This window comes from Lissotriton helveticus, chromosome 9 (genome assembly GCF_964261635.1).
Source record: "Lissotriton helveticus chromosome 9, aLisHel1.1, whole genome shotgun sequence".
NCBI classification, from domain to species: domain Eukaryota; kingdom Metazoa; phylum Chordata; class Amphibia; order Caudata; family Salamandridae; genus Lissotriton; species Lissotriton helveticus.
In genome coordinates, this window is record NC_136070.1 from 841566734 (window position 1) to 841710912 (window position 144179).

At 47.7% G+C, this 144179-nt stretch overlaps 1 protein-coding gene and 1 long non-coding RNA gene across 2 annotated transcripts; one reads left to right on the forward strand and one right to left on the reverse strand.

Annotated features, from left to right (window-relative positions):
* Positions 1–20927: 20927 nt before the first annotated feature.
* LOC144781926 (uncharacterized) lies at positions 20928–83963 on the reverse strand. The gene is made up of 3 exons (XR_013601092.1): positions 83812–83963; positions 22509–22586; positions 20928–21010 (listed from the first exon to the last, which is right to left on the reverse strand). It is a non-coding gene; the product is annotated as an uncharacterized LOC144781926 (long non-coding RNA).
* On the forward strand, positions 46279–89781 carry BBC3 (BCL2 binding component 3). Its single transcript, XM_078661013.1, has 4 exons — positions 46279–46494; positions 52676–52961; positions 65775–65968; positions 86737–89781. The coding sequence occupies exons 2-4, from the start codon at positions 52691–52693 to the stop codon at positions 86842–86844; spliced, it is 573 nt and encodes a 190-aa protein (XP_078517139.1). The 5' UTR covers positions 46279–46494; positions 52676–52690; the 3' UTR covers positions 86845–89781.
* Positions 89782–144179: the final 54398 nt, after the last annotated feature.

Genomic DNA, 144179 nt, shown 5'->3' on the forward strand with positions numbered 1-144179 from the left:
GGTTTCTGGAATTTAGCCAATCATGGAAATCTTGTAATTGTTCTTTGTTTCCATCCCAGATGCACAGAACATCATCAATGTATCTGACCCACAAGGGCAGCCTGCCCTGGAAAGGATTATCATCGGAGAAAATGTGTTGTTGTTCAAAGTGATCCATAAATATGATGGCCAGATTCGGAGCGAAGGTGGCCCCCATGGCTACCTCCTTCGTCTGCAGATAGAAATCTTCTTGAAAGATAAAGAAGTTCTGCCTCATGGCTATACTCAGCAACTCGATTATAAAATCCGTCGGGACTGGTACAGGGGCCGGTCGCTTATCCAAAGCTTCTCGCATCACTTCCAAAGCGTCCAGTTGAGGAATACTGGTGTAGAGCGATACGATGTCGCACGTCACCAAAAGTTCCCTCTCTGGGTTAAATGGTCTTTCATCTATCAGGTTGATCGTTTGTGTGGTATCACGAAGGTAAGCCTTGGTGTTGAGGGCAATCGGCTTTAAGAAAAAATCGACATATTTGCACAGGGGTTCTAACATAGATCCACAACCGGACACGATTGGACGTCCGGGGGGGCTGTCCAGATTCTTATGCACCTTTGGTAAGGTGTATATCGTTGCCAGTCTCGGGAATTTTTGATTAAGGAATTTGAATTCCTGCTCACTAAGGAAACCCACATCCAATGCTTTCTATGTAGCTCCCAAAATGGTAAGTGCCAGTTCTTGTGAAGGGTCACTTGATAGTTTACGATAGCTGACTCCGTCTGACAGTTGTCTGTAGATCTCATCCTTGTATTTACAGAGGTCCTGCACAACAATCGCCCCGCCTTTGTCGGCGGGCTTGATGACAACATCTTTGCTAGTACACAACCCTGTTAACGCCTTTTTCTCTGTTTTACTTAGATTCAGTCTGGTGAATTTACGTTGGTCAAGTGCTCGGTCTACTGAGGAAGTCACAATTTCTTCAAAAGCCAAGATCTTATGGCTCATGGCATAAGTGGGTGGGAAGAAGGTAAAAGGTTCTCTAAGTCCAGTAATGGATCTTTGTTGCCTAGTTGTTTGATTCCGAAAGAAGTATCTTAGTCTGATCTGCCTGAAGAATCTGTACAGCTCAGTTTTTAGCAGAAATTTGTTTGCTGGGGCCGTAGGAACGTAGGAGAGGCCTCTACTCAAGACTTTGATCTCTTCTTCCTGTAATTTGTGCTTAGAGATGTTAATCACAGGGTTCGAAATGGGCCTGCTGATGCTAGGTGTGTTCAATTCCGTTATATGGTCTTGAGTGAGTGCGTGATTCACCACCTGTAGGTGTTCCTCCTGGTCGAGATCTCTCCGTGCACTTCGGGGCGGAATGTCACCCGTTTCTGTTGCTTGCCTCTGTTGCCCTCCCAACCGCCAGGATTTTGTTGTTGTTGGCCTCTCGCTTGTCCTCTCGCCCAATGATTGCCGCGTCCTCGTGGGGGCCGCCATTGTCCACGGCCTTGATCTAAAAAATGCGGCTGAAATTGGGGAGGATACTGCTGATATCCTGACTCTTGAGGCGGATAATTATAGGAAGTGCTAGGTCCTACTTCACCGTCACTCCCCGAACTATAGGAGGAGTCTGAAAATGTTGTGAAATTGCGTCTTCTTCTGTATCCACCGCGATTGCGGTTGGTAAAACGCCCCTGATTGTCCTGCTTATAGTAGTCGGGTTGCAGGTACGGGTACACTGTTTTTTTGTCGAATAGTCTCAGGTCTCTGGCTAATTTCTCCAATTTCTTGGTTTGAGCTGTTATGTCAAAGTCTTTAATGGTGGCTTCCAAGTTATTCAAAGCCTCCTTCGCTTTTATGAGTGTATTATCTCCCAAAATTTCAGCTTTAAGATCGGCAATTTCCTTGCTGAGAGAGACGACCTGCTCTGCGGCAGTCTCAACCCCCAGCACCATCCAGTGCCGGGAGCAATTATTTGCCACGTAGCTGAAGCCTTGTTTAAACTTGGGCACGTCCACAAAGATCGCCGGTTCAATCTTGATCTGTAAACCGAACGGAATGATGTTTTCCTGAAGGTATCTTGTGAACAAATGCCCATGTAGCCGTGTTCTTATAAGTTTTTTCTCTAATCTCTCTAGACGAGATATTTTGTCATTTAGAGAGATATCGATCGTGGGGACAGATGTGGACAAAAAGGTAGTGGACAAATCCTTAGTCAACTGGTTGATATACTCCTCTGTATAAGACAACAGTTCTGATTCCACCATGGTCTACTTAAATCTAATTTAAACAAGGGAACCTCGCAGGTCAGCACCTGCTCAGAAGACTTTACAATAAAGGGGGTTGAATCAAGCCATGTCCTACCTTACACACACCATGCACCCTGCCATAGGGGTGACTGATATGATGCCTAGGGAAGGTTCGGGGGCTGGGAAGTGTGGGCACTTCACAGCCAAGATGGCAGTTCTGGACTGCACGCAGACTCTGAAGTGGCAGGTCTGAGGTACAGTATACAAGCTGCTTCTGTGGGTGGCGCAAACCAGCGCTGCAGGCCCACCAGCAGCATTTGGGTTACCAGCCCTGGGCACACAGGCCACACTACTAGGGACTAACAGGTAAACCAAATAAGCCAATTAGGGATATACCAATTAACAGTCATATTTACACAGGGAGAGCATATGCACTTTAGCACTGATCAGCAGTGGTAAAGTGCCCAGAGTCATAAAACCAACAACAACAGGTCAGAAAAAATACAAGAGGCAGGCCAAAAGTTTAGGGATGACCCTGCAAAAAAGGCCATTTCCATCAGGGAGCCTCAGCTTCTTCACACCCCAGACCACCACGAAAGCTTCTCTTTCTATTGCACTCCACCGTTGTTCCCGGGGGAGTAGCCTCCTGGAAATGAAAGCCACCGGTTGGTCCAGGCCCTCCTCATTGAGTTGCGAAAGTACTGCCCCTATGCCATGTTCAGCGGCGTCCGTTTGAACAATGAACTGTTTAGAGAAGTCAGGGGCCCTAAGCACAGGAGCAGTGCACATGGCCCTTCTTGAGATAATCAAAGGATTTCTGGCAAGCTTCGGTCCAAATCAATTTCCTAGGTTGTTTCTTGGGGGTTAGCTCAATCAAGGGAGCAACAATGGTGCCATAACCCTTGACGAATCGGCGGTAGTAACCAGTGAGGTCCAGGAAAGCCCTGACCTCAGTCTGGGTTTTGGGGGGGCTCCCAGGCTAGGATGGTTTCTATCTTGGCCTGTAGGGGTTGCACCTTACCCCCACCCACCAGGTGTCCTAGGTATACTACGGACCCCTGTCCGATCTGGCATTTGCTGGCCTTGATGGTCAGGCCAGCGTGCTGCAGGGCCTGGAACACCTCCAGAAGGTGACACAGATGTTCTTCCCAGCAGCCGCTGAAGACGGCTATGTCGTCCAGGTAGGCAGCGGAAAAGGCCTCTAGACCGGAGAGTGTCACGGTTGCACGCGAACCGCTTCCGAAGCTGCTGAGACGGAGTCTCCTCCTGCATAAAGGGAGACGAGTCTGCCGCACGAACGCTTCGCATTCTAGTTGTTCACTGCCCCGATCGGGTCTCCCACGTCACTTCCGGACTTACGCTGCCGACGTTGGAGCCGACGTGCCCTCTGAACCCCTGCATCTCCCGAAGTAGCCGTGTTTTCTGGAATCTCTGCTTTCACAGATCTCCCACTATGCCTTGAATCATCTGGTTTGCGATTCTCCTGCTTCTGCTCTGCGTTTGAGGGTCTTTGGGCCCTTTTTGCCTTCTCGATACAATCTGGCAGTAACATGCTTGCGCTAACAATAAGCACCCGAAGTGAGATTCCTTCCACTGGCTATCAAGGGTGTATTTCTTGGCGCGCCTTGGGCATCTGCAATTTTTTTATATACTGCAAGACTCACATGTACGCTCTCATTTACAGACCGTGTTGTAGGATGCATTTACATAGAGGTTGTGTTACTACTTGTTCCTTGATGTAAGGAGCTCATTTAGCTGAATTTTGCTAAAGACCAAAGTTTGCCAGTACATTAGACTCTCTTACCAGCTACTTCTTTTACATAATTCTATGAGTTTTGGAAACTTCGCAATATAGGCGGTCGCCTCTTTTTGTTTTCTTTACTTTTGGAAGATTGTGCTGATAACAATCTGCGAATATTATTTTGTCCTTATTTATGCCACCTGATATGTGCTTCAGTGAATAAGGGGGTAAGCAGCTCATGAGGCTAATACATTGCTGTTTCACATTTCACCACACCACAGCTGTAAATTTCTGTTTTGCTTATTGTCTAGGGATATAGCACCGGATTCTCACCCTTTTACAGACTTGGACACAGGTGGAAGAGGGGAGATTCCCAGGTAGAAGGGTTATAGTACAAATATTATATAACCTTGTGAACCCAATCTAGCAATGTATTGATTCAACCTTCTGTTCACAGGATCTTCAGCTGGTCTCAGGTGGTGTTTCCTTGGTGCAGGACGTGTGTTGGATCTTCCGCTGCTGTCTTCCTCCCTTGTTTCCCCTCTTCCCCCTATTTACTGGTTCTACTTTGACATCGTTGGGTAGTCTAGTGATAGAGGGAAGTTGGGAATTATTCATCAGTCTCCTGCCTCTCGTCCCCGCAGAGACCTCAGGTGAGCCTGACAGAGAGTACCTGGTTCACCAGCCGCTGAAATGTGGCAGGAGCGTTTTTCAGTCCAAAGGCATCACCCAAAACTGGTAGTGGCCCTCCGGGGTGGAAAAAGCGGATTTCTCCTTGGCTCCCTCCATCAGGGCAATCTGCCAGTACCCGGACCTGAGGTCAAAGGTACTCAAATATCGGGCAGCCCCCAGCCGGTCAATGAGGTCATCCGCCCTAGGGATGGGATGAGCATCCGTCTTGGTCACGGAATTTAGTCCTCTGTAGTCCACACAGAACCTAAGTTCAGGTGTGGGGCCCGGTAGGGCCGCCTTGGGTACCAGAACCACTGGACTGGACATGGGGCTGTTGGAGGGTTCTGTCACCCCCAACTCCAGCATCTTGGTGACCTCACTCCGGATGCTGACCTTCACCTTATCTTACAGCCGGTAAGACTTGGTTTTGACAGGGGGGCTGTCCCCTGTGTCCACGTCCTGGATACACAGGTGGGTAATCCCAGGGATAAGGGAGAACAAAGAGGAGTACTGCTCTAAGACCTGGCGGCAGTCGCTCTGTTGCTCCGGCGGCAAGGATGGTAAAAGGACCACTCCCTCCACCGATCCGTCCTTTTCGTGGAAAGCAAAGAGTTCAGGGAGAGGCTCGCTTTCCTCTTCCTCTGCACCATCAGTCACCATCAGCAAGGTGAGCTCAGACCTTTCACGGTGGGGTTTGAGGCGGTTGGCATGCAACACCATGAGGGGTTGCCTAGGGGTCTCAAGATCCACCATGTAAGTGGCCTTACCCTTCTTCTCAAGTACTTCATAAGGACCAGTCCAACAGTCATGGAGGGCACTGAGCTCTCCGGGCTCCATGACCCACACCCTCTGTCCAGGCTACAACTCCACAGGGTGGGAATTCTGGTCATACCATTCCTTCATGACCACCTGGCTGGCCTCTAAGTTGTCAGAGGCCTGTTTCCACAGCTTAGCCATTTGTCTGCGGAACGCCAACATGTAGCTCACTACATCTTGGGGGAGCCTCCTTGGAGTCTTCTCCCACCACTCTTTCACCAGGCTGAGAGGTCCCCTGACAGGGTGACTGTACAAATGCTCAAAGGGGCTGAAGCCACCCCCTTCTGCGATACCTCCCTGTAGGAGAACAATAGGCAGGGCAAGAGGATGTTCAACTTTTTCATCAGGCCCTCAGGCAGACTCTGATCATGCCTTTCAGGGTCTTTCTAAATCTTTCAACTAGCCCGTTGGTCTGGGGGTGGTAAGGGGTGGAGAACTTGTAAATCTCCCGACACTCCTTCCACAAGACCTGCATATAGGCGGACATAAAGTTGGTGACCCTGTTGGACACCACTTCCTTGGGGTAGCCCACACAGGTAAATATCCTCATCAGGGCCCCGGCCACCCCAGGTGCAATGATGGTCCTCAGAGGGATAGCCTCTGGGTACCGGGTGGCGTGGTCCACCAGAACCAGGATAAACCAGGTGACCAGAAGAGGTCGGCGGATCCATCGGGCCGACAATGTCGATGCCCACCCTTTCAAAGGGGGTACCAATGACTGGTAGTGGTTCCAGTGGGGGCCTTCAATTTGGTCCCTGTGTTCCCACTAGCTTGGCAGGACACACAGGTCTTGCAAAATGTATCAGAGAAAATCCTCATCCTGGGCCAACAGAAATGTGGGTCAAGTCTAGCAAATGTTTTGTCTTGGCCCAACTGTCCCGCCAAGGGGATCTCATGAGCCAACTCCAACAGGAAGGCCCTGTAGCATTGGGGTACCACTGAGGCCCTAGATGACCCATGCACAGGAGCCTTGGGCTCACTGTAGAGGAGGCCGTCCTCCCAGTAAATGTGGTAGTTTCCAGAGACGCTTCCTGCTGCCTGAGCTTCGGCCTGTCGCCGCATGCCCTCAAGGATGGGGCACTCCTTCTGTGCCCAACAAAACTCCTCCCGGGTAGGCCCTCCTTCCACCTGCCACTCTGCAGGGGTCGGCAAGTCTCCCAAGGGAGCAACGTCACCCTCCGTGGACTCCGATGCGACTGCAGGGGTGCCCCATCCCCTCACGGGAGGTGCTCTCCAGGGCGGGTTCCCCATGCCCTCTGGCGTTTCCCTTGTTAGCAGCTGGCTGGGCCATTGTTCCAGGCTCCAGCCCTGGTAGACTCCCTTCCCGGGTAGCAATGGACCGTGTGGTAGCACAGGCCCACTCTGGTAACCCCAGCATCTCTGCATGTGCTTTAAGCTCTATCTCCTTCCAGGCAGTGTGCTCCGGATCATTCCCCAGTAGACAGTCGATTAGCATGGCAGGGCTTACAGCAACTCTTAGAAGGCCTGAAACCCCACCCCACTCAAAGGGAACCTAAGCCACCGGATAGTGGCCCTCCCTGTTGTCAACCATCACAACTGGGTGGAATGCCTTGGGCACCACTTGCTCCGGGGACACCAGCTGACTCCTTACCATAGTCATGCTGGCACCTGTGTCCCTCAGAGCCTCCACCCCCTGACCATTGATGGTGACCCACTGCCTATTCTTAGTGGTATTTGAGGGCACATGGGTCTTTGGGACCATCTCACTGCCTCCCAGGGATACTAAGCTCAACCCTGCCCACTCACCCCTATTATCTAAGGACAGCTCCTCCCCCAGAGCTACTCTAGCCACCCCGGGGTTTTTGCTTCCCCTGGGAGGTGGTGCTCTCTTCCGACACTGGGGATCACCCTTATAGTGTCCACTTTCAACACACTCATAGCACCGGACAGTTTTGGGATGCTGATCTTTGTCAGGATAAGTGGGCTTCTGGTGGCCAGATTGGGGCTGGGATCCAAACCCTCTCCCTTGCAGTCTGTTTTGGGGGCCTTTGGAGAACTCTTTCTTTTTATCTCCCCCCTCTTTCTTCTGGTGGAAACCCTGTCCACCCTTTTGGAGGGCCACCCCAGATCCCTTGTTGGACACCCTGGTACTTGCCCAGGTGTCCTCCTCCTCCGCAAGCTCCCTAGGATCGGTCAACTTGCGGTCAACCAGGTGTTGGCGCAGCTCTGGAAAACATTTCTCTCGAAGGTGCTCTCTCAAGAACAAATTATACAGCCCTTCATAATCAGTTACCTCGCTGCCCGCACCCAACCCTCCAATGCTTTACTAGCGTAATCCAGGAAATCTACCCAGTTCTGTGTGGGAAGTTTGTGGCTATTCTTAAACTTCTGCCTATACTTTTCAGGGGTAAGACCAAACTTTTTGACTAACGCTTCCCTCATAACAGGATAGTTGGTCTGGTCTGCCTTGTCTAATGTAAGGAATGTGTCCCTCCCCGCCGGAGGCATGTACCTGTATAGGCTACCCCCCCCCCAGTAACTCTCGGTGACCCCATGGGCTCTTAAAGACACCTCATAGGCTGCTAACCATCTGTCAATATCATCCCCCACATTACAAATGGCCACAACATCTTTAGGTATATAGAACCAGGACTCATGTGAAGCTTCAGGAGGTACGCTGCCACCATTTGTGTCGCTGTTAGCATCTATTTGTAGGCCTCTGATTTCCAGCTTCTTCAGGCTGAGCTCATGGGCCAGTATCCTTTCCTCCATGGCCAGCCTATTTTCTTCACGCTCCTTCTCTAACCTGGCAAGCTCTAACTTAAACTGTCTCTCTTACCTCCTGTCCACCAATTCCTCTGAGGACAGGCTCCTTGCTGAGACACTACTGCCTGCCCTAGAGCGTATTCCTGGCCCTGGCAATAAATTATCGCTATTATCTGTAGGCAGTAGGTCCAGATCTCTGTGGCCTCATGCTCTGATCCCTGCCCGTCCCCTTCCCCTTCTGGGTGGGCCATTACCCATGCCCTCAAGGCTTTCTGAATCTCTGCCTTCTTGGCACTTCGCTTAAAGGGCACCCCTTTCTCCTCGCAGAATTCCTTGAGCTGCGCCATCGTGTAAGCTTCCAGGTTGGCCAGCTCAAATTCCATCTTGCTAGGTAGCACCTCAGACATTCATAGAGAAAAACAATGGGACTTGGCAAAAAGGACTTTGAAAAAGAGCTGCTAGTCAGGGAGAATTTAAAAATAAAAATGTCAATTGGAGAGGGTAGACGAGAAAAGGTTTCAGTGGAGTCAGGTGTAGGGTTGAAAGGTGTAGGGTTGTAATGTACACTGAGTCACTGGGTGGTGTTACACAAGCACAAATCCTAATCCCACCGCTGAACACCAATGTTAGAACCGGGGGTCTCTAGTTGGCGGGGTTATGCACCCTAGTCCAAGTAGGGACCACCGCTCCTGACAGGGTAGCTTGGCGCAAAGCAGGTAGGCTAAATGCAGGAGGCAATGTGTAAAGTATTTGTGCAACACACTCCAAAAGTAACACAGTAAATCACGTGCAAAAAGACACTCCACCAGATGTTTATAAACATATAGAATCGTTATCTATATTTCAGGCAAGAGTATCCGTATCCGGTAAATCCATTTTTTTAGGTAAGGTAAAATCACAGGAAGTTCATATATGCCAAGAGCTCTTAGTGGTAATGCCTTTCTAACAGTGTTCTTTGTGAGGGAAATAATCTAGCACTCCCTGGCAGGTCTTTTGTAGGCAAATGATCGTTCAATTGTCAGTTCAGCTTGGGCTTTCCGGTGAGGATAGGAAAATGTGCGCAGGGACAGTCAGAACTAGTATTCTGGCAAATGGGTTCCAGCCACCGAAGTTAGTACAATGGCCCTGGTGCCAAAGGGGTTAAACTCCCGGTGTTAATGCTACCCCGCCGTGCCCACAGTAAGAATGCGGTCGCAAAGGAAAGTCAGGCTCGTTTAGGCACACCCCCGCTCCCCGGATGCCGCCTCCCACAGTCTCTGGCAGTCCCACCGAGGGTAGGCGTGCACGCGGCCCCTATCCCGCAACCTGTCCCAGGCAACACCCAGCACGACAGCAAAGCACGCAACGCTGGACTTTTACCTAGGGGTGGGCGTCAAATTCCGTTCCGCTCGCGGAAATTGCGATAATTTGACATTTTAGCGTTCCGCGGAGAGCCCGAAAATGCCAAAATGTCCGCGATCCGCAACATACCGGAATTTCTTTTCATGCTCGCACTGTAAAAATACGTCTCACGCGCGTGATTGCCTTACCTCGATCCCCGCGTTCGCCGACAAGTTTTCCCGATGCGGTCGAGCGCCCCACGAGATGTTGGTAGCCGTTTGTGCTATCTCGCGAGAGTTTGTGCCCGCGATCACGTCATTCGTCTCGCGATCATGCACCGCGAGAGAATGAGATCTCGAACACGTAATTCTCCACCGCGAGCGAGAGCGTGAGGATGCGAACACATCATATCGAACGCGACAAGGAGTGAGAGAACCCGAACACGTCATTCTCCACCGCGAGCGAGAGCGCGAGGACGCGTACACGTCATATCCAACGCGACAGGGAGCGAGAGAACGCGAACAGGTCATTTTGGACGCGCCATCGATATCCGGCGGAAGTAATGCGAAGCTTGAGAACTCGAACATGTAAAGTTTCCAATTTGGAGAAGAATATCAGCTCTAGCAGCATAAAACCTTCTGCAAATGATGATTTGGATGAAAAAAACTCCTCAGATTGACATTTGGCTGTCCTTTTTTGTGCAAGGAGTCCTTTTTTAAAATGGGGGGAGAGGGAGGAAGTGCCACAGAATCTCCAACTTCCTGTTCCTGTCCAGCAGGCTCCTCCCATTGCTTTGTTCATCTCCTGCTCATTCTGCCTTTGGATTTTGAGCTGGAAAGATCACTCTTTTTGTCTGCTGCATCATTGCAATTGGATTTGAGGATTTTTTAATTGGATATTTTACAAGTAAGCGGTTGTTGTTTCTGTTTGATTGGGGGCATTGCAGTTGTTGCAACTACAATTTAATTTTGGTAACTAGCATTCCTTTTGTTGTGGGTAGTAGTAGTCAGTAGTAGGCCCTGAGCTAGTCATGGCCTCATGGGTGTGTGCATGATGGAGCAACTGTTCCTTTTTAGTGTTTTTTGAATGTATTTAATTTTCAAGCATCATTTAGGGCCTGGATGGCATTGGATTGAGTTGGGAAATGTGTTTTTTGGGGTGGGCATTCTGTTGTTTGGCCTGGCCTTGTGGCTGGTGCCATTTAAAAGCCTAGGCCTGCAAGCTTGTCTAGCCTGTCTGCCAACAGGCCTGCTTTCATCCAGTAGGCTCAGAGCAGGTAGCCACAGCTGCATTAAACCTGTGTTTCTGTGTGGTCTGTTGAATTTAAACACCATTTAGGGCATGGATGGCATTGGATTGAGTTGGGAAGTGTATTTTTTTGGGGTCGGCTTTCTGATGTTGGGCCTGGCTATGTGGCTGGTGGCCATTTTGAAGCCTAGGCCTGCAAGCTTGTCTGGCCTTGTCTGCCAACAGGCCTGCTTTCATCCAGTAGGCTCAGAGCATGTAGCCACAGCTTTATTAATCAAGTGTTTCTGTGTGGTCTGTTGAATTTAGACACCATTTAGGGCATGGAGGGCATTGGATTGAGTTGGGGAGTGTGTTTTCTTTGGGGTGGGCTTTATGATGTTGGGCCTGGCCATGTGGCTGGTGGCCATTTTGAAGCCTAGGCCTTCAAGCTTGTCTGGCCTTGTCTGCCAACAGGCCTGCATTCATCCAGTAGGCTCAGAGCAGGAAGCCACATCTTTATTAATCAAGTGTTTCTGGGTGGTCTGTTGAATTTAGACATCATTTAGGGCATGGATGGCATTGGATTGAGTTGGGAAGTGTATTATTTTTGGGGTGGGCTTTCTGATGTTGGGCCTGGCCATGTGGCTGGTGGCCATTTTGAAGCCTAGGTCTGCAAGCTTGTCTGCCAACAGGCCTGCTTTCATCCAGTAGGCTCAGAGCAGGTAGCCACAGCTTTATTAATCAAGTGTTTCTGTGTGGTCTGTTGAATTTGAACACCATTTAGGGCATGGATGGCATTGGACTGAGTTCGGGAGTGTGTTTTTTGGGGTGGGCTTTCTGATGTTGGGCCTGGCCATTTGGCTGGTGGCCATTTTGGAGCCTAGACCTGCAAGCTTGTCTGGCCTTGTCTGCCAACAGGCCTGCTTTCATCCTGTAGGCTCAGAGCAGGTAGCCACAGCTTTATTAATCAAGTGTTTCTGTGTGGTCTGTTGAATTTCGACATCATTTAGGGCATGGATGGCATTGGATTGAGTTGGGGAGTGTGTTTTTTGGGGTGGGCTTTCTGATGTTGGGCCTGGCCATGTGGCTGGAGGCCATTTTGAAGCCTAGGCCTGCAAGCTTGTCTGGCCTTGTCTGCCAACAGGCCTGCTTTCATCCAGTAGGCTCAGAGCAGGTAGCCACAGCTTTATTAATCAAGTGTTTCTGTGTGGTCTGTTGAATTTAGGCATCATTTAGGGCATGGATGGCATTGGATTGAGTTGGGAAATGTGTTTTTGGGGGTGGGCTTTCTGATGGTGGGCCTGGCCATGTGGCTGGTGGCCATTTTGAAGCCTAGGCCTGCAAGCCTGTCTAGCCTTGTCTGCCAACAGGCCTGCTTTCATCCAGTAGGCTTAGAGCAGGTAGCCACAGCTTTGTTAATCACGTGTTGCTGTGTGGTCTGTTGAATTTAGACATCATTTAGGGCATGGATGGCATTGGATTGAGTTGGGGAGTGTGTTTTTTTGGGGTGGGCTTTCTGATGTTGGGAGTCTTAAAGACATGCCTTTGTTGTGTGTGTCTGGTGTGTGTTGGTGTGCAATGCATGCACCCACCCTGCAGACCTTTTGGGGCCTGTGAATTTTCGTATTTGCATTTTGTTGCATTAAAAAGGTAGAGCAGTGTGCTCTAGCATGCATCCTTTGCCTGGCTTTTATAGGCATTTTGTCAGCTCCTGGTGTTTCCCAGACCCCCTGCTTGTTGCTTGTGATTTGTGAGTGTCCATGTGGCTGGTGGCCTTTTTTTGTGGTGGGAGTTATTAGTGTCCTGCTTTTTCCATATAGGCCTGCATGGTTTTCCTATTGGCTTACTGCTTCCATCCACCCACCCCCTTTGCCAGCAGCAGCTCCATGAATGATGTGATGCTCAAATAATTTAATGCCAAATAGGGTCCACCCCACTTCCATTACATTTTTATTTTGGTGGTTCTTATTCTCTTTCCTGTCCTTCCTTAGAGTGTAGTGTGTGTACACAGTAGTATAACATAGCCCTTGTTGACAAAGTCTCAGAAATGGCTAGACTATATCTTTTGTTTGCAGTAGTGCAGTAGTAACTTAACCACAACAACAAATGCAACATTTCACTGATGTTCTTCTCCTGGCTTATTTGCTTTTAGGAGCACAAAAAGCCAGAGGAGGAGGTGTCATCATAATCACCTGTTGTACTGCCAGCCAGATAGAAGTCCTGCTGCGCATCACGTCCACGTGTGACCACAACTTGTTGTGCACCTGAGTCCTGCCTGATATCTGAAGATGGCCCCAAAGAAAGGTACCGGGTCCAGTACCAAGAAAGTTGCCGGTGAGAAGAAGGAACAGAAAAAGGAAGTGCCAATAACCACGACTGGTGTGCCGGCCAATGTTGTTTTTGGGACCAAAAAAGTTACGCCTGCAGCAGCATTGTCCGGGAACCAAGCTGGAAGCAGCACCTCCGCACCAGCGGTCCAACCCCACCAACCTAGGCCTAAGCCCTTGAGTGTCGCAGAGGTAGCCAGTCTACTAACAAGCAGCAATGTTAAAATTTCATTATCGCAAAGTAGTACACAATCAACGCAGGTGGAAACTCAGCAGATAAGTATGCAGCCGCAACAACAGCAGCAGCCGCAATAACAGCAGCAGCCGCAAGATAAGGAGCAGCCGCAAGAACAGCCCACAATAGTAGTTGATGTTCCTGAAGTAGGGGCATTTCAGGAAATCGAGCTTCCTGCAGACAAAGTGGAGCAAACCACTGTTTCGGAAGATCTATTGTCTTCCAGACCACCAGCAAGGAAAAAGAGGCTTAGTCTATCATCTTCTTCTTCAAGCCCCGCTTCTGATGATCGTGATGCCATTTGGCAGCCACCAGCTCAGTCTGAGAGTGATGCACGCCACAAGACAATGCTTCTGAAAAGGAAGGTTCCAGAAAAACGTAGAGTTATGGAGGTAGATGTAGAAGAGGGGGATGATGTTGATGAAGATGAGCCAGTCATCACGTACTTCACGCACTTCACTCCCGCCCCAAAGGGGGTGGAGACCAACATTCTCACCCTATCCAGAAAGGCTGCTACTGAGTGAGATGTAGCACGGATACCACCAACACAGGTTACACCACCACGACCTCCAGCTGCCATATTTTCAAAGGCCCGGCAGGGACCTACATCCAACTCAACCATCTCAGTAGGTAGTGGTAGTAAAAGTCACAGTGTAGCTGCACAGAGTCACACCCTCCAGTTCATCTGGTATTGAAAGTGGCACATCCAGCAGTGCCAGAAAGTTCTCCTCCCCAGTTTGGGACTTCTTTTCTGTTAGCACCAAGGAGGAGAAAGTTGCTATATGCTCAATTTGTCGCACAGGTGTTCGGCGTGGTAAGCTTGGTACAAACTATGGTACCGGAGGCCAAGCAAGTCATCTCAGAATACACCACACTATCGTGTGGGAGAATCACCTACTTCACTTAAAACACAGTAAAAAAACTCAACCCATTGAAGTTGGGCGTGAAGAATCAGGGGATGATATTATTGTGGTGGAAGGTGAAGAAGAGGGAGGCATTTCTAGCCCAGTCCCCAGTAGTGTAGTGGTACCACCCACATCCTCCTCAGTAACATCTGAGTGGCACCGCAGTAAGAATCAGGCTGAGACACCAAGGCGACGAGTACTGCAATGAGACAAACTGCGTCGTTGAGCCTAAGTGAGTTAATGGTAATCCAGCCTACCATTGAGAGCATGCTTAGGTTGGATTGGCAGTTCCAACGCAACCACCCAACGGCACGGTTGTACAATGCGAAGCTGGCTAAAATGTTAGCACTGGACCTTCTCCCTTTTTCATTTGTTGAAGGGGTGGGTTTCTTTGAATTTGTGTCAGCCATCTGCCCTAAATGGAAGGTTCCCAGCCGGTCCTATTTTGCAAGAATTGCTGTTCCTGCACTATTTCATGATGTGCTGGTATTGGTTGGACAGGCTTTGCAGCAGAGTGCTGTTCACAATATCCACCTGACAACAGACATGTGGACCAGTTGCCAAGCCACAGATTACATGTGCATCACTGCACACTGGGTCTCTTTTTTGGGGGTTAGAGATAAGCTATCTGAACGAGGTGCTGTTGACACAGCTGAGATTTTTAAAGCTACTCGGAAACATGCAACTGTAGCCATGTTCGCCATGGAGAAATCTCATACTGCTGTAAACATTTTCAACGAGTTTCGCAGCAAGGTTTTTGCATGGCTGCACCCAAGAGGGCTTATTATTGGTTTTGTTGCTACAGATAATGGCAGTAATGTACTTCAGGCCATGCAGCTTGGTTCCTATTTTAGGGTTTTTGTGTTTGGCTCACTACATAAACATTATAGTTCAAGACTTTCTGAAAAAAAGAACCCATAGTCAGCAACTTACTGACCATCTGCCGAAGAATATGCACTCATTTCAGCCATTCTTTTAAAGCTCGGTAGCAGCTGAGGATCATTCAACGTGTATATAACATGCCAGTCAAAGCACTCATCCAGGAGGTGGCAACACATTGGAACTCAACGTATTACATGCTTGATCGTCTGTTTGAGCAGCACAGGCCACTCAATGAATATGTCATGCAAAGACTGGATGCTACTGTGAAAGGCATGACCCTTCAGATGGACCAATGGTGCCTAGTTAAATGCCTGACTGACATGCTTCGTCCTTTTGAGGTCTTCACACGTGAAGTCAGCAAGGAGGACTGTACAATGGGCCAAGCTATCCCATTATTGCACATGCTAGAGCAACAGCTGAAGAAGGTGTCTGAATCATACAAAGGTGAAGAGGGAAAAAAGAAGCCTATGACTTGGTGGAGAGCTTAGCCCGTCGCTTAGCTGAAAACACAAGGGCGCAAAATAAGATTTTGTCACAAGAACATTACATTTTTGCCACAATTCTGGGTCCGCGGTCAAAATTGGCACTGAAGACATTAATTCCTTTTTCAGAGATGGATGTTGCCTGCTACAAAACTTGGATAGCTGAGGCAGCAAGTAAGTTGGAAAATGAACGGCTGCTAATTAAAAGCCCGCTAGATCAACCCACAAGAAGTACTGCAGTAGGGCACGCTGCATCAAGTACAACTTCGGAGGCTGAGGGCAGTGGATTTGGCTCACAACACTCACCATCACTATCAACAACAGCAACAACAACTGGATCATTAGGCCCAGTTGAATAGTTACACGATTGGTATTTACAGTTAGGCATTGGTATTAAGCACAGTGCTGAGGCACAGAGAAAAGAGCCCGAACAAAGGTTAGCAGCAGCACCCCTGAACATTGAGCGGATGGTCCAGGCCTATCTGGACGACCCAACTGAGGTGTACATTGATCAAAACCCATTGCAGTATTGGTATAGGAAAATGGCTGAATGGCCACTGCTCAGCAGGCTGGCGAAAAGCTATCTGGCTTGCCCTGTCGCAAGTGTCTCTTCTGAACGTGTTTTCAGTGCTGCTGGTTCCATTGTAACAGTGAGAAGGACCAGTCTCTCACCCAAAAACGTGGAGAGGTTAACAATGATCAAAATTAATCAGCACTTCATACCACCGAATTACACAATACATGAAGCAAGGGAGGAAGATGAGGACAGCGGCTCAGGTGATGGAAGTAGTGTGTCACATGATTACCTACTACTGGCTGAACCCCCAGAGTTTGAGGACAAGCTATACTTCTCTGACAATTAGGCTTGCACTTACTGCCTTCCTCCCTTATTTTCCTTTATTTGTGTGTCTGTCTTTCCGGTAACAAACTTTGAATCACAACAAATCCATCACCACCGTCTTCTACTCTTCTTATTTCAATATACAAGTTTCAGGTGTCTACATTTCACAGTACAGTCCTCCGAATCCAGCTCCTCCGCTCCATCCTCCTGAATCTCCCTAAATCCATTGCCCTCAAGACAGATGATGATTGGATGATGCAATATAGAAGAAAAAATAAAATCTTTCCTAGTCCCGCCAAAAAAAAGTGGAACATGGTGACTACTATACCTATCCAAAAAACACAAGAGGGAGGTAGAGCGAATGTTTGGATTCTTGCTCCACAAGGATTCTTAAGTAAACACAGAGAATCCAACAGTTGGATTCTCTGTGTTTACTTTACTATAGCTATCCTTTTTTCAGAGCCGAGAGAGACTGCCCATTAAGTTAAAATGAGATGGAACAGGTAATGAATGATTGATGCCATGCATTGGACGCAGACTGAGTGAATTTGTTATTGTTTATTGTGCATTAAGCTATTTCATTGTGCACTAATCATCTTTCTACAGTACACACTAAACGTAACTCAAGGCAATTTTCCTCTTCTTGCAACTATTTTTAATAAGAAATGTGTACTTCTACTGCAGCTTGATACATTGCTTTTGATTGAATACAGGAAGGGAACTCAATCTGCACACTGAGTATGACAACAGCACCGTCCATGCTGATGATGGCGAAAAAGACGGCCCGTTAACTTAAGATGAGAAGGAACAGGTAATGAAAATGAATGTCATGCATTGAACACCTGACTCTGAGCGATTAGTGTTTGTGTTTTTGTTGTTTGTTTGTTGTGCATGAAGTGAAGTCAAAGTGTACTAGTAGTCTTACTGTACACACTAAAGAGTGACTCAAGTCAACAATATTTGAACTCTTGTTGTGCAATAACAAAATTGTACTTCTACTGCAGGCCGATCTTCACAGTCAGTTAGTACAAGTATTGGAGATGATTGATGGAATAATAACAAGCCAGGAGGACGTTTCATGAGTGGCATAAAAGGTAAACACGTCAACAACAAACACAGCAGAACTAAATGTCTGTGTAGAAGTGGAGTCGAGTGTAGCGGTGGGATGACTGCGGTGAATTGATTTACTCACTTAAATTGTGAAATGCTATGTTGCTGGATATGTGCTTTGTCCAACTCTTTAAAAAAGTACTCTAAAAACAGAGGATGTGCTAAGCGACGTGCCGTCACTGTGGGCCAGCTCTGTTCTGTTGTTGTTGAAGGTCAATGCTGGAAACAGACTAGAGTAGAGATGATGCATACATGCCTCCTCGGAAAGTGTTCTTGTTGCACTACACCATAACTTGTGCATTTCTTTGGACTTTGTTTCTCAATATCCCTTTTTATTCCATCTACAATTACAGGCCGGGCCTTGCCCTATACTTGGGAAAACATTTCAATGCACACTTACCTTATCAATAAATCTACATTTTCCAGGTGGGCAGTGGCGACTGGCAACACCCAAGATTGATGGACGAGAGGACCAAGAGGAATGCCGAGATGCAAATCCAGTCCACATTTTTGACCAGGATAACACAGTAACAGTATCAACTTTCATCATCTTTTAAATAATTTGATTCATTTTTTTGTCTACAATCTTTACAACAGTGTGTTCTTCTTGTTGGTGTTATTATCATTAGGTTTGCTCTCTGTTTATGATTCATCCCTACCAATATTTAAACATTTTATTTGCTATCTGTAAAAGTATTAAGCCCGGAACTACTGAACAAGCAGTGTATGTAATCCGGGTCTCCTTATCAATCATCATCATCATGCATGCCTTTCCTTTTTCTCCCTTGACATATTGATATGGATATGGTAGTCTACAGAGTTTGGTGTTTTGTGTTTGTCCATTCGTACTGTCTGTTTTTCATTTTCAAACCTTTCCCCAGACCCCCCTTCCCATCCATTTAACAAACCCTAACCATCTTACCCTAGGCTGTGTGACTTATTGAGGTGTGACTAAATTAAATGTACACCAATAATTAATCACACGTTTGCTGGGGCGGATGTGGCGAAAGCAACAGTACTTCAATTTCAAGGCAGAGCGATGATCTTCTTCTGCTTGCCCACCCATGTATGCAGTATATTTTAGAGGTGATTCTTATTTAACAAAGGAACATATACCTCCACATTAATTGCCGGCATTGATTGGATTTGTTGTCATCCTCATACACAGCACTAACTGTTACGCTGTAGGAATAGTCAACTGACTCGACACAACTATAGTTTGTAACTCTGTCTAGTAGGCTATCCCCACCACCATTATGTTTTGTTGTAAAATATTTTTGCATATTATTGTTGCTCGGTAAGTTCTGTACTACTCCTCGAACAATCTCTCAAAGGCGACTGACTGTCTTATTTTCTTTTTTTGCAAATGCTGCTGCCCTGCCAATGTCTACTACAACTACCACCACCACCACCACAATCATGGCATGTTAGGAAAAGGAAACCATCATCACCAATGCAGCCATCGCTGTGCCTAAGTTAAACATCAAGCAAAGGTAAGAGAAGTTTGGGGGAGGCATAATTAATAATGGACATGTTTTCAATCAATTCACACACCCCTTTGAGTCCAAATATAGAATGCATAAACTAGAAGAGAGAGACTGGCAGTACTAGTAGGACAACTCAATCAGTGAGGGGTGGCTCATCTATCTGTGTCTTACACAGTCAGCCAATTATTTAAATCAAACACTGGCTATGGGCGGACCTGCACCAGCAAGGAAACAGTGTGATGTAAAACAGTAACCCCACCTACAAAACATTAACAACATTGTATGTAAAGTAGAAATATAGATTTAATATAACCCTAACAAAAATAAACTATGTAAAAAAAACACAAAACCTGATCAACCCCTCTCCCTAACAACAACCAATGTCCGTAACGAGAAAGTCCAAACAAATGTCCAAAACCCCAACGTCCAATTCTCAGCCACCAAAACAAGAATTAAAAAAGGGGCAATAGACAGGGTCTCCTATGTCTGGCGGGATTGTCTTTGGAGGACACGCACTGCCTCCTCTAGTAGGGCGACGCGGCTCTTTAGAGAGCGGCAGTTGCAGCCACAGTGGGGGGGCACCAGAGATGGAAATGCAGCGGCGGGCGGCCGCCAGACGGTGGCGCCGTTCCGCTGCAGGGCGGTGGCTGGGGCCCCGGGCATTGGAGGAGGCTTCAGCTGCTGCCGCCTCCTCCTCCTCCTCTTCCAAGACCACCAGCCGCCGATATTCTAGTAGGATTGCCTCCAGCTTGCGGCGCCGTGCCTTGGCGGCCAACTCCTTCCGATCTGGTTTGGAAGGAGTAGCTGTATATCAAAAAGAAAAAAACAAGACAATTGTAAAATATACTCTTAGAAAAACAGTAAGACAAGTTAATTATACACATAGTGGCATGGTAGCACTATCAAGCACAGTACATAACATTAGTGTTATGTATCTATCCTCTGACTTGCTTGGGCTTTAACATTTGCAGGATTTTTTCAGGCATTCAACCAACCATGCATCAGATTCTTTACTATCAGCCACCTTTGCAATTTGCATGCTTGCATCACACGTATCCTTCTCTCTGTCAGTCATACATATTAAATCTTGCCCGTCCTTCTTCCTTCCACCCGTCTTTCACTTTTTAGTTCAACACCAGGTGATCTGATCTGACTTTTAGTCTTCTCCATAAAACTTTCAAAGCGGAGTTGAAATCACAGATAGATGAGGCCATTGGTTACTCAATACTCCCGCCCCTAATGCCTTTACTAATGCCAATTAAAGGGTGTCTTACTCTTCAAACGTTCACAACAACTCTTACTTACTTAGGGCATCATTAGGATGGCGGGCGGACTTTGTCCGTCTGTAATCCTCACGCTAAAAGGGACCGCCCACCATAAGGGTGGGGGTCCCGTGGGGGCAATTAGGATGCGCCCGCCACAGTGGCAGGCACATCCCATATTTTTAACATTGTGGAGGGCGGTACTGAAAGCACCGCCTGCCGCAATGCTAAAAATACATGCGCTTTTCCAAGCACAATGTGACAGGCACCGCGTGGTGCCTGCCACGTTGTGCTTTGAAGGCCAGGGGGTAACATATGTACCCTCCATGGGGGCCCGCAACGGGCCCCCCAAGCATACTTCCAAAATGCACATTATATGGCTGGCGGTGTGTTTCAGACACCGCCACCATATTGAACCCTTTTCCGCCCCGTCGTCATGTCGACCGTGCAGAAAATCAGCGGACTGTCTTTCTATCCGCCGCGGACCACCCCATCCATTGTAATATGGCGGGGGGGTCTTTTCTACAGGGATGGCAGGGGCAATCCGCCCGCCATCCTAATGGGGCCCTAAGTCTCAACAGTACAGTATACATACAGTACACCTTTGCAGTGAGTATAATGTCAATAGTTAAGGATTATGAATCTAACTTACCACCGCCCGCCACTGGTGCTGGCTCACCCCCTACCGCTCCATCAGCAACGGCCGCATCCTCTCCATCCGCGTTGCCTTTGCCGCTGGCCCCGGCAATGGTGGTTGGTAGTGCGCTTAGAAAACATTACACATTTTTTAGGCGTCATATACACCTCCCCCTATTGGTCAGTAGCAAGATTGAAAAATGAGTTAATAGTATACAACATACATCACTAGTACAAATCAGGTAGTAGTAGAGTAGACACTAGTAGTTATATATGGTCCCTAGGGTCATTCTAGCCTTTGCTTAGTTAGCCGAGCCATGCAACCATTTTACCCTTGTGTCTTTTATTTTTGCACATGTGACGTTACCTTGCAGCTTGTTGTATAAGACACCTTTGAGCCCACATGACCTCATACTGCTACTGTCTAAGCGCTGCGTACAAGGTCAACCAAAACATTAACAAGCCACTTTTTTATGAAGTTCTGGTGTACTGTTAGTCCATATTGCTTATCCATAAATGCTACACTTTTTGGCACAGCTGAGAAATGCTTGCAATATACTAACGCGCACCATAATTCTCATTACAGACGGAAGATTCCCTTCTACCAACCAGAGCTTTGCAGAGGTTATGATGCAACAACTACCAGTACTAGGTTCTTCTACGGTGAGGGGTACCCAGAATTCTTCATTTATAAATTTATATAAACTACATTCCTACCTAGGGGATGGTGGTGCTTCCACCACTGTTCAGTTATCATGATTTATTTCCCAACTGTAAGTAAGTGTAACAATGTTTATTGTTTTAATCTTATTGATTTTCCTGTTGGTGTTGCATTATAGAAAAACGTACAGAGCTTGTCATTTCAAAATAAAAATGTTGAACTTACATAGACTTGGTGGCATTTGGTGTGGACTTACACGAGTGAGCAAGCGAAAGGAAGGGTGTGCATATGCATTGCTTCCACGACTGAGAGGTTGGTTGTGTTATGTTCTGGGTTGTTTACTTGTTGGGTGTCTTGGGGAAAGGGTTCGGAGAGCTAATAGTTATGACAAGACACTACTATAACTAGTCGGGCAGGGGATTGTGGTGGGTTCTGAACTTCGGATTGAGGTGTGTGAGGAAGGTCCAACCTCCCATCACCAAAATCCTATTTTCTTGTGCAAAGTTCTGTATGTTCAAAATCCCTACAACAGTAGTAGTGTGTCCTATCCTATCAAAATAGTAATAAATCTAGTTGGGCATTTGTTGGTGGGAATTGTCGAAATGCCTCAAGATTAACAAAGAAAAGACTCAAGATTAATAAGACTAGAAGTAGTAAAAGAGGACGACCCAAAGGACTGGACTCAATGGCTAGAGCTACTGGTGAATCTGAATTTTATTTAAAACCTTTTAAATAAAGAGTGGCCAACTGGTCAAGCTTAGCTACTACAGTACAGACAGACTAATAGTAGTAGTACAGAGAGTCATCATAGCAGAGGCAGCGATAACAAGATTTTCGAAACAGTACAGATCGAAGGATAATTGTTGGTAAAAAAATAGCATTAGGAAACGGAAACAATAGTCTGGAAAAATATGGTGCAGTAAAAGTTATGGAATAAGAATTATTATTAAAAACAAGAAGACTTACTGGGGCCAGCAGAAGAGCCCACGTTGGTGTCCTCCTGTTGCTGGTGTTATCCCACCGACTGCTCGCCTGCCCCTGGTGCTGAACAGGAAAGATATAAGAAAAAGACAAACATTGATGAATGGTGTCAAACAAATAAAATATTTTTAAAGAACGGTCAAAAAACACTTATGTAAACAACAATTGCAATAACTAAATTGACCGATCTCATCTGGTCAACAAGTAGTATCGGGGGATTCGCGGATCGACTACTTACTATTTATCAACACTAATCCAGTCTTCCATTCTGATTCCAGAATACTAACTAAGCCTAAGTACGACAAACCACCTGACCTAGCCCACCTATTCCAGGCGTGCCAATTGTACATTAAAGTATGCATTTCCACTTCTTTTAGTCCTCAACAATGCATATGGTCAAATGGAGGACACATGACTACATTTTTGTATACACCAAATGTTTGGTTGATTGATTGATGCTGATGTTCTGCTAGTGCTGCTAAGCCTATTACCACTCATTGAACAAACTAGAAAAGGTTCTAATAAAGACTGGGGTACTAGCAGCACGTAACTTAACAGAGGGGGCATCACGCATACCACTAAAAAATTACGTACTCATACAAAGTAACTAAACCTAAGTATCAATCCGCCCAATCTCGTTGCTCAATATGGAGGCCAAGGTTCTGGCTAAGGCTCTGGCTAATAGACTTAAGCCTCATATTACGGATCTGGTGCATCCGGACCAGGCGGGTTTTATGCCCCAGAGGGCGACTCGGCACAATATTAGGCGTGCTCATGTCGCAATCTCCGCCTGGAGGAGTTTGGAGGAGCTGGCAACCTTGTTTTTGGGGGATATGGATCGGGCTTTTGATTCTCTGAGCTGGACGTATTTGTTCGCTTTGTTGAGTCGCCTTAATCTGGGCCCGCCCTTCTTGGCCTATATACGGCTGCTATACACAGATCTTACAGCGTTAGTGCATGTTGGGAGTGTGGTCTCCAGGTCCTTCTCGGTCCGGCGGGGGACGCGTCAGGGCTGTCCCCTGTCCCCCTACTTGTTCGAGCTCTCTATGGAGCCCCTAGCGGCGTGGGTGCGTATTGATGCCCAACTCAAAGGCTTTCGGTGGACCTCGGGTCTGGCTGACAAAATAACGCTATACGCAGATGATGTTTTGTTTTTCCTCACTGATCTGGATCGGTCGGGCCGCGGCTGTTGCGTATCTTGCAGATTTTTGGCGAATCCTCTGGTTTGTACATGAATCCGGGTAAGTCCACGCTGTGGCTTCTCGGTGGACAGCGGCAGGTGGGAGAATGGGCATCGGGCCTTCAGTTGGCGACGGGAGGGGTGAAATACTTGGGGGTGTTTCTGTCGGAGGAGGCGGCTGTCTCCTGGGATCATAATCTCACCCCGGTTTGGGATCGCACGCGTGAAGACCTGAAGGTGTGGTCCCGTATGCCCTTGTCTATCTATGGTAGGTCAGCTATTTTTAAAAATGGTGGCGCTTCCTCGCTTAGTATATCAATTGCAGAATCACCCATACCGGATTCCGCCACACTGGTTCCAACAAGTGAACTCGGTACTGGGTGAGTTTTTATGGGAGGGGGGGGATTACTCGTGTGGCGCTGCGGACGTGCTTCCTGTCCACCTATACGAGGGGGTTGGCCACATTGGATGTGCTTTCGTATTATCAAGCAGCGCACTTATTGGTCTTGAACGAATGGTGGTATGGCGATAGGGGCAACCCGGCCTATGCGGTTGAGCGATATTTTATGGGCTGAGTGACCATTCATACACTGTTGTATTCAGCATCGCTTCGGTGGACCCTTCCCTCTGCCACACAGGTAGTATTTCATATCTGGATGCAAACGTTGCGCAGACTGGGGTGGGGGAATGTGCTTACTCAAGAGACCCCCCTGTGGCACAATGGTCGTCTGCCCCACCTGGCGGCGCTGCTGGGTTTCCGGGGATGGGATGCGATAGGTATCGCCACTCTGGGAGATGTGATGTCGGGCTGCTCCCTGAAGTACTTTCAGAACCTGCAGGATGAGTTTGGGATGCCCCGCTCCCAGTTCTTTAAATACCTCCAATTTTGCCATGCACTGACTCCACACTTGGCGGACCTGGAGCAACTCCCCGAGTTTAGTCCGTTAGAAGCCAAGCTCTTTATGGGAGTGTTGCCGGATAAGAAGATCTCCCGCATATACCAGTCGCTGGTCCACCACTGTTCATCTGACTTGCAAAGACTCAAGTCTGCGTGGGAGGGGGATGTGGGGAACCTAAAGGAAGAAGATTGGGGGGAGGCCCTAGCGAGTCCTAGAGAGGCAGCAATATCCACGCGCCTGCGACTGATACAATTTAAGTATTTACATCGCACCTATTTCACACGAGAGAGCCTATGGAGGGCAGGCATGGTTAATTCCCCAGAATGTCTCAGGTGTGGGTCTGAAGTGGGCAAACTCTTACACACTGTCTGGGAGTGCACAGTACTACGTAGATTCTGGGATGGGGTGTTTAGATGCCTATAGGAGGTATTAGCTTGGGAGCCCGTCGTGACCCGAAATTGGCTCTGCTGCATGTCATGGAGGGGATAGGGGGCAATAGATATAAGCGCCACTTGTTATTCCTGGGCCTTGCCTGAGACATTGCCAAAGCATGGAAGGCGCCCGGTGCCCCGCCGTTGGCTGCCTGGAGGAACGGCGTGGACTTTTGTATGGGACTTGAGCAACCTGTATTTGTAGCCAGGGGGTGCCCTCGTAAGCATTTTAAGATTTGGAAGCGATGGGCCGACTACCGGGGGCTGGGCTTGGACCCCCATCTGAGAGGTCTGTCTTCCCGAAAATCTGAGAGATGGATGTTTGGTGTTGCATGGGAGGTGGCTCTGTGGGTTTAGCATTCTCTAGGTTGAGATATTCTGTAGTAAACTGTGCATGGGCAGCGGCGCATTCGGAGGGGAGAGTTGGGGGGGTGTTTGGGTTGTTCGTAAAAGTCTGATGAAGCTAATCTTGAGTACTTAATGTGTGCAGCAGACTCCGGATGTCGGGGCTATGCATTCCTTGTGTGCTCAGACAAATAAAATTTGTTTTTTTTTAAAAAACCTAAGTATCAATCCGCCCCTATCTCTTAGTGACAGGACAAAGTAAGGACTAGAGTCACTATAGCATTACGTAACTTAATTTCTCAAAATTAAACTCTTACATAATCATGCTAAGCAAGAGCAAACTCAAAGTTGCAAACAAGTAAGATTAGTAGCGCAGAAGAGCACCTGTGTCATAACAATCACAGAAGACTTTTAAACGTAATTTACCTGTAATGTAAGCAGCAGCATTCTAGCTGGTTGGAAAAAAATATTCGCAATATATAACACAGAGCAGAAGAACAGACACAAAGTAGTAATAATTAAATAGTTACTCACCAAGACCCGGGACCTCCACTCCTAGCAGGTCCAGCAGGTCCTGTTCCCGGTCCAGGATATCGGACGACCGGTGCGTCAACTGGTTCTGGGTGCGCCGGACCCCAGAGCAGCGAAACACTGCCCGGCGCGCCTTCCCCCACCGCTACCGACGCTCCCGGAGCCCGTACCCAGACCCAGGCCTGCCACCTGCTGCCAGGGTTAAGGGGAGGTGGCGCCGCACAAAGAAAACGAGTGCAGCCAACTCCACCTCCCCAAATAAGGCCCTTGCCTGCACCCCTTGTGGGCGCCGCCTTCCGCAAAGAAGGCGGTCACAGCTCTGGCTCCTGCGGCGAGCCCTACTACCCTTGGACATGGTTCTGGGGTAGAGAGTGAGACGGGGCAGGAAAGAAAAGGTAATACAATTTAAAAAGTAAGTAAAAGAAATGAAAAGAGCAGGCAATAGAAAAAGAGTGAAAAAGTAGCTTAAAAACACACAAAAAGTAGACAAAAAACAAAAATATAGAAGCAGGAAAATAGTCAGAGAGATAATAAATAAAAAAGATTTTTAAAAAGTGTCTTGAAACAAAGGATTGGAAAGATAGAGGGAGGATTGAAAGCAGGCCCCAGAACCATATCAATAGAGTGAAAAACAAGATGGCCGCGCCCATTGCGACCACGTGCGCAAGTTCGCGCTATATTTTCTCCCCGAGCACGCAAAAAGCGTCGCGAACACGTAAAAGCGTTCCCGAACAGGAAATACGTACTGCGAACGGCATGCATTGGGCGACCCGGAACAGGAAGTAAGCATTGTGAGCGGGAGGGACAAGTGAAAACAAGATGGCCGCGCTCATGAGCGACCGCATGGGTAAGTTGGCGAGACATTTTTCAATGCGATCACGCAGAAAATATCGCGAACGGGCGGGGAAAAAAACTTCTGCGTCTTCGCGATATTTCCGCGTGTTTGCGGAGATTTCTAACATTTTCGCGATAGTTTGCAAAAGTACATTTCGCAAATTCCGCCCACCCCTACTTTTACCTGGGGAAGAGGACGAGGCTGTTACCGGCCCGAAATGCCTTTCGTCTTTGGATCTTTCTGCAATGGTGAACGGAGGGTGGACCAGCCTTCCCTGGGGCGCACACAGATCCTCTCCCCCGTCAGCGATAATGGTTCTCTGTGGAGTCCCGGTCGCGAGGCGACGCCTCCCGCCAGCACCAATCCCAGCGCGGTGCTCTCCTGGCGTCGCAGGGGATTCTCTTCGGTGCTTCATGGGGCTCCCCGGGCCGGCGGCGGTGATTTCTGGGCCAGCAGAACTTTTAGTTTGGGATGCGGTCGGGTTGCCCTGGCCTGCAGCAGTGATCTTTGGGGAAACCAGCGCCTTTCTGTCACAGCACTCCCCAGTCACAGCGCAGTCAGGTCACGGGCGGTAATGACGGCAGTTTAAGGGTGTTCCCCTCGCACCCGCAGCGGCAATGATTTTGGCACACAGCGCTTTCATGCCACAGCGCCCCACAACACCTTCAGGCCCCGGCGATGATTTTTGGCACACAGCGCTTTACTTCCACAGCGCTTTACAGTGCCTCAGAGGCCATGAGCGGCGGTGGTGATTTAGGGGTGATAGAATTACTCTCACACACCCAGTGCTGCACAGGCAGTTCAGGCAAGGAAGAAAGCGTGGTGGTCCTTATGAATCCCCCATCAGGTATGGAAGCAGTCAGCAGTTTGTGGTGGAGACAATCTGGGGGTGTTATTTCCAGGGCAGCTCAGCAAGTGGGGGCAGCCATTCCTGGGAGCGATCAGCCTCCTCACAAGTGGCAATCCTCCTGACACAGCAGTCCTCACTCCAGCAGAGATTCCTCCAGGTCCAGTAGTGTAACCCAGATGTGTGGCCAGAACTCTCCCTATTATACCCTAAGGACATGACTGGGAGAGGAGGCACTTTCTGGAAGAATCTAGGGGGTTGGAAATCTTTGGAAAAATCCAGGAGGCTCTGGGGTGTTCCTTTTCTTTCCTACCTGTCAACAAGGACAAAAGGCTACAGTTGCAAAACGTCCCAGCCTGGGCAGACTATCACCATGCAGATGGAGGGTAGGCCTCACTGCAGTAGCAGGGCCTATGGCTGATACACCAGTGTCTCCATGCTTGTAAGGGAGAGCACCTGCACCTCAGCACTGTTTAGCAGTGGTAAGGGGCTCAGAGTCCTAAGTCCAACAAAAATACTATTGGTTCTCCATTTAGCGTGCCCTACAGTAAAACGTAACAGCCCTGTGAGGCTATCCTGGAGTCTAGCATCCCCCTTAATGGTATCCCCACCTGGAAGCATATTGCCACCCCCGTCGAGTAGGCAGAGTAGGACGTGTGATGTCATTTTTTCCTTCAATGTTTGCGCAGTTTCTGAGCCTCAGAGGCTACCTGGTGTGTTTCCTGTAGGAAAGTAATCTGCGCACAGTGCCTATGAAATTCGTCTAACATTCTATGTCTCTTGTGTACAAACCGCATATCAAGCACATTCCCTGTTATTATTTTATAACATTTACTACAGACAACATTTACGACCTATTACAATTGTATACTCTGTTTGGTCTTGGTCACATTGTACAAAATTTCCCAACATCATTACAGGTGACATCATCAAACAAGTCAAAACATTTCCCCAATACTCGGTCCAGCGATTCTTCATTGTTCGACTTGAAACCATGTGGGATGTCACAGTAACGCAGAGTGGATGTTGAACCCACTGTGGGAGCCCAGGACCCTAGACCCTAAAACACTGTGGACAAAAAGCAAGTAATAGGCTCTGGCTGCAGCCAGTTGTTGGTTACCTACCAGAGCTGCATAACTCTCTATTATAATTGGTATTGTATGAATTTCAGTATGAAGCCAAACTCTACTGGGGTGCAAAGAGGAAGAGGAACATAAATCTTTATTGATGGAAATTAATACATGAAAAGTGTAGTTCACCTTATAAATCGGGTACATAAGATGGCAAAATACTCATGGCCTTTCCCCCAATGGATCATCTGCAATGTGCAGGGTCATTGTCAGGAACACTGCTATACTTTCATTGGAATCAGAGTCTGAGGCAGTACGCTGTGATGTACTGGAGCTGACAGGCAGTTTAGATGTCCGTAGTGTGGTTGCCGACCGGATCGCAGCCAACTCACCCTCCAAAACCTATTGCAGGAAAGGGGTACCCCCGCTGCCCTCCTGGTGGGGCATTCGATGTTACTGTTGTCATGGGGCATGTCTCCCTTTGGGGGTGCGGGCCCAGTATGGTCTTGCCTCTGGGAATCGGGAAAGTGTTGCTATAGTCACTTCCAAGACAGTTTTGCTGTCTCAAAGAAATTGGCGGCATGTTCGTGCATCACTTGAAGTTTTACCGGGAAGAGTGGAGCGCAAGTTAGGCCCCCTGTACGCAAATGTGTTTTAACTTCTTGACAGGGTGTCCTTTTACGCTGCATTGCAACAGTGTAATGCTGGAAAAGGAAGACCCGCACATTGTCTACAAGGATGGGCATCTGTGCCCTTGGTTGCCTGCAATAACACATCATGGTCATCAAAATTGAGGATCCTGGACGTGGTCTTAGAGGTGCCCTCAAGATGGGTTTTCTAGTGGGGACCCTGTGAACAGGTCCGACAGCCCAGTGGGAGAACCCCCCTTCCAGAGCCAGTCCTCCACATATTGAGTCACACAAGGGCCTTCCGTCCCTTCAGGAGGCCAATTACCCTCACATTGTTCCGTCAGGCACTTCCTTCTGCGTCTTCAGCTTTTCTTCGAGGAGATCCTGTCAGTGTGATGTGTTTTGTGGCCCGAGGTCAATTTGGAGAGCGACAGCTCATTTGTTTTGACCCTGACTGATTACTTGTAGTGATTGTCTTTCAACAGGCAAATGTCTGTGGTGATGGGCCCCCAACTGTTGTTCAAACAACTCTATATTCCAGAATCTCCTGAAGGATATTTAATTTATCCATCTGGGGTGTTATTATGGAAGAAGTCAATCCCTCATTTGGCGTCTTGGCCAGATAGCATTCTGGCGTGGAGTGGGATTGTGTGTGGGGCACCTGTCTATCACTTTTGGCCTGGTACACCCCATGCATATTATCAACTGAGAAGGGGACCTAAGGACAGGGGGAGCATGGTTCACCCCGCCTCCAGCTCCAGGTGTCAACGTCCTCTCAGAACAGCAGGGGTGGACTGCACTGGTCCCAGGAAGTGCCCGCAATACCCCACCTCCCCAGTGCATTGGCCTACAGCACCAGGGAGAGGTGGTCATCCATCAGAGATTGGGAGGGAGGCAAGAGGGCTTCTGGTGTCCCACAAGGAGTTTGGAGACCCATTGAGTCCAGCAGGGAAGTGATCAGTAAGCACTGCACCCCTCTTTCAAATGTCACAGCCAACTACCAATAAGCGGTAGAGGAGGCGTGGTGGCTGTGCTCCCTTCGCTTAGGCAGCATCGATCAATGCCCCTTCACTATCCCCCCAGGCGAAGGCCTCAACGGCAATGCAGGGATAGACAAACGTGTGGTAGCTTCAAGCGTGTATCCAAACGCCCTTCCATGGGACCCGCACTACATATTTCAGGCTCGACCCTAGGAACCAGTCAGTGCCTGTTTGTAAAACTCAGATATTGATTACCCAATCAGGGTCACAGGAGGTATGCCCCAGCACCACAGACACCTCCTCTCGCAGACTCAGGGCCCACAGGGGCACTCCAGGCTGCTCTTTCCCGGGCAGGCCAGGAACACCAAGCATCCGCTGTTGCAGCAGACCAAGCTCTCGCCAGTCCTGGGGGGTCCACCGAAGTGATTCGTCCCCCGCTCCAGCAGCTGCTCAAACAGGGAGGGGGTGAGCAAGTCCACCAAGGCTACAAGCCTCTCACCTGGGGCCCCCGCTCACCTCCAGTATTACCAGCAATAGCCATCACAGGGCCGAACGCCTCCTCTCCTCCCGGCAGCCAATCAACCCACTGTCTAGAGGTCCGACACAGCCATGCAGGGATGCCTCTCGCACTGGATCTGTGCAGTGCAGCCGCGGAAGAGCGACCACAACCAATTGCTGACTTACAGCCTGTAAGTCAGAAGCCCTCCGCACTCACAGCAGGCCCCGGTCGCAGTTGTTTCCAAGTTCCCCTCAGAAGTTCAGCCGCAGGACTGTCCATCATCTGCTGCCATCTTGGCAGCCCAATCTCAGTGGCTCCGTTGGGCACCGCAGTTGCCAGGCCAGTCACCCTTGTGGGAAACTCGGGGCTCGGCGCTCGATGCCACAGCCAGATAGGGGAAATTAGCCAATTACGGTGTTCGGGAGCTTGGCAGCAATGCGTTCGCCATGCTAGGGTGTTAGCCATGCCCCCCCCCCCAAACTACAACCCATTAATAATGACCAGGACCTCGAGAATACCACACATGTTCATCCCAACGTGGTGCAGGCAGGCTTCCATGCTTGAGGGCAGGGTATTCATTGGAGGAGCTGGACAAAGATGTTCAACAATACATCAGAGAAAATTAAGGCACTGCTTCCAGTGTACTCATTGGGTGGGATTTCTTCAAGGTAGTGACCAGAGGACAATGTATTAGGACAGTAGTGAGAGTCAGGATGAACCCTAGAAGACAGAACTAAATAAACTGGACGAAACACTACATGGCATGGAACAGGAAATGGTCTGAGACCCCTTTGGCAGGGAAACGTCTAAGGAATACCGGGAAGAGGTATGTTGCATTGCTTGAAAGAGCACAATGTCTTAACAACACTTAACAATAAGCCCCAATACAAAGGCAGACAGGGCAAGATTCTTATGTTGAATAATAATGTAAATTAATTGTATATATTTATTTTAAATGTGGAACTAAATACAAAAAATGCTACATTAATATTAACTTAATTTTCAAATTAGAAATATTAAATTCACATTATTTTGAAAGTTTTATTAACAAAAAATGCCATCTAATGTATTAATGATTATTACCTAAAAGTATTTTTTAAGTAAAAATAAATGGTACATTAATTTTCTAATTCAACAAAGGTGATTCAAATTTGTTAAAACAAATAGATATGTTTTAACAATAAATTAAATGTATTTATTTGTGTAACTATTCAAAATATTGTAATTTAATTTAACCTTACTTCATATGGAGTTTTATTTTAAGGCCTAACCTCACTTCTTTTCTATTGGAGGATGTTGTAGTATCAGTGGTTATGATGAAGGACTTACCACTGCTTCTTTCTGGCAGTATTAATTTTACATTCGTAAATAAACATGTAAGTCTACACTTTTGAGTAACCTTATACTCAGATTTTGTGAATAGTTCAAATTAAAAAGTTACTCAAAAGTGTAAGTAAATTTAAATGTGTAGATTTACCTTTGCGTATAGGCCCTAATATCTGTTGGACAGAATAATGTGCTGTATAATCACGTTTTCACAGAAGGTGCTCGATATGACTGATAAATGTACAGCAGATGAAGTACATACAAAAACTTTGACATGTATGAAGCACCTGATCGAACTAACTGGAGCCTCAGCATGAATAATCACTCGAATATTACCTTTAAAAATATTTAGGAATAAAGCCAAACAGCAACACTGTTGCATGATCCATAGAGCTCATGACAGAGTGCTGTTTTACTCCTGCAAGGCCTTAATTTCCTTTTCCAGGTCGCGCGGTAGCAACGTGGGACCCAGAAATTTAAAAAACAACTTTAGGTTACTATCAAGGTGTCATTTGTTTTTCAAGTTTGAGCCTCTGGGCTGCTGATAGGCTAAATTAACTAAGTAATTTTGCAGTTTTTATCAATATTTATGTGTTTTTTTAGGTGCTGTGGTTCATGGTATCTAAAAATGGTCCTGTGTTGTCAATGACACTCAATAAATTTGCTTCTGTTTGGCCAAAGCTCAATGCCAAAGCTTCAAACTACATCTTCAAGCGGCAACAAACATGATCTTCTGGTGCTAGAGTGGCAAGAAACCAAAGAAGAAGTAAGAACTCTGTCTCCCTTGTAGTGCAGGAGTGACTGAGAGCATTCTAGAGTGCTCCAGTAGAGGTATTCAAAAAGTGGCCAATTGACTAGGGTGGCTTACACAATCAACAGAGTAGTATGGCAACTGTGTGGGAAGAACGGCCAGATCAGACAGGGTGGGTATGACGCAGATGGGAGCACGAAGCACATGCCGCAGCAGTACCTGGAACGGCCGTCTCCCCGCCTGACACTCACCCACTGCAGCACCTACAATATCACACACCAAGGCGCGCACATAGAACACAGTGGCCAGGAAGGGCCCTGAGTGGGCAGAGTAAGCTGAAAAATGCAGCAACAGAAGGGAACAGGTGGAATAGCCCAATCCGTCCACTGTAGCAACAGGAAAAGAGAAGATGAATGGCGGCACTCGTGAAAGCACTTGTTTCGGCAGCCAAGCCTCCCGCCTTAGCTGGCTACACTCACCTCTTCCTCTGCCCACCGTGTTGGTGCTCAACGTTAGCCTCCTGAGCTGCCTAGTGCAGTCATTGTGTTCTGTCTCTGCTTGGTACCACACCACCACACCATCGCCTCCATAGCTGCAGCACTGAGCTCAGCCTTCATTTGTCAACTCACTTCCAAACACCTTCAAGCTAGCCACCTCACTTTCCTGCATCCCCTCCTTCCTATGAATTGACGTCCCACTCTCAAGACACCTATAGTCAACTCCAACTACTCAAGACCATGCTCTGTGCTCAACCCACTGAGAGGCAAAATAAGCAGGGGACCCACGTCTGGGCATACCCTGCAAAATTAGGGCTAACAAAGAAAACACAAGGATATAATGGATGGAGTGCAGAAACTTTTCATACTCTCAGCCCCAGTCACAGATCTGGGTTGAATCCATCATGGTTCTTTAGCTCACTCCGCCACCCCAGTTCAGACCCAGCCATATGCAAATCAGCCTTGACCCTGTTCCTTATGGGAACAGTCTTGCCCAAACTGCCAAGTCAGGTCTTCCCTAGACCAGAAACAAGCATCCTGGGACCGGTTTCGGGGTAAAATCCTTCATCAATCAGGCTAGCTTGAATCCAGTGGCAAAGTGAGCAAGGGACCCACGTCTGGGCATACCCTGTCAACTTAAGGCTTTGCTTTATCTGGAAAGGGTACAGTACAAGGACAAAGCAATACTGCGAAGTGCATAAGTGGTTAGTACACGTACTGGATGTATTTATGCCTGAGAGGAATACATTACAGGAGAGATATAGTGCCGTTCAGTGTGTGCGCAGTGAAAGCATGTGCTGGTTGTATGTGTGCTTGCATGAAGTATAATACATGAAGGGCGAAGTGTTGTGCAGCACGCACATAGTGAGTGTGTGTGCTGGCACTGTGTGCATTTGTAAATACCACACCTGTGTTAAAGATAGAAAAGCTTCACTGCTGAAAAGTGAACGCAGATTGTGTGTGTGTACTGAATGCAAATGTACATGTATGGGTACACCGCATAGAGGTAACAGTGCTGGACCCAAGTTGTGCTGTGAACGTACACTGAGTATGCCTGCAAATATACATTGTACGGAGGACCCTGGGTTCCATTTTGGGAAGCTGCTTGCCTGTCTGGTGAAGACATGAGGAGGAGAGTAAACCCCCTTCTGAAGTGCTGAATTCCTGTGAGCTCGGTGGGGACAAACAGGAGAGAAAAAGGAAGAGACTCCCTTTGCATTTCAAAAGACTGCTCTTTAATGCAGTGGCAGATCACAAGGAAGGGGCCTGGCTGCATACATCTCAGGAAGGGAGATGGGGCTGATAAGAGAATCATAAAGAGTAGGACTGGGCGGTTGGGATTACCATTTGATGCACATATTACTGTGGCTGACATGCAGATGTGACCTCTGATCACTCCCATGAATTGTGTTGTGGACAATCAGCTTTGGAGTCATGCCTGCTGTGACAGACATCTTCATGAAGAAAGAAGAAAATGAGAAGTGCCCACTTCAAAGGAAGCAGAATCCCAGCATAAAACTTCAAAGACCCAGACCCTAAATCACCTTTGGTGTCTGGAAAAAAAATGGCTTCAAAAGGGGGGGTTTGAGTCCCCACAAATGTGTCATTTGCCTAGCACCCAGATGGGCTGTGTGAGAAGGGGAAGCTATGCAATATTTGTCCTGTGACCAGGACTGGGGGACAAGGCATTGTAGTCTCTCTGCTGGATGAGGGGACATCAGGGAAACCAAGTCGACCTGCCCTGGAGCCTGGAGCACCAGCGCCTGTCTGCTTGCCAAGACAAGTGTCCCCTGTGAGGAAGAGGAGAGCGTTGGAGGAAGCAGGTCTAGTGGGGAGCCATACCGTGAGGACTCCCTGTGCGAGGTGTGAGGATTTGGCTATGCACTGATCGGGCCATTAATGTGTGCAGCATTTTTTCAGCGACCACTGTATACCAGAAGAGATCAGTTGTAGACTGTGCTGCGTGTTGAGCACCATGCGGGTCTTGCTGCACCCGTACCGCCATGCTGTTGTGATCCGGAATGCCCGCGTGGGCCACTGTTAAAATGACCACTTCAAGGAGTGCCAAGACTTGTGAAGGTCTGAGCGGGGCTCTTATGCTAGAAGAGCCTGCGTCTGTATAACCATTTTTTTTTAAAACAGACTTTATTGAATTTTCATATTTCGCTCAGATGTAGCATACATGCAATCTTATAAAATACATTATACCTGCAGAACTCAACGGACAGTTGTGCCCACATCATGTCATAACCTCGCATCTCGTTAGCTTGTCTAGACCTCCTTTCTCTGTGTCGCGAGGAGAGTGGTCCTGCCTGATGTGGGTGTCATTTCCCATCCGTCATGTGGCATAGCCCTGAGGGGCTGAATCGTGTTGCCCCTAGATTATGCGAGCACTGTCGGCATCTTTTCATCAGATCAGAAACCAAAGAACGCAACCCCCCCACCCTGGTCCCCCCCCCCTTAGCCCCACCTCCCTCCTCCCCTCAGACATGTCGCTTACCCTAACAGCACACTTGTTGCACATTATTTATTCCGCACACTCGTTAGATTCCCTATGACAGTGATATATGTCCCCCCCAGGAGGATGCACCCACGTTAGTGATCTACCCACCCACCCTCTCACCCTACAGCCTGTGGCTGTGGTCTCATGTAGCAAAGGGGACACCCTTAGCCGGAAGGATCAGTCATCATCGTCAGTCGGATTTTTTTTAATCAGATCCACCATTGCCACCCAGGCTCTTGCCGTGTCCCACAACTTGTCATTGTCAGTTCTCTGAGCTAGTTGGAGCCGGAGGGTTCTCTTGCAGTCCGCCCACTTTATAAAGTCCTGCAGCCAGCGTGCAACACTGGGGGCTGTGACCGCCTTCAAATGGCTAGTGATTTCACGTTTGGCTAGGACTAACCCCAAATCCAGGAACTTACTAGTGGTTTTGTTGCGGGCAGTGTGGGGGAACCAGTGTAGCAGGCACACCCCTGGAGTATGCGGCAGTTCCCTTTCCGTCACCTCTGTCAATTTGGCCAGAACCTCTCCCCAATACCCCTGAAGCAATGGACAATCCCAGAACATGTGCATAAACTCTGCATTTTCCAGTCTGCATCGCGGGCAGGCAGTGCGGGAGCCAAAAAATGCATTAATTTTGTAAGGAGTGAGGTACGCCCGATGAAACACATAGAATTGGATGAGTTGGAATCTCCAGTTTCGGAAGCACTTCCATGCCCGTTCCATTAGGATCTCCCAGGGTTTTGCCTCTATAGGCGTTCCCAGATCAGCCTCCCATTTAGTGCGCAATTTCTCTAGAGGAGCCCTCAAGCCCTGTGTCAGTCTCCGATACAAACACGTAACCGCCTTGAACTTACCCGCGGAGGTGACCACATATTGGCAAGGGAGGAAGACCTGTGGTTCCTCCAACCCTTTTTTCCAGTGTTTGCGCACAGCCGCCGTCACTGCCGCGTGCAGAAGAAAGTCCTGAGCAGGCAGTTTGTGTCTTTCCATGAGATCTCGAAATGGTAAGAATGTACCATCCTCGTATAGATCCTTAATGGAGTAGATCCCCAGCTCCTCCCATTCGTGTAGTCGCTGCCAGTCCCCTTCGTGAGGCAGCTCCTCGCAGAAACACACCGGAATCTCGGGCCATATGCCGGGCTCACTTTATTGAGTCGTAGAGCTCTATACCAACAATGCCGCAATACCCGGAACTCTCTGGACATCTCTCTTTCACGCACTGGAAGCTGTAAAAGAATCCGAATCAGGTGACGAAGCCCCAGGTCCCTGCCTCTCTGATCTACCTCGACTCCCAGTTTCCCTGCCATCCGCTGTGTGAGACATTGGAACTGAGCCGCATGGTAGTAAGCCTCGAAATCAGGTGCTTCAAAGCCCCCTTCTTGTCTTGGACGCATCATAGTAGGCAGCGCCACTCTTCGTCCCCCTGATCCCCATAAGAAGCTCGAAACCACGGAGTTGAGTTGGGCGAAGCACTTCCCAGGTACCCAAAGCGACAGTGTAAAAAAATAATAAAGCAAATGGGGCAGGGTTATCATTTTTAGTAGGGCCACTCGTCCCGCAACCGACAAAGGTAGAGACCCCCAGAAGTCAAGGTTACTCTTGGTAGTTCGCAGGGTTCTCCCTATGTTACCCTCAAATAAATCAGCAGCCTCATGGTAAATTCTAACCCCCAAGTAAGGTAAGCAACTGCCTTCCCATCGTACATCAATCCCCTCAGGAGGATCACCTCGCCCCCCCGTACCAGAAACAGACAGGTCTTGGCCCAGTTAACTTTGAGTCCTGCGACTCGCCTCAGCCTCTCCAGCAACTCCCGGGCTCTGCGTAGTTCATCAGTAGTATTGGCAAGGAACATCAACAAATCGTCGGCATATAAGGCAATATAGTGCATCTGACCCATCCCCTCTAGGCCCCTGTAGTGTCTCCCTGTCCGCACGCGAGCCGCAAGCGGCTCCATTGCCAGGGCGAACAGAAGGGGAGACAGCGGGCAGCCTTGTCTCGTCCCCCTGCCCACGTCGCAAGCAGCCGAAATCGCCCCCCCGTCCGAACCCTGGCTGTCGAGCGAGAGTAGAGAATCTTCGTCCAGGCCACAAACCCCTCACCTAAGCCAAAGGCCCTCAAAACCCGGAACAGATACGGTTAGTCTAGGTTATCGAAGGCCTTTTCAATGTCTATGGATAGTACACATGCCTCATCGCCTCCTGCTGCCGCCTCATGCATCAGTTGACAAAACCTCCGAATATTCATGGCCGTGTTCCGAGTGGGAATGAACCCAGACTGGTCCCCGTGCACCAGAGTTGTCATGTGCACCATCAATCAATCAATCAATCAATCAATCAATCAATCAATCAATCAATCAGGGGATTTATATAGCGCGCTACTCACCCCGAGAGTCTCAAGGCGCTTGGGGGAGGGGGGTCCGCTACTGCTCGAACAGCCAGGTCTTGAGTTGCTTCCTGAAGGAGAGGTGGTCTTGGGTCAGACGGAGGTGGATGGGGAGGGAGTTCCAAGTCTTGGCTGCCAGGTAGGAGAAGGATCTTCCTCCCATGGTGGTTCTTCGAATGCGTGGAATGGCAGCGAGGGCATGGCTGGTCGATCGTAGCTGGCGGGTGGGAGTGTAGAAGGTCAGGCGGTTGTTGAGGTACTTGGGGCCCGGGTCGTGGAGGGCCTTGTGTGCGTGGGTGAGGCGTCGGAACGTGATTCTCTTGCTGACGTCAAGGCGACCTTGGCGACCTGCCAAGATACCGCTCAGGATCTTATAGTCAATGTTTAACATCGCCAGGGGGTGATACGCTGTTCGATCCCACTCCGGTTTACCCGGTTTAAGGAGCAGTACGATCACTGCCTCCCTCGTCGAGGTAGGTAAGTAGCCTTCCTGTTTTGGTCGATTATAAAGGGACACCAGCTGCGGAGCCAGCATGTAGATATAAGTGACATAGAACTCTGATGGTAACCCATCGGTACCTGGGGATTTGTTCTTGGCCATACGCTTGAGAGCTCCCCGGACCTCAATCAATTCTACTGGTCGGCCCAGGCTCTCCGCCTCTTCCGCTTTAATCTGAGGTAACTCTATGTCAAGGAAATCTCCTTCCTCTAGCTCTCTGGGGTCCAGTTTGCTGCAATAAAGGGTGGAATAGTATTCCAGGAACTGCGTGTTAATGGCCTGCTGTCCGTAGTGGATTGTCCCCCCTCTTCCCGTAGTTCGAGAATCGGTGTGCCCTTGCGCGCAGGATTCGCCAACCAAGCTAGGAGCGCCCCGGACTTATCTCGCTCCGCGTGCGCCCGTACCATGTAAGCCCTGTAATCAAAGCACCTCAGCCTCTCCACTTGCGTTGCCAACTCTTCCTTCGCCCTCAGTAGCCCTTCTTGTATGTCCTCCCGTCCTGGTCTCTCCCTTTCTTTCTCTCTGAGCCGTTGTTCTGCCTGCTGTACCTCACTCAATAGAGTTCCACGAACTCCCACGGCTTCCCCAATGCACCGTCCGCGTATCACTGCCTTGAATGCATCCCATTCATTATGCAGACTGGAAGAGGTGCCCATGTTATGCTGGAAATAGTCCTCTATGGCAGTACTATGGTGGTTCGCAAGACCTGGTCCTCCAAGACCTCCGGCCGGAGACGCCAATTAGGAATCGCCATTCTAAGCCGAACCCAGTTCAGGGACACTAAGATGGGGTTATGATCAGAGGTTGTCCTAGCCAGATACTCACTCATCGTGATCAAAATGTGGACATCAGGGGAACACAACACAGCATCCAGCCTAACATGAAACTCATGGACTGATGAAAAATAAGAGTAGTCCCGATCCCTAGGATGATGGGCCCTCCAAGTGTCTGCAAGCCCCCAGGTCCATTGCCAGTCCCGCCTGGCGTCTGCTATTCTACGAGTAGGGGCGTCAGGGACTGGTGGGTGGGAGCGGTCCAGGTCCACGTCCGTCACACAATTAAAGTTCCCCCACAGAAGAACAGGGCCCGTTAGTTCCCCCATCAATGTCTGTGAGAGCTGTGTAAAGAAGGTGGACTGTTCAACACTGGGGGCATATATGCTTCCTCGTGTGATATCCCGCCCATCAAGTCCCCCGTGACCACAGTAAACCTGCCCTCTGGTTCAATCACCTGCCTCACACATTGAAATGGTACTCCTGCCCGCACCCAAATCAATGACCCCCTGGCCTAAGCCAAGTAAGAAGTGTGAAACACCTGTCCTCGCCAGGGGCGTTGTAATGCCAACCCCTCCGCCTTCGTCAAGTGAGGTTCTTGAAGCAGTGCGATTTGCACTCCCTGCCGTACTAAGTAGGCGTGTATTTTGTGTCGCCGACACATGGTGTGCATCCCCCGTACGTTCCAAGACATAACTTTAAGGTCTATGGAGGTGCCCATGGATCCAATGCATGCAGGTGCTCTACTAAACCCCCCCCTAGCAACATGTTTGTCCCTCCCCCTTCCCACCCAACCCTCAAACTTCCCCCAACTCCCACACCCCAGGACAGGCACACAAGAACAGGTTCTCATCCAAACCAAACTGCTCATATATAGATCCGTAACTAAGAGGTAGCGTGTGACTCGCACACAATGCCCCCAGAAACCCCACCCCCCCCCGGCCCCCCTCCTTTGTGAATAACTTGCATAGCAGCTGGGTCCCCGGCATTCCTGGAAAGTCATCGTCTGCCGTGCTGCCCCACATCAGACTGGGCCCCGAGCCCAGAAAGCGCAACAACCCTTGTAGCATGCGCCCCGCATACCCTTTGCAGCCCCATCACCCAAACATCCCATCAGCTGTCTGTGGGGTGACGTCGGCATCTCCATGTCCGAAAGTCCTTGGGCGCTACTAGATCTTGGGCTCTCTGTTCCGCTCTTCTTCGCGGCGGTGTCATTACTCGCCCGGCTGACCACTCCTCGACTGATGGCCGCCACCGCCCGCACTGCACTGTCTCGCTCCTGACGCTGATCCACCAGAGAAGTGGGCCACCCCCTCGACGGAGAAGTTGCCTGTCGTCCTCGGGGTTAGGCCGCCCGTGAGGAGCGCGCACCCGCGCCACCGCGACCCTCCAGCCAGTCCCACATTGCCTGCGGGGTAAGAAAGAAGTGGGTCTCCTCGTCTGCCGTTACCCGCAGTCGTGCCGGAAATAGCATGGCGTAGGGGAGACGGAGCTGACGCAGCTTTCTCTTGACAGCCAGAAAGGAGGACCGTTGACGTTGGACCTCCCTGGTGTAATCCGGGAATATCAGCACCTTACTGTTTCCTATTTGCAAATTCTGTTGCTCCCGAGCCCTCTGCAGAATAAAGTCCCGGTCACGGTAATGTAACAGTCCCGCCACCATTGGTCGTGGTGGAGCTCCAGGTTTAGGCGGGCGAGCCGGGACCCTATGCGCCCGCTCCAGCGCATACAATGGGGATAGGCCTTCTGGCGCTACCTCTGTGCGCAACCAGTTATCCAGGAACCGGACCGGATCCGCTCCCTCCTCGTGCTCCGGGATCCCCACTATGCGGAGATTGTTGCGCCGCGAGCCCTGCGCCCTTACTTCCAGCACTTTGACTCTAGGTGTTACCTCGTTTAAGGAGTGATTCAGGGCTGTTACTGTATCCGGGATGTCCTTCATGGTGGTTTCATGGGTCGCCACTCTCTCCTTGAGTTGCTGATGGTCATCCTTCAGTAGGGTGAGATCCGATCTGATGGCGTCCATCCTTTTCTCGAGTGCCTCCGGTGAGGCCACAATGGCCTGCATTATTTCACCCAGTGTATGGTCCCCAGCCGTCCCGGTCTCCATCTCCCAACATCGCCATCCTCGTCCTCTGTGTGCTGTTCCGGCTCGTCCAGGCGTAGCACCTCAAAGCCCTTCTTCTTTGACACTTGGCCCATTGTAATTGTCAGGCACTGCTGATATTAGTAGCGCCAGGGGAGCCCACAGTCCCACCCCGCACCAGCAAGGCACCGCCGCCCCTCGATGTCCGCTCCGGAAATCTCAGCCCCAATCACCACTCCAAACTTGTGCAGGACCGATTCGTCCGTCGCCAGCCCACCGCTGTATCTGACTGTCAGAGATTATCGTTGTGCCCCCTTCTACCAATGCAAGGCTCCCAGAGCAAGAGCGTCGCTCCTCACAGAAGCTCTCCAGGTCAGTGCTGGCCCCCACCGCCGGCGCCGTCAGGAAGGCCGTGTAGGTCGGTGACCGCCGTCCACCCACCTTCCGTCTGACGTGTGGTAACACCCTTCAGGGGAAATTAACAGTGTCGGGCTGTCTGGCCTCAATCAGGAAGTTTTCATATAGTGTCGCCGGTACCCCGCCTGTTAAGAGGTGGCCCAGCACGCCACCTGTCTGATCCCACCTCGAGTCCGTAACCAGCGCAGTGCCACCGCGACACACCACCAGCACTGTAGTGCTCCCGCTGTCTCGTAGATCGCAGGCGTCCCACAGATTCGTCTTCTAGAACCGCCAATCAGTGGATCCCCCAGCCTGGTGTGCCATCTTCTCCCTCATTGCTATAGTCCGCCCACCAGGCAACCCGTGGAAGCTCATCTGCGTTTCTTGCAGCCTTCTCTGCCGCCGATCTCAGCTGCCCCAGGGAGCCCCCTCCACTGCAGGCAGGCACAGGGGGGAGGGCGCGCAGCCACCGCCACCGGGGCAAGAAGCAGCACCCCCAACGTCTCTCGTAGGCCTAACCGGCAGTAAGAGCGATGCAGCCTCGGGGCAAGGCGAGGGCGAAGGGCACACCCAACCAGGCCTCTCCGGGGGAGCCCACAGCGGAGGCCCAGGTCGCAGCGGCGACAAGAGCAGCACAGGCAAAGATGCAGGTCTGGGTCCCGCGCTCCGACCCCCCTCTTCAGATCCGTCCGCTCCACAGTCCGCTCCACAGTCCGCTCCAGGTCGCCCCGGCCTACAGGTCTTCAGGTGGCACTCTCCGGGTCAGTCCTAGGGCCTCTGCGACCCTGATCGAGTGGTTTTCAGGGCTGGTGGCAGTTGAATAACCCGCGCCGACCCCCAAATGGCGCCAATCATGCCCCGGGCGCCGCCATTTTAAGGACAGGCAACCGCGTCTGACCCACCGGGGTGTTTCTGCCCTCACCCGCCGGTGTGCGAAGCCTCCTCACTGCCAGAGTCCAGGGAAGCTGCAACCTCCCTTCCGGTGCCGTAAATAGGGCCGCAACACCCGATCCCAATTGCCGCCACTGGAGTCAGGCGCCAGATCCTCAGCGCGGGGCCGCCATCTTGTCGTCCGAGGCGGCAGCCTACAGCAAAGGGGGGAATTAACGTTCTCCTTCCTCTTAGCGCCCCTGCCGCCATTGGAAACTTGCTTCAGGAGGGGCACCGGTTATTCCGCCATGAAATGCGGTGCCGAGGCCCGAGTTTGCTGGTCAGGATCATTTGTTTTGGAGGGCAGCCGCGGAGGAGCTCCTGAGTCCCCTGCTGCTTACATCGGCATTCAAGCCACGCCCCCCATGCGCCTGAATAACCATGTACTGCGGCAACTCTTTATGCCTGGAGGGGCTGTTGGTACTAATGTTGCCAAAGGGTTTGGGCTGCCACCAGAAAGTGACTTAGGTTATGATACACAAGTTGGCCTTGCACTGCGAGGGAACTACCCACGACTCACCGCGGAGTACTACTGGAGACGCCGTGAATGATGTTGCATACTTGCTGGCTCCAGTTAGGAGTTGAAATGATTCTCACGGGGAGCTGCTCCAACATCCGAGAGACCTCCAGCAGCACCTCTCAGAAGAGAGCGCCTGCGCCACCGGGCGTTCCCATGTGGGTCTCAAGCAGACCAAATTCTCCGAACTGAGCAAAACTTGCAGGTGTGCTTTGAAAGTGCCTGCTGCATCGCTGAACACTACTGTGCTTCAAGAGCAGGTAAGAAGGGAACCGGGCCAGTTGCACCTCGGGGGACTCGCTGCTAACGGTGCGGAGGAAACATAGACCCTTTTGACTAAATTGCTAAAGAGTCAAAGGGAGAACTCTTGAGCCCAGCTTGATAGTTTGCATTCCCTGATGCAGCCATCATTAAATGGGTAATAATTCTTAACATTTTACACAAAGGAGGATGAAACATGTATTAGTCTAACAACCACTTGCACCCCAATCTCAATGGGGTTGTGTTGATGCTTCCTAATGTTGTAATTCGCTGCATGTGTAGAGTTGGAAATAAAATACTACTTTTCTTACAATGCAAATATTTGGCTGGACATTGATTTATTGATCATACTGTTTGCACTTTGAGTTATGAGTTGTGTTTACTGACCTGTATCAACACTCCCCCCCCTCACCCGAGGGAGCATTGACTGCTGGACCACAGCTATTACTGAGGGTCAAGTGCAGAAGGGGTACTTAGCCCAGTTGAGCAGGATCCATAATTAGTCAGGCCTAGAACATCAGAGGTAAAGGGCCTCAACCACCACGGTTGGGCCCAGGAACTCCTGCGTGCCCTTTGGCCCTCTGAAAGGGTTTCTGACAAAACCAACTAAAGCAGTATTTATATAAACGATTTTTAGCACATTTATGTCAGACTATATTTCGGCCATGAATATTCTGACATACAACCATTTGGAGTGATCCTTAAGTCTTAATGACCTGACATCAATTGTTTAGTGAGGTAAGAGGGTTTTGGTACAAAGACTTCTATGAGCATGCCATCTCCAATATTTAAGGAGCGGCAAGCATCTGTCAAATTTTCCAAATTATGAGATATTTCTGAATAAACAGGAGTGAATACTTCCTAGATGTGATATAGTGCATTCGTCGAATTTCAGTTATTCATCCTATCGAGATGTTATGACAACCATTATTTTTCTTGCATTTAAATGTTTCCCATTCTTTCCTTGGGCCCAGAGATGCAGTGTTTTAAAAGAGTATTATGATTATGTGTCCTATCTCTTCAGGGGATTAGTAAGGATGCCATAGGCCATAATCAGGGCCAGACTGGCCGTAGCGGGCACCGGCGTTTCCCCGGTGGGCCGCGAGGGTGGCGGACGGTTTTGGGCACCTGCAGGGCCGTTTTTGTTACGGGGAGTAGGCAATATCAGCTTCCTGTAACAAAATCGGCCGAAACCAGCCCTAGTAAACAGCTCGGCCGCACACCCAGGGGGCCGGCCAAGCAGTTTGCCAGGGTCAGTTAAGCAAGGAAAATCTCCACCACCTCGCTACACCTGAACTAAGAAGTAAAAGCCATAATAAGGGTGCTGTAGGATCATCACATCATTGGGCCAGTGACACTGCATCTGGTGCACTATTTCTAGCCAGAGCCACTGTAACAGGCATATTTTGGATTACCAGAACAGAACAAATTAAAATGTCTATAACCCATTCCCTGGTAATTCAAATCTGCATTATGCCTAACAATACTATGTTATAAGTTAGACTATTACAGGGTCAGACAAAAGCAGTTAAACTAGGTCTTGCCTGGGACCTCAAAAATCCTTAAAATGATACTGGGTTGAGCCACAGAGTTAGAGGTAAAGTTAATTAGAGACGGGGAGAGCTTTAGATGGACAAACCGAATAGACAGGGGTCAAAAAGAAAGTTTACTTTCCTGGGGGGACCCCTTAACATGAGGAGTTTTCAGGCAACTAGCTGCACATTGCCCATGCCTTAAAACGTAATTCTGTAGTTAGTGTGTCCTTCTCGTTCAAAAGTGTGTTACTGCAGGAAAAGAAATGACTAATTTAATTTTAAACATTACAAAATTGTATTGGGCTTAAGCCGGATAAAAAGCTGTGGCAAAGGCGTTTATGTCAAAACTCGGCTGCGTACTTTTCAAATGAATCTGCGTTGTGATATTAGAAACTGCAAAATAGCATTTCATCGCAAAAGTGCCTCATCTGCGTCCACATTAGAAATATAACTGCAACATTTGTAGAGGGCTCGTGATATCCTGTTCGGTCTGGTGTTGGGGCTGCCTCCTTCATAGCGTGCAGATAAGGCGGTGGCTGAGGGTGCGGGTGTTTGGAAGGGGGTCGGTGCCAGCTTTTATGTGAGGGACAGGCTTGGGCGTGTCATCCATGCACGGGGTGGACGGCACACGACTCTAACATTCGCCGACTAAAACGTACAAAAAACTGTCGGTTATGGTCCCGACTCTTTTTTGCAGGTGGAGCCTGCGCATTGAAAACACAATTTCCCGCCAGAACTAGCGGAGCTGTTTCACACGCACCGCCCTCTAGGAAGCAAAAAAAATAATCGAAAGCGCGGGAGAGTGTGCACACCCGCACATAAACACATTCTCTGTGACCCTGGATAGAGTGACAAATCTTTTCGTCCCTAGCCCACCACCAACGTTCGACACACGCTGCAATACTCGATTTCCGAGAGAGGGGGCGATAGCTGTTCGGAGGCACCTCATACAAGCCCGAACTTGTCAAAAGGAAAGCCTGGGAGCGCGAGCCGAACGCTGAAGCCACGCCCCGCGCAGAAGGAAAACAACCCTCACGAGCCCGGCGCTTCAGATGACAGAACGAGTGGTCCACGCGCACTCTGGACGGGTGGAAACAACGGCGCGTGCCCAGCTCCAGGCAGAGGAGAGAGACTCCAGACATAACTTAAAGGGACAGTGACTCCTTGGATATTGGTGATCAAAGTTGCTTGTTTTTCTGATTTTGGATTCCTGAAGTGCAGAAGACGGCTTTAGGAGGCAGCGGGACGGTGCATGCCAGCAGTCAGGTGAGGGGGCACTCCGTTACATTCATGTCCTTACGTGCTGTTCCTGACACAAAACTTCCTGTATAGCACTGCATTCTGACCAAGGTAGATCGTTCGGTGCACGACGCTGCATTTTGTACTGCACTGCAACTGCATTTTGGGAAGGGCTCCTCACTTTTTGCGAGCTTTGCGTTGTTTGCCTGGCACTGCATCCCGTGTTGCACTGCCCAGCGACATCCTCTGCTTTCTGTGGTGACTTTTTGATAGATGCTGGTGGTGCTTTTTCTGTAGTGCTTTTGTGAAGATGGTAGTTCTTTACTTTGTTGGTGTTGTGTAGTGGCTGCCACGGCTGTCTGTGGTGCTGTTGTGAGGGAGGAGGCAGTTAAACATGTGGTGATGATGTGCAGGGACTGGATGGTGTTATTGTGGCGGGCATGTCACTTCAACGGACGGTCATGATGTGTAGGGCAGGATCAGCTGTCTGTAGTGGTGTGCGGGTACTGGAGCTGCATTGCTTTGTGCTGTTGTGAAGGAGATGCTACTTCCCTGTGTTGATGTTGTGCAGAGCGGGCTCTGCTTTCTGAGGTGACCTTTAGATAGATGCTGGTGGTGCTTTCTGTAGTGCTTTTGTGTAGATGGTATTTCTTTACTTTGTTGGTGTTGTGTAGTGGCTGCCACGGCTGTCTGTGGTGCTGTTGTGAGGCAGGAGGCAGTTGGTGATGATGTGCAGGGACTGGATGGTGCTATTGTGGCGGGAATGTCACTTCAACGGATGTGTAGGGCAGGATCAGCTGCCTGTAGTGGTGTGCAGGCACTGGATCTGCATTGCTTTGTGCTGTTGTGAAGATGCTACTTCCCTGTGTTGATGTTGTGCAGAGCGGGCTCTGCTTTCTGCACTACTTGTGCAATGGCTAGCGCTGCATTCAGTGGCAGTGGGAGGTGTATGGCACTGCATGCTGTGGTGGCTGTCACAAGTTCTCGCTGTATTCAGTGGTTGATCTGGGTAAGGTCCAGGACTGTCTGTGTGATGGTTCAGGACAGCAGACGGCTAACACGATCTTGCATTGGTGAACATGGGCTGCCACTGCGCTCTGCAGTATTCCTAGCAAGAGATAGCACTACGAGCAGTTGACTGGCAGCGTTTGACACTACGTTCTACGGTGGTTCTGATCAGACTGTTATTATTATCTTCTCTGATGGGGTCTGACTCTACAATCCGCAGCACTTGGAAGAAGGGCTACTTGACCACACTGCTGCAAATGTAGTGATTGATAGCGGTTGGCACACATTAAGCGGTAGCTATGGGTATTCTCTGATGGTGGGGGACTGAAGCTGTCACTGCAGTGAGTCGAGGTTCTGAGCAGGGGTAGTACTTCACGGAGTGCCCTTTTCATGCACTGGCAACGCTTTTGTAACCACCATTTACGTTATGCTAGCAGAAACCGTGCCTGCGTGAACTGTCTAGATCTCAAATTAAAGTATGGAATGTGTCTGCCTGATCAGGGTTGCCCTGCACATGTAGTGGCCGCTGCACAGGTGGGAATCCGCACCATGCAGTGCAGTGGGCGACGGATCTCCTGCAGTCTGTCCCTGAGACAGAGCAGGGGCAGGGCGGCAGATCTCTGGCAATCCTAGCGATGCATCTCCGGCAGCCTGTCCGCGCCAGGGAGCAGCCCATGTGCCAGTGTTTACTGGGCGCCTGACAGCAGCCGGTGCACATGGCCAGGCTGTGTACATCCAGCCGTGGGGGAGGTGGGTGGGGGGGACCCTCCGCTTGCAGCAGCAGCGCCTCCCCGTCCCCCCCCTTACGCGCAGCCAGCCACAGGCTGCCCAGATTCGCCTCGCTTGAAAAACACAGATTCGACCACTTGAAGTGCTCCTGCGCAGGAGCCGCCGACATTCAGTCACCATGCTTCCCGCGGTGCTGTGGCTCCACTGTAGGTTTTGCACCCTGGATTTGCTGGAAAAATAAAACTTGCGCGTTTCATTCGTGCTGCCGTTAAAAAAAAAAAAATTAGGAGCAGCTTTAAACCGTCCAGGGTAACAAAGCGTAATTTTTACAAATTAAATTTCTTAATACATTTTATTCGGTTTTCGGGCGCCCTTCTGTTTTTTAATACATCCCTCCAAATTCACGACAATAATCATGTATTTGTACACGGTGACAGCGAACAAAATGTCACTGCGCATCGAGTCTGCCCTTCTCCGTCCCTCAGTCTATTCGGCAGACAGTGTCCAGTCTCCTGCCCAACCGTCGCTCCCACCGCTGTGTCCCAGCACCCTGACCGTGCCCCAACATGTCATCGATACTTTTGTCTGGAAGCGTCCACCGGTGGCGTCCGCGCCCCCTCGCGGCTCCCCTTTTCGTGGAAGGCTGGACTTTCTGCCCTGGAAAGTCCCCTTGTAAAGCCCCTCCTGCCAGCAGCCCCTCTCTCTGCCCCGGCCTCCCCTCCGGCTCTGCTCTTTGAGCCCCGGCTTGCCAGGTTCAGCCCGGGTCGCTGCGCAGCAGGTGCCGCCCGAGCTTTGTTTACAAACACTGGGAGCTGCTCTCGCCCGACCCCCGGCGGCCGCTGTGGGTACTGCCTCCCTCGGCAGCATCTCCCTGTTTGTGTTCAGGCGTGCATTGCTGCTGTAATCGCTGACTTTTCTCTACAACCAAGTTTGAATTTTTTAATCGATTTATATATTTTATGGCGTTTCCGCGCTTTTCATACCATACTGCCTTCAACTATCGATGCGCCGGGATATATATATATATATATATATATATATATATATATATATATATATATATATATATACATACACACACCCTATTATAGTCCTCCATTGAAGCAAAACATGTCATTTGCCAAATGGGTGGGCAGCATCTTGTTAATTTTAAATGAACGGAGTCTTTGTAGTGCGTGGTGCCTGAGCCATGTTTTCCAAAATCTAGCCCTGGCGTTTTAGACATTTCAGCGTTGTGTCTGCACGCAGCAGCAGGAGTGGGTGTGCGAACGTCCCCTTTTTAGCCGCACGAGTCAAAGTAAAAACTCCGCGTAATGCCACATTTCCCCTCAATTCTTGCTTCGAGGTGATCGATTCAACCTCAAACAGAGCTTGCTCATTGTCGTTTGGCAATCACAGACAACACATCGACGATTACATCTGTCAAGGTGCCGACAGAAGTGTGGTCATTGAGAGGTCAAGAGCAGTGGGCGTGGTGCTGCATGTGTCAAATCAAACAAGAGTGTCTGCTATCTATAGAGGCTAGCCTGTGTTTGAACTTCAGGGAATTGACTCTAAGTTTTAACAGTTGCTAGCAAGCTAAATTTCACCCTTAATCAACCACCCGTGCAGTCTTCTCGCAGACAAAGTGCCTCACTCCCAAAATGCAGTTTAAGATGATCGTTCATGTTATCACCACTGGGGCGAGACAGCTTCCAGCTGCGTGTATTCTGCCACCCATCACTGTACGCCGGTGCCGTGATATTCTGCAGGGACTCTGATATATACTGCTTTTCCTAAAAGCCTCCACCAGATGTTTTCCTATGCAGATGCCTCAAGCAGCATTTTGTTTTCTGATGGGGAGTGCCAACAGAGGGGGTACAACGCACCCCACTAGACTGAACCCTTTAAAGGCACCCTCTGAACTTAGCTTCTTTTGCCACGCGTTGTTTTGGGGGGCTTGCCCATATTTCACGGAGGAAGTGGGATTGTCGAGGGATTTCGTTCTCTTATTTTTGATAGGAATAAATGTACCTTCTTTCTCACAAGAATCCATCAAGCTTGTAGGATCCCATGTAAATGACTGACTGTAAGGAGGTTACAGAACAATACTGACTGATTCTCCCCAAGTCCTATGATTTTCTTATCAGTACACAGGCCGTTGAGATGTAGCAGAAGAAGCACGTGTGTGCGGCGCGGCCTTGTTCGCGCCAATATAAACCTTTCCAATTGAAAAAATATCCACGCAAAAGCAAAACGGCGGCGCTTCTCTTATTTACACGCCTGTAAGGTAGCTGGCCCGGTTAGTGCGCCTGCTGCTGACACCTGCAGTCGACAGGCCACCAGGACAGGCTGCAAGTCAAGTGTCATGAAGCTGGGTAATAATATGGCTTGTTGTGTCTGTTTAGGGTACGTGTTACAGAATCGGCTGTTGGTGTTAGTGTCCTTATTACCGCAGTCCCTGCCTATTCCTTCATTCAGGCTTGTATGTGGTAGCGCAAATGTAGCTGAAAGGCAGCAGAGCATTGTCATGGGGCAATCGAGGTGTGTGTGATTGGAAGGTTAGCTGATTTCTAAGAGCGAAAGTGCTGGTTTTTTTTTTTGAGAGCTCAGAATTCAGTTATTTCCTTAATTGGGGCAGTTCTGATGGATACATGTATTAGTTCCAGATCTTCAGTGATAGACTGGGAAGGTCTATTGCCTGTGTATTTTATGTTTTTCACTTCTACGACTCCATTCTGATCTTGTCCCACCTGTGGGTGTGCCCAGAGCCACCGGCGGTGGTAAGATTATCAGGGAGGCAGGCAGTGGTACTGTTCATTATGGCTTTCTAGATCATACTTCAGGTGTTGAAGACGGAGGGGTAAGGCGAGGGCAGCCAGTGCAGGGTAAGGGTGATGTAAGCGTATTTCTTGAGGCTCCCCTTGAGACATGTTCCCCAGGTAGGACGGATGTCCTTAAAAGGGCCAGCGTGGAGCCTAGGAGGTCGTGTAGCAGGGAAGTGTCCTCTTCCAGATGCGAGAATACAAAAGCTTGATCAGCAGTTCTGAAGTCTCTTTTGGGAGAAATGGTTTTACTTTCTTTAGTAGAGAGAGCTGCTACCAGGCATTTGTGCAATGTGTTCCTAAGATTGGTGTCTAGGCTGAATCCTAGAAGCATGTAATTGGTTGAAAGTTGGAATTCAAACCTGTCCAGGTTAATGTCATCGAGCCAGGTAAACACAATGTGTTGCTTGTTGTACCAGCTAGAATTCATTTTGGTGAGCTCCTGGTAGGAGCTGTACATCCGGTATGAATAAGGTATAATCAGTAGTTGAGACATTGGATGGGTGCAGCAGAGGAGACTTTAAACTACAGTTGAGTGTCATTAGTGTATGGTGCCTTCTGGCATTTGTTGCGAATTATACATCTTTTTCAATCATTCATTATGGATGCATTTTGTTATCTGCGAGTGTAGATGATGGGGGACAAGATGGAACCCGGGGGAACTCTGCAGGGGACCAGGATCTCCTAGGTACATGGCAGTGCCCATGTGAACAGGCTGAAGTCGATTGTATATGTAGAAGAACCAGTGAGGGATATTTAGGGGTGAAGTTCCCTGCTGAAGTACTGCAGGCATGCAACAGTGGGGTGTAAATTATCACAAGGGAGAGCGTCTTTTCTCGTAACCATTTGAGGCAGTCTTTTGATTTAAGGAGGAGGAGAGATTTGTGATTGCTAATAGCTAGAGAGGTGTGTGTTCAACCTGGGGTGCCTAGAATCCAGGCTCAGCTTTCAGTACTCTGTGTTCAGCACTTCTAGAATCAAGGTTGAGCTTTCAGTACTCTGTGTTCAGCACTCTGTTGCACAAGCCATTATTGCCAAATACCTGTATGGATGTGATAAACATGGCAGAAAGAGCACTGCAAGTTACATGTTAAACCAGCATAATGTGTGTAGTGCCTTTTATCATTATTTTGACACTGAAGTGAAAGAAAAATCTGTTTCATCCTGCTAAAATCTTTGCAGTGTGCTATATGTTTCTATGTGTTTGCCAAAGACAGGGTGCTCGGCTGCCCTTAGCGTGGCTTATGCATGTTTTCTAGACATCACTAGCTGTACATAGAAAAGATGTTTATGTTCTTCATGTGAGGGTGTGGGTACTTTAAGCTAACTTCATCTGAATGGTTCTAAATATGCATGTTGGTGTGGTGCTGGGTCATGCTGTTGATTTGGCAGCACTAAAGACTAACTGACAAACGGCCTTTATACTCGTATGACAACAACCTTACTCTGGACCAGTCAATGCTTCTTGGCTGTATAGAAAACGCTGATGTAGTAAATGAAATTGTCATTATTGCTTCCACAGTCATATGTGTAGTGTCATGGCACCCACATTTTAGGTGATAGATGTTCCCATCCATCCCTCTTAGAATTCTTCAGCAAATACAGAACCTATTGTGATTTCAGTGTTGTAATCTTGTCTTCTTGTTTCCTTTTTCTTCTTTCCTCAGAGTACAGAGGGCAATATGGCAAGACCATTTCAGGATGGAAGCCCACCAGAACCGGTAGAGAGCCATCCGAGCGATGGTTCGCGACCACTTGTGTCGGAGATTCGTGCGACTTGCTCTTATTGCTGTGAAGACTGTGAACGAGTCCCAACACTGCTGCGAGACCCCCACGGGCAGGACCATCACCCATTCTGCCACGGGTACCAACTGTCCCAGACAGCGTGTTCGGCTCCCACCAGAACTCTTTGCACCTTTCCGGCCACTTGCCAAGCTGACCACTCCGTTTACGGTAGGGCCTTCCACCGCCTTGAAAAAAAACATCCACTGCAGATTTATTGCACTTTCCAAAAGCAAGCAATACACACAATTAACCGTTTCCACTTTCTTGCACTTGAGGAATGTTGATATTTCCTCATTCAAGCAGCTGTTGCTCTTCAAGTACAAGTCATGTTAATTTCCCACTAGGCATCTCCATGAATTACTCATGGCATGAACAGGCCTAAAGTTGGCTTGACACCACCTTCCTCAATAGGTTTTTTGCCTGTTGAGGAACAGTCAGGTTAGATTAACCTACTGCATTCAATTGATTGAGTTTTGTTGTGTGATTTGTTGGTGTTCTGGGCCTTCTACTCCAGGCTCGGAAAGTCAAAACAATTCTCAGGACAAAAATGAAAAGAAACCAAGTCTTGTATGAGATTTGTTGAAGAAATGTTTCTGCTCTTTTTCAGCTTAACTGAAGTGGTGTTTGTTTGTTTTTAATTGTAGTGATTTTGTTGTGGTGCGTCATACTAAGATTTAAGCTGCTTCTACCTTTTAGCGTTCCTTTAGAGTAGAGTGCCTCTTACCTTATATGAGGCAGGGCGGGGGCTTCCCTGCTGCTTCCCCACCCCCACTGGCCTCTAGGAGGCCCTGGCATACCCACTCAAGGTCCCATGACACGTACAGCACTAACAGAATTTCCAGTCTTTGTTGTTTTTATGTTTTTGAATTGTGGTGGGGTGGGGTTGGGACGAGATTACTATGAGAACAGAGAAATTAAAGTACTTATGGACCACAGTGGTTGAAAGAAAGCAAAGGCACCGCTGCCAACACCACGAGAAACCTATACTGACAACCTGGTGTGTGTGTTCTAGGACATTTTTACAACTGATATATTTATACTTTAATTTTACCTTGCTGGTTTTGTGTTTACGGAGATAAGACTATCTTGTATCGCAGAAACAGATGAAAAATGTAAGCAAAATGATGCCTGCCTTTTCCAGTGAAAGCCTGGGTGTGGGAAATGGGCAGCGAGGTGGACTTTGTGAAAGGAAGTGATGTCAGGACAAACATGACATCCTCTGATAAATAGGAAATGTTAAGTCCCAGAAAGGTTTGTGCTGTCAGTGACTCGCTTACTGGGGGAAGGAAAGCTGCTCTAGTAAAATGATGTGAGAGACAGTTAAATAACAAATATGGAATCATGAAACTGGGAAAGTACAAGCTATTTGTGGTTCACGCTGTTTTGTAATGTCATTGTGTGTCACTTGTCCATGGAGCTTGTCAAACTAGCAGAGCCTGGAGACCCCCCCTGTGAGACACCTGTTTCCCTCGTCACAGCAGGGGCAGGTGATCATAAAACGTGATCAAGTGTCACAAGAACTGTGTGGCCTTTACCTGTACTTGGAGACAGCCATGTAGTCATAACAGGCCCTCGTGACAGCCTAAGCCTGGCCTCGTGGCTTCGGTTATCACAGGGCCCTCGCTGGCAGCCTGCTGGTTTCGATTCAGTCTCTTTGGAGTCAGTCACTCGCTGGCCCTCCGGGGCCGCATAGAGAATGATTAGATGTCAGTCCTCAAAGCGCTCCGGTACTAGGTGCGGCCTTCGAAGGCATTGCTTCCTCTACCTTGGCACTGTTTGTCCTCAGGCGGGTATTACAAGTGATACTGCTACATTGTGGGCGCCCGGGTGATTAATATTAGCTCAATTTCTCTCAAACTGCAATACACATCAACAAATCACTTGTGTGTGGATATTATGTAATGGTTTCCGCAGTTTTAGAAAATATTAGACGAGGGCCACAGCCAATGGCGTATCTACTTTGATAAATGCGAAGAGGAAATGAATTTCTTCAGCACCTTGGATAGTGAAAATAAACTTAACCACAGATGTATTTGTGTGTTTGGGGTTCGCCCCTCATGAGCCACAGCTTTGCCCACTCTGGGTGCCCTGTGTTTGCATTGCCCAGCAGGCCACCGCATGGAGTTATCCTGTATAACACCGTGCCAGCCAGCAAGCTGCGCCTGCGCGGATTTTAAGACAGAAATGAGACATTGCTGATGACAGGCCGCGTCGCTCCCTGTGATACCCAAAGTAATGTAACACAAGGTCGAAGGCATCGACGCACGCAGGGCTCGAGGGAGAGCGAGAGCTGCCGACATTAAAATCAGCAGCAGCCCCGGGAATGTGTTAACGGATACACACACTGGCACACTGTGCCTGTTTGGGTGTTAGCCCAGTCACAGCAGGCCCTGACCTGGGCAAGCCGGTCACGTCTTCTATTGTAAATGCAGGCTGTGTGTCTTGGCGTGAGAGGCCCGAGGCTACGGGCCAGGCTCGGCCCTCGGTGTGTTCACGCTAAAATGCAACTGAATTGTTATGTTGCCTTGATATAAACAGATTGTACTCTGTCGCCCTTTTTTTCTCTGTATATTTGACGTTCAATCAACTATCCACCACCCAAATTGCGAATATAAATAATGCCATGTCGGGGGTGTTAATGTGTTGGCTTTTGTTCTTTGGGAGCAGGGTTTCTTTGCCAAGGACATAGCGCATACGGCCGCTGACTTTTTAGGCTGGTCAGGGTGTCAACATATTTTTATTGCATTCGACCAACCTATTGCTTTTCCTATAGTTTGCATGGTAGCAGTGCTACGACAGATTTACCATTGAGCGCTCAACACTCCTTCCTCTTGTTGAACTTACTTGGCCTCCTCGAATTCGGAAGGATGAAATCTTAAGGGCCCCTGCAAAATGAAAACCTTCGCAATCCAGGTCGAGCGCACAACTGAGCAGCACGCGCTTAGCTGACTGAGCTATCCTGGTCATCCATTAGCAATGCAGTGGTCCTAGAACCCCACTGTCGTGCCTATGAACTAAGAATTACAACGGACGGGTTTGGAGCTGCGGATCCTGGTTCGAATCTCGGCGCTGGCTCAACACCCTGTGTGTTCTGGGCTCCTGTAAAAGCGCGCCAATACCTTCGGGTCGAGTTTGCGCTAAATAAAAACTGCAAATGTACTCCTGATACAAAAATATGCAACTTTGTGGTGTGTTTTAAACCCAAGGCACAGCTGCCAAGCATTGCACCCAGCTCAGTTCACAGGAAGGCGCACGCCCCGCAATGGAGTGAAGATTTGTTTTGTTGCTAATCACTGGTCAGTGCCGGCGGGCTGCTGGAGGTCACGACGCTGCCACACCCTCTGCTCCAGCAGGAGGTCCGCCTACAGGCCCTAGTTGGTTGGTCTCCAGCTCTCTTGATCTCGGGGGAGGGAGACCCCCCTCCCCCGCTGCTCTGAGTTGGCGAGCGCCCCCATCCTCCAGGTCGCCTCCTGCCACAGATGTCTTGCACAGATAGCGGCGGTGCACCCGTGTTTTCTCTCAGCACTAAACCCCGGAATCGAGGTGGAAGACTCGATAACATGCCCAGGCATGTCCTGCAGAGTGCGGCTCCCTCTCACGTTCATTTAAGGGCAGTATTGGAGATTTCGTGGCACTGCACTCCACACACTGCCACAGACTGGTCTGCTGAGAGGTGCTCGAGTCAGGCGGCCTTCCCGTGCGGATGCTGCGGCGCACTGCAGGCCGCCGGGTCAAGTGGTTTAGGAAGCATGCCTTATGGTAACAATCCCCACGTTGTTCAAGTCTGTTCAAACTCGAGCAGGAAACGAGAGTTGTTGTTGTTAGCCTTGTTTTGATGAACGTTATTACTTTCTTTAGTCGGTCTAAACGCCATAACGGTGTGTTTATACATCCGATATTCACCATATGTAGAACGCTGATGGAATGCTACTTTATTAATTCTATGCAGCGTGGTGTGCTTTGGAAGAAGTAACAATAAATCCATGTATTGCAGACAAGCATTGGCAGAGTTTGCTTTTACCCCACATTATTTTTATATTGTAGTGTTAGCGCACTAAAATGTGGAGCCTTCAAGAGCTGCAGCCATTCTGACTCAAGTTCACTCAAAGTGAACTTGGGGTTACAAGAACTTGAATGTGTTCGGTTCTATTTGTGTCTCTGGAGAGATATATATGTACTATATATAATGGGATAGTCTTGGAATCTGCTACGTGTGTTGCAGACTGGCCACTTTATTCGTACTGTTGTGGGGGGAGTAATGACAGATTTCCGTCAGCCGCCCAGTGGATGCTTCCAGAGTGCTGTTTAGTGCTCGCTGTGCACTGCGGCTAGGTTGCAAGTCAGGCACAGGCCTGGAAACACCTCGCCGCTCTGTGCCAAGCGGCCCCGAAGACCACAGCTAATGTGATAAGCAAACACCGCATGCCAAAACACAACGTGTAATTGGACAATTACCTTCCCGCCAGTGCACCTGCGGCATGCCTGTCAAAGGCTGCGCGGCCATTTTAACGCTTCATGTAAAAACTTCCGGGGGCAAATTGGGTCACTGGCCTCCAGGCGTCAAAAATTATGGGGCGCCGTCGCCCCAACGTCGAAGCACTCAGACTGGCCCACAATACTGGCCTTTTATTAAAAAGGCGTCTACCTCGGCACGTCAGTGTTTCTGAAAGGGAGCATGTGCACCAATGAATAATTTGGATCGAAGAACATTCAATAACGAAAATCCAGTGAGGAGGGTCGAGATTGATTATGTGTTTTATATAGCGCTTCTTGCAGTAGTCCCGCATTTCTAAGCACTGTAAATAACACGTTACAATTACCCAATTTTTGGAACTCAATTTACTGGCCTTCGAGGATAGAAGTTTGATCTCACCTAACAAGATTCGATCTTTTCAGCTGCCCCTCCCTCACCTGCTTTGAGCCTGAACATTCATGTTGATGACTATAAATTGATTTTATTCTGTAAGAACAGAAATAAAAAAAGGACAAGTGTCAAGGACTACTTTGCTAGTGTGTGCTTTTTGAGACAAAATACTAGTTCTGAGACAAAATACTAGTTCTGATTTTAGCCAAATCCATTTAACATTTGCGAGCGCTCGGCAACTCCACCGAAAATAACGTTATGTAAAACTTGTAACAAAGAAGCATTGCCAAATTCAAAAGGACATACTAAGTAAACAAGATCTGATATGGGCCACCACGGGAACTGGAGGTGTGTACTCCAGCCTCCTGCCCCTGAGAGGCCCATGCACAGACAGTCCTCGTCACTGACAGCTGATGCTTGTGTACATCTGTAACAAGCACAGACCTGATCTTTCCCGAGTTCATTCTGAAGCCACAGCGCACCCACCGATTGCAACACGCGGGGGCCCACGCCACCAAGGGGCACGGGACACGGGGCAGAGACAAACAGGCCACACGATACCCGGTGGCCGCACAGGGCATCTAATCTGGTCTTCCAAGAAAGTCGTGTTGAAATATGTCCCGTCCTTCCATGAAGGCAGCCGCATTACTGACGGGAAATTCCCCAACTCCATGTCACCCACAGACCCAAATCTGGTTCAAGCGCCTTGTCTCGGGATAATCTTTTCTGCAAACAACGGGCGACAAGCTCTCAAGTCCTCGCATCTCCCCAAACAATCTATCTTAGAGAGACTTTTTTTTAGGGAGGTAGGGGTTACACAGTTACGTATCCTAGATAGAACAACTTTTGGGACCACGCATCAATCCATGTACACCAAGTCTCTTAAAACTGTTCGGCACTTCACCACATGCTTTCAAGTCCGGCCTTTCACCATTCCGTGGTTGATAAACTGGCTGCCACTGAGCTAGCTGGGTAAGACTGCCTGTTTTCCTAGCGCCTAGAGGCATTTCCGTTTGTGGTGTGCACTCGGTAAATAGTTTCTATTGGAATTAATGTGCAAGTATGCATTTGTTGACCTTGGTAGGCGTCGCGGCAGCTATAATTTAGGGATGGGATGTGTTAAGCTGTCGGAGAATATTCTGTTCGACAGCAACTGGAATATTTCAAAGCAGCAGCTAGGTAGACAACATAATAAACGAAGATGACCCCAGCCAGGCGCCATCTAAAGATTCACCTATACATGTATGGCATTACTCAGTGGTCAAGGGAGGATGGGAAAAGCAAAGGCCCATTTCGGTTCAAATATCGGTGGTATTCAGAGCTGTGTTAAACTCCTTCAGGAGGCGAAAGCGGACTTCTTTGACCAATACAGGCGGAACCTTGTTTTTACTGCAGGGAATACAGATCCCTCCGCCACGCACTCTCCTGTTTTTTTTTAGAATTTACCCCAAATGTCCACGCACCGCACAATGGCGGAAATGGTATGCCCACTGTTTCTCCCGATGGCATCATTCTGGGATAATAAACTCGTGTCTCACACTACAAAGAAGGGGGGCTCGCGTGCTGTCGGGGAATTATAGTTGCAGCATGTTCAGCTGCACGGGAATTCCCGATTTCTCACTTGCATCATTATTTTCGCCTTGCATTAGTCATTCATTATCCTCCAGGCAAGCAAGGCGACAGACGCGTGACTGGTGAACATCCATGAAAGAGGGCTGTCCCTTTCACAGCCTCGCCGCCCTTGTTAATCCCTTGGGAGTCCGGCCCGGTGAATCTCAGAGCTAGCCTGCCTCGTGAATCTCTGGCGTGTCAGTGTGTCCCAGTGAATCCACGGACAGGCCTAGTTCAGTCAGTAACTGTAGGCGTCTGTCCCGGCGAATCTTTCAGATTTTCCCAAGAAAAAAAAACGATTTCGCCAGAGATTCCCAAACAAGTCAATTCGATTGAATGTGGGCGCGAGCCTGCTCCCGGGATAACTGAGTGACGTCTCGTTGAATACCCACTCTGCCCAGTGAATAATCGAATTGTTCTGTCTTACACTCAGTGGCCATCCAGCCAGCCTGCCCGAGGACAGGTGAGCCTGTCCCAGTTTCTGTAAAGGACTCGAATAATTTCAGGGGCGCAGTGCTGAAGCTGAGAAACGCCTGCAGCACACTTCAAAGACCCCATAAACACTACCCACTGGAACCAGGCCTGGCAGGGAGGCCTCAGGGGTCTTTATCGTGTGGGCTTAAGGATCCGGCTGACTGTCTTGCACAACTCCCCGTGCACAAGTACGACCGAATAAAGGGTTCAGGTTGTTGTGGCTCCACTTTCAGCCACTGGGATTTTTTCAGAGTTGTCAAAGGCCTACACCTAACTCTGTTGGGGAGAGGAGGTAGCCTTACGGCTAGAGTGGTCGACATCGAAGCTGGGAAACTGGGTTCGACACTCGGTAATGTCGCTCAACATCCTGCGAATCTGCGCAAATCACTTAAATCTCCCCATGCCTAACAAAAATGAATGTGTCCTCATGTAACGAAACTGGTGCTGTGTAAAGCGCCCTGACACCCGACATCTTCGAGTCTAGGTTGGTGTGGAGGATGGGCCATATTCTTTAATATTTTAGGCAGTACTTCGACTGTCTCCACAGCCGGCAACACTGGCCTCTAAAAGGCTTCACCGAATCGGAAAATAAAATCCCAGTATCTCTAGTGGCGGAGGATGTGGCAGAATCAATATTGTCTGGCATCATGACGGCTTGGATGGTCAGAAAATAAAGAACAGGAATCCAAGTTGTTTGGGGGGAGGGGACATTAAGTGCCCCGGCCTCAAAAATCCATAAAATACTACTGTATTTACCTCTGTCCCAGTACCCCCGCTTTGCAGCTTCCCTCTCTCCCTCAAAGGTATAACCTGCATACCTTTAGAAAAAAAAGCACATTTATAACGACCACGTATACCTCGGTGCCCTTAACAATAATTGTGACTTTCCCCGTTGCAGTTGTACTCCTTTTGTTGACTTCGGAAGGATGGATGGCCGAGTCAGCCCTGCATCCAGCAGGCCGCACTGCTCAGACCCGCTGAGGTAGATCGCCGGCTCCACCTCCAGGCCCGCTGGTAGCCGCTCATCTGTGGGAATTGTTCTTCGGTTTCCTGTTGACAAGTGTTCCTTCTAGTCAGGCGGCCGCAGTGGCATCCTGTCCTGGTCCCTCTCGGGCCGGCGCTAACAGGACATCTTAGGCCGGAGGGAGGGAGGGGGGCCCGTGCCCCAGCGCCAGCTGACCTGGCCGCGCTCCAGCAGGCCATGTAGAGCTGCTGGCTCGGCTTCCATCCTCGGACAGCCTTTCTTCCTGCGGCGTTATACAGCAGTCTGGCTGGGCTGGTGGCTACACTAGCTGCGGGCCTGGTGCAGTGATTCGTATGCCATCTCCAAGAGGCTGCTTTTGGCCCTCCTAGGACTCGTTAGCATTCGCATCAGCATGGGAGTAGTAAGAACTGTCAATACAGCGCCAGGATGTCGGGGTGGGAGTTAGTGCTACAGATAACACTGATATTATACCAGTTCCACCTGTGGCCATGCGTGCCTCCTTCCTCAACAAGAAGGGGACTTTCCCTTTCAGCCTGCTAATTACAGGTGCACTCTGCAGGACTTTTACAAGGGGAAGTCCGTGTAGTTTCTTGGTAGTTACATCTACGAGGGAAGGATTTAGCGGATTGCTTTTAGGTGCAGAGAAGAGGCGAGCATTTAAGCTACAGCCCAGCCCAGACCCACAAATATATTTTTCATGACCAATCGATGAGTCTATGTTTTTTAATAATGTATAGATTTGCTGTGTATGACTTTAGCCAGAAGTCAAGTAAAATCCCCACTTACCTTGCTAAGTTGTGTGCCACATACTAAGAAGTCGCTTGAGAATCTTGTAGGTCCAGGGCTCTGACCCTAATAACAGAAAAGAAAACGTCACCTTTTGTTCCTTTCTAGCAGCCTTCTTGTCTGCATTGGTTTTGGATTCAACTCTTGAAGGAAGGTGGTAATGGTGTGCAGTATATTACGTCCTCGACAGGTGATTCCCCATTCCCAACTCAATCATCACCATTATCTTCTTTTTACGCACTACATCAACAGCTGGACTACCTTCCCTCTATTGTTGTGGTTGTTTCCTCTTTTGAGTTCGGACTACAGTACAACTCTGCCAAAGATAATAGGCAGCTTTTTCTCCTGCAATGACCAGACAGTGTTTTAGGTCAGAGTACCGACAGGCTCCTGGGCTACTTGGATGTGTACATAAATCTTCATTTGAGGTTGCTTTTGGCATACTTAGGACCACTTGAGACATTGTGTTTGTTCATGATCTTTGTAGTCAGTTTGCTACCATTTTTGTCCTGAAGACCCTATTCGTATTAAGGGATTGAAACATGAACTTGTCAGTCTTAACCATTTTGCATATGATGCTGGAAAATCCTCAAAGACTGATTAGATTCAAATTTGAATTTGTGTCCTGATGGTTAAGACATTTATATGATATGCACACTGTACTGTTTTTGTTTTGTCAACTGACTTTTTCTGCATTTGCACTATACTGTCACCAGTAGCACCGATTAGTTCTTGGAATTGTCATTGCACTGTGTATACATATATAACATAATTTTTGTGCCAAATTGACTGTGGTTGCAGGACTAATGAGTAACACAGCCCCTGCAGAATAACAGTACGTTTCTTTTGTGTGAATCTATATGGAAGTGCTTTTTTTTATATATGAAGAGATAATAGGGAAATAAGATCATACATATACATACACAATAGCCATCGGAACAAGAATAATTGACTAAAAGGACTGGGAGGATGTAAGGAAAAAAAGTGTAGGAATATTAGGGCCTTGTTGCTACACAGTCTGAACTAGAGAGTGGAAGTGCCAAAGCTTTTCCCACCTCTTCCTAATGAACCAAAATAGGAAGTTAATGCATCACCACCATCTGTTTTACCCACCACAGCTACATTTGCAGTGCCTACTTTGTAAACTAAATATTGCAGTGGCCAAAGATTTTTGAAGGACTTGGGACTGCCCAAAGCCAAGTCTTCCTTGTCTTGATTACACCACATGCCTCGTTTTTTCTCCCCATCACCCTACACTGCCTATCTCTTTATTTTACTCTTGCAGTTTCGTTTTTACTTCTTTCTCACTGGCATTGTTTTACCATCTCGTTTTCCTCCTTCTTTCTCCCATTACTGACTGGCATTGTCTTGCTGTAGGACATAGTCTGATCATTACAAATACATCCCAGACCCAAAGAATTAGTTCCTGTGCCCACCACACCAACCACCTGCACAAATTAGCTCGTTTTTCTGGGGGTTTCTTGGGAGTGGTTGGTGAGAAAAAGGTGGCACTGAAGCGTGGTTCTATGAAGTGTCAGCCTATCTGGGGCACACCAGCAGAGCACAGTTGTGGGTGTGACTGCCTCCATTGCTCTTTTTCTGCAATGTAATTTACTCCAAGAATCTAAATCCTGCAGAATACATGCTAGTGCCTTGCAAGTACCTTCATTTCTGTATTTTGCCCCATTCTGCTTATTTATCCACCGAGCAGGCAGTGCATAATTGGCTGTTTAATCTGCATGTTTGCATCATTCCTTGTTCCTGTAGTGAAAGGCACAGGTGCACTGACCCAACAGATCATCACTGTCACAATCTCTTAGTTAGACCATAACAATTAGTGTTACCATCACCCTAACTTACAAGAAGGTACTTCCAGCCCTCCTTTTTACCAAGAGTCACCATGAGTGCCTGAAGGGTATGGACTGGCTCAATGGGTTTGCATATCAGAGTACATCTGTGTGCAGGTCTTGAAGTAAACTCTCTAACACTAAAGCAGATTGTGTAAAGAAGTTGGCAAGTCATGAAAGCACTCTCCACACAACAGAAAGTGACCGCTATTTCCAGATATTTCTGTACATGATAGACTCCAACATGCAGCAGGCTCTGCATTAGTATACTCTTGATCGTTTCCACAGTCGTACCCACACTGAGTAACTAAGAAAATCCACAACTTACCATATGTGGAACACAACAGCTCCAAGATTCGCCAAGTTCTCATGAGGCATATCAGGGAAGATCCCAGTCTATTTCAGCAGACACTATGAGACACCGACCGTGTAGGAGTCTTGTGATGGGGCTACACATTAAAAGCTAGAAAACCACGAACTCAGACTGGGAATCCCAAAGCCACCCACAGAAGATAGTGAGTCCCGCATACTGCCCTCTCAGAAAGCACAAAGGAGCTTACAGCCTCTTTCCCAGAGGTTTAAAACAGAGGGCCTGTCCTAGCACGTCAAGACGGATCCAAAGCACCCTATGGTAAAGGACAGTAAACGGCAGGGACTTCCTGCCCCAACAGACCAGGGCACATTAAAGAAACCTTATGATAGAGGGTAGTAAACAGCAGGGACCTCCAGCCCTGGCAGGTAGGGACGGAATGTAAAGGGCAGGCAGATGCTAGAAAATGTCACTCTTGCAGGGAGGCAAGGACTGCTAGCTTAACAAGCTAGGACAGAGCCTAACAAGCTAGGACAGAGCCTAACAAGCTAGGATGGATCTCAGAGAAACATACGATTCCTGCCCCAGCAGGTCAAGACAAGCCCCAGCACTTCCCTACAGCGAACATAAATAAGTAGGAGGGGGCTAACATCTCTCACTTTCTGGCAGGCTTTTGTGTAGCACCTGGACTCAACCATCTGAGGACCATCTAGAGTTTAGGCTCTCACTCCACCCATCGAGCAAAATGCCACCCTCTCAAGCTATCTGGTAGGTGGTGGGCTGGGGCTGGGGCAGTGTCAGCCAGGCACTGGCATAGCCTTGAGATGTCTGAATCCTGAGGGAAAGGGTGCTCCTCCTAGAACTCCAGGCATGGGACCTTCACAGGCAAACAACCTGCTCCAAGACCTTCTCAGCATAACGCCCCAGAGCGGAACCACCGCATCCTTCTATGCCTGGCATTCATACTGCCCTCCTTAGACACTAATAGTCAATCATCACTGCCATTTCCTATGCTGAACTACACACCTTCTTTAACAGTGCACATCCCCAACACTGAGGCCGAAGACAGTTTATCTCGAAGCAGCACGCTGGCACACTCTGGCTCAAACTATACACGTAACCTTGTGAAGTACACTCAACTGAAGTATGTTGCCAGCTACTGCCAGGGCCCCTACCCGGCTGATCCATCAGCATTGTGCACTCACAAAAATATAAAAATGCATTCTCACCTCAAGGACAAACTTAAGAAAGCACCTTCAAGATTTCACAGTGATCCAAATTAGGTAGGGATTATGCATGACGAGCAGAGAAAGCAGATCCTGGTAACAAACGGTGTGCCATCACCAAACGAAGTACAGATGCCACCAGGTTTCAAGTCATTAGGACACCATGTTTCTCACTCTTCCAGTTGACAGCTTAATGCATAGAAAGATACAGTCTTGGTTTGCTTCCTTGTAACTAAAAGGACTGACATACCTGATGGCAAATTGTACGAGAATCCCCACGGCTAAAACCACACTGTCCTGATGACACAGAGCAAGGAAGCGGCCCAAAGGCGAGAACGACATTCCAGACAGAATCATTACTGGGATAGTGACAGTATCTGATATAGACAACACCTAGCTCCCTTTCAGCAGGACTCTTGTTCATCCGGGGTTACTACTGAATAGCGACCTCCAGAATAGCATGGTACAAGAATACCGAGAACAGAACATCAACGGGCAAATATTGAAGGTTAAGTTCATATAGGGAAGTATAGATTTACAAAAAATATATATCTCCTAAGTACATATATGTTGGGTCGGTATAGAAAATCTAGACTTACTTACCTTTCAGTATATTTTATTTAGGATATTTTGTCTTCTATACTGTGTCCTGTCGATATTCAGGGTGTACACCTTCACCCGAGCCTTGGGAGAGGGTTATGTATCGGGTAAAGTCTCCCCATATACAACAACTGAGAGAACTGGGGGCATGACAGGACTGAAGCACTTGCTGCTGTGAGTCTAAAAAAAAAGAATACATAGTAGAACCATGCAAACTAGTCTGAAGCTTAACAAATATGCATTTTAATCTGAAAAAATCTGTCTTGCTCCCTTTTCAGATCACCGATCCATTGGGGGAGAGCACTCGCGAGCGGAACAGGTGACCATGGCGGGCCTGGCCGGGCGATTGGAAGGGGAGATGGTGGGCAATGGCAGAGCCCATCGAGAGCAGCCAGGGCAGGACATAGAGCGGGAAATCGCAGCCCGACTGCGGAGGATCGGGGACGAAATGAACACTATCTACCTGCAGAGGGTAAGTCTGCATGCTGTTAGAATACATGTAATAAGACATCATCTGCAGAGTGGATATATAATAGGGTGCTTAAGAATCTCTTAGAGATCGAGGAACATTGACAAGATAGCTGTGTTTTCATTTTGACAAAGTCATCTTTAGCTAAAAATGACACGACTGACTTAAACATTTAGGGCACACGTTTTGCAGGATGGCATGTATGGACGCCCAGAACGCTAGCAGTTTTAGACCTTGTGTCCCGCTGAAGGAACAGCCCAATCACAGATCCAGAACCATCACAAATCATTACGTTAGTGCAAAAGGTTATAGCGCACTGTGAATCTGCAGTGTTTTCCGTAGACTTCACTCACTCACTCTTGCCTGAGTCATTCACTCCACTTCCCCCTTCATCCTGCAGCCAAAGATTTCCCCAGAAACCAGGGACCCCTAGAAATAGCATAATGCTGTTTAGAGTTTGGTGGTCATACAAAAGGTTCAGATTTCTGCTAAAGTGCTTCACACGGAAGGACTCTACTGGTAGAACTTCCTACTGAGTGGTGGAGGGGTTACTCTGAGATCCTTTTTTAAAATGGCAACTGCAGAAATGAGGGGGGAGGTTGAGCGAGGGTGGCAAAACAGATAACTCCCATAATAATTCAACCCTAACCTATGATCGCACCTTCCTACATTTGGCTACTGTCCACCCCCGAAAGACTGTGTGCCGCTCCTAAAGGACCCTCATACCCAAGCTCACTCATCTGAATATATCCCTAGTCCCATAAGGTTTATGCATATATGGAACTGATCATTCTAGGCCTTTCATGGATCACCAGTAGGGCTTCAGGACACCGTTGGGAGAGAGAACAACCAACCGAAATATACCGAATGATGCGCAATGCTCACTCGGCTCTCTGTGACTGCCTGAATACCTGTTTGCCATTTCTGTGCTGTGCTTACATTGTTTGGGCAGCATGATGGTGCTACATGAAACAAACAAGCAGTGATGACATACATGTATATCCTGTCAGCAGTCCCTCGCTTGCCTTTCAATAAGACATTACTCACTATTGCTTCACAAGGAAACTCCGTTCAGCCTCCCAGTTAATCCCCTTCTCTTTTCCTACGGTGTGACACATGCATGTACGTTGATTGGAAAAAGGTTTCCCAATTTATCATACAAAAATAAGTCTGCAGTAGCCAGCAATCTGTACCTTAATCACATTTATCCCTGCTACAGAAGTCCCACATCGTCATACTATCCACACTGCGTTCAGCTAAAAAACAAAACAAAAAAAAAACAAGGGAAAAGCCAGATTTTCTCTCCAAAATGTAACAAATCTCAGAAGAAAATGCGGGGAAGAGAAGAGTGTTTATTTCTGGCTAACGAACATATTAACACACAGAATTTTACCCCATGGTTTGAAAATGGGGGGGGTTCCTATATTTCGCTGTAATTTCTTAACACTGTTTTATGGGTGCTTGCAGAGGCCTAGGGGTTGGAATTAGGCGGGTCTCAGAAATAATCTAAAGGCGTTAACTATAAATACATTTTGTGAGAGTCGAGCCATCCAGGGCAAAGGAAATGAACATCTGTAACATAGTGCTGGAGGCTGATTGGTCTGCATGCACTCTCTCGTCACAAGATAAAGGGGTTCATGCATCAAGCCTTTCCCCATTTTTTCCCTGTTGCCTCTTGGACACAGATGGTGCATTGTGGATCAGTGGTTCTGTAGTAGGGGATCTCTGTGTATAGTCATAATCTAGTGAATAGTCCCGCCCATGTGCATGGACCCCGGAGCAATCAAAAATAATCTCTTACAGTGTCAAAAAATGCAGAAAATGCATAGACACTTAAGAGAGAATTTAAAGACAGATAATGCAGCCAAAAAGGCTACACTGTCCAGTACTTCAACTAGAAATTCCACCATAAAATCCACAAAACAGCAAAGCCTGTACAGATTTCCCTTGCTTAACAGCAAAATCCCTCAGGAATGATAGAGAGAAGAACCTGGACAGACAAGCCCCATAGGCTGCCATTATGTGGCTTAATTAGGATACTGTGCCTTTAAGGAACCTTCCAGAACCTTCTCTCAGTATCCCAGAATGCATAGCAGGTCCAACTTAGCCTCAGTTCTTTTTTCCGGCTCCTGCAAGCAGGACCCTGGAGCATTGAGCTCTCCCTTTTCAAGGGTTTTTGTTAGTGTTTTACACTAATTTCGATTTTTGGTACTTTTAAAGTACTTTGGTGACTTTCTTTCTGTGTTTCTGCACTCTTTTTTGTCCATAATGCCTGCATTATTCGACAAATGCCCTGAGTGCTCAAGGAAGAAGGCCAAGTCAGACTCCCATGAGGTCTGTATTCTCTGCCTTCCCTCTTCCCACATTCCTGAGGAGTGTGTGATCTGCAGAAGCTTCTCTGGAAGGACCCTGAAGGAGAGGAAGAAGATCAGGCTTCAGGGACTTGAGGAGAGAAAGTTGAAGGCACGAGGTGGGTCAGGAGGGGCTCCTTCTACCCATGCTGAGGCCTCTGGGGGGCTCCCCAGGGGCAGGAAGACCAGCCCTCGCCCAAGATCTCCGTCTGGGTCAGTTGCGCTGACCACGACGTCGAGGGGACGGTCGACGGCCAGTTCCAGGTCTCCCCAGGGCTCTGGGTCGAGAAAACGTCGCCCGTCGACGTCGAGGAACGTGTTCCGGCCGCCGTCGAAGCCGGTGTCGATATCCTCGTCGTCGCTGTCGGCGTCGAGTGGTCGACATCGGAGGGCCCGGCGTCGGCGCTCGCCGTCGAGGCGACACCGCCGTTCGCCGTCGAGGACATCGTCGTCGAGGGGATCCTCGTCGTCGAGGTCGCCGTCGAGACGGAAGGCGTCTCCGGCGCCGAAGAGGTCGACGTCGAAGCATTCCAAAAGACCGACGTCGAGACGGTCAAGGAGATCGACGTCGAGAAGGTCAGAGAGGTCGACGTCGAGAAGGTCCAAAGGGTCGACGTCGAAGCGATCCAAGAAGTCGACGTCGAGGCCGGCGAAGAGGTCGAGGTCGCCGTCGAGGCACCATCGCCCGTCGTCGAGGTTTCGTGGCTCGTCGATCTGGTCGGGGTCGACGTCGAGACGGAGACACGGTTCGACGTCGAGAAGTGTGATTCGGTCGACGCCGAAGGACCGTTCGACGTCGAGGGGACATCGGTCGTCGTCTGGGCACCGGTCTTCAGCGTCTGGAGGTCCTAAGGACAGGCCCAGGACTGTGGGGGGCTCCCCACGCTCCGGAAGAGATGGTGGCTCGCCGGGAACGGCGCATTCCGGGGTGGATACTCCGATGAAGCCTTCTACACCTCCTTCGCGGCCTGCTGTGCCGAAGGGTCCGCCTCCGAAGGCCCCGACCCCACCTCCGAAGCCGGCTCCGCAGACCCCGCGTCCGGTTGCTCCTCCACCCCCGGTCCCGCCGAGGGCGGTGTCGATGCCTAAGTTTCCGACACCTCCGAAGAAGACTCCTAAGAAGCCTAGGACTCCTGACCCTGGGAGGCCGAAGGAGCGTCCGAGGCCCAAGAGGTCGAGGTCTCGCTCGGGGAGACGGGACAGATCGAGGAGTGGGCATGGATCTTCCTCACGATCCAGGCGTCACCACAAGAGACGTCGGTCCAGGTCACGTTCTCCCTCTGGGACACGTTCCTACTCGCCCACGCTGTCCGATTCGCCGGAGACTAGGGTGTCTCCGATAGACGATATAAGCACATTTCAGGAGGTTCTCCTGCGTGGAGCGGCGAAGTTGGGCATCAAGGTTGAAGCACCTACGGCTTCTACCTCGGTGATATTTGAGACATTACACAAAAGGCACTTGTCTCGCCCCCTGTTACCTCTGGTGCCGGGGCTCCTTGAGCCCGCCGAACAGCTATTCCTGACGCCGGCAACGGTGAAGTCTGTACCTTCCAGGATCCTAAAAAAGTACAGGGCTCCGGACTCAGACCCAGCCTTCTTGAGGAAGGACCCGGTACCGGATTCGGTCATCGTGACTGCTGCACGAAAGCTTCATGCCACCTCCCCTGCGTCCACGGTGCCTCCGGACAAGGAGAGCCGCTGGATCGATTCTGCTGGTCGTAAGGCGTGTGGGACATCCGCCTCGTCAATGAAGGCCGCCAGTGACTCGGCTTTGCTGGGACGTTACGACCGGTCCCTGTGGGACTCGATGGAGCAGTTCGCAGACCTTGTCCCTCGAGACCGCAAGGAGGACTTTGTGGAGATCGTCCAGGAGGGGATGCTGGTCTCTAATCAGGCCATCGGCGCCGCAGCGGACATATCATTGCTGTCCGCGCACGGATATTGCCACGGGATTCACCAGAGACGCCACGCTTGGCTCAGGTTGACGTCATTGAAACCGGAAGCACAGCAACGCGTGGCGAATCTCCCGTTTTCCGGAGATACCCTCTTCGGGAAACACGTGGATGATGAGATGGCCAGGATGAAGGCCGAGGCGGAGACCCTGACGGCAGTGGGCTTGGAGAAGCCCAAGGAAAAGAAACCCTTCCGACAGTACCAACGTCGGTTTGGGTCGCAGGGTCGTGGAAGGGGGCAGTCTGCTGGACAACATCAACAGCAGCAGCAGCAGCAGCAGTACAGGCGGCCCTTCCAGAAGCGACAGGGTGGTAGAGGTCGTCAACAGTCCTCTACCGCGACCAAGGGCCCGGCCGGGTCCCGTCCCTGAGCTGTTACTTCCCCCTCGTCCGTTACCCGCTCCGGTGGGGGGAAGCGTTCAATTTTTTCTGGCAGAGTGGAGAAAAATTACTCAGGACAAGTGGGTGCTGAATATTGTTTGCAATGGATACAGTCTACGTTTCACCAGCCCTCCTCCATCGATTCCTCCCGTCAGCTCGCAGTATCAACTGCGCGAGCTTCAGGCGGAGGCGGACGTTCTGCTAAGGAAAAGGGCGATCGAAGACGTACCTCTGTCTCAAAGAGGAAGAGGTCTGTACTCTCAGTTCTTTCTTGTCCGCAAGAAGGACAGAAACGAGTTCAGGCCCATTCTGGATTTGCGGCAGGCAAACAAGTGGATTCGCAGAGAAAAGTTTCGCATGCTGTCGTTGCATCAGATCTACCCTCAGCTGCAACGAGGAGACTGGATGTGTGCCATAGATCTACAGGACGCATACTTCCACGTGCCCATTGCATGCAAACACAGGAAATTTCTGCGCTTTCAAGTCGGCACCAATCACTATCAATACACGGTGCTACCCTTCGGACTGAAGTCTGCACCCAGGACATTCTCAAAATGTATGGCAGTGGTAGCGGCACACCTGAGGAAGAACAAGGTGTTTGTCTACCCGTACCTGGACGATTGGTTGATCAAAGCCTCCTCCTTCTCGGAAGCTCAAGCACACTTCCAGAAGACGTGCGTTCTCTTGAACAAGCTGGGGTTGCACATCAACATGTCCAAGTCGGTCCCGATTCCGGTACAGTGTATCCAGTACTTGGGGGCCTCCATCAATACGCTGTCAGCAAGCGTGTCTCCTTCGGAAGAGCGACGTTTATCACTCGTTCGGAAGGCTCAGGCTCTCATGAAAACTCCGTCTACGACTGTGAGGACGGTGTCTTCTCTACTGGGATCGATGGCCTCTTGCATCTTTCTCACTCCTCACGCACGGCTACAGATGAGACCTCTGCAGGAGTGCTTGGAGGATCAGTGGGACCAGAGGAGAGGTTCTTGGGACGACAGGATACGACTGTCTCTACATGCTCTTCAGTCTCTAAAGTGGTGGTGCTCGAAGGAGAATCTCCTCAGAGGCGTTCCCTTCCACAAGGACATTCCCACACAGACCATCGTGACGGATGCGTCTCTCCAAGGTTGGGGGGCGCATTCCGGAGACCTGCAAATTCAAGGGACGTGGTCCCCGACGGAGTCCACGTACCACATCAATTTCCTGGAACTGAGAGCTGTTCACTTGGCACTGAAGGCCTTTCATCCGTCCTTTCAGACCAACTCTCTGCTTGTTCAGACGGACAACACGACAACGATGTATTACCTCAACAAGCAGGGGGGCTCGAGATCGCGCACTCTGTCGCAGGAGGCGCAGGCGATCTGGCACTGGCTTCTGGCTCGAGGACTGTCGATAACGGCCACCCATCTGCCAGGTGTGCAGAATGTTCAGGCAGACGAACTGAGCAGAATCGTGCAGGAAAACCACGAATGGGTCATAAACGACGAAGTACTAGGAGAAGTCTTCGCAAGGTGGGGAAGACCAGACGTAGATCTGTTTGCCACCGCCGAAAACAGCAAATGCCGAGGCTTCGCCTCCAGGTACTACCAGCCGGGGACGCTGGGAAACGCGTTATGGATCAACTGGTCGAACAGCTTTCTGTACGCTTTTCCACCAATTCCCCTGATTCCGGCGGTTCTCATCAAGCTGTCTCAATCCAGGGCGAGAATGATTCTGATTGCCCCGGAATGGCCCAGACAGTGGTGGTTCACGGACCTGCTTCACCGATCTCTCCTTCCTCACATGAAGCTGCCGTGCAGGCCGGACCTTCTCACGAAGTTCGGGGGGCGGATGGTGCACCCCAACCTCTCGTCTTTGAGTTTGGCGGCATGGCTCCTGAAATAGTGCAATATGGCCATCTGAATCTCCCAGAGGATTGTATGGACATACTGAAGGAGGCTAAGCGACCTTCCACTAGGACTTCCTATGCTTACAAGTGGAAGAGGTTTTGCATCTGGTGCAAGTCTAAGAACTATGACCCTACGTCATGCAAGGAAGATGTCATCCTTCCATATCTGCTTCATCTGGCGCAGTCGGGCCTTAATGTCCATTCCATTAAGGTTCATCTGGCTGCTTTGACTGCCTACAGGAAAGGCCCTTCACAGACTTCCTTTTTCCAGATCCCTGTGATCAAAGATTTTTTGGAAGGCTTGAAGAAAGTGTTCCCTCCTGTCAGGCTTCCTTCGCCTTCATGGGACTTGAATGTGGTGCTGTCCAGATTGATGAAGGAGCCTTTTGAACCCATTCATAAGGCTTCGTTGCAGCACCTGTCCTGGAAGGCGGCGTTCCTCGTGGCCATTACATCGGCCCGCAGGGTGAGTGAGATTCAGGCATTGTGTTGCCAAGAACCTTATACTGTATTTCATAATGCTAAAGTTGTTATGCGTACTCACCCTAAGTTTCTTCCCAAGGTTGTTTCTGATTTTCATATCAATCAGACTATCACTTTGCCTACGTTCTTTCAGAATCCTTCATCTCCGGCGGAAAGGTCTTTACATTCCCTGGATGTGCGGAGGGTGCTGAAGTTTTATCTTGATAAGACTAAAGATATTCGTAGGTCAGACCAATTGTTCATCAATTATGGCTCAGTCAGGACGGGTCTTGCTACCTCTAAACAGTCCATCTCTAGGTGGATTGTGTCCTGCATTCAGTTGCGTTACTGCAAAGCTAATAAGACCTTAGGGGGCATACCTAAGGCTCATTCCACCAGGGGCAAGGCTGCTACGACAGCTATGCTCCGTAATGTTCCCATTGCAGAGATCTGCAAGGCGGCCACTTGGAAGTCGGTCCATACCTTTGCTAAGCATTACTGCCTGGACACTGATGCCAGGGCAGACGCTCAGGTTGGGCAGGCTTCGCTGCGGAATCTGTTCGCACAGTAGTGGCGTTATTTTATTCTCCACCGCCGCTTGGTGTGGGGATGGGCTTGCCATTCTATTCACTAGATTATGACTATACACAGAGATCCCCTACTACAGAAGGAGTAGTTTCTGTCCTGTAACTCCAGTTCTGTAGTAGGGGTATCTCTGTTATAGTCATAAGCGCCCTCCCGCCTCCCCGGTGGAGTGTTGTTCATGATCATAATGCTACAGGTCTGGCGTTTTCTGCGCCTTCAAAAAGAACTGAGGCTAAGTTGGACCTGCTATGCATTCTGGGATACTGAGAGAAGGTTCTGGAAGGTTCCTTAAAGGCACAGTATCCTAATTAAGCCACATAATGGCAGCCTATGGGGCTTGTCTGTCCAGGTTCTTCTCTCTATCATTCCTGAGGGATTTTGCTGTTAAGCAAGGGAAATCTGTACAGGCTTTGCTGTTTTGTGGATTTTATGGTGGAATTTCTAGTTGAAGTACTGGACAGTGTAGCCTTTTTGGCTGCATTATCTGTCTTTAAATTCTCTCTTAAGTGTCTATGCATTTTCTGCATTTTTTGACACTGTAAGAGATTATTTTTGATTGCTCCGGGGTCCACGCACATGGGCGGGACTATTCACTAGATTATGACTATAACAGAGATACCCCTACTACAGAACTGGAGTTACAGGACAGAAACTACTCCTTACATTTGGTATTGGTATTATACTGGGTGAAGCACTGTATATAGCTGTTAGGATTAATTATGTGTTGTGTGGATAAGTAGAGAGGTGGGGAGAAGCTTATTAGTTGTTCTTTGTAGAGCAGGTCATTATGGGTAGTGAAAACCTGTGCTAATTTGCCAATTTCCTATGTGCTTTCTACATTCCAAGCGCAAGCTTTGTTCATGTCACCAGAACTCTACAAAATCACATGGTTTCCAAAAATGTTATCTACACATTAAGCTATACAATATTTTTGTACGTTTGAAAACCTGTAATCAGGTATTTTTTTGTTTCAATAAACACTTACAGGCACATGCATCAATGTTTTTTGCGAGCGCAAACGGTGTGATTTGCAAAAATAGGCCGTTTGCGCCTGCAAAAAGGGCTTTTGCAATGCACCATGGTGTAAGGCACTCGCAATTTAAGAAATCGCAATTTATTGCGCTTTCTTATATTGCGTTTGCATTTAAGGAATCACAATTTGCGATTCCTTAAATGCAATGCATGTACCCCTTAGAAACAGCGAATTCGCTATTTGGGGTTGCAAAATACAGAAAAATTACTCCGGTCTGTATTTTGCAAAAACCTTGAAAAATGCACTAAAGTGCATTTTTCAAGGTTTCAGGTTACACACACACATGCCCTTGGGTCATGTGTGTGCGCAACATGGGTGCACATCACAATTTCAGGGGTGCAACAGGGTGTCATTTTGACACCTTTGCATCCTTGAAATTGCAGGTGCAATTTGCGAGTGCCTACAGGTACTCGCTAATTGCGCATGCAATTTCCTATTCATTCCTACGGGCCTGTAGGCCCATAGGAATAAATGGGAAGCCATTCCTTAATTGAGACTCGCAATTTAGCAATGTTTAGAAATCGCAATTTTAATAGCTATTTCTACATGTATAGGCTTTTGAGATTCACTAATTGTGATTCCTTAATAATCGCAATTAAGGACTAGCAAAAGCCTATTTTGATGCATATGCCCCTCAGTGACCTGAGGATGTAGCCCAGTTGGATTCACGCTGCATCAGCAGGATCTTGGCCTTCAATGGTTGCAGTTGGAAGATCGCCAGTTCAAGTGTTTTGATAGCCAAGCAGCATAATAGCGATTGTCTCCTCTTGTACCTGTTGTGTCCCCGTGCTCTGCCACATATATGCCCGGACTAGGCTCTGAAGTGCAGTGCGTCCCAGGGCGGAAAAGCCCTGACCATGACCTCGAAGACAAAGGGCTTTCTGCTGTAAAATTTCACTTGGCCGTGATCACTGTTTCCACCAGTCGGTCATGTCCAGAGTTTATCACATTGTGTCTGGTCGCTGGGAAGTAGTAGAGTGCAACACGCCAGAAGGATTTTCTGAAAGGGTTATCGGGGTAGATCTGCTTCAGCGCTCCACGCAAGCTTGTTATTGCAGCGGGTTCTCTGTAAAGCTCCATTGTTGGCGATTCCCGCCAGTTGTTTTAGGACACTGAAAAAAAACTGATTCCTGTGCCAAGGCAATGGACGAGTGCCACCACATAAGGAGTATTCCATTCTAGTTTAACTCTATAAGCTCTGAGAGATGCTCTGTACCCGCAAAGCGTAGTACATGGTTGACATGTACCCTACAGGCCGGGGTTTCTTTTCCCCTTTCTGTAAGTTGCTTAAAAGTTCAGCTGTGAGGAGGCACCAGTTCTTTCAGATATAGATATATATATTGAGTGGGCTTTGGTTCTAACCAGAGAGTATTTCTTTCTCACCCCATGCTCCTGGCTGTTTGGCTATCTGGTGTATCATTCCAGCCTCTGTGCAGTGCTTTTTACACCTCAAAAGTGCACTAAATCATCACACATCAAAATCTTTATTTCAGAAATCTATTGCCTGTAGACAACATTCTTTTTTTTTTCCCACTGAAGCAGGTTTGTTTTTTAAATTAAAAAAACAAAGTAGTTCAGTCAGGGTTCAAAATGAAATCCAAACCTCCTGGCTTTGCCAGTGCCTGTTCTTGTCCTTGAGAGGTTCCTGCTCAGTTCTAATTGAGATAAAGGCGATTTTCCAAGCTTTCCATGTTACGAAAATTAAGATGTTCCTTCTTACTGAAACGGGCAGTTTTGTGGCAGGCAGATTTACATCAACAGCATGCAGAGGTGGCCATTAGACAAGGCAAAGCCAGATACATTTCGAATTTGACTTGTATTGATGTTCACCATATTATGTAAAATTGCATTGTTCCTGTATTAAGGGAACCGTATACAATTGTAGCTCACTGAGACAGTTCAGTAAGTTTAGTGCTACCTTATTATAGCGGTGTGCAACCTGCACGTCACTGATTTGAATCCATGCAGAGGTGGCTCAATGTCCCAGACTTCTACGGTCAATTAAAATACCACTAGCTAGTTTGGAAATTGTAGCACTTGCCATTTAGCTCTCCATGAAGTGATAACGTTGTGGTAGCAATCGCTGGAGAAAATATATCAGGTCATTATTATTGCACAAACTGGAAGTTTCAGTTTTCTAATCCTGCTGTGGTGCTCCTCTCATAAAGAGGATGGCATTTCCTTTTATTACGAATGTAGGCACAAAGTTTGGCTGTAAATGTTGCTTCATAAGAAAAAACAACTTTTAGATTGCTTTAGTTTTAAAACTTCAAACAGTGACAGATAGAGATCTACAAACTTTGCTCTAGAACAGTGGTCTTCAAACTTTTTAATGTGCCTCCCCCATGGGAAAAAAAAGCATGGGGGCCTCTCAGAATTTTTCACAATTATTCTATTCAATTGCCAGTGTTTATATATAACTAGACTTATTTAAACATTGCAGTTAAGTTCTGTTACCATTTTAAAAATTAAATCAAATGCATGATTGCCTAACATACTAGTCTGGTCTAGGAGGCCTTACTAACCCGTACAAGTATTCACAGTGTGATTATTGGAAGTGGGGTGGAGGTTTTGGGGTGGGAGCCCCTTTCCTTTCGACACATACTCCCAGCCAGGATATAAATGACAAAACATGTCATGACCCATTACAGAGCGGCTTACTGACGCTCATTTTTTTCAACTTAAAACAAAGCACTATTATCAGCATAAAGCATCTTCTGGCTAGAGCCTGGCACCCCCACCTACAGGATTACTTGAGCCCCCCCTAGGGGGCCTGCCCCTCAGGTTGAAGATTCCTGCTCTGGAAGGACACACAACCAGCTGGGTCATTTGGAAAGGCACAAGACCCACAGCCACTGTGCGACCACACTGCCACAGCTGACTGGAGTTAGACAGAGGGCCTCAAGCCCGAACACCCACTCAGAACCACCACAAAGATACCACTCACTATGCACTCTACATTCACACAGGTTAGGCTTGAAGCCCCTCTGCCTCACCACAGTACATCTCCGTGCAGATAACCCGCCCCCTTCATTGACCAACCCCAGAATAATGTCTGTACAGGCTAAGTAACAGGCGGACACCAAGCTATACAAATACCCTGTTACATAATAAAGCTAAATCTGTCACATGTACATATAGATAGATATAGATAGATATATTGCATTTGCCTGGTGTCTCGAACAACTTAAGACACTCTAAGTGTGCACTAGGGCACTCAAAATATCAAAAACACTCCCTTTTCCCTCTAGTCACATTAGTTGAACTCAGACACAAGGAGGTAAACTAGTCACACTATAAATATAAAACATAAAATAAAACACCAATAGTGTAAGCACTTACAGAAACACATAACCATTATGTTTAAGGGTCATTTAGACTGGTGTAAACACAAGGTGTAACATTGCAAATGGTTATAATACTATTTTTACTGCAGTTGAGGGAGGGGGTGGGCACCATGACCCATTCAAGGTTTTCTCACGCAAGTCATGGCCACCATAAAAGATAACTATGGTGATAGAACAGTTACTTGTGTGTTTGTTCAAAAAATTATGTAAATGTGTTCAGTAGTTTGGAAGCATTTTATAATATACAGGTTAGATATATATATATATATATATATATATATATATATATATATATATATATATATATATATATAGCAGGAATACAAAGGCGCATTGGTTGTCCACAGACATAATGACGTACTAGGAACCGACTGGCTGTTAAGAACTGAGTAGTCTCTTTTTCTGCCATGTTTAAAGTTTGTAGACGCCTCACGTCAAGATCCTTGGAACAGCCTATGTGGGACATGCAAGTTACTTATGTTACCACAGAGGATATGACTGCACACCCCAGAAGGGTGAAAAAAGACGTATGTGCTACAAAAAGTGTGTGCTTTGTGTACCAAGTTCCTTAAACATCTGACAGATAGAAGACTTCATCATTTCCAAGGTCGAGGAATTTTTATGCTACTTACATATAGGGGCCCTAAATGGTATCCAACATGGCAACCAGTCATGCTAACTATGACTTGCACCACATAGGATGAAGGCTGCACTGCACTTCAGAGCCACACCAGTAAAGTACAGTACATTTCATATGTAGTTCTGCAGTCATGCTCACATAGGTGTATCATTTGAAAAGTCCAGAAGTGCATTAACATAGCTTAAATTAAGGAATGTTCTGATTAGACATGTTGGTTTAGTCAGATAATTTACGCAGACTATATCGATGATTCGAATTATTCCTACACACGTGTGTAAGATGCATGAGCAAGTGCTTCCTAACGTGTGGGGGTATGTTGCCTTCTCACTGTTGAAGCGTCCATTTTCCGACGCGGTACTCCTCCGCCCCTCCCGTCCGTGCCTACCCTTTGGAGGCCCAAGCCCTGGGGCGGCCTGACCCGAACCTCGGGCCTTCTCGTCTTTACGGCGCATCTAATTAAAATGATTTCACAATCTCGGCCTGGGTGTAATTATGCGCCATTAGTGTCTCGGGTACATAAAACAAGGCAACTCTCTTGGGGGGGGAGGACTTCTGTCTGCTGAGGTGGTTGGAGGCGAAGGGGAGAGCTCTCTCTGTTCCTACCATGTCTGTCTGGCAGCTCTTTTTTTGTAAGTTCAGGCAGAGTTGATGTCTGTCAATTAGTGACTAAAATGTCTGTGTAACCAGGGGAGGCCAAGTTACCACGAGCAGGGGCAGATAAGAGACTGCAGGTCTGTCAGGAATTTTAAACGGAGAAAGGTAGCAGCGTGTTCACCAGAACGAATATTAAAACAGTTTGATCCAACGGGGAGGTTTTATTCTAGTTTTACAACCCAATCCCCTTTGTAATCCACACGATATTTAGATATTATTGGTTGCGCGAACAGAATAACAGGATCTACCAAGGGGAAAATATTTCAGTCGAGTTAATAGACAATGAACCCCTGTGACAACATTTCTCGAAGTCACTGCCCCTCTGCCTCTCACTCGTGCTTTCTTTGGCAGCTTCATGACACACTCTCGTCAGTTTACAACTTTAGTTGCCTGGTCGTCAGCACGTCAACGCGTTCACTTGTTATCTTCTGTTTGCTTGGAGTAGGAAGTGACTATTATCAAATAAATGTCCCCTCATATTGTCAACTCCCCTCCGCCCCATACACTACGCCAGGGCGGAGAGAATGGGGCATTTGATGTTTGCATTATATATATATATATATATATATATATATATATATATATATATATATATATATATATATATATATATATATATAGGCGTATATATCTTTTATTGTTTGATTAATACAAATCATTACAATGGTGAACATGCGAGCGCTATAAAACATATATCATAAATAGTTAAAATATTTACATTTATACCATCACAATAGAAATGAGGGGTAAAACTCGTCAGAAAAACAATTTAAAATCCCAATAGCCTGTTAAAAACAGTGCTAAACCTTAGTTGTCCGTTCTAGTTTTTCCATCTGGTCGGATCGAGTGCAGACATTTGCTTATAAGAAGCAACATTTAATGACTTTGGTAATATAGTTCAGGGTTTATGGTAAGAATTCTGGGGCTACAGTCCATTTATATAATGAGCCCCCTGCATACAGTATTTCTAGGGATTCACAGGGAAAACGAGTCAGTCCATGTGCCGAGACCGTTATCAACTGTACTTGCGTACTACGAAGGATTGTAGAAGGCGGGTGAAAGTACAACAACATAGACGCTAGGCTTCATCTGTTTTTTAATGGTTAACCGTTGGTGGCTTGCACCATATATATATATATATATATATATATATATATATATATATATATATATATATATATATATATAATAAAGATGTGTTTGCAGAAGGCCACTGAGACAATACAGATTAGACTAAGTTTTCAAGCTTCCATTTTCATCCCATTATTAAATCAGGACTACAAGTCCCGTAATACACAGAAAAAAACCAGGACTGCAGGAGCTGTTCAGACTTCGGCTTTGGAAGTTGGGAACTCTGAGTAAAACTCCACTCTAGTTGACTGAGGATAAATCACAGGGCTGTCGCTGGGCTGAACCAATCCCGTGATACATCAGACACTTGGAGTGATCCTGGTGATGCTGTTTCTGCATTGCAGTGCTTGGTTTTGCCTGTGGTCCCAGTGAGCAGGAAAATTCCAGGTTTAACCTGCTCTGCTGATTGCACCTGCTACCCACCCTTGGTTTGCACCCCCAGAGGCAGATTTGGAAGCACTGCCCTTGTTTTACTACTCCTAACATCAGAACCGAATGCTTATTTTTAGACTTGGCTTGATATACAGCCGGAGGTCCTCATGTAAATCAGATTTTGCAATGATGGGATTGTTTGCTTGCCAATGGGTGCGGCTAAGACCGAGGTAAGGGAGGAAATATTTCTGGTGAAATAGTAGTTTCTAGTTTATCCTGCATTTAAAGCATGCACACAAGAGCCTTGAGGTTATGCTTTAATGTACACTTCTATATTTACTTGGACACTTATGCCAGTTAAATGCAGTTCCCGAGTAGGGTACAAGAAGACCATAACTTGTCCAAGACGGTGTTGTGCGAAGGAGTGAGGGCAGGAGTTAACCTTAACATGTACTTAAGAGTTCACAGCCGGAACGGCAAGCTGATGTGAAGCAGATTTGCTCACTCATATCAGAAACAGGAAGGCATAGCAGAAACATATTACTGGTTCAGCAATATATTCTTTAAGGAGTTGCAGAAATACTTCATGTTCAGAAACGCTCAGATCATGGAAAGATCAGGGCAGTGTCGAAAACCCACAAGGTACATCTGACCTCACAGAAAACATTGCTTTTAAATTAAAATACACTCGAGTTCCATGGTGGTGGGTATAGGGTCAGAGAGTCCGGAGCCATGCCAGATTTTCATGTAAGAGGGCCGGAGCCATGCAAGGTTCTCAGGACAACCATAGACTATCAATATTCCATTTAATGTTAACTTTTTTTTAATGTGTTGGGCTTCCTAACGCACTTGCCATTTCTAAGCACTGTAAAATACAGATGTTACTATTACCAAATTTAATGGTACCCAATTCACCAACCTCTGGAAAAAATGGAAAGTTGTGTCCATTGCTGACCTTCCATTCACTGTGTGGTAGAGTGGCAGTTATATGTCAGTTCCACTTATCTAGATAGCCTCATTTAGCTGGTATGGTTCTGTCCCTGCTGGACCTATGCTGGACACCAACACCCAAGTTAAGCTCTTGGTCATTGATGGGTACCCACCGTGCAGCCTGTTAATATATTAATTGCTGTAGGCAATACAGTCATGAATATAATGTACTATTGACCATCGCGAACTGTCAAAGGTACAATTAACTACTCACTCTTGGAATTCAGAGAGGGGTGTCTTAATTTTCTTACCCTTGACCGATGGTTAGTATTCAACTTTTTCCAAGTAATGAATATGCCACTCCAAGATCAATAATTGGAATGAGGAACAATGTAGAGAATACCATAACAATTGTTAAAGGTGCCTAACTAGTGTATCTCATCTCCATGATTTGAAAGGTTGGCACTGACTGTGGATAAAATGTATGTATACAACCAGTGCTGTAGGAAAGTGTCATAATGCACACAAGGAAAATCCGATACTGTGCCTCAGTGAGGTAGTTAGTGCAAGACAGGCATATAGTTGGGTACAAAGGTCAGGTAATACCTCTGGGCCCAAGCCTCACTGCTGCATTGATAACTACGCCTCTGTATAATGTGTAGCGACTCCTTGAGGTTAAGGTGAGAAAGTGTTTGTAATTCTCTCTTTATTAGTAATGTATTGCCAGCCTTTCCCCGAGTACACAGTTCTAATTGCTAAATACTGCAAAATGGAAATAAAAAGTGTGGGTAACAAAGATTTGGATTGTGCGGTATTGCCATTATTGTTACGGCCTCCTAATGCTATCAGGATTGGGTACCTTCATCCTCTCAAATCTCAGATTTAATTATACAGACTGAAGTCTGTTTTCTTTTTAAGTTAAATCTTCAGTAGGGTGGGGGAAGCTATACTGGAGTTTCTGGTTGTGTTGCAAAGGTTGGTGGTGTTTCGGGTGTGTATCTAGAAATCTTTACCATTTCTGATCCATGCCATGTGAAATACTGGCAAGTGCATTGCCCGACTTGAGGTATGCGCATCAGGTAACAGACTACGGTGCCTCCTTAGGGTCCACATGATCCCTTTACGGTGGGATGTTTGTTTAATGTGTTACTGGCCTTAAAGAGGTGTATTGTTTTATGAGGTGTAAAGCATTGTATTGAGCTCAATGAGGTCCTCCTATTGGGTGCCTCTTAACTCTGTTGGATTTATGTACATTGTTCTGACTGTCTTCTCTTATAAGGTTTATGTTCAGTACTGTTGTACAGGGGGCCGTGAGGCTCAACCATGGTGATATCTTGAGTTGTGTTTGATATGACTGCAGTTTGGGCGTTTATCCCGTGATGTATATAACCCTTAGGTGAAAGACACGCTGGGAAACTAATTACGAATAATTATGACATTCTTTAGCTGGCTCCTATATTCGACTCGACTTATAGAGCATTTCCTTTTGCAACTGGGGAGACATTATCTCTTGCTGTCCTGCTGCTACAGGGCATTGGTAATATTTGTGGTTGGGCGGTAGGTAAGTGACGAGCCCACGAACTTACAATAGTCCCAAGAAATAGTTTTCAAAATCGTTACCAATCGTCATGGCAAACAAAGGGTGGTAAATCAGATCTTCTGCACATTAGAACTAGCGTGAGCAGATGCAATAATGCTGTAGATGTCGACGAGTCGCATTTACCGGCGCATGCATTCGACGCTGAAAGTAAACTAGAGAAAGTGGGAAATAAAAAACGTCTACAGGACCACACAGTTTAGTTAGGAAAAGTTAAGACAAGACCACAACTGCAGCCACTCCCTTCTATAACCCACTTCCACATTTTACCAGGGACTGTTTACTTTAAAAAGTGTTTGGGCTTCAAATGAAATCGTGCGATGAACTCAAACTAAAGTTCAGACAGAGTAAAAACGAATCCAAAAGCCAGCCGAGGGGGCAGAACATATTTCTAAACGCAGTACAAGGCCCGTTGGAAGCTGCAGTGTGGCGAGCAGGCAGCGCCAGGCCGCCCTGCGTGCCCGCGAGCTACGTGGCCCTCCCGGTCCGATCTTAGCACCCCGAGCCTGAACGGTGTACGTACCCTGGACAAGTGACGCTCGCGCCGGCAGCGCCGCGCTGATATATATCCCAGGCTATTAATATCTGGTGAGTCAGCGCCCGGTCTCGTGCCGTCTGCTCGCGCTCCGCCCCGTGTCCTCGCGCCTTGGCTCCGCCCACACCACCGTGACTAAAGCACAGGGCCCGCCCTCCGCCTGTGACGCGGCCTCTGGCCCCGCGCCGAGGCCTCCTCCGGCACCTGCCCTTTCACACGCTCGCGCCCGCCTGTTCCTCCAGAGGACAGCGCCCGCTGCCGGCAGACTGCCGAGGCGCGGGCAGCGAGGCGGGAAATCACAACTGTAAATCATTCACTTTATAGCTCCGTGCTTCCAGACACGCGTCGCAAGACCTCGGTCTCTGGGGTAAAACCCACGCCTTGAATGTGTAGAGGCGACACTACAGCTCAGTAGGTTGAAGAAGCTGCGGCGGGAGGTGCAGCCTTCGTATCATCGTTTCAAATGAACCCGAGGCCTACTAAGCCCACCTTCCTGCTTGTAGGCACTAAAATGTATAAGACCATACCAGTGTTCCCTCAGTTTGGTCACTTTTACATTCACTTCTCTCTCCCTCCAACCATGCCAGCTCAGGACCACAACTATACTCAAAATCTCAGAATGGACAATCCGAGGCAGTATCCAGCTAAGTAGACTGTATCATATGAAATACCATAAAGTGTCCTGCAGGCCTGTTTAAAACTAACATGAATGCCATAAAACTTCGCGTTTGTCATTTTCATTTCATCATCCAATGCTCTGCAGCCCAAACCATGATAATTGCACCCAGAGCCAGCCCTTGATCACAGTGCGCGCTGGGTGGCAAAAAATTGCTGCCCTTGCTGCTGTTGGTGTAAAATGGGGCAGCAGGGGACCACTTTTCACAGGCTGTCTACATCAAAGCAGTGACTTGCCTCTGATTGTAAACATCTTGCACCTCCCCCTACTAACCTGGATCAGCCACCATTTAAGTCCATCAGGCTGGTGGCAAGCTGTTTGTTGGGGTGGGCAGGGGGTGATGGTGTATGGCAGCAGGGGGTGAAAGGTAGATGGGAGTGCACAGAAGGTGGCTCAGAGGGTGTTAAATACAGCAATTGCGTGACATTAAAAATGATTAGAACCACTTTAAACTAAATTGCTGGCACCAAGGTAGAGGGATGTTGCTGTGTGCAGGGCCATAATGCAGAAGAAGTGCCTCATGAGCCCCTCTTAGGTTTGCCACCCTGGACTCAGCTCGCCCTTCTTAAAAGCCGTCCCTGACCGCGCCTTTCTGGTCATCATGCACACCATGGAAACACCACATAGTATTTAAACAAAAACAACATCTTTATGACCACACACCCTACAAGGCCCCAAATAGGGGTAGTAAGCACTACATAAATACTGTAATACAATACAATAGTTCTCTGGGAGTCTTTGATGAGCAGGAAAGGGGTGTGAGTAAAATGTTATAGTAAGACAGAGGAGAAGCAAATTCTACAAAGCTGAAGTGTGCGGATCTCAAAGTTAAGGGAGATGGCTGAGAAAAGCGTGGACCGCACATAGCAACCCGTTTTTGTTTTCATACCCCATATCTTGTGAGTCAGTAATTCTACTTCTAAATAAGACTGTGACTGTCAGAATTGGGCGAGATAATTTACGCTAATTATCAGCTCAGTAGTGGATTGCTTCTTGCCTAAGAGACATTAGCAGCAGATAAGGACTAGATAATGCCAGTGCATACAGTCATTATGCACAAATTACTCACCCAACCCTGCGGTCCTGGCAAACTCTGCTGGCAACTACCTTCAAGGAGACTGTGTAACAGCATCCAAGCTTCCCAGGTGTCTGGAGGGTTGCCAGGTATGCTGCAAGGCGCGTGTGCGCGTAATACAGGTGTGAGGTGCTGGCAGCACAATCCAGCCCAGTTTAACAACATAGCAATGTCCTTTGTTTACTGTCGCCAATGAAGCCTGCCGAGATACAAGGAAATAAACATATAGAGGCTAGCAGATATTGCAACAACACAGCTTAAGACAAATCTAAAAAGCTTGGCAGGAAGCTGTTGGTGGTTGATAAAGGGATTCATTAGGCCAGTGTGTTGGGTGGATAGAGTGATAATGCGTGAAAGTGTGCAGAGGGGGAGTGAAAAGTTTCTTTAAAAAGATACGTTTTAAGAACTTTAGAAGTTTAAGTGACTGATTTAGAATAGACTCTAGACATTGGTAAATAGTGTTAAGAGCAAGAAAGCTTTTGTGGAAAGTACTTGCAAAGAAAGTGGTTTAATTACACCCATCGCTCAGCATAAGTAGTTCAAACAGAATACAGAGTTGTTGTCATTCAAGAGCTACTTTCCCTTTCGGCAGATCCTTTTTTGATTCTAGAGGAAAGACACCAGGCGTGTTCCTCGAACAGGAATATATTTACAAAGCATATAACACAGTTTCAGTAAAATATGACCTACTCTTAGAACACTAAGGTAAGTGTGTATGTTCTTGTGAAAGTTAGGCCATTGCTACTCCCAGAGAACAGATATTCCTCTTCCTTGCTCTTTTAACGTTATAGAAAAGCGAACACAATGACACATTTGCTGCAGTAAACAACTGCAGAATCTGCTGAACAGCAGGCAAAAGTGGGTTTAATTTCAAGTCATGGGTAGCAATTGCTCAGTTGTTGCTCCATAAGCCATTTGAATCCGTTCCCAATGAGTGCCTCCTTGCTCTTCCCCTGAGAACAATCTTGAGAGAAAGTATGTCCAAGGCTAAATAATAAAGATGCTATTTTGCTCAGGCGCACTTTCTTCCTTGCTAATTCAAATTATGCTTAGTTACATTGAACAGTGCTTTGAACAAGTTACCGAATTTTCATTGCTATGTCTGTCATAAAGTAGCTTCTGCCTATTTGGTCTAATCATTTATCATTGTTTTCATTTCCAGGCAATGGAACAACAGGGGCACCGGGTACCCCTCATGTGGCACGTCTACCACTTCATCTCCCAAGTCCTTGCTGTGTTCTTCAACCCTCAGGGTGACATCATGCCATAGCAAGAGCCAAACCAGAATCCCGGAAGGTGCTAAAAAAATTCTATCACAGAACGGGTTTCAGAACACTTTACTTCTGCGGGACAGAAGCAGGCAACAAGAGAAAGAAATTGAAGAGGAGAGTTTATTATTTTGAAGAAATGTAGCAGACTGAAGATTGACCTGTATATGTAAAGCCATGGTTGGTACATATCCACTGAGCCGGTTAATCACTCAGTGTCTTTGGTAAACAGTTTCCATAAGTTACAAGTCCAAAAGTGTGTAATCACAAGGAAAGGACCAGCAGTTGTGCTCCACATTCCTACAGAAAACAGACATTTTATTAGGTGTTTGGTAAAACCTAGGTGCGTGACTACCATTGAAAAGGGCTCTTGACAAATTAGGGTGTTCACATTTTTTGCATTGAACTCACCTTTTGTAGGTAAAATGTGAAAGCAATATCTTCTTATTAGACCTCCGTTCCAAACACAAGTTGAAACGTAGAGTCCAATGGTGGTCATGAATGTTTGGTTTTACTCCACATCAATGTGAAAGAACCCAATGCACTAAAATGGTCTAATGTTTATCGCAATTTTCTCCTTGTTTATGTGAGATGTCGCGACCGAATAGAGGCCATGGGTTCAAAAACCTGGGCATTCCGCTCATATTTCAAGAGTGGAATACACTGCTCATAGATATTTCTGCTGAAGCTCTCAACGTCCTTGGGATCTTAAATGCCATCGTTCTTGCAATGTGAATACATGTCGACAAGGCTCTGTCTTCCCAAGGGGATTGTGATGGTATGATGCGCTTGTTAAATAGGTATAACTGTACCTAACTACTGGATATTAGCACAATTATGTTGCATTAAACAGTATAGCCACTACTTAACAAAAAATGTAGCCACTATTAATTTTCCACTTGTGCACTGAGTAATCCCACTATGAAAACTTTGCAAACCATAAATAGACAATCAAATATAATTTGCACTCCTAATGCATCTTAAAGGGAAATAAATGCTCATTATTTTTGCATTCAATATATATTTCTTTACTTTCCAGTTGTGGGTTTGTGAAATTGCACCTTACAGTGAAACAACTGCAAACATTTAACATATTCCAGTTATCACATAATGTGATGTTGTGCACAACTCTATAGTAAATCTAAAAAGAGCATAGCGTCACTGCCTTTTCACTAAGCTCTAATGAACAGGAGTTCTATAGAAAAACGATAAAAATATTTCTAACCTGAACAAAGAATTTCACAGCCACATGAACAAAACAACTGCTGTATGTTTACTGAAAAGTACTGGAAAGTAGAATGAGCATTCCTCTTTTATTTGCTGTCGGGGCATGATATCTGTAGCAATACATTTGCATATTGGCCAAACCACCAAATTATCTAAAAATTAAAAACGTTATTTAAAGGGATAAAAAGATAAAGCAGTTAGAATTAGCAGTGCAGGACTGTCTCACCAGCCCTGATAAATAGAAACCTTGGTGTATCGTCACTTCTAAAAGTGCCTTCTGTTTCTGCGTTGCAATGGGCTGGAGCCAAGGCCGTCATAATACTGCAAAGGAGGATGAAGTCCTGAAACATTTGAAAAAAGCAAAATCTGTCCTCCCACTAAGGCATTTAGCCATTATTTATTTATTTATTTATTTTTTACCAAAAAATAAAAACAAAAAAAATCTTCTAAATTTAAAAGCACACAATGTAAATACAAAGTTAAAAAAACACAAGACATAGAAACCTCTAGCGGCCTTTCTTTGGTTTATTTTTGGGGAGGCTAGATTTTGCTTGTTTTCATAGAAGGTTTTTGCATCAACTGAGAGCATATTTGTTTTCTTCCTCCACCAACTGAGAGGGAAATTAGGTCTGCATTACATGCCTCTACCTTTCGAATGTACAGCAGCACTGAGCAAGGAGAGTTGACATGGGATGGTCAGCCTGGGGTTGTCTGAATAACTTTCAAATGTTGTGTGTCCAAGGACATTCAGAAGTAGTGGATATATTAGAAGGGGGAGAAAAGGGCTATAAACCAGTGTCTTAGATCACAAAAGTCTCCTTTTCCCAAAAACCAACACTTTGGAGTGCACCAACAGCCTCTTCCTTCAGTCAAAGAACAAGTCACTCAGGTATGCAGTCACACTGTACACGTAAAAAGTATAGTTCCATATCAGGCAGACCAAATCGGTCTTTTATTTGATATACTGTATGTATGTACCTGCTTCTTTTTCTAAGGGCTCAAACTGACTTTAACTTTTGTCGGAAGGGGTGGTGTCACAGTAATCAAGACCATTCCTCTAATGAAGTGGGTGCATTTTGGATTGGAGGTTCACCCACAAACACGCTTGAATGGGCTGTGCCTGTTATGATGATTAGGTTGGCAACTTCCAATCTAGTCTATTCATAATGTTTGAAGCACATTCTTTCAGCTAACGGAGGCAGTTGATTATTTCCTAATTTTCTCAAGAATTGTAGAAATGAACAGCTGTTAGTTTCTCAGTAAAACAACTGTCTCAGCCAAGTGTTTTTATGGGAAACGCTGATCTTGTTCGACATTGGGAGGGAAAAGGGGTCTGATCTGGTCTATAGCACTCATTCTCGCCTTCAGAATCCTCCTGTCCCCAGGGGTGTGAATGGTTCTGTCGATATCATGACTTCTCCTTGCCTCCTTTGCTGAATTTCAAATGGCGAATTCTACACAATGGGCCTGAAAGCATTACTATGAAAAAAGGGGGATGATTCACATGAAAAGAAATCTACATTTCAGTCTGGTCCCACACTCTTATGGTAGCTGTTTACTTAGTCCAAGAGATGGTGGATAGAGAGAAGTATCTTGTATATATTTTGTACAGTTGTGAACTGGAGATATTTGAATTTTTTGTGTACATTTTTGATTACGTTTTGTACATGGATTTTGTATAATTCATTTTCAATAAAATTGGATTTACGGAAGTCATGTTTTGGAGTTATTAAAATAAATTGTAGATTATGGCATGGTGTGTGGGGCTAAGGCATGGTCTTTAGGTACTCACAATATTAAGGATCTTGTACATTTTAAAGATGTGCTAAGAGTCTCTACTTTTACGCTCAATGACAGTGTGTGTGAATCTAGGAGAATATGGAGGGATTCCATATGTCCCGTGCTGCTCACTTGGAAGAAAGCCTATATCCCAGCAGGAAACAAGTTAAAGCAAAATCCTATCTGACGTCTCCAGCACGACCTGCAAAGAGTGTTCTTGAAAATGTTATTTTAATCCAGTTGTGCTTATAAAAGTTAACAACTCGATACTGCACCAGTAATGAAGTCTTCCGAAGTCCACTCCCTTGGTTTCTGCCCTCCAATGGTTGGACCCATTAACCTATTGAAAAAAAATGCAAACTGAAAATGTCAACATGCATGTCAAGATCCTCCCTAGAATGAACGTCACTTGCTGGCACATTTTTGGTTTCAGGCTTTTTTGCCTAGTGAAAAAGGGCACTTCCGGTTTGAGTCGTGTGGAGCTGAGAATGGGGCTAAAAGCGCTGGAGAGGAGTGGTGTAAGGAGACCTAGGGGACACCTCTTATAGGAAGAACTGTTATTACTGTGCAGAGAAAGTCACACTGTACCAATTTTGCTTTGGTGTTGACATCTTCACATGCTTGGTTGAACGTTTTCCTGACACTGATTGAGGAATTCAGAACACATTTATTGCAATAAAAACTTTGAGTCGTTTATCAACACTATTAATAATCAAAAGTCCAAAGGACCCCTGTTCCGAACTAAAGGCGACATTTGCAATGGAACTAAAGGTAGGCACTTTCTTCCCCAGAACCAGGAGCTGTTAGATGTGATGGGTTTCGGGTAAGTTTTTCAGGCCTCAACGTAACCTCTCTTTTGGAGATGGCATTGATACATACGCCTGCCTAGTTGTTCAACATTTGAGTCTTTATTGTACCAAATCCAGAAAGTCACCTTTTAAATCAGTTGCCATAGTGGTACCAAGAAGAGATGACGTGATTATGGTAGAATGTAGACAAGTAACACTGAGCTCTATAAGCCAGAAAGACTATCTTACACTCAGGCCCAAAGCCCAAAAGCATCAAACATCATACACCTAGTATCATCTACTCCAAGTGAGCAGCTCGTCTCCAAGCGGCTGAGTTCTTTACTAGAAGGAGTCTCCTGACTAGCGCCACTGAAAAGTCTCCATAGTAGATTCTACAATAATCCATACACGCTGACAAAGAGCAGCACCTTGATGATTACTGGTCAAGAGTAGACCAATGTAGACACTGTTCCAAGCCGTCAGGCTTTTGCTTTCACATGTTTAAGTTGTCGTCAAATGTGGTTGTCAAAGAATAGTCAGAATTATGCTTCTTTGACAACGTCGCCCACGTGCTTTCATAGAAGTGAGTACTTGAGATGTTTCAACTTCCTGGTAGAATGATCTGAGCGTCATCAGCATAATGTATATCACAGCTCCAGGAGATGCCTTGACGTCTAACAACGTCCTGTGCTAAGTGAACATCTAGGGACCAGCTTGCTCTAATGAAACAGCAAAAACGGATCGTTCTAGAATCACAGAAATCAGAAAACTATATATAAAGGTTAATTGGTCTGGCCACATGCAAGTGCCAGTATAGGGGTAGAACAAAGTACTTGAAGCTCTCTATGGATGCAAACAGATGTTGTTATGTATTCCCACATGCTGAAGATGTCCTCAGAAGTGACAGCTCCTACCTCCTCAATTCCCAGATTCACATAGAAGAACAGATCTGAACCTCTAGTCACCAGCTCCCTACACTTCCCACTCATTGACCAGGCCCAGAAGGAACTATCAGCCTGAGCATGCTGTTTCTATCTTCCTATGCTTCCTGCCCTCATACACCAGGGCCTGAGAGAACAGCATGTTCTCCGCTTCCTTCTACCCACCCTCATCAACCAGAACCATAGAGGAGAACCAATCTAAAACCTATACCTGTCCTTTATGTGCCAGAGCCATGGTTGATGGCTGATAACATCTGAGCTTGCCTAATGCCCTAGAGAAAAAGAATATAGCCAGCCTAAACCTCCACAGCTTGCCCTTTATACACCAGAACAAATGAAGATAGCCAGCATTAGAGTCATGCTGCTGTCCCTCAGTGGTGAATGCAAAAACAACAGGTGATGGACAGAATGCAGAGCAATGTCATACATTCACCCCAGTACAGGGATCTGGGCCTAAATCCATCGTTTTTTTGCTCACCATGCCATTCCAGTTTGAACCCAGCCATATGCAAATCAGTCTTGACCCTGTGCCTCATGGGAACAGTCCAGCCCGAACTGCCAAGCCAGGTCCTCCCTGGACTGGAAACAAGCATCCAAGGACCAGTTTCGGGCTTTCAGCCCTCATCAGCCTGGATAGCTTGATTCCAGTGGCATGGACAGCACGGGACTCACGTCTGAGCATACCCGTCCCACTCGGGGTGACAAATGCAAAAACAACAGGTGATGGACAGAATGCAGAACAATGTCATACATTCACCCCAGTACAGAGACCTTGGCCTAAATCCATCGTTTTTTAGTTTTTTGCTCACCATGCCATTCCAGTTTGAACCCAGCCATATGCAAATCAGTCTTGACCCTGTGCCCCATGGGAACAGTCCAGCCTGAACTGCCAAGCCAGGTCCTCCCTGGGCTGGAAACAAGCATCCAAGGACTTGTTTCGGGCCTCATCAGCCTGGATAGCTTGATTCCAGTGGTGAGGCAGGTCTCCGTGACAGAGTCGAGGTGGGGGGGGGAGGGGTTAACACAACGAGTGTTCATTATGTGTGTGTGCACATGTGTGTGTGTGTAAACACACACACCCATTCACTGAAACCAAAGGTTAAAGGGATGTTATAGTTCGGTATTTAATAAGATCTTAAATTATATTAAAAGAAAATATAACTTCATTGAAAGAAGCAAAGGTTAATGTGACGATAGAGTGAGTTTTTGAAATCAGATAAGAACTTACGTTAAAAAAACAATTAAGCTATAACTTGCACCACCGTCATGCCCTACTCATGTCTTCTAATATTATATCACTCATGACGTGTTAAATGGCATCGTTGATGACCTCTCAAATTAAATTATTGATGCCACACCCTGATTCGTTTTTCAGGCCTAGCTGGCTGTGCTGCTGCAGATGTCTAAGGCAGCACAATTAATTCAGAATCCTGCGATGATACAGCTGTGGAAGAGCTGGTGGATGGTGTGGTCAATGGCGGCTGCTATATACATCTGTCTGATGCCATGATGCACTCTGGTTGGCTGCACAGCAATGAATGTAGCCCTGCAAAACACCAATTTAGTAATGGTGTTCAGAAAATGCATTGGAGTTTTTTTCCAAATGCTGTGGGCATATTTTTTGGTGCAGTGTTCCCCAAGTGGCTAATCAGATGCCTGCTTTAATTTCTATTTCTTGTTTTTTGGTGCCCTTTTGGTACCGTATTACTCCTTCGAGACACCTAGACCTACTGATAGAGTGCTGAGTCACTCCTTTGAGACCCCCGGTATTACCACGGGACCAAGACCTTTTTAGGTCTCGCGACCTATCGAAGCGCGCAAGCGCATCGAGCGGAGCGAGAATTCAAGTAGCCAAAATCCTCATGAAACCACCAGCTTTTTGCTGGCGTTTTCATGAAGTTCACGTGAACCACGTGATCAAACACGAACGCGCATCAGCCTCCCTCCCTCCTAATTGCATTTGCCGCACAGCACATCAAAGGGCTTCGCCCAGCGTGCGCTCTGCGGCTTCTCGGCTTCTCCTCCCCTAATTATTCTTGGATGGCCGGCCGGCACACAGCCTTCCTTGCATTTCTCCTCCCCCTCCCCAGCCAGCTTCCCCCAGGCCGTGTTCCCTCATCCCTCGCACCTCCTCCTCCTTCAGGCCCCCACCATTTGCTTCCATTTGCTTTTGCTTGTGTAAACTTTTAGTGCGAGACGCGCGCATGCACGCACCACTCTCGCATGCTTTTTTTTCGTCCACTCTCCCGCTTTCCTTTTTCTTTAATTCCTCTTGTTCGATTTCTTTCAGCATTTGCTTCCTCCACCTCAATTTCCCTCCTCTTCACCATTCCCCTCTTTTATCCCACTTCTCTGATCCCCCTCCTCTCATTGCCTGCCCTCTTTATCCTAAGCATTTCCTTGACTCATTCGCTGTACCCGTCACCTAGCCTCTTCCTTTTTCCTCCTTTCTCTTTGTTTGCGTAACCATCCTTCTCATTCTTCCTTACATTATCCCTTTTCGTTTCCTTTTCTCTTTCCTGATCATTCACCTCCCCCTCCTTCATTCTTGTTGTCTCTTACTTTCTTTCTTTTTCCGATTAGTTCTTCTTTTCTCGTCCCGCCTTCCTTCCTTGGTCAATGTGCTTACTGTGTAAATAACCACAGTGAACAGATGGAGTGATATAAATACACCTATTTGGTGGGGGAGAGTATTTTTTTAATGAGATATTGTACTTCCAGCTAGCTGCCCATAATCATTTTGTCACATGATTATTTTAAAACAATTGTCCATTCGTGAGGGAATTAAAATAACCACACGCGTATTGGATTCAGTCCAAGATGGCCCGGTAATTTTACTTTGTGACTTGCAAGGGGCGCAACCACCATAAACGCGCTCTCTAATCATGCACTCCATCAGCGGAGGCTCCGAAGCGCTGACAGAGGTGGCATGATCGTTTGAACGGCGGTGTAAGAGGAAGTTTCCAAGGATAATGTACTGTATGGGCAAATACTTACAAGTGTTGACCCTATCCTCATTTGTGCTTAACTTCCTTCTGCTATTTTTTAATAGCACTGCTTGACCCGTTTTTCCAGTCTAAGCGGAAAGCCGAAGATTGTGGCATAGTGTGAAATTCTCTCACGTTTTAGACATCTCAATGCACACTGGTGAATACTAGGAGGCATCACACTGCTTTTCAAGTCCACAGGCTATAGTGTATAAATTCGCCCAACAATGCACGGCAAACCATCAACACTGCTCCACCTTACTGAACTGTTTTTTGGGTGTTTTTTTTTTTTTTTTTGCTGCCAGCAATGCCGAGCCCACCTTATTGATAATGAATGTTATCATTAGCATAGAAGCGGGAAGCTTTAAGGGTAAATATTTGCTGCTGTCAACATTGACTCACTTCTTTAAAACAAGCATTGGCATAGCCAATAGGTCTCGCTTGTGGGACCTTATAAGTATTTAGTTTTGCAGCACAATATCCTTGGTGCAACAAGGATATTGTGCTGCAAAACTAATACGTATAAGGTCCCACAAGCGAGACCTATTGGCTATGCCAATGCTTGTTTAAAAAGTGCTTAGATTACTATCAAATGGTCATTTTATTTTAAGTTTCAGCCAGGTTTTTTTTTTTACACCAGCCGGGGAGAGTGGGTAACAGGGGCGTAACACAGGCCCACGCATCCCCCGCAGTGCGGGAGGGCCCTCAAGCTCAAGGGGGCCCCCTCAGCACTGCACTTCGTCCTGAGAGCGCCTAATAGAGTCCGGAGGGGGCCCCTCCACGTACCTGGCAGGGGGGCCCCCTCAATTATCGTTATGCCACTGGTGGGTAAGTATCTAGGTTTGCTGCGGGCATGGACCCTTGAGGCTAGTTTGACTACAGGGCTGACCCCCACCGCCCCTGATAAGAATAGTATATTTAGAGCTTAGGTACTTCCCACACACAGCAAGTATATTCTCCTTTATGCATGCTGAAGCATATCGTTAGCACATTACGCATTCACTTGTGAATTTTACAGGGGGTGCAACACTGGGGTAGTGTGTTTGCTTTCTTGTACCGCCCTGAATAATGCCCAGGATTGATATAGAGAAGGGCAGAAACATGTTGGCGTTTTTAAATTAAGGTCATAAGACCAAAATATCCAGTGTGACACTTCCCATATATTTTTAACTGTTCCCACTCACCCCACTAATAAAGGGATACATTGGGGTGAATGAGGGATTTTTATTAAATCTTAAAACCACCGTAAAAAATCAAGACTTCTCAAAAGAGCTCTCTAGAATACGGTCAAGCTCACCCTGATCTTTAGGAGTCAGGGTGAGCCCGATGATGAACCATGCTACTACTAGAGTGGGTAAGGGTTATTTAAAACAATATATATATATTTTCCTAACTCTAAGTGCGGTGGAGTACAGGTGGATCCTTTTACTTCTCCTTAATCAAGGCAATATTTTAAGGAAGGGGACTATTTAGGTAAGGTTATTTAATTGGGAGTATGTATCCGCTTTCCTTTCAATCTTGAAAGAATCTCTCTACCCTTTGTGGGTTCTGGAGGTTCTCTCCAGACCCCATTAGTTATTAGGTTCACTTGACTGGCCCAAATAACTAAGAAATGTTGTGTTTTTTATTAGGTTCACTTGACTGGCCCAAATAACTAAGAAATGTGTTTTTTATTAGAATTTCTGCGCTTTTAGGTGTCGCTGTACCAATGCACCTACATAAATGGTACCATAGTAAAAATGACTCCCAATAAAGCTACACCTGTTTGGTGTGATTGCATTCATTCAATTGGAAGTAGTTACAACCCCATTTTCAGAATTACGGATTTGGATATCACTTGGGTTACACCTTGTAAATTTTTTTAGGGATTACTCAAAAATAATTTCGAGAATGACATTAAGAAGATACCATTTTGAACCTGAAGACCGCAATGACAGTTGGCTCCTGCACAGGACTAGGGGTGTTGGAGTTCCTGTGCTCTACTATAGTAGTGGTGGGATGAAGGGAGTAAGTTCACGCCAATAAAGTTTTTGGTCAGTAGCTGTTTGTTGAGTTTAGGTATATAGAATTTGTTACCTCTCCAGGCTTTGATATCCCTTCATTCAAGTTCCCATACCTCTCTAATGATACATATGTGCTACATATGTGCCACTCTCTCAACACACACATACAGTTTCCTTGTGGGTTACCCTTCATGCCAGTAGTGATACTCAAGAATGCTTTGTTACAGGAAGGTGGTGCTGTGAATTTTGTTCTTGATTATCGTTTGTATCTCTTGACCTGATGCACTCTGCCCCTTTCTGTCTGAGACATATCTTAACGAGCCCAGTTCAGCATCAGTGCAGCAATGACCAACCAACTCCACTACAAGGAATCCCTTTGAATGAACTCTTCTAAAGTAAATGGACTGGGTCACTTTATTAAACTAAAGATGGTTTGGGAATATCTGGCCACGAAAACCCTTGACACAACTTTTATGTAAGAGATGCACTAATCAGATTCAGAATCAGAGAAATTACGAAGATATTGGGTGGGTACGGTCATCAGTTCTAGTTACACTAAACAGGCAGACACTCAGTCAGTGACTCACGTTACGGGACATTCTTTGAAGAAATGTGGCCTGGCCATTCTTTTCGGCAAAACACTGCTGTGAGGATTGTGAGATATTACATGGTATGTTTGTGATACCTTACCCTGTAATACACTCACAAAACTGCCTTGGGTCCAGTCAGGCTCAGTTGCAAAACCTTTGGCTGAACCATGGGTTGTCATGGCTTCTAGTAGAGAAGCTTCTACTAAGGAACTACCGTTAAGCATTTAGAAGCACCAAACAACGAAATAAGAAAGTCACAAAACGAGAATGAAGTCAGACACCAATTTATATAAATAGATTATATTTTAATACATTTTTAGACACTCGGATCAGCAAAATCCATTGGAGGGTTCCAAAGATATACATTTTTAAGTAAAAGGTAAATCCCATTTGAAGTTCAGGGTTGGGGGGGTGACAGGGAATAAGTAGTATTTGGACAGTTACCTGGTCACCAAAGCAATCTCAAGTCAAGTTCCACACTTTACATCAAGACCGCCATGGACTTCAATGGATGCTGGGTATGCAGGATGCTGAGGATGCAAAAGATGCTCTGGGTGCTGTGCGCTTGACAGGGATGTCCTTGTGGCTATTCCTTGTCTACAGATAAGGTCGAGTGACTTTATGCCACAGGGGTCAGTGTCACTTGAAGTCCTCTTTGAACCAGTGGAAGGCCATGTGCGGCCAGGCTACTGTTCTCCGTACACAGCCTGCGCAGCCATATCCTTCAGTAAAGGCTGGTGTTCCTCTTTGGTGACCAATTTGGACTCAGATGAGTCTCCCGGGTCTAGCAGACTCAAGTGCAACTTGTGGCAGTTGAGGATCGGTTTCCTGGGTCACCCGGCGGCGGTCAGCAACGATTGAAAGAATATGGCTACTGACTTGCCGGAGTGGGCTTCTTCAGCTTTGATCGCCCTAGTACTGGTTCCTGGGGGTCAGCTGACTGACCCTTGGTGTCACATGGGGGATGATGCGGTCACTAGACAATGGACTACTATGACCCCTCCCGCCCTCTGACAACTTCCAGCAATGTGTGGCATGGTGCAACCCCAGAGTGCACTATTCTGTCTACTCTAAAGACGCCTGAACCCTTCCTTGGATGTATGGATTTTGGTAGCCCCCCGAGAGGTGTGGCTTCCTGTGGACTACACACCCATGTAAAAACAGTTTGGGCACTGGTCTCTGCTCTATGTTACCACCACCAGCCAATCAGCCAGAACAAAGATGTAACCCTTCAGGAGTGTGTTCGCCATTTGCCCATCAAATTGGCTTTTCCTTTGACGCTCGCCTTTTGGGCTAACAACCTATGTGGCTTCCTGCAAGGGGGATGAAACACCTCCATCTGTAGCAGGCTACTATTGTTCCTGAGCCAGATAGTTGTTCACACTACTTCCCATGGGGACAGAAGGCAGTCTAGAAAGCACATGTCCTACTTAACAATATATAGCTCTCTGCCTTAGGGTCCTGTAAACAATCCTTAGGGGAGACTTACGTACATTGTAAAGGGAAATGGAGGCTTTGCCATTAGTTTAAATGACACATTTGAAATATAAGTTTTAAAACTGCTCTTCCAGCCTGCAGTGGCTGTCTGGGAGCCATTTTGTACTTTGTCACCCACAGGGTGGCTGAATAAGTGCTGCAGCCCTGGGAGGGGGTCATTCTATTTTACATGCCCTGGGTACCCTTGGTACAATATACTAAGGACGTATAAGTAAGTCAGCTTATGACAATTGGGGTAGCCACTTCAACATATATTTTGTAAGGGAAAAACAATTTCACAACCTGAGCAATGCTAGTAGATATAAGTGCTCATATCAATGACTCCCTATTCAAGAATGTATTGTTTCCGTGTCCTCTTTATTAGTCCAAATTCATATTTGTTCATAGTTCAGTCCAACCACAGGGTACAAATCATAAGGTATTCTTCAGCATACAATAAGCCAACAGATTTTGCTTTTGCCAACACGTGTTTCGTCTGGCTCATATGCCAATGACTTCGTCAGGGCAATGAATATATTTCAGCAATAAAATCACAAGTAGAGTGAGAATTCCAAAGGACAACTAACCACCTCAATTCAAACACCTAAACAGTGATTAACATCATTAATCGTAGTTCGTAGACAATTGCGATCTGCCAACATTCTCGGCGGCTAGACGCCGAGAATTACACACGTCGTGATACGAAATACAGATTCTGTTCGCCGGTTCGTTCTAATGTGAATCCCGAGCTACGAAGACCAACTAATCATTTAAATAAACGCGATACGATATCTCCAATTTGAGACTTGAAGGTTGGATAATTATTGAATTGTTGGCAGATCGCAATTGTCTAAGAACTACGATTAATGATGTTAATCACTGTCTAGGTGTTTGACTTGAGGTGGTTAGTTGTCCTTTGGAATTCTCACTCTACTTGTGATATTATTGCTGAAATATATTCATTGCCCCGACAAAGTCATTGACATATGAGCCAGACGAAACACGTGTTGCCAACAGCAAAATCTGTTGGCTTATTGTATGCTGAAAAATACCTTATGATTTGTACCCTGTGGTTGGACTGAACTAGGAAAAAATATGAATTTGGACTAATAAAGAGGACACTGAAACTATACATTCTGAATAGGGTGTCATTGATATGAGCACTTATATCTACTAGCATTGCTCAGGTTGTGAAATTGTTTTTTGCATGTAGGGTGGACTATCATCTACCTGTCGTTACAACCCATGGCAGTGGTTGTATTCTAACCTTAGAGCATTTGTTAGTCTGAAATATAAAGAAGGTTATATAAAATATATATATTTTGCGCAATCTTCGCCTACTGCCAATTTGTTGTGAAATGTTATATATTTTGTACGGGGTTAGAACACTGGCACTGAGGTCAGGTTAGCAGGCCTCAGTGCATTCTCCGAGTTGAAAAACCAGCAGCATTAGTCCGAAACTTTAGGGGTGATCATGCAAAAAGAGACATTTTCTTGCAACTGCCATACACAGTGCAGAGCATGTTGATTAACCCGATAGGCAGGTATATTTTTGGAAAGGTAAATATGATGGGCACAATTTTAGTGGGGGATTAGAGTATGCACATAATGGCGATAGATCCAGCTTATTCGCATCCATTTGTAAGCTCGCAGAGATCAGGAAGACACAAATTGTGGTGGGAGGTGCTTGGAATTTAGCTGTGGATCCCTATATAGATTGAACAGGACCATATGGTTGAACTAGCGCCCAAGACTGTGCAGTGCTGTCAGACATTATGGAGGATAATGGTCTGGCAGATTCTTGGCGCCTGACACACGCACATGATAAAGAATACACCGTTAAGCGAGAGGTTTACCAGAGGCGGGGTGACAGCACAAGTACGAGAAAGTTTGGGGCAACTGGATACAATATAGGGGGGCCTAATGTAGGTGGAGCTGGGGTGGTTGGGGTAACATTTCTTGCCAAATCTGCTTGGGGTAGGATTGCGCACTCTTGATAATGTATGCTTTCTGTATTTGTACATGATTCTTGCCGCCGTAGCTGATGTAGTCTACGACATCCATAATTGACCCATGATACATACAATACATGTCAAATAGGAGTAAAAAACACCCCGAGGTTCAATTATGTTTTTGGCCTGATACCTCTCCTTATACCGGAAGGGATACCCCGGGCCCTGAACAAACGCATTAAGTCATTCATCTGGGAGGGCAGAAACCCAAGACAAACCAGTGTGGCTACACACAGATACAACTAGCATTTACAATGCAATGGTCTCGTCTTTGTTAAAGTTAGAGCTATTGGCATTACAAATGTCATTTTTTTCATTTATTGTTTTTTTTTTTAAACCGATAAATATATGGTATTGTCATTGACAATGGCAATAGGTAAGCATTAGAGAGTAGTAAAGAGTAATAGCTTAATCTCTCGCAAATGCGAGACCTATTGCATTTGCACCCACACACACACAGGTAAACAACCTTTACAACGCAACTTTTACATCGCAGAGCCTTTACAACACAACCATTACAACGCAAACTATTACAACGCATTGCTCTGGGGGGCGCTCTAGGATAGGGAATAGGTTAATTTACTATCCAATAACCTTCCCTAATGTCCACGGGGACTGGAGTTGGAATAGTAAATTAAACTATTCACTACCCAGCACCCCAAAGCACTATGCGTTGTAATGGACTGCGTTGTAATACTTACGTTGTAAAGGCATGCGATGTAAAAGCATGCGTCTTAATGTCATACATCCAGCCGCACACACACACCCAGAACCACTCCCACAGAGCCACACACACACAGAGCCCCACACACACACAGAGCCACACACACACAGAGCCACACACAGAACCCCACGCTGAGCCACACACACACACAGAGCCCCACACACACAGAGCCACACACACACAGAGCCACACACACACACACAGAACCACACACACAGCGCCACACACAGAGGCACACACACAGAGCCCCCCCACACACAGAGCCCCCCACACACAGAGCCCCCCCACACACAAAGCCACACACAGAGGCACACACACACAGAGCCACACACACACACACAGAGCCCCATACACACACAGAGCCACACACAGAGCCCCACACACACACAGAGCCCCCCACACACACAGAGCCCCCCACACACACAGAGCCACACACACACAGAGCCACACACACACACAGCCACACACACACAGAGCCCCCCACACACACACACAGACCCACAAACACACACACACACACAGCCACACACAGAGCCACACACACACACACAGAGCCACACACACAGAGCCACACACACACACACAGAGCCACACACAGAGCCACACACACGCAGAGCCACACACACACAGAGCCACACACACACACAGAGCCACACAGAGAGCCACATACACACACAGAGCCACAGAGCCACACACACACACACCCACACACATACAGCCACACAGAGCCACACACACACAGAGACTTGCAGCCCCCGCAGTACAGAGCTGGGGGTTCTTTGGATTTAGCTAGTAGTTTAGACACCTAAAGGACACACATGAGTATTTCCCCTCGATTTTTTTATCGCTAGGAGAACCTCTCATATAGACAGAATACTGATGCTGGGACTCTTCATCTGAGGCAGCCATGCGCTTTATAAACCCAATAAACATATGGGATGAGCAGCGATGGCAAAGGGTTGTGGGAAGCAACCATTAGTGAAGCAAGGAGGTGAAAACTGATGCCAATGAGGGATATCATTACAGTTACAATAGGTTGCTAGTGAAATGGAAAGGGTCAGCAGGCACGGTGGTGGGCAACAGAAGACATGATGACATTTGCTTCAATAGATGGAAATAATGTAATATGTTTGACGCCTCACCCTGCGTGTCCCCATGACTTACCGCGTGGTTGACTCCCCACATAAGGACGCTGAGGAGGGGTTCACTGGCTCTGAAGAGCTTCACCTTCTGACATACGAAGTGCTTCTTCTTGGTTTTGGTTTTACTGGCGCTGTGTGCGGCCGCCGCCGAGGAACTGCAGTTTGCTACCATGGCTCCGAGATTTTGGGGGAGGCTATAGCGGAATGTATCAGCCCTAAGCAGTGATGCCCTACAGTCAGTTACAACGATGGAACTACAGATCGGCAGCAGAGATCAGGATAGAGGGTGTCCCAGAGCCCTGGTGCAGGTAAAATTGGTGAAACTACGAAATGGCAAGGGTGGCACCGGGGGTGGAGGAGACCAAATGGCAAGGGGGGGGGGGGGGGGGCGAAGTCTCAAAAACTGATTTAGAGCCTGTGGAGGACAGATAGGATTTGTGGGGGCGGGGCAGAAGGGGGAGGGGGGGTCGTGGCCAGCAGGAAGGTGGATTCTTGGCTACGGTACGCCTGACAGTCTCTGATTGGAAGAACAGTCCTGGGTGTGAAAAATCTGACACTGAGAGCGCACCCCAGGGAGGCAGCATCCGGATGATGTGGCCAGTTTCCGCTATGTGAAGCAGGACCCAAATGGGATTAAGCACTCTCTGGTCGAGCTGGAGTGGGAAGGAGGGTCACTTCAGAAATTACAGTATTGCAGTAGGGCCGGTAACAGCGGGCAGTCTCCGATAGGAGGGCAGAGCCCAGGAGAGGGCTAGCAGTAGTATGTAATAGGGGCAGGGAAGTCCGAGAATAGCAATTTTCGGTAAATGCAAACCAGGAGGTGGTTAGTGTTTCCACAATTAGCTAAGACAGAGCCCGGCCTGGATGCTTTTTTTCCGTGAGGCGGTCACAGTGTATGAGCTGAGGACCTGCGTGCCCGGGTGTTGGTGGGGTCTCCCATAGGAGGGCGGAGCTGGTGACCTGGAGGGCAGAGCCCCGGGGGCTGCTCAGCGCGCCATGGCCTCCTTTGGCTCTGGCCACCTCCCCGCTTTCTCCCCGCTCATATTGCTGGCTTCACAGCCGCCTCCCTCTTTCACTGACGCGCCAAGATGGCGCCCAAACAGTGCCACCTAGAAATAGAAAAGGCACCGTTGAACCGCCGACCGCAGCCGACGAACCCCGCAAACCAAATCAGCAGCTGGGGAACCATATTCTCCCGGAAATCACCAAATGGTAACCAGGCAATGGCGCTAATTCCCCCTCTGCAATATGCTCATTACAAGTCAGAATGGGAAAAATTTGCTTTACATAAACTCATGCCGGACTCAACCCGCGATGATCTGAGCACGTAATAACAGCATTTTAATAATGCGACATGTTCCGTAATTTTTGTCCCGCCCGCAAATACAAGGGACCCTCGTGCTAATACCACCATGTTTACCTCACTCATACTGAACAAACACGCCGAGGCCCGAACCCGGGCTCCTCCGCAGCGGAAGACTGAACTGGCCCTTACCAGCATCTCGGGATCATGGTGCCACTCAGCTCCCAAACCCAGCCACCAGGCGGCAACCGACCCTACTACCAGCCCCTGGCCGCCCTCACTCCAGCGCAACCTGTCCGTGCCCTTCCAAAGCATATCGACGACTATAAATGAGACGAGCCATGAAAACGGGGCAGATAAGGGGTAGGCTCCCTCCGAATCCGAGGTCAAGCAGAAATGGCTCGGAGAAACGCCCCGTCATTTTCAGACTGGGGGGCGTGTTTTTCTTTCTCTCCTATGCTGATGACACTCAGATTATGGTCTCTCTTTCTCAAACTGCTGACATTACAGCCCGAAACTTTAAGAACTGCATGGAAGCGGTTGCAAACTGGATGGAGAGGAATTCACTTAAATTGAATGGGGAAAAAACGGAGGTGCTGATCTTCGGAGGCAAGGAGGAGATTTGGTCAATGGACTGGTGGCCTCCCTCCCTTGGAGCCTGTCCATCGCCCTCCCAGTCTGCTCGGAACTTAGGTGTTATTTTTGATACCAAGCTCTCCTTCCAAAAACAAGTCAGCAGGACGACCTCTACTTGCTGTGGTGTCCTTATAACCTTGAGGAAATTAGTACACTATCTTTCCACCGATGCCCGTAAATTGGTTACGGTGGCCCTAATTTCCTCAAGGCTAGATTACTGTAACTCGTTGTACCTTGGAATTAATAAATCCCAGATACAGCGTCTTCAAACAGTACAAAACGCAGCAGCTCGGTTTGTTGCTGATGCCCCGAAGTTTGCCTCAGCCACCTCTATTAGGAAGGACCTTCATTGGCTTCCTATCCAGGCCAGAATAGAGTTCAAGGTTCTGTGTCTTACCCATCGTGCACTGCACGGGCTTGGCTCTGAAGACACTAAACCTTTGGTGACCCCTTACGTCCCCGGCAGGGTACTTCGCTCAGCCAATAAATATCTTCTGTCTGTTCCTAAAACCAACAAAGTCAGATGGGGCGACAGAGCTTTCAGCTCCCGTGCTCCTAAAATTTGGAATACTCTTCCGGCTGAGATTAAGGAACTCACCTCTCACCCTCTCTTCCGAAAGACTTTGAAGACCTGGCTATTCAGGGAGGCCTACCATTAACCTTTCTCCCTGCTTTCCCCTCACACAGTTTTCCTTTCCCATCTTTAGCGCCTTGACGCCTACGGGTAAAGTAGCGCTATACAAATTTTCCCTCAACTCAACTCTTCCCATTGGCTGGAATGTAAAATTCCAGCCAATGGGAAGAGGAGAGAAAGAACCTAAAAACACGCCCTCAATCCGAAACGGACGGGACTTAAAGTGACAGACAAAGCTCTTCTCCAATGGCTGGCAGCCCTTTAGGAAGCCAGCCAATGGAGAAGAGCTGGCTTGTTTAAGCCCCATACTAGAAAACATAACATCTCGCCAGCGAGACTGCGCAGGTGCAGCCTACGCAGGCCGAGACCTAAAAATGGGAGGGTTGTGATTACCAGATATGTATCTTAACTATCTCTCACACACCTATCACAACTGGTGACTCTTCCTAGAACGAGCAGTTCTGAAGGCCCCACTGCATTTGGGCACACTGTATAAGAGGGAACCTCTGTGTGTCATTGACTGCCGACCCAGGGGGAAAGTGATGTGGCAGGTAATGAAAGGTGCACACAAAATAATTGGCACGGACGGTCTGTTTCACCACCATGCGTAATTCCGGTATCAAGATTGGGAGCCTGCGGACCCACTGACTAGTGGAAGGGCGCAGGACTCTGGGCAATTGCAGACCTATACAGTGCTGGCGGATCCCTTAACACTTTGCAAAACCTTCAATTTTGACAAAGTCTGATGAGCTCCCATGACTTGGGCTTAGGCCCATCGCTAGCTCAGCGATCCAGATGTACTTACAGACATGGGGGAACTCCTGAGGCCTGAACACTAACCTATATCAGATTCCTATTGACCACCAGCACTCATCTACCACATAACTGGACACAAAGAGATAATGGCAAACAGCCCTAGGCAGTACACTGATGTGTACTGGACTACCATTACGAAGTACCACGTTTGCACTCCTAGGGAACCTAGACTAAAATATACAAATTTAAAATATTGCATACTTGGTACTGGTTTCTGTACAAATTAAAAAAAGGCCTGGATAGTACCAGATGAGCTTTGCTGGCCATGCGTTAACCCAGAGTGCACTATGATACACACCACACCAGTTTCAGACACTACAGGCCCCAGCCTGCTTCACATGCATTCCGCCCATTTCTGTTCTCATGCCAGGAGGCGCAGGGATAAACTCTGTACAGCGCTCCTGCAGCACAAGATGCGCACAGGTCACTCCTGGGCGTGTGCCTGGGGGGAGACCGGGCCAAGAGCAGGCCCATCTGTGCCCATCCCAGACCGGAGGAGGCCGGGCTGGGCCCACTATCTGACATTGGGACCTTTGGGTGAGTGCCCGTATTTTATATCAGTGATTTCTTTACCTCTGTGGTTACATCTCGTGGACATATCTTTTGCGTTTTCCTGAGGTAGTTACTATAGGCAAAAGTTAAGGGTGGCTATCCAGGGCCCACTCCCCTCCAAAGTTCATTAGTATAAAAAAAATGCTTCAGGGGGCTACGGGGGTTATCACAACTGAGATAGCACTAACAGAGAGGGAACCCCCACAGACCTCAGCAATGGGGAGCCTTTGTTGCTGGGACCCATTAGAAACCTCGAAACCTGGCTCTTCAACAGACCCCTCCTTGATGGACTGGAATCTGCATCCCCCCCCCCATCCCAGCACCTTGAGACCTTTACGGGAGAGTAGTGGCATTTAACAACCCCATGATTGATTTGATTTATTGATAAGTGCAGATAACACAGAGGACTACTTAGAGGTGGACAATCTAGGGGCAGACACAGAACCTGGCAGTAAGGAGAATGTATCCTTGGCTCATATCCATCCGAGGGCTAGAAGGAAGGTTTCGCCCTGGCCTCCTTGTGCTGCCAAACGTCCCAGACAATGTTCTCCCCCACAGTTCCCCTTGGGCCCGACCAGCCCTCAAATAGAGAAAACTCATCCTGAGCTTTTCGCAAAGGTTCCTTTAACCTCCAGCTCTGAGGGTGCAGTGCCTAGCCCCCCTGGGCAGTTAACCTTATGGAAATATAATTTGGGAAAATCAAAGATCCGCTCCTTAAAGAGTTATCCTCATTATCAGACTGGTGGCAACCATTGAAAAAGTTCTGGACAACATCCCTAGTTACCAAAATTAACCTGTCTGCCCCTTACCCGAGGGATAAGCTGGTGCCGATGCTTTACCTTCTGATTGCCAAAACAATTAGACTAATAAGCTGGGTAGTTCTGTAAGGCTTTAAGAGGGAACGTGCTCAGATCCACTGCGCCTACCCATGCTTTACGAAACAACGGCAAAGTGACTGAAGTTTTGGGACTCTGTATGCTACCAAATTCTCTGAAGATCCTATGGTTCCTAACCTTCTCCCTTTTGGTTTGGAAACGAGGGGTACATCTGCAACCAATCCCCCTGTTATCTCAAAAAGGCATCCTGTGATAGAGCTTCCACCAGCCTCTCGTCCCTATGTACTTTTGTTAGTTGGTGTTCTGGAACTGTGTGACAATCAGAGGGAGGGCCAGGTCGAACTGACCACCAAATGCTTAAACTGGCTGGTGCAAAAGAGACAGTTCCCCCACTCCATGGCCGGGGTGATTTTGCTCACACAAAGAGTGAGTTGGTTCGGGGGTGGGGGGTGCAAAGATTCACAGTGGCGATTATGCAATTATCAATTTTAAATCCCTCTAGGTTTTACAAAGGTTGCTTTTTTACCCTTTTCCGCATCCTTTGAGAGAATCCAAGATTGATCTAGTTCCTTTGGGGAACTTTTACAAACCTCCCTGCATTAAAGAGTCCAACACAGTCCCACACAAACCCTCATCCCGTCCATTCAGGTCCCCTTTTGATTAAATAACAGTTTCCCCGGCCTTAATATACCTTTGTCAAACCAGTTTGATGACTGGATAGGGTTGAGTGACTAGTTCCAAGACGGAATGATCCCTTTCGGACGTTGGAAAGCAAGGGGAGGCCATTGAAGGCAGTAGGGTCCACACAGATGGAAAGGTGTGTGATAGGGGGCTTACTTTATTAGCAGGAAGTAGTACAGGTAATGTAGCTATCTCCCTGCACATTAGTCCGAGAGTGCATGAAAATGGTGCAACTCTAGGGATCCCTATTATTGCGGGGTTGACCCCGCAAGATCAACGAGATTCCCACTGGAAGGAAAAAATCTCATTATGAAACGCAAAGGGGGAGGCCTGAGGTTTTTGGTGCTCAGTTGAACCTGCAGACACAGGCAGTTCTCCTAGGTGGTAGTAGGAGTAGTAGCTACTCTGATGGTCTTCTTAACTTGGAGGACCTGTGCACCAAATTCTCATGTAATATGCCCAAGCTATTATTGTGTAATATTGCAGGGTAAAATTCTAAGCTCAATATTCCAGACTGGGCTGTATTTATTGATCAAAATACCATCTGCCTTCTCTAGTAAATATGGGCTCTTAGACCACAATATCAGGCTGGTTCCGTTAACTTCAGCGAAGAGGCGATTTCCAATGGCAGGGGTAGGCCTTCTGGAGGGCTGACTGGGAGACCCCATTACAACGCAGGCATTACATCGTAATGCCTTTACAACGCAACTTTCACAACTCAACTACCATTACATCGCATGCTATTACAATGCATGTGCCTTTACTACGCATGCCATTACAACGCATTGTTAGGTAAGTATTTGAGTTAAGTTATTATTTACTTTGATTTAAAAAAATATTCATTTTAGAGTATTTGTAATGGAATATTAATACTCAAATAAGTAAAAAAAATAGTAGATTGTTGGTTTTAATGGGGGTTATTATTATTACCCAGGTAATATTTTGAGATAAGTTTTTATTTGTAATGATTTAGATTAGATTTTATTTAAACTAATATTAGAGTATTTGTAAAGGAATATTAATACTCAGGATTAAAAAAATAAAGTAAAATGTTGATTTGGGGGTGTTTATTAATACTCAGGCAATAATTTTAATACAAGAGTATTTTTTAATATTATTTAATAAATGTATTTTTAAATTAAAAAAACATAACACCTTTGTTTTAAATAATTAAAAAGAAATAAGTCTTTATAATAAAAGGAAGTATTTTGAGAGAGGGAATTATTTTAGAAAATTCGAAGAATAAAAATAGATTTAAATATAGAAATGTATTCATTTTAAATACAATAAAAAATATACTACACATATTAGAACTATATAAGCATTTAAAAATTCATATTCAAAATTATAACATCTCAATGTAATTTATTACAAATAATACAGTCAATAAATAAAAAAATACACAGGTTAATGATGTAGTTTTATAAATATTAAATTTTATTAACATTTAAAAATATTCATAGCAAAATTAAAAAAATATGCAAAACATTTTAACAAAATATTTTTATAATAATAATAATATTTATTAAAAAATAATTTGAGAATTTACAATGAACAGTAACATATTTTTTTTAATTTCTTTGTAGGTTTTCCCACGGTTCACCATTGAAGTCATTGTGGAAAATTGTCCTTTTTTCGTCTTTACTGAAAGACAGGACATTGCCGCGTGTACGTAACTTTCGTCATTACGAGGATCGTCGCGCTACGGATCAGATGCAAGGGAGAGCTCTGTCAAGGTAAGGCGAATTTTAATTATTAAAAATAAAAAAATAGTGGTAATGTTTATTGTAAGGAGAGAGTAGGGAAGTAGATAGAAATAGTTAATGTGTTTTGTGTACATTTTGTGTGCATTAACTTAAAAATTCATTCCAAAACAGGTTATCAAGTCGAGTCTCATTGTTTCGTAACATTTTTTGTTTAATAAAATTTGTTACATTAAAAAGATGAAACATTTTATTAAACCAAAGTGTAATGAAAGTAATCGTTTTCTTTAAGCAACAGGTTTTTTGTGGAATGAAGTTACTGCATCGTCGCGGTTATACGGATATATGGATATGTTGTAAGAAAAAGTCTTTGGGCCCCATTAGGATGGCAGGCAGACTTTGTCCGCCCGCCACCCCGGCGTAAAATGGTACCGCCCGCCATAAGGGCGGCGGTCCCGTGGGGGCCATTAGGATGCGCCCGTCACACTGGCGGGCGCATCCCGCATTTTTAGCATTGCGGCGGGCAGTGCTGAAAAGCACCGCCCGCCGCAATGCTAAAAATGCACATTGCGCACTTCAATGCACAACGTGACAGGCACATTTCGGTGCCTGCCACGTTGTACAGTGAAGTGCAGGGGGTACCATAGGTACCCCCCATGTGCACCCCCCACCCTTCCCGGAGTCGCTGGGGGCCCGCAACGGGACCCCACAAGACATTCCTGCATGCCTTTCCATGGCAGCACGGAAAAGCATGTTCCGGCCCACACCCTAATATGGATGGCGGTGGCGACGTTGACCGGGCGGAAAAGCGGCAGGCGGTCTTTCCTTCCGCCGCGGTCCCCCCACCATAGTAATATGACGGGGGGAAATGGGTGGCGGGTGGGTAAGGATGTCGGGCAGATCGCCACCCCCCGCATGGCAGTGGCAATCCGCCCGACATCCTAATGGGGCCCTTTCTGTTTTGAAAATAAACATTTTGGCCATTTTGTAAACCATTCCATATTTGATATTGGGAGATCATATTTTTTTTTCGAGAAGAGGTTGTGGATTTTTTTCTGATTATGATTTCGATCGAGAATGGATTTCATCGCTGGATTATTTTTGTGCTTTTTTTGCCCAACTATTTTTCTTTTTCCGGATTTTTGTGGGGTGCGATTTTTGTTGGTGTGCACAGAAATTTTTACAGTTTATTTAATAACTGTAAACATATGTTTTGGCAGAACTGTGCTCTTTTTTTAAAGTTTCATTCGGGTCATGGATTTCAAAAAGGATTATGCAATATTTGCAATGGTTTAAATGACTACAAAGGGCTCTTGGTGAAAAACTGAATTGAACGTAAGTAAGTCCAAGAGTTGAGAAAAGAAGACTTCAGAAGGTAAGAAAACCCGACTTTTTAATATTATTGTAGCATTTTTAGAAAGCGCTTGCATTATCCAAATTAGACTCTCCTCTGGATATTGTCCCCTCAGGATCTCTGCTGTCCTTTCTAATCAGCTTGCCCCTGCAATATGCTCTCTTCTCTCTTAACACTGACAAAATACTCCTGGCCTGGAAAGCAGCTCAGGTCATACTCATCCAAAAGAAGGCCAACATAGCACCTACTTATCTCACCACTTTCAACCTATCTCGCTGCTGCCTTTATTGGGCAAGTTGCTGAAAGGACAAATAAAAAAAACAACTTATGGCTGACCGAGAGGGCAATAAGATTCTGGACCCGTCACAATCTGGGTTCAGACCTTCACACAGCACAGAGACATCCTTGGTAGAAGTCACTGACCACATAAGATGGTCTTTTAGTGCCAATATACCATCCATGCTTGTGCTGTTGAATTTGTCAACATTGTTTGATACTATAGGGCCTATTAGGATGGCGGGCGGACTTTCGTCCGCCCGCCATCCTTGCGGAGCTGGGACCGTCCGCCATAGGTGCGCAGGTCCCGCCCGCCTTATTAGGATGTGCCCGCCACACTGGTGGGTGCATCCTGGTACATTAACATTGCGGACTGTGCTGCTGGCTGTGGCACCGTACGCAATGTTAAAACCCCAAGTTGTGCATTGCCATGCACAACGTGGCAGGCACCGCGCGGTGCCTGCCACCTTGTGCATGACAATATCGGGGGGTACCATAGGTATCCCCCCAGTGCAGCCCCCCAACCCCCCCGGGGGCCTGCAATGGGCCCCAAAGTCATTTCCCGACATGCCTTTACCCGGCCCAACCAACATATTATGGATGACAGTGCCTGCAAGGCACCACCACCATATTGTGGGCTTTTTCCGCCCGGCCGGCAATCGTAATGATTGCGACCGGCGGAAAAACAGTGAACGGACTTTCCGTCGCCGCGGTACTCCCCGCAGATCAACTGCTGGCTTGTGTTCCTCGAGTCAGGAGAGAACGTGTGGGAGGTCGCTCCTTCCAAGCCATTCCATCTGCCCTTGGGAATGCTCTTCCGGGAACCATCAGGAGCATTCAGAACCACTTGGAGTTTAGAAAGGCAGTGAAGACTTGGCTATTTCTAGCCTAATTATTTTGCCCCGTCTCTCCTTTTGCTATGCGATCTGGAACCAGGGCTGGGACACCCCGTTGCTGGAGCAGCCGTGCGCTCTATAAATTCTTTAACATAACAAATTCTTTAACATTATTAAACGTAATAAGGTAACCCAATGTTATCAAATGGGAGAGGTAGGTCTCACAGTAGTGAAAAACAAATTCAGGAGTTTTTCACTACCAGGACATGAAAGACTTAAAAGCACATGCCCAACTTTTTTCTACACCGTACCCTGCCATATAGGCTGTTTAGGGCCTACCCTTGGTGTGATTTATATGTATTAAAAAAGGAGGTTTAGGTCTGGCAAAAGGCTTATTTTGCCAGGTCGAAATGGCAGCTTAAAACAGCACACACAAGTTGCAATGGCAGGCCTGGAACATGTTTGGGATACTTCTTCAGTAGGTGGCACAGTCAGTGCTCCAGGCCCACTATTAGCATTCAATTTACAGGCCCTGAATACAGTTTATATGGACCTACAAGTAAATTAAATGTGCCATACGTAAAGCAGGGGGCACGTGCAGTTTTGCACTGGTTAGCAGTTAGAGTTCTAAAAGCTAACAAAAATGGTTTCAGAAAACAGGCAAAAAGTTTGGGGGTGACCCTGCAAAGAGGGTGAAGTCCAACACCGTAATAATAATAATAATAATCCACATTTGTAAAGCGCACAATCACCCATAAGGGTCTCTAGGCGCTGGGGGCCGTCGGGAAGATTAAGCAAGCTATTGCCCAGAGTCACATGGTGCTGGGCTAACCTGCCGCCGGAGCCCGGGATCGAACCCTGATCCCCAGATTCCAGCGTCAGTCGCCCTGGCCGCGGCGCCACACCTCTCCCTCCGTACTGACAAACTGTGGGTATCCTAGACTTTTTCTGGTGGGAATGGAAAAAAAGATGACAATCCTTGACATATTGAAAGTATCATAGTCATTACCAAGGCTATCGCCGGCATAGTGGTGGCCTATTAGGATGTCGGGAGGACCTGGGCCCGTCCGCCATCCTAGCAGGAACGGGACCGCCCAACTGCCATGCGGCGGTCCCGCACTCCTGATCATGATGCGACCGCCACTGCGGCGGTCGCATCTGGCATTTTAATATTGCAGCGAGTGCTGCTGGCTGCAGCACCCGCCGCAAAGGCAAAATGCCATGTTGTGCATTTCCATGCACAACGTGGCAGGCTCCGCACGGGGCCTGCCACTTTGTGCATGGACATAGAGGGGGGGTACCATAGGTACCCCCAAAGTGCATCCCTCCACCCCCACCCTCCCGGGGGCCAGCAATGCGCCCCCCAAGCAAACAAATCCCCACCAGCCTTTCGCCGCCGCCATGGAAAGGTCTTGAAATCCCGCCATCATAATATGGATTTTAATTGTGGTTCCCCCCTTCAGTCAACACCTGTTCAAATTGCGTATGCCTGTTACTCGTGACACAGGCAGGACATTAGGCATAAGCCTTAGTACTGTACAAGACAGTGTCCGCCTAGTGCTAGTTTGCAAATAAGGATTATTCATTCGTACTGTTTGTGAGTGCTAATGTATGTTCATTTTTGTTTTGATTGTTTCACACTATGAGGCCCATTAGGATGGTGGGTGGACCCTACCGGTGGCCAGTGGTGTGGCGGTCCCGCACCACCGATTAGGATGCCACCGCTCACAGCACCGCCTCCCACAATGCTGGGAATGCACTGCGTGCATTGTCATGCACCAGGTGACAGGCACCGCCAGGTGCCTACCACCAGGTCCATGACAATGCAAGGGGGTACCATAGGTCCCCCATGTGCACCCCCTCCATCACCCTGGGGGCCCGCAAGTGCCCCCGTTAGAAAATTCTGAATGCCTTTCTGTGGCAGAAAGGCATGTTTCCGCCCCCATGCTAATATGGATGGCGGTGTCTAGCAGACACCTCCACCATATTAAACTCTTTTCGCCCGGTCGACTTGTTGACCCGGTGGAAAAGCGGCAGGTGGTCTTCCTGTACGCTGCGGTATCCCCACCATACTAATATGGCGGGGGTAAATGGGTGGTGGGCGGCGAACGATGTAGGGTGGATCGCCACCGCCATGCAGGCGGTGGCGATCCGCCCTACATTCTAATGGACCCCTATGTTTTATCACAAACGTGTTGCTTTAATGTGTCCATGTGTAGTTTCTATGTAAATGTTTTACATTCACAAGGTGCATCCAAATGATGTGTTAATCATCTCATGACATGAAGAGAATGGTACAATTTTGTTCTTAAAAAAAGTTACAAGCTTACGTGAAATAAAGCACAGAGACTTTAGAACTGTATGTCTAAGGGTCTATTCAACTTGGTAGTAATAGCCTACCTGTTCATTTTGTTTGTTTGACAATATTAGAGTGGTCCAGGCCAGGTAGTGAGAGGAACAACTGTTTCCAATATATCTCAACAGACCCTTATCATAAGGTGTCAGGAAACACAGTGAGTAATCATTACCCTCCTGCTTAATTATGCCACTATAGTCATGAGCTCAAATCTAAAAATGTGTCTATAAATGTGTGTGGTACTGCAGACAACTACGCACCCTCACCACTCCTTCTAAGAAAACAACTTTCAAAAAAAGGGGGAGGGGGAGTTGTCAGTGCCTCACGGGAGCAACACCCGCGGAGGAATAGACAGACTGGTACTCGTCTGTATCCTCACGTTTTCATCATCAGCATCTGCCAACTATAACAAAAAGAGGGAATGACAAACAGTGCAGACAACATAAACCAAATATGTGCTCTGTGTAAGTGACCCATTCGGTGCGACCACTCTGATCTCAAAGTGTGACACCACCACCGTTTAAAAAGAGCAGAGCCAACTCCCCCTCCCCCTTTTTTTGAAAGTTGTTTTCCTAGAAGGAGTGGTGAGGGTGCGTAGTTGTCTGCAGTACCACACACATTTATAGACACATTTTTAGATTTGAGCTCATGACTATAGTGGCATAATTAAGCAGGAGGGTAATGATTACTCACTGTGTTTCCTGACACCTTATGATAAGGGTCTGTTGAGATATACGGGAAACAGTTATTTCTATATAATATAGGGACAGGTCTTTTGTTGTTGATATGGTATAGAGTGGGGGGCGACCTGTACACCTCCCTTTCCTCTCCCTTGGGCTCCTAATTGTTTAAGAGCAGGTAGTGGAGAAGTGTGGCTCAGGGGTTAGAGGCAGCAGACCCGGAAGCTGAGATCGGTCCTGGACCAGGGTTCAATTCCCCGCCTCGGCGGGTCTTGGGCTAAAAATTCCACGGACTCGATAATTCTTGCCCCGGTGCCTCCTCGACTCTCGGGTTCACACTCTGCGACTCTGGGCAATAGCTTGCTTAATCTCCACAACGGCCCCTCGCGGCGGGATGCCTGACTTTCACCTTGTGGATACCCTGATATCTCACAGGGGAATACCAGGACGGGTTCCCTAAGCAAGCGCCGGGAAACCCACTGCGGGTAGCTGTGCGCTATATAAGCTCAACTACATTTACATTTACATTTAGTGAGAGGACCCAAGCCTTTCTTGTTCTTACACATCATAACCTGGATGGCGGTGCCTGCTATGCACCGCAACCATATATGTGAGCCACAGCTCCGCCCGGCCGGTAATCGTAACGATTGCCGGCTGGTGGAAAAGCAGCGGACAGACTTTCCGTCCGCCGCGATACCCACTGCCATCGTGTTATGGCGGTGGGAAATTCACGTTACGATGGCGTGGCGGTTGCCACCGCTGGCACGGCGGTGGCGATGATTACGCCATCGTAATCACCCCCATGGTCTTCACCTTTGGCTTCCCATTGGCATTCTGGCATAGACTGGGGATCCCAGATATTTGTTGTCTGCCGCTAAGAGAAAATTAGCCTCCCATGCAATTGATTGTTAGCCATTGGCATGTTAGGCAGATTCTTTTCATGGTGGCCAGCAGTACATATGAGGTATTGATGGAAATTACAGGGTTTTATTTGAGAACCTTAGCCATGGATTTGATATTAATGAAAAACTGTCATTTGGGTTAGGAAATGTTATTCTGAAAGCCATGCAAGCTTTTAGCTTGGGGAAACTGAGTTCATTTAACCAAAATGAAAAGCAGGTGATTGTGAGCAAAATGTGTGTTTTTTGGGAAGTATTAAGCTAGGTTTTGGGGACGAAATTATTTAATTTCAATAATATATTTAAAACTGCTGGTTCAATAACAAATTCATACAGAGTTTGGTACCCTGACTTCGGAAACTTTCCTCTCTGTGCCCAAGGGCACTCAGTGCTCTGGATGGTATTTCATGATTCATTTAAAGGAATTTCATCTTCTATATGAATAACGTTTGTTATGGCATTATCAAGAGTTCTGCTGTATCAGGACATAGCACGAACGATTGGTGTAACAATACTTATATATGTCTACTCCTTGAACTTGTTATGGTATGTTATGTTATTAGAACTTATAAAGCGCACTGCTACCCTGGGGTGTCCTGGCGCTGGATCCTAGTACCTGGGGAAAACAGAGCTGATTATGCGGAGAAAAAACAGGTTTTCAAACCCTTCCGAAAGGAAATAAGATCTGGGGCATTTCTGAGATGGAACGGAAGCTTGTTCCATGCTTTGGAGGCGCAGTGAAAGAAACTTCGGCCTCCCCAGTTAGTTTTCTTAAACATGGGGGTTCGAACTAGCTTAGATCCGGAGGAGCGCAAGGTTCTGCCGGGGACATACCTGCAGAGCCCAAGTCTAAGAAACTCCGGCCCAATCCCGTTCACTGCCTTGAAGACCACACAGAGGGCCTTAAACGGTGATCTAAGTGGGATTGGGAGCCAATGTAATTTCCTCAGCTCTCCTCTAACCGAAGCAAACCTAGCAGTGTCTGACAGCAGTCTAACTGCCGCATTCTGGACCAATTGCAACTTGTACAAGTGTTGTTTCTGTACATTAAATAGAGGCTGTTGCAATAGTCCAGGCGGGACAGAATTAAAGCCGTAACAACCGCCCTAAGGTTGCAGGCTTAGATAAAGAGCTTGATTTTTAAATTATCCTGAGGACCATAAAACAGGCAGAAGTTACCTGGTTCACTTGGTCCCCCATGGTGAGTTTGTTATCCACCAGGACTCCCAGATTCTTGGCTTTCCTAGAGGGTATAGGGCAGGCTCCCAACCCTTAAGGCCACCAATCTGGTATCCATACCTGGGGATTGTTGCCAAACTTTAGCACCTCAGTTTTTGCTGAATTGAGCTTTACGCAATTAGATGACATCCAGATGGAAATAGAGCTCATACATTTCTGAAACCTGTCTGCTGCTTCTCTTTACGCTCCCTCCGTCAGTGACAACACAATCTGAGTGTCATCCGCGTAGGAGGTGAGCCGGAACCCAAATGACAGGATGATGTTGGCCAGGGGGGGCCACATAGATATTAAAAAACGTGGGGCTCAAAGAAGAGCCCTGTGGCACCCCACAGGGGAGCGAGAAGGGATCAGAAACATTCCCATCTAGGTCCACTGTCTGGGACCTATCAGCCAAAAAGGAGTGAAGCAATTTCCATGCTGAGCCCTTGACTCCGATATCCAAGAGCCAGTTCAGCAGGACCCCATGATGGACTGTATCAAAGGCCGCGGAAAGGTCCAATAGGATTAAGATTCACATTTCCTCCCCTATCCACGGCCTCTCTGATTTCCTCTGTAGATTTAAATAAGGCCAGCTCTGTACTGGGATAGGCTCTAAACCCAAACTGCGAGGGATCTAAAGAGTTGTTAGTCAAAATGAAATTACCGAGTTGTAACTTGAAAGGACTTTTAACAAAAAGGAGCTCCAATGTCTGGTGTGTGATATCATAAAGAAAGCCCTGCTATCAACTGACTGAGAGTGTGAGATCCGTGTAACTTCATTCTCCCACCATGTCCTCTTTAAGTAGATTCTCAGTTACAACAGATGGCCGAGAATCTATTTGGAAAGACAGGATGCGAAAATGAAAGGAGGTGAGTGCAATAGCATAGTAAGAATGGCGTGGGCCCTACTGGAAGTAAAGGAAATGGCCACTCTGACTGCTATTGTGGGTAGTAAAATAAACCAATAATCAGGGTTCAATGGACCTCTGAGGCCTCTAGGCCCTGGTGCCACTGCACCTACTGCACCACTGGTAGTTACTCCCCTGGGTGAATGGTACAATTGTAGAAAAATGCTATACACTACTTCCAATACCAAAGGAGAGTATTAATATTTCATCTGTGCCCCTTCAGGACTTTTGGTAAAACCTATGGCTTTTTAAGTCAACTTGAAAGGTTTGTTGTACATTGCACCATTTTGCTTTTTTTCCTATAAAATGTTCTTGGGGTAAGGCCCTCATAAACACTCCTAGAGAGGTTCAGTCTGCTCGCATGCTTGGCGCTGTACAGGATATGATTTAAACTAGGGGTGTTGCTTTTTTCAGGCTACATCTGTGCACACACTGCCAAATCCTATTTTCCCTCCACAGCTCAGGCTGCTTGCCAACCACAGACCTCAGTTAAATAGGCAAGAGTAGTGGCAGGAAGGAGTCCCGCTTTACTATATGCCAATAGTTGCAGGTAGTCACGGTAGTGGGCACCGCACACATTTTTGGAGACTGATATTTGGTTTTAGTCATCAAATGTCGACCTAGAAGAAAAGAGAGAAAAAGGCGCGAAATAAGTAGAAAAATAAAGATAGGAAAACAGTGAAAACGGGAGAAAGGAGGGGTTTGAAAAGAACCTGCAACAGACAAAAAGAGATAGGAAGTGTAGAGCGAAACACGGGTATGAGGTGGAATCAAAGCAGAGGCAACCTTGGTATTCAGTAACACTTTGGTTATTGGCTGCACCAACAGTGGCAGCTAAGAAAAACGTTGGGCCCTGAACTTACTTTTTTGGGACAAATAAGACCTGCCCAGGAAGATCGATTAGTGAAGACTCCTGGTGCCCCCATGAGGACCCAGAAAGAACAAGCTCCTACATCACGTTTCCTGAAGGTTGATATAGAAGAGAAACTGCGTAACAAGAAGACGACGGGCAGCAGAAATGGAGAGTATTACAGCGTTTCCCTGGTTAACCTTATCACCTTAAATGCCTCCCTGGGTAAGCTGTTTGTACCAGGAAGTCCCTTACTCATGTATTTTCCAGTTTTCGTGACATAATGATTCAATGATAATTTTTGTCATAACAATGTGTGTCACTGCCTCGCGGGCATTCCACCTGTCCTCAGGCACCCAGGAAGTCAGCAGCTGCTTAGCAACAGAGGCTATCGAAGTGCCACGAGGCGCCCATTCGATTGGGTGGACTGGGAGAACACTGTAACCTCTGCTCAGTGTGCAGCTGGGCTCCTACTACGAGGAGTGGCAAGTGTCCTCTGTGCTAACAGTAAATAGTGCCGCAATAAGGGGCATGTATTGATTTCCACTATGCGCTACACGGTGTGGTGGATTCTAATGGGCGTCTTTTTTTATGTTCAAAATGTTTTATTAGGTAAATTTTTCATAAACATTAAGAAACACAGGGGCATATTATCAAGGGGCTTTATCTCCGCTTTTTTGGCTTTAAAAGCCAAGAAAGCGGAGATAAAATTATCTCCCTATTACCAAGCTGTCGCTAACACCAGTTAGCGACAGCTAATAGGAGATAGTGACCATCTTGGGCCCCGCTTTGCATGTCAGTGATATTTATCACTAATGATATGCAAAGTGGGCGTGCCAAGATGTTAGCGACTGAAAACAGTCACTAACATCGCTATCTCCTATTACCAACTTTTGGAGATATTCGCGCTAAGCGCGAATATCTCCAAAAGCTAAAACCTGCCCTGAGCAGTTCTTAGCCATGTTATCCAATGGGAGGTGGATAACATGGCTAAGAGCATTAGCTCGGTAATGCCTGAATATCGCTGACTTTTCAGTGATATTCATGCATTGCGGCCGTTTTTTATCGCATTTGCGATAAACCTTGCTAATAGCAAGGTTTATCTGCGATAAAAATCGCCGATTTGCGGCGATAATTTTTGTCTCTAAACAAGTTAGAGACAAAAATTATCTCTATTGGTTGGTAATATGCCCCACAATACAAAGAATAATACCGAACATAAAAGTATAGGTACATATTACAATATAAAAAATGTAAACAGCCATTAATAATGAAAGAGAATACCTATACCAGCATTAATAATTATATATGAGATATAAAAACAATATTTGACTGATTTCATTCATAGAGAAAGGCTTCAGGATGCCAACATTGGTCCATGTGTTGTATGGAATTTATATAGACCCATCATACCTCGCTGTGGGGCTTGGAAGCCCATTTTCGGATGGGTTGCACGCTCTGTGGAGGAATGAGTGGTCTGTCAGAGTGTTATATATGTTATGATCTTATATGGGAAACGTTTGTTAGTGTTAGTGTTTCATGGTCAACCAGAAGGATTTTAAAAAGTATAACACACAATACTTTTATACACAGAGAACATGAAAGGCTGAAAGTATACTTTGTAAATGATAGACATAGTGACACATGAGACAGTGACAAGTGTAGTGAGAGGCACGGTAAAAGCGTGCTTTAAACAATGAGATGAAGAAAACACATTCATGAGGTAACATTAATACACATAAACAAGTTGAGATAGTAAAGTCTAAATGCATATGTTGCTTATAGACGTACATGGATGAGAGGTTTGATGCTATGTGAAGTGGCCTAGTGATTTTTGTGCTTTTTGCTGGGAATGCACCAGTTAGAAAAGTCGGTGCAAAAATGTGTAGCAATGAAGTACAGGCTAGAGATTTTGCAAATTGATACTAGAGACTATGGGGCATGTTCACAAGGAGCCATCGCCAAATTAACGTCACTTTATCGCAGCCAAAGTCATGATAAATTTACCACCCCATTCACAAGCTGGTGCCAACAGCCCCCATCACCAGTTTTCTTGCGAAAGCAGCTGCAAAAAACCTCGCCACAGAGGCCCCCCGCAACTATCGCTAATGAGATGCAGAGTAGGCGTTCCCGTGCCACAAGCCACGACAACACGACACCTCAACATTCACAACGACCACCCAGATCGGCGATGAGAACACAAAACACGCGATAGGGCGCGTTAGCAGCAGGAAATTAACACCTGCTCAGACCTGGTAAGTCGGACCACAGTCTGCACCACAAAAGGGAGCACAGCCCAGAGTCACACATGAAGAACAACAGATGCCCCCAAGCAACTGAACATGCAGCACGGACACCCAAGAGAGCCACAACACCCACCAACGCCACATCCAGGTCCACAACATCCCCCCCGGGGCCACCCCCACCCCCACCCTGGACTAAGAAACTGCACACCAACACCACAAATCCCAAAACAATTATTTTGCCTGATGTCGCACAAGCAGGAAAATCAACATACATGCGTGGCCAGAAAATGGAGAATCAGTCACACAGCGATGCAATCCCCAACCCAAAACACCATACAAACAAAAGCCAAAACAACCATTCGGATGAGTCCTAGTGGGTCCTCACTAGACAATCTGTAGGACGCAGCCTGGAAGACTAAATCCAGGAGAAGAAGGTGTGCCATGCACCCAACAAAGGAAAGAGAGGGAGAGAGCAAGGGAGAGAGACGGAGTGATATTGTACAAGCAGCACAATGCCTTGCAGGGCACCTGGCACCACATGCCAACATGTGTGAGTGAATAGACATGCATACACCATGAGCCCAAGGCCGTGTCCCAATCTCAGCGCCAAAGCCACATCACATTCCGAAAATGCAAGTAGTGGCCAGACAAACATCAGGGATGAAAGCTCCATTGTTCCAATGCAGATGACGGGAAGACATCTGTACCTCTGACCTTGGTCCATAACGCGCCTAGAACACCCTGAGAGAGATGCCATGGCAGATGGGCACGACTCCCACACCACGCATTGCGCAAATGAACTATCTGACTTATCAAGCCCCTGTCTGAGGTACCCCTGCTTGGGATGCCCTTGACACTCACGGAAACAGCTACCCATTTAACCAAACGCTGCACACACATCCGAATCATTGCTCAGAGCTGTTGCATATCCTCCACACAACTGCCCCAGTACAGAAGAGTGCAGGTTCCACGAGATGCACCAAGGCAATGGCAGGCCATACCGGGCACATGCACAACCCCCATCATGTGGAACACTACAGTGCACGTATGCTGCATTTACTGGGCACAGTGCCACTGGTAGTGCTGCGGATCAGTTACCGGCTCAGCTTCTGCATTGCCTACGTCACCTGCGTCCAGCCCTGGTTCAACTGCCGAACATGCACATCCGAGGGTCCCATGGATGTCTGCCTATCCGACACAACTGTAGATGGATTGGACCATGATTTGTGTCTGTGCCCGTGTTGGAACATGAACAGGAATGTAACGGAGACAGCCGTGCATGGGATGCCTTGAAATACTGCGTATGTATTGGCAGTTGTGCATGGGAGATTGCACAATTGATCGTGTGCAGTGAGCACATCGAGGCACTCCCCTATTGGGCTGTGTTACGGGTTGGTGAAACGGCGTGGGCTGAGCACACCTGCCCGGACCAGTTAATGGATTGGCTCACCCTGGTGTTCCTTGAACACGACAACGACGTACTATTGGAACACATTGCACATGAAGCTGCGCTCGCAATCATGGATGAGTAAGTACGTTCCTGCAGCCACATCCGATTGTGACCCACAGCACATGTCCTAACAACTTGTTGCATCGTGGGGATTGCTCACATATCCCACCACAAAAGTGGACACGTCTGCCATCGTCTGGACTCTGGATGCATGTGCGTGGAACAATGCATGTGTACACACACTTGTGCAAGGTGATGTAGGTCCATGGTCGAAGCAATACAGTGTTGTGTGGCAACGTTACCAATTCGGACACACTGCTGGGGGAGAACACACACATGGCAATGTAGCACGACATGTGAACATGTTGGACCCTTTAACCTGATTCCTGTCAGTAGAGCAGACAATCGGCGCTCTCCGGTGGCAGAGCACTTTGCCGATCCCATGGACAGTTAGTCGTGCCCCCTCACAAGGGGCAATGGGCAGACGCCAAACAACACATGACTCATCTAGCAAGGCAAGGTGGGCTGGGAGCGTTGCCATCCGTGATAATTGTTGTCCATGTTTGCACCAACATTTTCTGAACCTCGACATGTACCCATGCTGCGTGTAAGTGTCTGAAGCATGTCCCTGTCTGTTGTGGCCGTTGCCTCATATGTACTGACATGCACATGCCAACAAAGTCTATGACACCCCACTGGTGTCTAACTGTGAGAAGTGTTGATTTCATTGTCCACTTGTGTGCCACAATGAGCATCGTCCCTACACAGGAAGGAACTGACTGGCACATGTGCAATGAGAGGGTGTCCCTTTTGCAAGCTCAACCTCTGTGAGCCAGACATTGTTTTGGGATAGGTGCTGGCCGACATGTGCACTTACGTGACTTCAGCAATGTGAGTATGGTGTACAACCTCTGACCATGTGGAGGAATGTCATACATCATTACAGAATGTGTCCACACATATGTGTGTAAGTAGGTATGCGTCGTGAAGTTCTACTGACACATGGGATGTAGGACACCTCTCCTGGCCTGCTATAGATTTGATCACACCTACATACAGCCCTATTCAACACGTGGACGTGTGCCTACTTGGGGGGTCGTGAGATTGTTGTTGATGTGCAATGGGGACACAGCTAGTACTCACCTTCCAAGTCATCCAATTTGCCATGTGTCTCAGGGATACACATGTGCATAGATGTCAGTTACCAGGGTGCACCTTCAGGTGCAATCATTGTCCTTACATCCAGCCATACTTTCATACGTGAGTGAACATAGTAATGACACATCTGTGTGATTTAGAATGTTTTATTCCCAGCCAGGTGATTGATGGAGCTGGAGCTGTACATGGCCATCCAATCCCACATCACATGGAAGCCCAGTGGTGGGCCAACCAGAGTCCTTTGGGGAATGAGGAGTGTTTAGAAAGTGGGAGAGTACAGTCCGCAGCTAGATTGCTGTGTCATTGGCCAGCAGTGATGAAATGGGAGTCCGTGTCGGGGTCCGGGTGAATGTCGCAGAGTGTACCAGGGGTCAGTAGGAGGTATTTCCCAGGGCATGTTGCATAGGTCATAACCAGGCAGGACAGGGCATATGGCGGTGATGGATGCTACTGCCTCCTTCCTCACACAGTGATTCCCATCCCCTTCTCACTTCCCGGATATGCGTTCTGTGTCCGGTGTGTCCGATGTGTGTGGCTGGGTGATGGCTGCATCACTGTGTGCCACTGACACAACAGACTGCGAAGGTGATGGGGCTGCATCACTGTGTACCACAGACCCATCAGGGGTCGGAGCTGTGTGTGTCGATGTTCCCACTGCAATCCTCTGGGAGCGGCTCAGTGGCAGCAATGGCAAGATGAAGTACTGCAGGGCATTGAAGTTCCCAGGTACAACTCGCTGGTGTCCAGCAGTGGCATACATACTTCCAGCCTGCATCTGCTCCATGGTCTCCATTGACCTCTGCATCTGTGCCAACTCTGTGCTGTAATCGCTGGTGCCTGTCTGACCAGACAGTTCTTGTATTTAATCATGGCCCCAGCGATGTCAGCCAAGGTCTGTGGTGGAGCACGGTGCGTACAGGGGGTGTCTAATAGGGACTGTACGTGGTCCCTGATGGGACTCAGACACCCAAGTATGGCATTGAGTTTGGCTGCCGCGAGTTCGAAACCCACCCGCAGCTGTTCAGCCAACTCCACCTGGCAACAACACACACTTTGTAGGAACTTCATGTATTGGTCGGGGGTGCTGGGAGACATCCGTGGTGGTTTGTGCTTCCTGCTGTGTGGTCTGTGTAGGTGGTGGCCTCACCTCGGGGCAGCTGGCCTTCCCTGCTCCTGGGGAGGGTGTGCCTGTCCATTATCCATTGGAGGGTGTCTTCACATATGTGCAGGTTGTCCTCTTCATCATCAATGATGTGAAGTGTGGTGTGCCCTGCAGGAGGTGTTGTTTGTCCCTCTGCCATGTGAAAGGTTACACATGTATGTTGAAGATTGGCAGCTGTTTACATTCAGACTGCACGCTAATGTACATTGTCACTGTTTTGGGGGAAATGGCTATTCGATGGCAGTCGGTGTGTGTTATGGTTACATGACGGATGTGTGGTAGTACCCGTGCATTATCATCACACAGGGTCAGTCAATGCCAGATGTGAGTGGACAGTTACTCTGCACGTGCGGGAACTGTTGTGAGCTTGTCCTATGGTGTTGGTGTTGCACTTTGTACCTCATTGCCATCATTGCTGATGTTCTGTGATTGCTATGTGTGTGTGCTGCATTGTGGGTGAGTTGCCCCTGCAGCTCTGAGTTAGTGTAGCCATCTCCCTTTGAGGCAGAATGCCTTTGAATTGTGTGCTTTTCGGGGCCTGATTTGTTATTGACTTGGGTCATATATGCTCTCGGACAGATTTTGTGTCCTTTTGCATTGTTCGTCTGCTGCGTGCATCGTACACCATGGGTTGTGTGTGCATGTGGACAGGTCAGAGTGTGACCTGCTCCTTTACGGATGTGATCCTCACTGAGCTCTTTCTATGTCGATTCATAGGCCATCTCCTGGTTTTGGCCCGCTGCCATGTTATCGGGCATGCAGTGTTGCACAAGGTACTTACCTTCGGTAACAATATATCTGTAAGAAACAGTAGTTAGTATTAGATTCCTTACCTTAGAATATCCCCAGACATCAGACTGGATCCGGAAACTTTTGCGTAGCAGTACCCTTGCGCGTCGGTAGGCGTCGTCTGCAGCTCCGCGTCCGTCGTCGTCGTCGTTGGCGCCGGGATGACGTCGCCGAAGTACTTAGATGCCGCGCTCACGTCAGTTCTTATACACAGCTTTTCCGTGCCAGAAAAGCAGAGCCATGATAAAAACCAACACTGGTGCCATGAAACTAGGGCCCTGAAAGGGGATGACCTTAACCCTAGATATCAGTTCGCAGAACGGGGAGGATCGGTGGGGCGGTAAGGAATCTAATACTAACTACTGTTTCTTACAGATATATCGTTACCGAAGGTAAATAACTTGTGCATCCGAAAAAACAGGTTAGTATTAGATTCCTTACCTTAGAATAGATACCCCAGCAATACCAACCCCGGTGGTGGGTCTGCGAACCAATGATCACACCAGAAAGTCTTGGAGGACGGAACGGCCGAAAAAGCCATCTCTCCGGACTTGGCTGTCCAGGCAGTAGTGTCTTGCAAACGTGTGCAGCGAGGCCTACGTAGCTGCCTGACAGATGTCCTGCAAGGGGACTCCCCGGGCCAGGGCAGTAGTAGCCGCCGTGGCCCATGTGGAATGGGCATGAAGCCCTACAGGAGGCTCCTTTTGAGCCAAAGAGTAACAAGCCTTGATGCACAAGACGACCCATCGAGAAATTGTTCATTTGTGCACCGCCCGTCCCTTCTTAGCGCCCACGTAACCAACAAAGAGTTGGTCATCCACCCGGAACTGGCGTGTGCGATCCAAATAGAATGAGAGTGCACGTTTTGGGTCCAGACGGTGGAGCCTCCGTTCCTCTTTCGAGGGATGCAGAGGCGGAAAGAAGGTGGGCAAAGTGATGGACTGCCCGATGTGGAAGGCTGTGACTACCTTGGGCAGGAAAGAGGGTCGCATCCGCTACACAACTTTGTCCAGAAGGACTGAAAGGAAAGGAGGCTGAGAAGAAAGGGCCTGGAGCTCACTCACTCTCCTGGCAGAGGTGATGGCAACCAGGAAAACGGTCTTCAGAGGAAGGAGGCGAAGAGGACAGTTATGAAGTGGCTGAAAAGTTAGAACAAGGTTCAAGTCCCACTGAGGCATCACGAAAGGAACTGGAGGAAACATATGAGTGATGCCCTTCAAAAACCTATTTACAACCGGGGACTTGAACAAAGATGGCTGATCAGGTAGCCTTAAGAAGGCGGAAATGGCCAAGAGGTAGCCTTTCAGAGTGCCCAGAGAAGAGCACTGCTGGGCAAGAGAAAGATGAAAGAGGAGAACCTCTGAAAGAGGGGTAGAAAGGGGATCCACAGCCTTTGCTGTGCACCATGCCACAAATTTGTTCCACCTGCAGGCGTATACCGATTTTGTGGAGGGGCGCCTGGCTGCCAGAATGACATTACAGACTTCAGGAGGCAAGTCAAATGGCCTCAACTGCTGCCACTCAATCTCCACGCATGTAAGTGGAGACTGGACAGGTTCGGGTGGAGGACCGTACCCTGCTGCTGCGACAGAAGGTCCTCCTGAAGGGGCAGACGAATCGGGGGATCGACAGACATGCTGAGTAGCTCGGGATAGCAGAATCTCCGTGCCCAGTCCGGAGCCACAAGGATGACTTGGGCACGGTCGCGCCTGATCTTCTTCAGCACTCTGGGTAGAAGTGGTATAGGCGGAAAGGCGTACAAAAGACCGCAACTCCACTTGTGACGAAAAGCGTCTCCGAGCGTGTGCCGCCTTAGAAATTCCAACGGGCAGAACTGATGACACTGCGCGTTCTCTTCTGTGGCGAATAGATCTAACCAAGGCTCTCCCCACTGATGAAAGAGGCCTTGCGCCACGTCCGAGTTCAGACGCCATTCGTGATCCATCATGCACCGACGGCTGAGTTTGTCCGCCCTGGCGTTCAGGGATCCTGCCAGGTGTTGAACCACCAGGGTCACTCCCTGATGTTCCAGCCACTGCCAGAGGCGCAGAGCCTCCTGGCATAGGGTCCACGACCCCACCCCGCCCAGTTTGTTACAGTACCACATGGCGGTGGTGTTGTCCGTGAACACCTGCACTACACTCACCCGGAGAGAGGGGAGGAATGCCTTCAGTGCAAGCCGGATCGCCCGCAGCTCCAGAAGGTTGATATGGAGCTGGGACTCCGCCGGAGACCAGAGGCCGCTGATCTACGCCTCTCCCATGTGGCCTCCCCAGCCCTGGAGGGACACGTCCATCACAACTACGTGCTCCGGTTGGGATAGGGAGAGGGATCTGCCGCTGACCCAATCGCGGTCCGTGAGCCACCACTGCAACTGTCTTGCAGTGCCCTCCAAGATCAAGACATGGTCGGACAAGTTGCCTTGATGCTGGGCCCACTGAAACTTCAGGTCCCACTGCAGAGCCCGCATCCGCCACCTGGCGTGATGCACCAGAGGATGCAGGAGGCCATCAGCCCCAGAAGCCGCAGCGTCAACCTGACCGAGACTCGGGATAAAGGCTGAAAGATCGGAATCAGAGCCTGAATATCCGAACCCGCTGTTCAGGAGGATAAACCTGAAACTGCACCGAGTCTAGAACCGCTTCGATGAAGAGGAGCTTCTGAGAGGGACACAGGTGCGACTTCGGCACATTGATGGAGAACCCCAGCAGGTGCAGGAGGTCGGCCATAGTCTGGAGGTGGCTGACGACTGTCTGGGGCGAGCCCGCCTTCAACAACCAGTCGTCGAGGTAGGGGGAAGACTGAAACCCCCAACCTGCGCAGATGAGCTGCGACCACCACCATCACTTCCGTGAACACCCGTGGGGCGCTGATAAGGCCGAAGGGGAGCACGGTGTACTGAAAGTGCTCGTGGCCTACCGTGAACCGCAGGTACCGCAGGTAGCGCTGGTAGGCCGGCAGGACGGGGATGTGGAAATAAGCGTCCTGCAAGTCCAACGCTACCATCCAGTCTCCCGGGTCCAGGGCAGCTAAGACCTGAGCCAGTGTCAGCATCTTGAACCTCTCCTTCCGGAGGAAGCCGTTGACGTTCCACAGGTCCAAGATAGGGTGTAGGCCCCCTTTGCCCTTCTTGGTTACCAGAAAGTAGTGGGAATAACAACCACACCCTACTTCTGGCCCAGGAACGCGCTCGATGGCCCCCTTGGCCAAGAGGGCCGTAACTTCCTCCTGCAGAAGATTCAAGTGATCCCCGACATGCGGTGGTACTGCGGTGGCATGGCTGGAGGGGTCACCTCAAAGGGGAGGGAGTAGCCCCTTCGGACGATTTGCAGCACCCACCTGTCCGATGTGATGTTGCGCCAGTGGAGGAGGGGAAGGCGAACCCTGACCCCCACTGGCGTCACGTGGGCCTGAAAGCTTGGACTAGGAGGGCTTTGAGGCGGATGCTGCAGGGGTAGATATGGACTGGCCTCGCCGTTGTCCCCGGGCACCCCCACGGCGGTTACCACGTCCGCCACCGCGCTGGATGTTAGTCTCCGGCTCCTGGCTGGCAGGACGTGTGGGGGCGCCCCTTCCTTGGCCACAAAAGGGGCAAAAGGCAGCAGATTGCTGGCGTGGGGCCGACAGGCCCAAGGATTTGGCCGTAGCCCTGGAGTCGACGGCCATCAAACGGCATGTCCATAAGGGTGTTTTGGACATCAGCCGAAAAGTTGGCGGACCTCAGCCAGGCGTGGCGACGAATCGCCACCGTCGTTGCCATCGCTCTACCCAGCGAGTCCGTTGTATCCAGCCCACATCGGATGGAGTACCGTGCCGCATCTCAACCCTCCACCAGGACCGGACTGACCAGGCCGGGCACCGGGCAATCCCCCGGTAGGCTGCCAGGGGTGGGGGCCGGTTTTTAGGCCGGGGGCAGGTTTTGTTGCTGGGTGGGGCGGGGGCTGAATTTTTGTACTGCACGCTAACTCTACAGTAGTCACTGCTCATTGCTGCGCTGGCTGCCGCAATAAGCATTCATTATTAGACCTGCTGCTGCGGGCCAGCCGGCATGGCATTCACGTGATGTGTGGGGGTCACGTGAATGCAACCAGTGTATCCATTACTCTTGCTGAGTGAGCGGCACTTACTTATGTTGCTTAAATAACGCTCCAGTTTGCCAAAATCAAAAGTGGCGCCTGCCGAGGGAGAGTGCAGTGGCCGTCGTGGGAGTCACCTGTCATTCACACTCATTTACCAAACAGGCGACTGACCCAGCCGGCGGCTCAGCTGACCCCACCATACTAAGACCGACGTTTGCTGCGGGAGTCGTTATAGTAAGGTACGGCCCGCATCTCTGTAAGTAATGCCTCGTGATGATTCTTTATTCTCTCTCCAGGGGAAATAATAATCATTATTATACGACACTCGTAACGGACGTCTCAATGTTTAACATTGCCCTTAGTTTCAGCTGCCTTCAGTTCGCACTGGTTCAAGCACACAGCAGCTATTTCAAATCAGAAAGGTGAAAAACACAGGTGGCTGAGACAGATATTTGTTTTTTGGGCTAGGTCTGTGCTGCTCAACTACCACATAGGTGCATGCATATTTGTAGAAATTCTCGAGATAAAATCCAATTTACTCAAGTAATAAAATTTAGGGTCCATACTAATCCCGTTTTTGGTATTTTTGCTAAGACAACCAAGAGGTGCGGCTATGTTGTGGCAGGTGTGACGGCGGTTTCTAGTTGAAGGGTCTCAGAAGGATGTTTATAGCCATTAAAATATAGGCAGCGCCACACTGGAGGGCTACAGTCAGACGAGTATGGGAATACATGGGTAAAGCCATCCTTTCCTAGGTGACTGCACAGCGTGATCGAGTGGAACACAAATATTCCAGGGCAGAGGTAGGGACATCCCTTTTCCAATGCAGTTCTGCAAACATTTGTAACAAAATTCTCGGTCAGCAGTGAGACAGGAGCTGACCCCGGATGTCATGTGCACCATGAAAAATGTATAGTACGTAGAAGTCTTCTTACAATTGTCGAAACTCCAGGACTTCGATCTATTGTATTAGTTCAGTACTGACGTCAGATGAAACCAATTGTAACCTATCTCATGACATCACAATACTGTGGTGACTACAGCTGTATTGCATAGTGCTCAAATTGTGTTCCAACTGCAATTAACCATTTAAAACAGAATGCGTCTCTTTCCTATCAAGATTCCTTTCATCTGCAACCCTGTCTCACGTTTGTCTGATTCCATTAGAGATGCTTTTTTTCTGCCAGTGGAAATTACCCCCCTCCTCACCTTGGCACCACACTTTAATATTTTAGAAAGAATGACGAGTTGGGGTGTATTTTAAAAGTTTCCCAAAAATGACGATTTATAGAGCGCACATTCACTATTAGCGACCACCTGTTGAATCTGGCAAACTGCCATTAACAAGCACCTAAAATGCAACTCACAGACTTATCAAATTAGAATATTTGGTCTCTTTTAAATACTGGTTTTAAAACCACCAATCAAAACGTTGTGGCTCCCATTTACAAACTCACTTATGCTCCTAAATCAGACTTACCAGCCCAAATTGCTGGATTTACAACTGTGAGCCAAAGGTGACCGTTGCTGTTATACATCTTTTTACTACCACATAATATTAACCCAGGATCATATAATATTATGCAGTAGTAAATGGCATGCAAGGCGCAGAGTCGACATTTCAGTGCATGAATACCTGAAAGTTTGTGAATGTTCAAAAATACCGGAGTTTGTGGTCAGTCACAGACATCTCTCAAATTCTTTCCCTACCCTGTAGAATAACTATTGTCAGCGTGGCAAGATTGGTATGGGCTCTGGTGCAAGCAAGAACAATGCCCCCCTTTGACAACTGATGGGGTAATACAATAAAGCACTATCAGATTTCAAGAACCCCTCATGGCTCTGGGATCTGGTGCCACGGCACCTGCTGCACCAATGGCAGCTATGCTTCTGGTGCTTGGGTAAATCCATTTATTGGATGGAAAAGGTAACAAAACACTCAGTCAATGTAGGGTCTTGGGGAACTCATTTCAGTACAGGATAATTTAGCCAAAACTCCTTAGGGAAATGAGAAAAAGATATAACCTTTTAACTCTCTCTGCAACTCTGGACTCTACCAATAGATATGTTGACTAGCAACAGAGAGAAGGGAGGCGTGTCTGTGCCTGTATGTAAACGTACTGAGTGGTGAAAGAGAACATATATGTTAGTCTATTCCTGCAGTCACCAGTGTAGACTGCTGACATCACTACACCACTGGAATAGGGAATAGACCAGGGAATAGACTGTTACTTGGCCAGAGACAGGAGCAGTGCCCTTCATATTGACCTACCACTGACAGCAAAGGCATAGCAGACTGACCTAACTTCACTATGCACGGCGAGCACTACTATCTTTCACTTTTCACTGATAGCAGAGCTACTCCTTACCTGCTGCATTCAGCACAGCGATTTTTAATTCGCCAATGACAGCTCAGCTAACACTCACCTTTTGCAGATCAGTGTGCTGTGAATGAATGCATAAAAGTAAACTTGTATAGCCCTGTCTTACCCAAAGGCCTTTTGGCACTGCAATCCTTCTTGCCAGAGATTGATCAGAGCCTAATCGAAGAGTAACTGGTAGAGTGAAAGGCCAGGTCTCCATATGATTCTTCAAAATAATATGGCTTCCTAGGTACTTAATAGCTGTGGAAGTTTTTTCTAATGCACAATTTTGAGTGAAAAGTAACTTTGAATATTAATGATATTTGTGATGAATTCTAGTTGTAAATGTAGAAATAGTAGCATTGCAAACAAAACGATTTTGATATGTCATTTGGAAGTGTGTTTAATAATGTGATTTAGTTGTACCACATTTTTATGAAGCCACCATTTTTATTAATATGGTTGCTGTTCTGACATTCTGTTCATCTTGCTCCTGCTCATCCCAGCTCTCAATCAATGTCCCCAGGCTTGTTTTCCCTCCACACAGTTTTCACAGAGCACAAGGTACTGTCGTGTAACTGGTTACTTAGGACCAATGAGTTGCTACTGCTAAGAGGAACAACTCCATACCATGTGGCTTCTCTGTGAATGTGCTAGTAAGTTTGCGTAACATGATGAGGGTAACGCTATACTTGTTGGTTTGAAGAGAGATGTAGCTCTGCAGAGGGCAGGTGTTAGATATCGTGGATAAGAAATGAGGAAGGATCATTGGGTAAGGAGTGTCCTAAACTACACAGAGATAAGGAGGGATGCGCTGTTGCAAGTGAGTGGTTATCGCCCGTCTATAGTAACCATAGTCCCTTCTATGCATCATGTGGTGAGAAGTTTCTCCAGTGAATCAGTGTACAAGCAAACCCACACCCTTAGTGTGATGATGTGAGGTTGGTTGAAGTGAAGGCCCTAAAATATTGCAACATCCAAAGTAGCTTGCACCAAAGGGAGAATTTTTACTAGTACTCAAATGGAAATATAGAATCGCAGGTACTCCTCGTTTCAGACTGCCTGTTTGCTGCTGAGATGTGCTGGTACTCTCCCTTTAAAATAATTGAGGGCAGTGCTGAGGAGTGCCCATACTATTCCTTCATAATTAAAGTGCAGGTAGCGAGTACCTGATAGTCTCTGCACATTTAAAGCACTCTTGTTTAGGTCTAGCTACAGAAAAAGTCCCAGTGCCATTAGCACTTGTAAAACGTTTTTAAGATACATAGGGCCCGATTCGCAGAACTAACTTAAGACAACATCCTAAACGTACTACTTTTGGTATTCACAGAAGTTAGGATTTTATCTTAAGTTTGTCTTTAGATAGACTTAAGACAGACTTAAGACAGACTTAAGACAGACTTAAGACAGATTTAAGACAGACTTAAGACAGACTTAAATTAGGATTTTGTCTTAAGTCTGTCTTAAGTCTGTCTTAAGTCTGTCTTAAGTCTGTCTTACGACAAACTTAAGACAAAATCCTAACTTCTGTGAATACCAAAAGTAGTACATTTAGGATTTTGTCTTAAGTTAGTTCTGTGAATCAGCCCCATATTGTTCATACTGACTGCTGAGACAAGGTTAGATAAGTCCCTGTTGGCCTCAGATTCCTCGAAATTAAAATCCGGTTTCATCTGCTATATTACATAAAAAAGGCCATTCTTGTTGGCTCTTAGGGCTCAGTGCACTTTACCACCACTAACCAGTGCTAAAGTGCTTGCGCTCTTTCCTTTCAAACATGGTAAAATTGACTTACACTGAATTGGCAATTAATTTATTTGTAAGTCCCTAGAAATATGGTTCTACAGGTACCCAGGGACTGTACATTAAATGCTGCTAGTGGGCATGCAACACTTATTGTGCCACCCTCTTAAGTAGGCTATTTAAAGATGTGTCATGTCAAGGCCAGGGCTTTTGTGTTAATATTTCATGCTTTCTGGCCAGGGTGCCATTTGAGACATTTCCATTCCTTCTGTCAGCCTGGGTGCTTATGTGTGACATTTCCATGCTTTCTGGCCTGGGTGCTAATTATGTGTGCTAATTCCATGGTTTCTGGCCTCAGTGACCTGGAGCTGGAGGCTCATGTGTGACATTTCCATGCTTACTGGTCTGGGTGCTTATGTGTGACGTTTGCATGCTTACTGGCCTGGTGGTGTGACCAGGCTTGGGTCAGTGCCTAGATGATTATGTGTGACATTTCCACAGTATTCTGGCCTCAGTCAGTGGCCCGTGTGCTCATGTGTGACATCACATGTCTGTGCTTAATGTGTGATAACATGAGTGACAATTTACTATGCTTTAAAAGTGAATACAATCTAATATGTAATGAAAAATGTGTTGAAAAATGCTTTGTTTTGGCCTTTCTGTCTCTCAAATTTTCTTGGGGGGGACACGTTCAACCCCCCAAACTCCCCCTAGTAGTGGTTGCTCACTGCGCTTGCTCTCTACACACCATGTGGGGGGCTGGTCTCACTTTTACTTTGTTCTCGTTGATTCACTACTTGTGTCTATTTTTGGTGCTCTCGGAAAGAATGTCTATGGGTACATATGACTGGGTGGGTAACTTGGTGATCTTTAAGGTCATCTACTATTTACTGTGCTTTAAAAGTTGATACAATTGAATATGTAATGAAAAATGTGCTCTAAAATCCACCATATTGGTCTGTTGTTTTCCAAAATTTTCTGGGGGGGAGAACCCCCCCAAACTGCCTTAGTAGCAGTCTTGCTCACTCGCTACGCTCGCTTTGCGCCGGACGGGGGCTGGTCTGCAGAAATTTGCCAGGGCTGCTTTCAGTTCCCAGTCCGGCCCTGCCCTCCACAAGGGCTTGGGCGAGTTTAGTCAGGGCCTCCTCTGGACATTGTGGCAGCACGTCCGCGACCGTGTCCCACAGAGAGTGGGTATAACTGCCCAAGAGGCACGCGGTGTTAACGGATCGCAACCCCTAACTCAGGGAGGAGAACATCTTTTTGCCATACTGTTCGTACCTCTTGGATTCCCAATCGGGGGAGCCGTCGGGAATGCTGTCTGGGAGTTAGAGGCCTGTATGACCAGGCTCTCGGGAGTGGGGTGGGTGGACAAGAAGCAAGGGTCGCCAGGAGCCGGGCGGTGGCGTCTGATCATGTTACTATCTACAGGGGGACCTGTAGCGGGCCTGGACCAGGTGCCCAGAAGAACATCAGACAAGGCCTCATTAAACGGCAACAGAGGCTCAGAAGAGCTTGCTTGCGGTTTAAGGACCTCAGTGAGGAGGTTAGTCCTCACGGCCGCTACGGGGAGTTCAAGGGATAAGGCATTGGCCGCCGGCGTCAACACCACACTATAGGCAGCCCCCTCCTCCGTAGCTACGGTAGGAGGGGAGAAAAAAACAGTGTCTGGCAAGGTGTCCAAACCACTGGCATCCCCTAGCTCACCAGCCCAGTCCTGATAAGACTGGCACTCATGTGCCAGAGGGTCCTCAGACCCCTCCCAATCCGCCTCACCACCCATCTCCTGGTACTCAGGGTCAAATGATGGGGCCGGCTCTTAGAAGAAAAAATCTTACATCGGCGTCGACGCCGCTCCGGGGCCGTAACCGGGTCGAAGGGGCGACCGGGGACGACGTCGTCCGTGGATGGCGCCAGGGGCGACACCCTAGGGGCCGGGGCGGTCGTAAGGTCGACCGGCGACGACCCGGATCCGGAACCGGATCCAGCGGGAGCCTGCGGCGCCGGGACCGGAGTCGCCGATGGCACCGGGGCCGAAGCATCCAGCCCGCTTGGGCTCCCAGTCGGGGCCGCTTGGCCCGAAGGCGCCGCGGAACCCGACGGAGGAGTGAGCGACCTCATGGCCGTGAGGAAGGCGTCGATCTCCTCTGGCGTCACGTTCTGCCCAGGGATCGGCGGGTATGGAGTAGGCTGCGGCGGAACCGCGTGGGCTGTGTCGCCCGAACCCCCCGCCACGTCGTGCAAGCGTCGGGGGGAGTCGGAAGAGCGATGTCGCTTCTTCGACTTCTTGTGCTCTTACCTGAGGACTTGGAGCTCGAGGAATGGTGACAATCCTCCAAGCCGTGATGACTCCGGCCCCGCGACCGGTCCCTCGACCTCTTTCCAGACCGGGACTTCGAACAGCGTGGGCCGACTGCCGGAGCTCGAGGCGCTTGTGGGTCCGCTCCAGCCTAACCTTCGACGTCAAGGCCCGGCAGTCGGGGCACGACTTGTCATAGTGGTCGGGCCCCAGGCAATGAAGACACCGGCGATGGGGGTCGGGAACCGACATCAGTCGGTTGCAGTCGACGCAGGGCTTGAACGCGGGCATCCCTACCGGCACCGTCGGAGTCGTTCGACTTCGACGAAAGATCAAAAATGATCGAAAAAGTTTAGTCAAAAATTGACTAAGGGTACCACTTTTTCCGGATCGGCGTTTGCTGGCGCGGAAAAAATAGGAACTGACGTCAGCGCGCGAGGGCGGCGTCTAAGTATTCCGACAACGTCATCCCGGTGGTAACGACACCGACGACGGCGAGGAGCCGCAGACGACACCTACCGACGCGCAAGGGTACTGCTACGCAAAAGTTTCCGGAACAAGTCTGATGCCTGGGGATATTCTAAGGTAAGAAATCTAATACTAACCTGTTTCTTTCAGTTACTTACATAGTCAGTGTGGGTCACAGAGCTGCTGCTTTGCTGGATTCAGCACATGTGCATGGGTCGGTTGTGATATTGGTGATATGGAGGGGGCCCCTTTGTGCACAATGTGGACGGGGCCTACTTGGCGTTTCTATGTGTGTTGCAGTGTGCCAACTCTATCAGTGACATGTTCCACGATCATTGTGGGTGTGCAGTGTGCTACACATAACTGTGCATGTGTGCCATTGTGCCCATCTCCCCATGTCCACCCCGTCTCTGGTCGTCACTCACCCTGTTGCTGTTGGGTCAGGTCGTATTGTGCGGTGTCCAGGCCCCCAATTCCTGCCACCTTCTCCACACTGCTGACTGTGGCCAACTTTTCCTCCAGCTCATCTATCTCCTCCGGTGTCGCAGGACTCACACTTCCTTTCGCCCTTGCTTCCTTCCTGTTGGCAGAGAGCTTCTCCTTGGTTTGGCTGTGCACTTCATGCCAGCACCTCTTGACCTCCTCCAGTGACCTCCTCGACACGCCGACTGCATTGACGTTGGTGACGATGGCCTGCCATATTTCCGTTTGGGTTGCCGGTGCCGCAGTGGAGGTGGCAAACAGTTGTTGATGGTGTTCTGATCCGGTCTTCCTGTGGACTGAACCCCGTCTTCCTCTTCCTCTTGTCCCTGCCCTTCCCTGAACACTGGGTTCCTGGCAGTACCTCCGTGGGGCTTGTGAGGTTCGTCTTGTCCTCTGCCCTTGAGCCGGGTGCATCCATGTTGCAGCACAGTTTTAATTGCTTTTTTTTCTTCTTTATTTTCCTTTTATAGTTTTGTTTCCCACCAGACGTGTGGGATTTGCAGGCCTGTGGCTGGTTTTCTATGAATTTTGTACCGCGGTTGGCATCATCGCATGTTTTGTTGCGTTCGCATTTTTGCAGCGTGGTGTTGATTTTTACGTTGACATTTCCTGCGATGGGCTGTGTTGTTGAGTTACGTTACGCTACTCTTGCGGTCATTATCACATGTTCTTATGAATATACCCCTATGTAGTTTATGAAATATGAGAGACAATTTTAGTAGAGTAAAAATTTAAAAATGTCCATTTATGTGAATGTCAAACTTTTTTGTGGTAGTAGGGTATTTGTAATGTTAAATATTTGTATGTAATAATATTGTGTGAAATTTATATAGTCTTCAATGTGAATCGATTTATTTTCATTATATTTGAAGTAAAGACCAAGCTTATTTCATTTAAATGTGCAATTGCTAGCGTAAAGGCCTTCACAAATGTTTTTCCAATGCTGACCTTTTCCCTGATTTAATACAATTGATCGTTCTTTGCAAATAAAATGTTGCATTTTTTTGTCCTGTACATTTCTACGCTCTGATATTCCAAAAAGCTTTTTATAACGTTCACAGTGAAATATTCTTGTGGGAATAAAATTTCAGCTATGGCTATAAGTTGTAAATATGTATTTCTTCTCTACCAAGAGCAGGTCCTGTACCAGCTTGCCTTGTCGCTCCTGCCGACTGAGCCCTTCCTTGCTCCTTCCCGGTTTCACTGCTCCCGCTCTCTGCCATTGTATTTGCGCTCTGTGTCTAGTGCTGGTTCCTGCTCTGGTACTTGTACCCTGTACCTTGGACTCTGTTTTTTATTACCTCTCCTGCGCTTAGGAGCACATTGGGCACTTGCTTTTCTGTCGTTGGTCTTTTGTTTTTCTTTGTTTTTCTTCAGCCCCCTCCGTGTCGCACATCATTATTTCTGTCGGTTTCACCACAACCTCCTGCCTCCCAGCGCCCCTTCCACCCCCAGGATCTACTCAATGGAGGCCAAGCGCAGTCCTATTGAGCAGGTCCTGCACCAGCTCTCCCTTTCCCCTCCTGCTGCCTGAGCCCTTCCTCGTCCCTCTCTGGTTTCCCTCCTCGCCCTCCCGCTGTATGCCATCATAATTGTGCTCTGTGTCTAGCACTGGTTCCTGCTCTGGTACTGCACCCTGTAACTTGGACTCTGTTTTTGGCTACCTCTTCTGGCAGCAGATTGGGCACTCGCTTTTTTCTGCCATTGGGCTTTTGTTGGGCTTTTGTTCTTGCTTGTTTTTCTTCAGCCCCCTCCACACGCACCTCATTTTTCCTGATGTTTACGCTGCCACCTCCTGCCTCCTAGCGCCCCTCAGTCCCAGGACCTACTTAGTGGAGACCATAGCGTGGGTGCACCAAAGTTAAGACCACCGTCCACACCTGCACCACGCCAGGAAACCCTGGTCCAACTGCCCACCACCGGTACACCTCCCACAAGCTCTGAGCCCTAGTCCCCAGGAGCCTGAACATCAGCTGTGGCATCACCTTGCCCCGTTCCACCGAATGGCCCTTCACCTGCCACCACTGCCGCTTCACTTGCAACATGAAGACTTTCTCAACCCCAATTCAGCTGACACCCCAACAGGTATCACTGCTCCACTGCATGCTGCTTAACATCCGATCCCTCTGCAAGCACAACACGAAATCTTGGACACCATAACCGTGATGTTCATGACAGAAACCTAGCTCACCCCTCATCATCGTCCAAAATCGCCACCGCGATGCCTCCCGACTACAAGAGGCTTCATCATGACTGCCAGGCATACACGGCAGAGGCATTGCCATCATCCACAAGGACACCCTCCAATGCACCACTTCAGACGACGACACTATGGCGATCATGGAACACCGCAACATTCAGATCAGATTAGAAGGTAAAACAACCTTCAGAGGAGCCCTAGTCTACAGACACCTCTGCTCTTGTCTAAGTTATGCGTCTCCATCCCTGGCTTTATCTCCCCGATAGAAATCGACTCCCATCACTACATCTTCCTGGGAAACCTGAACTTCCGCCTCAAAGACCCCAACAACGCCAACTCTTCCACCCTCCTGGAGAACATGAGCAATATTGGCCTCTCACAGCTGGTCATCACCCCTATGCACAGCGCTGGTCACACACTGGACTCTATCTTCTCCACCTGTGACAGAGTCAAGTTATCCCATGCAACTGAGCTGAGCTGGACAGACCACAGCATCATCCATTTCTCCCTGCCGGAACCCCAGCCACCTCTCCCACCCAGCCCCGCCGGAACTGGAGCAGAGCCACTGAACCCCTCTGGACCTCTGCCCTCAAAGAAACCAGGCCCTACCCCTCTGACATCCTCAAACTCAATGTCCAGAGCTTCTCCAATTGGAGCTCCACTGCCGCCGACACCATCGCACCCTTGAGGAATACCACCAGCAGCAAACACGCCAAACACACCAGCTTGTTCGCTCAGCACCTTCATATCCGCCCTCATATTTACCACCACTACCTCAGGGAGACCAAGAAGGAGGCCCTCACCAACCGCATCGAGGCAAGCGCCCAACCACACTATGGAACTCTTCAGCATCGTCAGGGAGTTCTCCAGCCCTGCTGTCACCGAAAATATGATCTACCCCTCCCAATAGTATGAAGATTTGATGTTTTAAGATGGTGCTTGCCAGTGACAGATTAATAATCCTATGTTGTCACTGCTTGTGAGAGGCACGGACTACCTGAAATTATTGTAGACACAGGCTTTTACATTAAATATCAGACATCACTCAAGGATTTTTAACCAAGTAGGACATTGTCACCTTGAGTTTTCTTATCTTATTTTAGCGAACCATGCCTTAGCTGAATTCTGAAAGAGACATTGAAAAATATCTCTATAAACAAACAGCAAATACAAACTTGAAATGTTATTTTAAAAAAACACACGTGGCGAGCTAGTGAAGAGGGAACAGTGCAGACTGTTCGAAAATATGACAAAAGATTCGGCATGCACAAGCTCTCTCTCACGAGGGTCTTGGTATAATAACCTGGGAAGAGAGATGGGGCAGAGCAGCAAACAGTAAATGAATGCTGGCAAGTATAAGGTAAGAGGAGAGTGCTTGAGAGCTCTTAAGCTCTTACTAGTAAACAACAGTAAAAAAGGCATATCCCAGGCAACTGGAATTATTGGGTATTGGAGGACCAATTTTTGTTGAAAGGTTGACTGAATTATAAAGGAAGAACATTTAAAAAAAATAGCATGAGTTTATTAAAGGTAAATTATGATGGGGAACTGTGGCAATATTTGGCATTGAAGTTTAACACAAATACATATGCATGCAAAGCGGATGAACCTGATTTGTATAAGATAACTTTTTCTTAAGAAAGAAAATTATTGTGTACTACTCACAATGTTATTCGCCAACAATTAATTATTTTAGGCTTGCGTAAATCATATACAACACTGCTCTCAGCAAGGCTCTACCTAAACATTTATATGCCTTTCTATTTCATTTTCATTTAATTCTGTTCATTCAGCTGACTTTTAAGGCCTGTTTTACACGCCAGACAGTGAGGCTCCTGTCAACTCCCAATTCCAGATAGAAACAGAGTGCCAACACATATAAAACACAGTTAACCATTGTTCTGTTCTCGAGGTATTAATAACAAGTGTTGTATTTTGGCCAACTCAATTGTACTCTTTTTTATCGGCTGATGAGACCGGTCAGGTTTAAAAACCTGTGATCTTCGGGTTGCCACAGACCCCTATATCGACAAATTAGTCGCCTAAGCTATGTTACAGCTTACATATTTATAATGCAAGTGTCTCACTGTGATGCCACATAATACCTTAAAAATAGGGGCTATTTTTTTTATTCTGAGGTAACTAAAAATAACTGTGTGGGTTGCAAAACACCTCAATCTAAACATGATTTAGCATCAACTAAAACAAAAAAATGTGGCATCCTTCTTGAAACAAATTTGCATATGAAGTGTTTTTGTTACTTGCTGTGGATAAAAATACTTCACCCACTCCATTTACCGGAGACAGAACTGCCACATTGTTGAAATTACTATTAGAGACATGTAAATGTGGGTGTCTTCACGCCCTGTAGCTTCTGGGTAAAATATTCTGGTGCATACCAAAATATGTACATGCAGCGGTTGCCTTTGCATGTTTACTCTCAAAGATTAATAACTGTAATAGTTTTTAATTTGGACTTCTGGAAACCGTCTTCCTGTTGCATCAAGTGCATCGTCATGTAAACTGAGCCAAATTCAAAAGGTCGCAATAAGGAAGACAGTCAGGGCAGGACTGGCCATAGCGGGCACCGGGCAATCCCCCGGTGCGCTGCTCGGGTGGGGGGTCGGTTTTGGGCCCCTGGGAGCCGATTTTGTTACAGGGCCGTTTTTGCAGCATAGCTGCAAAATCGGCCCTGTACCAAAATCGGCCGAAAACCGACCCGGCAAAGAGCTCGACGGCACCTCCAACACCCCCGAGTGGGCAGCGCGGCACCGCAAGCCCTTTGGCTGCGCCACACTGCGGCACTTTCAGAGCACAGGAATGCAACATATCTACAATGATATGTCGCATTCCTGGGCTCTCCCCTGCACTGGCGCAGAAACAGCTGCCATGCGCCGGCGCAGGCACCCTTGCACCATGGTGCAAGGATGCCTGCGCCATTGGGAGATTGCTTTTGCGAAGGAAGGGGCCCCTTCCTGCACAAAAGCAATCACTGCAGACATTTTCCTCTTTTAATGCGTGCTGTAGAATGCAGCACCCATTGAAAGAGGAAAAAACGAGGAGAAATGAAAACATTTCTCCTCGTTTTGCTTGGCTACGCCACCCCTATGGTGGCGCAGCAAACTGACGCATTTCCAGGTTTACGATTTCACGTAAATCTGGAAATGCATCAGTGGACATGGGTGTTGCGTGGGAAAACCCACAGCAACACCCATGTCCCGCCCCTAACACGCAAAGTGTTGATTGAACAGCGGCGATATTTACAAGCACAGGTTAAGTCACGCAGGGTGACTTTACATGTGCTTGTAAATATCCCTTAGCAGGCTGCGCCACCAGTGCGTCACGCAACGTGATGCACCGGCGGCGCATGGTGCTTGTAAATCTACCCCCTAATTTGTTGACTGCAAAACAACGTGCCCTTTTTAAGGCAGTGAGCCTTATGCCCTAGGGGGCATATTTATCAAATTATCACACAGAAGCTGCGCTGCATGAAAGGGAAATAATGTGCTGTTTTTAGCAATATACGCTGCATTCCTGACATTTCCCAGTGCTAGCGCACAATGTTCTGCCTAGCGCCAATGCAGGCACTTTTGCACCATGGTGCAAAGGGTGCCTGCATTGTTAGCAGGATTGTTGTTGTGACTCCTTCCTGTACGAAAACAGTCCTGTGAGGCATTTTCCTCTTTCTATTTGTGCTGCATTCTCGTCAACACACATAGAAAGAGGAAGTAACAAGGAGAAATAAAGATGTCTCTCCCCGTTGCACCTCACCTGGGGAGCCTATGATTTTTGATGCGATCTCAGCTCTACCACTATTGGTAACATCTGGAAATGTGCCAAAATCCACTGGTGGATGTGTGGGAACACCCACAATCCACCCATCGAACTCCTCCCTCTGGCAGAGTAACGCAATGCAGCGATTTGCTCTGCCTTGAGATACTCTGGATTTATCCAGCCACTCACTCAGGGCCATGCAAGGTGGCCTTTCATGGCTTGATAAATCACACTTAAGTGTTGCATCAATTTTGCGCCTCATCGCGTGATAAAGCTGCCCCAAACTATTTTATGCACTGACTCCTCCTGTTTTAAAAACAGATTCTTCAAGCACAGTTCCAGCAGGCTCCTTTGTTCTAACTTCTGTTACACTGTGTACTTCTGATCTGGCTCGCCCATGTGGGCGGTAAGTCCTTGAGATACCTCGGCTCGAATAACAAAATGGTCAACACTACAGTACTTAATTTGAGCTGGTAGTTCTAGAGTTTGAAACTGGCACTTAATCGTCAACACTAGCACTTATGTAAGCCTGCCACTCGTTGGCACTCTTCGCCTAATTTAAAGAAGAGCACGACAACAGTTGTTTATTAATTCAATATAGATTAAAATGACTATTACCGTCCAGCTCCTTGTGTTTTAAGGGCCTATCCGCGGGTGGTTTCACTTTTTTTTTATTGCTGTTCCGTTTGTTTCCCCTAAACCGTCCTTCCCCCTTTACACTATTTTCTTCTTTTGGCCTACTTGTGCTCTGTCTCTATCTTCCTCCTCCACATTACTTCACCGCCCTTTTGGGGCAGGTGAATTGCCCAACCAATGTCCTTCACCTATTTTTCGGTTGAGCCTGGGCAGCGCATGCGCTGCTGCAAGGCATACAGTAGTGGGGTATGGCTTTGAAGCCCCGTCCACTCTCCGCCCA

Bases quoted from the DNA above. Each gene is read 5' to 3' on its own strand.
- BBC3 (XM_078661013.1), top strand. From the start codon at position 52,691: ATGGCAAGACCATTTCAGGATGGAAGCCCACCAGAACCGGTAGAGAGC. The intron at 52,962-65,774 runs GTAGGGCCTTCC...CTCCCTTTTCAG, and splicing joins AGCTGACCACTCCGTTTACG to ATCACCGATCCATTGGGGGA. The intron at 65,969-86,736 runs GTAAGTCTGCAT...TTTCATTTCCAG, and splicing joins ACACTATCTACCTGCAGAGG to GCAATGGAACAACAGGGGCA.